We start from the raw sequence: 136883 nt of genomic DNA, 5'->3' as shown, positions 1-136883 counted from the left end.
TAAAAGTTAAAAGAGACATGAAACAGCTACAAAAATGCAAAATGACCGAAATATGGAGCAAAATGTGGCATGAAACAGCCATAAACAGTTAAAAGAAACATGAAAACGGCTACAAAGAATGCAAAATGACCGAAATATGGAGCAAAATGTGGCATGAAACAGCCATAAACAGTTAAAAAGAGACATGAAAAGCTACAAAAAATGCAAAATGACCGAACATGGGGAAAATGGTGGCATGAACAGTCATAAAACAGTTAAAAAGAAACATGAAATAGCTACAAAAAATGCAAAATGACCGAAAATGTGGAGCAAAATGTGGCATGAAACAGCAATAAAAGTTAAAAAGAACATGAACGGCTACAAAAATGCAAAATGACCGAAATGTGGAGCAAATGTGGCATGAAACAGCCATAAAACAGTTAAAAAGAACATGAAATAGCTACAAAAATGCAACATGACAGAAAATGGAGCAAAATGTGGCATGAAACAGCCATAAACAGTTAAAAAGAGACATGAAATAGCTACAAAAATGCAAATGACCGAAATGTGGAGCAAAATTGTGGCATGAAACAGCAATAAAAGTTAAAAAGAGACATGAAACGGCGACAAAGAATGCAAAATGACCGAAATGTGGAGCAAAATGTGGCATGAAACAGTCATAAACAGTTAAAAGAGACATGAAACAGCTACAAAAAATGCAAAATGACTGAAAATGGGAGCAAAATGTGGCATGAAACAGCATAAAAGTTAAAAAGAGACATGAAATAGCTACAAAAAATGCAAAATGACCGAAAAATGGAGCAAAATGTGGCATGAAACAGCCATAAACAGTTAAAAAGAGACATGAAAACGGCTACAAAGAATGCAAAATGACCGAAATGTGGAGCAAAATGTGGCATGAAACAGCCATAAACAGTTAAAAAGAGACATGAAATAGCTACAAAAATGCAAAATGACCGAAAATGGAGCAAAATGTGGCATGAAACAGCCATAAAAAGTTAAAAAGAGACATGAAACGCTACAAAGAATGCAAAATGACCGAAATGTGGAGCAAAATGTGGCATGAAACAGCCATAAACAGTTAAAAAGAGACATGAAATAGCTACAAAAATGCAAAATGACTGAAATGTGGAGCAAAATGTGGCATGAAACAGCCATAAACAGTTAAAAGAGACATGAAACGGCTACAAAGAATGCAAAATGACTGAAATGTGGAGCAAAATGTGGCATGAAACAGCCATAAAAGTTAAAAAGAGACATGAAACAGCTACAAAGAATGCAAAATGACCGAAATATGGAGCAAAATGTGGCATGAAACAGCCATAAAAAGTTAAAAAGAGACATGAAACGGCTACAAAGAATGCAAAATGACCGAAATGTGGAGCAAAATGTGGCATGAAACAGCCATAAACAGTTAAAAAGAAACATGAAATAGCTACAAAAAATGCAAAATGACTGAAAATGGAGCAAAATGTGGCATGAAACAGCCATAAACAGTTAAAAAGAGACATGAAAAGGCTACAAAAATGCAAAATGACCGAAATGTGGAGCAAAATGTGGCATGAAACAGCCATAAAAGTTAAAAAGAGACATGAAACGGCTACAAAAATGCAAAATGACCGAAATGTGGAGCAAAATGTGGCATGAAACAGCCATAAACAGTTAAAAAGAACATGAAAAGCTACAAAAAATGCAAAATGACCGAAATGTGGAGCAAAATGTGGCATGAAACAGCCATAAACAGTTAAAAAGAGACATGAAATAGCTACAAAAAATGCAAAATGACTGAAAAATGGAGCAAAATGTGGCATGAAACAGCCATAAACAGTTAAAAAGAAACATGAAACGGCTACAAAGAATGCAAAATGACCGAAATGTGGAGCAAAATGTGGCATGAAACAGCCATAAACAGTTAAAAAGAGACATGAAATAGCTACAAAAAATGCAAAATGACCGAAAATGGAGCAAAATGTGGCATGAAACAGCCATAAACAGTTAAAAAGAAACATGAAACGGCTACAAAAGAATGCAAAATGACCGAAATGTGGAGCAAAATGTGGCATGAAACAGCCATAAACAGTTAAAAAGAGACATGAAATAGCTACAAAAAATGCAAAATGACCGAAAATGGGAGCAAAATGTGGCATGAAACAGCATAAAAAGTTAAAAAGAGACATGAAACGGCGACAAAGAATGCAAAATGACCGAAATGTGGAGCAAAATGTGGCATGAAACAGCCATAAACAGTTAAAAAGAGACATGAAATAGCTACAAAAAATGCAAAATGACAGAAAATGGAGCAAAATGTGGCATGAAACAGCCATAAACAGTTAAAAAGAGACATGAAATAGCTACAAAAAATGCAAAATGACCGAAATATGGAGCAAAATGTGGCATGAAACAGCCATAAACAGTTAAAAAGAGACATGAAACGCTACAAAAATGCAAAATGACAGAAAATGGAGCAAAAATGTGGCATGAAACAGCCATAAACAGTTAAAAAGAGACATGAAACGGCTACAAAGAATGCAAAATGACCGAAATGTGGAGCAAAATGTGGCATGAAACAGCCATAAACAGTTAAAAGAGACATGAAACGGCTACAAAGAATGCAAAATGACCGAAATGTGGAGCAAAATGTGGCATGAAACAGCCATAAACAGTTAAAAGAGACATGAAACGGCTACAAAAAATGCAAAATGACCGAAATATGGAGCAAAATGTGGCATGAAACAGCCATAAACAGTTAAAAGAGACATGAAACGGCTACAAAGAATGCAAAATGACCGAAATGTGGAGCAAAATGTGGCATGAAACAGCCATAAACAGTTAAAAAGAAACATGAAACGGCTACAAAGAATGCAAAATGACCGAAATGTGGAGCAAAATGTGGCATGAAACAGCCATAAACAGTTAAAAAGAGACATGAAACGGCTACAAAGAATGCAAAATGACCGAAATGTGGAGCAAAATGTGGCATGAAACAGCCATAAAAAGTTAAAAAGAGACATGAAATAGCTACAAAAAATGCAAAATGACCGAAAAATGGAGCAAAATGTGGCATGAAACAGCCATAAACAGTTAAAAGAGACATGAAATAGCTACAAAAAATGCAAAATGACCGAAATGTGGAGCAAAATGTGGCATGAAACAGCCATAAAAGTTAAAAAGAGACATGAAACTGCTACAAAGAATGCAAAATGACCGAAATGTGGAGCAAAATGTGGCATGAAACAGCAATAAAAAGTTAAAAAGAGACATGAAACGGCGACAAAGAATGCAAAATGACCGAAATGTGGAGCAAAATGTGGCATGAAACAGCCATAAACAGTTAAAAAGAGACATGAAACAGCTACAAAGAATGCAAAATGACCGAAATATGGAGCAAAATGTGGCATGAAACAGCCATAAACAGTAAAAAGAGACATGAAACGGCTACAAAGAATGCAAAATGACGGAAATATGGAGCAAAATGTGGCATGAAACAGCCATAAAAAGAAAGAGACATGAAACAGCTATAAAGAATGCAAAATTACCGAAATGTGGAGCAAAATGTGGCATGAAACAGCCATAAACAGTCAGAAAGAGACATGAAACGGCTACAAAAAATGCAAAATGACTGAAATATGGAGTAAAATGTGGCATGAAACAGCCATAAACAGTCAAAAGAGACATGAAACGGCTACAAAAAATGCAAAATGACTGAAATATGGAACAAAATGTGGCATGAAACAGCCATGAACAGAAAGAGACATGAAACGGCGACAAAGAATGCAAAATGACTGAAATGTGGAGCAAAATGGGGCATGAAACGGTCATAAACAGTTAAAAAGAGACATGAAACGGCTACAAAGAATGCAAAATGACCGAAATGTTGAGCAAAATGTGGCATGAAACAGCCAGGAACAGTTAAAAGAAACATGAAACAGCTACAAAGAATGCAAAATGACGGAAATATGGAGCAAAATGTGGCATGAAACAGCCAGGAACAGTTAAAAAGAAACATGAAACAGCTACAAAGAATGCAAAATGACGGAAATATGGAGCAAAATGTGGCATGAAACAGCCAGGAACAGTTAAAAAGAAACATGAAACGGCTACAAAGAATGCAAAATGACGGAAATATGGAGCAAAATGTGGCATGAAACAGCCATAAACAGTTAAAAAGAGACATGAAACAGCTACAAAGAATGCAAAATGACTGAAATGTGGAGCAAAATGGGGCATGAAACGGTCATAAACAGTTAAAAAGAGACATGAAACGGCTACAAAGAATGCAAAATGACCGAAATGTTGAGCAAAATGTGGCATGAAACAGCCAGGAAACAGTTAAAAAGAAACATGAAACAGCTACAAAGAATGCAAAATGACGGAAATATGGAGCAAAATGTGGCATGAAACAGCCATAAACAGTCAGAAAGAGACATGAAACGGCTACAAAGAATGCAAAATGACGGAAATATGGAGCAAAATGTGGCATGAAACAGCCATAAACAGTCAGAAAGAGACATGAAACGGCTACAAAGAATGCAAAATGACTGAAATGTGGAGCAAAATGGGGCATGAAACGGTCATAAACAGTTAAAAAGAGACATGAAACGGCTACAAAGAATGCAAAATGACGGAAATATGGAGCAAAATGTGGCATGAAACAGCCATAAACAGTCAGAAAGAGACATGAAACGGCTACAAAGAATGCAAAATGACGGAAATATGGAGCAAAATGTGGCATGAAACAGCCATAAACAGTCAGAAAAAGACATGAAACAGCTACAAAGAATGCAAAATGACCGAAATATGGAGCAAAATGTGGCATGAAACAGCCATAAACAGTCAGAAAGAGACATGAAACGGCTACAAAAAATGCAAAATGACTGAAATATGGAGTAAAATGTGGCATGAAACAGCCATGAACAGAAAGAGACATGAAACGGCTACAAAGAATGCAAAATGACTGAAATGTGGAGCAAAATGTCGCATGAAACGGTCATAAACAGTTAAAAAGAGACATGAAAAAGCTACAAAGAATGCAAAATGACCGAAATATGGAGCAAAATGTGGCATGAAACAGCCATAAACAGTTAAAAAGAGACATGAAACAGCTACAAAGAATGCAAAATGACCGAAATGTGGAGCAAAATGTGGCATGAAACAGCCATAAACAGTCAGAAAGAGACATGAAACGGCTACAAAGAATGCAAAATTACCGAAATGTGGAGCAAAATGTGGCATGAAACAGCCATAAACAGTCAGAAAGAGACATGAAACGGCTACAAAGAATGCAAAATGACGGAAATATGGAGCAAAATGTGGCATGAAACAGCCATAAACAGTCAGAAAGAGACATGAAACGGCTACAAAAAATGCAAAATGACCGAAATATGGAGCAAAATGTGGCATGAAACAGCCATAAACAGTCAGAAAGCGACATGAAACGGCTACAAAGAATGCAAAATGACGGAAATATGGAGCAAAATGTGGCATGAAACAGCCATAAACAGTCAGAAAGAGACATGAAACGGCTACAAAGAATGCAAAATGACCGAAATATGGAGCAAAATGTGGCATGAAACGGTCATAAACAGTTAAAAAGAGACATGAAACGGCTACAAAGAATGCAAAATGACCGAAATATGGAGCAAAATGTGGCATGAAACGGTCATAAACAGTTAAAAAGAGACATGAAACAGCTACAAAAAATGCAAAATGACCGAAATATGGAGCAAAATGTGGCATGAAACAGCCAGGAACAGTTAAAAAGAGACAGGAAACAGCTACAAAGAATGCAAAATGACCGAAATGTGGAGCAAAATGTGGAATGAAATGGTCATAAAAAGTTAAAAAGAGACATGAAACAGCTACAAAGAATGCAAAATGACCGAAATATGGAACCAAATGTGGCATAAAACAGCCAGGAACAGTTAAAAAGAGACAGGAAACAGCTACAAAGAATGCAAAATGACCGAAATGTGGAGCAAAATGTGGAATGAAATGGTCATAAAAAGTTAGAAAGAGACATGAAACGGCTACAAAGAATGCAAAATGACTGAAAAATGGAGCAAAATGTGGCATGAAACGGTCATAAACAGTTAAAAAGAGACATGAAACAGCTTCAAAGAATGCAAAATGACCGAAATGTGGAGCAAAATGTGGAATGAAATGGTCATAAAAAGTTAAAAAGAGACATGAAACAGCTACAAAGAATGCAAAATGACCGAAATATGGAACCAAATGTGGCATAAAACAGCCAGGAACAGTTAAAAAGAGACAGGAAACAGCTACAAAGAATGCAAAATGACCGAAATGTGGAGCAAAATGTGGAATGAAATGGTCATAAAAAGTTAAAAAGAGACATGAAACAGCTACAAAGAATGCAAAATGACCGAAATATGGAACCAAATGTGGCATAAAACAGCCAGGAACAGTTAAAAAGAGACAGGAAACAGCTACAAAGAATGCAAAATGACCGAAATGTGGAGCAAAATGTGGAATGAAATGGTCATAAAAGTTAGAAAGAGACATGAAACGGCTACAAAGAATGCAAAATGACTGAAAAATGGAGCAAAATGTGGCATGAAACGGTCATAAACAGTTAAAAAGAGACATGAAACAGCTTCAAAGAATGCAAAATGACCGAAATATGGAGCAAAATGTGGCATGAAACAGCCAGGAACAGTTAGTAAGCGACATGAAAGAGCTACAAAGAATGCAAAATGACTGAAATGTGGAGCAAACTTAACTGTGGGTAGAGAGGAGGAGCTGTGCTACTGCAGGAGGATGTGTGTGGTATAGATCATCCCATTTGTTATTTCTCTAGAAAGTTCAAAAAACACCAGCTGAGTTACAGCACAATTGAAAAAGAAGCCCTTGCGATCCTATTGGCATTACAACACTTTGAGGTGGATCCCGCTCGGTGCCAACTGTTATTTTCACCTGACAAGTACAAAACTGAGTGTTACATCCTGTTCTGACTCACGGATTTCATTACAAATTGGACAGAGTTGTAGAAAAGTAGATTTTAAAACTGTCTTCTGAATGTTTCCTCTGGTGTTTGCTTCATCAAACAGAGCAGTGAAGTCACTTACCTCAAAAATGTTGGCTTCTTTGGACTTTGTTGATGTCCTGCTAATTTCAAGTAGTCCTGTTGTCCTGCTGAAATCCGTAAGACACTGTGCACAACTGTCTGCACACTGAGATTTAAATACGGCATGAATTCTAGAATGTCTCATTCTGAACTATGTTTTAGAGGTGTTCATTCTGCATAGAAACCATTGCATATCTTGACAACGGTACTTCAGATCATGCTCAAACTTGGTAGGGCTATTGCAGGGGTCCTGAGGAAGTGCAGTGGGGAGTTTCAATCAGATTGGATGAATGGTGGTGTTTTTTCAATGCAATGAAATCAAGGTAGTCACATTCTGACAGCAGACTGAGCACTACTTCGTTTAAATGTAAACAAAGCAGCAGTTATTTTTTAAACTTTTAACTGTCATATTTACTGTAAAGAAAGCACAAAGTGGATAGGTTTGGGTTCATGTAAAATGCTGAAACACTGGTGTAGTCATTTTACATGAGGAATATGGCTTTCCAAAGGGGAAAAAAAATTTTCTTGTCTCAACTTGGAGTTAGTTGAGCTTTTGGAGAAAACATGTTGGGGGCAAATTGTGCCATCAATTATGTTGAAGTAAAATTTTAAATTTTAAACCTCATACAATGTAAGATCTGTCTCCATTTGTTCATGTATGACCTGATGGGCTGAAAAGTCATTCTGTGGATCTTCATCTGACACCTGACGTATGAACTTGCCCTTCTTTACTTCTCCTACAGCTCTCTCCAAATCCTTCAGAGAAGCTGAAGTCCTGTCTGTCTTCCACTAGTCTCAAAATTAAAATGTCACATAATTTGGTTCTAACATTTGAAAATACCAAATAAAAGTAATAATGTAATTATTTACCAATAATCAAATTTGCCTTCATCACAAAAATGCATCATCCAGGCGGTTTAGAGTTCACTACATACTAACACTTTAGCCTCATTTAGTAGCTGACTAATGCACTGACACGTGTAGAATAGTTTCAGATGCCTCAAAAATTATACAGACACAACACTCATAAATGTGATCTCTGCAAAATGTGACATGAAACAGCCATAAACAGTAAGAAAGAGACATGAAACGGCTACAAAGAATGCAAAATGACGGAAATGTGGAGCAAAATATGGCATGAAACAGCCAGGAACAGTTAGAAAGAGACATGAAACAGCTACAAAGAATGCAAAATGACTGAAATATGTGAAGCCGGGTTAAATCAGATACCAATACTTCCAATTAAATTTGTGGGGGTTCTTTGTTTCCCAATTTATTTTACATATAATACAAAGTACTCAATGAAATGTGGTTCACAAAACCTGTGGCGCAATATTATAAGAACCAGTACCAGAAACAGTACTACAGCCATAAAAGAATAGAAACCTACAAGAAACATACAGCTGTGGCACCTAGCGGATAAATAAAACACACAGTTACCACATTGCCCTGTATAAACTCCTGTGCTCAACACATGCTGCAGTAACAACAAGCAGTTAGAAATATCTCATTAACCGACACAAAAATACAATTCATATAACAATACAGTCATATTTCATGGAACTAAGAACATAAAATGATACACTGGAAGTCTCCTCCCTAGCACACGGATGATTAGCACCAGCGGCACACGTGCAGTGTTTTCATTCTCTAAGCATCTGTACTCCTAAGCACAGTAAACAGACATAAAGTGGATTTTCAATGCAAATAACAAACAATTTACCACTCTGTCACTGTACTTCACATTGCAGTCTTTCAAATCACGGTATTATTTACATTTTCTTACTGTTCCGATCCACGACTGTCTCTGTTACTACAACTTCCGGTATCATACACTTTGACCTCAGAACTACCGCCAGTAAAACAATCAAAATACGCCCCCTGCTGTCCATGCTGTAATTGACCCCAGGTTCCTAGGAGACCAAACATGGACACCTTCAGAACGTGTTTTTTTGTTAAAAAAAAATTAAAGTATTCTTTATGTAAAATAAATATGTCTCTCGTGCACTTACTGGAGAGAGAGAGAGAGAGAGAGAGAGAGAGAGAGAGAGAGAGAGAGAGAGAGAGAGAGAGAGTGTGTGTGTGTGTGTGTGTGTGTGTGTGTGTGTGTGTGTGTGTGTGTGTGTGTGTGTGTGTGTGTGTGTGTGTGGTTGGGTTTGGGGGATTGTTCAGGGAGGGAATATAATCCACCTCAAAGCGGCCAGAGAGTCTGCCATTAACCAAAGGGGGAGGAAAAATACGAACAACAAACAACAAGGAGGACTACAATAACAACAACAACAACAACAACAACAAAAGATATGCCGTCAGCGAGAGGGCAGATAGCCAGGCTTCTGAGACACGACCCGAGATGGTCATAGCCAAGCCAGCGCGACCAGATAGTGACTACGACGACGAGAGAGATGACGAGGACAGCAACTTAGACGGAGGAGGACGAGTAAGAGGAGGAGGACACAAGAAGAAGAAGAATAACAAGAACAAGAAAAAAGAATAAAAAACAACCCTGTGGGGTGGGGGAGGGGTGTTGTGTTCAGGTGGAGTCATTCTTTACGGTGACAAGTTGTGTTTGACATGTGTTCAGCCAATGTGAGCAACAATAACAAAAATAAAACAACAACTGTATGTGACCACCACACCAGAGTAAACCTGTGGTTTTTGGGTTTTTGTGTGTATGTGTGTGTGTGTTTGTTTTTTTTTTCTTTCCGTGCATGTGTGCGTTAGGGTGCATCAGATTTACATGAAAAAACCCCACTTTTATTTTTTTGTTGTGTTGTCGGTGTTTAAGTTTTGTTCCATTATAGCAAAGAACTGTTCTGGTAAAATATTTTGTAAATTGAAGCTGATTTAGAGGTCCCCCGAGTCCTTGTTCATCATAGTAGCCACTATTTGAGCTAAAAAATGGTCATAATTCTTGTCGTTTCTCTACTGTTTTACACAATAAATGAAGAGAATGAGTCAATAGCTGTTGTAAATGAATACATTTATTAAATATTGATATTATAAGCAAACACAAATTAATTACAGAAATAATCAAGGTCAGAATTCAAGTCATGTGGGATGAAAGCTGAGGTTCCAGGCTGCTTCTGTCCTTGTTTTTGTTGGGTTATTTTTTCTTTCTTTTTTATTCAACAGCAGCAGCAGCAGCAGCAGCAGCAGCATATGTTTCTTCCTGAGAACTATGTGAGCTCTCTTCAGTGGCAGAGTCTTCACTAAAGATTCCTTCTGTTCCTAAATGTAGAATCAACCATTGCCATACACGCTTCCGTTTCTTTCTGAACACGAATCCGCCGTTCTTCTTCAGCCTTTTGGTGAGAGATTCTCCCAGAAAGCTTTTGGTCATACTTTTTATCAAATGAGCCAAAGGATGCTGCTCTGTCGACCTTGATCGACTCTAGAAATCCTAAGTCCTCTGGGGTTTTCATCAGGCTCTCTACATTTGATGGCCAGATAACAAATGTAGGTGCTTCATGTCTTCAAGACGACTGCAGAGTTGCTGGTGAGTTATGACGACTCCTGTCAACAGCATGCAATTTATTGTTGTCATCAAATAGCTTTATAATTTTCTCACATGCTCAGTGTTCTGTGACCGTTGGAACGTCAGCCTTGGTGTAGAATGTGACTACCTGCTGCGAAACTAGCTTGGCTATTGTAAAGCGACCATTCGACCTGAAAGAATTGGAGAGGATCTGCAAGGAAGAATGGCAGATGATCCCCAAAATCCAGGTGTGAAAAACTTGTTGCGTCATTCCCAAGAAGACTCATGGCTGTACTACTGTAGCTGAAAAGTGTGCTTCTACTCAATACTGAGCACAGGGTCTGAATACTTATGACCGTGTGATATTTCAGTTTTTCTTTTTCTAATAAATTTGCAAAAATTTCTGCATTTCTGTTTTTTTTCTGTCAAGATGGGGTGCTGAGTGTACATTAATGAGAAATAAAATGAACTTTTTTTTGATTTTGGCAAATGGCTGGAATGACACAGAGTGAAAAATTTCAAGGACTCTGAATACTTTCCGTACCCACTGTATATATGGATAAAAAGAGCATCAGCCGGACGGACTGCTCCGACCGACAAAACAGGACCAAAACATAAAACAGGCAAAAAAAAAAAAAGGATAAAAAGAGCATCAGCCGGAAGGACTGCTCCGACCGACAAAACAGGACAAAAACATAAAACAAGCAAAAAAAAAATATATATATATATATATATATATATACAGTGAACCCTTGTTTATCGCGGGGTTCACGTTCCAAAATGAACCCACGATAGGCGAAATCCGTGAAGTAGTCAACTTTATTTTTTACACAATACTGCACTTGGGGGAGCGCTGCAGCTGCAGCCAGGTGGACGCTGCGGCGGTACTCTTGCCTCAGAGAGCGGGCCGGCTGAATCAATTGAAGCAGTTGGGGGTGGGGAAGGCTCCCGCCTGCGCTCTTCTCCTGGGGAACGCGGCTGCGGTGGCCAGAGACGGCTGGGGACCATGTCCACTGTCCGGTTAACGGCGGGGGAAAAGAATAAGGCTGCTCCGTCGGCTCCGTATTTCAGGGTGTCTCACTACATGGAGACCAAGGAGAGAAATGATCCAGCGCTCCACAGCAGGCAGCGCTGGCCTGTATGGCAGAGGAGACGAGGCGTGGAGACTGTTCACGTTGGTCAGTCCCTTAGCCAATCAGGATGCAGAACACAATGCACTGTTTAAAAAAAGCATAAAAAAACTGCACTAAAAAAATCTGTGAAACAGCGAAGCCGTGAAAGATGAACCACGTTATAGCGAGGGTTCACTGTATATATATATATATATATATATATATATATAGATAAAAAGAGCAACAGCCCGTCGGACTGCTCTGACCGACAAAACAGGACCAAAACATAAAACAAGCAACAAAAAAGAATAGATAAAAAAAGCAACAGCCGGTTGGACTGCTCCTACTGAAAAAAAAAAACAGGACCAAATCACAAAACAAAAACACAAACAAAAACAAGACCTGGATGGACGGGGGGGGGGGGGGGGGTAATCATCCATCGGACCAAACAATAAACAAGAGCCCATCGGAGGACTCTGACCTGGTTGGACGGAGTAAGAAGTAAAAAGAGCCGGTCGGTCGGGCAAAACGAAAACATAAACATGACGGTGACCCCCACCACCACCACCACCACCACAACCACGACCACTACTACAACTACCGCCACCAGCACCAGCGCCACCACCAGCACCAGTGCCGCGGCGGCGGTTGGACCGGGGGAATAAGAAGAAAGCCCGTCCGTCGGACCAAACAATAAACAAGAGCCGCGTCGGACGGCTCCGACCTGGTTGGATGGAGTAAGAAGAAAAAAGAGCCGGTCGGTCGGGCAAAACAAAAACAATATAAACATGACCTACCACATCATCATCACCACCACCACCACCACCACCAACTACCGCCACTAATACAACTACCGCCACCAGCACCAGCACCACCGCCGCCGCCACCACCACCGTCGCCTACACGCGAAAGACATCAACCGGATTTTGCTTCCTTTTTGTCCCTTATTCATGACCATGGGGCTCTCCTCAGCCAGGGATAGCAGGTCACCGATAGAGGGTGCGACGACGACGACGACTAGAAGGAGACGGGGATCCAGGACGAGAGGGAGGAAGAGGAGGACAACGTGCTCCTCGTGCTCACACACCTCTCTCGGGACCCGGGGAGACCCTGAGGCCGCCGCGGCAGCTGCACAACAGCGACGACGACAAAGACAACAACGCCGACAGCGGCAACTGAGACAAGAACGACGAGAACGATGACAAGAAGAAGAAGACGAAGAAGACTAAGAAGAACAAGAACAAGAACAAGAACAAGAACAAGAAGAACAACAATGACGACGACGACGAATAAAACCTCGAAACCCCTCGTGAAAGGGGTAAAAGTGACCGCTGCCGCTGTCACTGCAAAACATCAATGACACCACCGCCGCTGCCGCCGCCACCGATACCACCAACAAGAACAAGAACCACAACGGGAACAGGAACCATCTCCTCAGAGTCCTAGGACCGAAACGGCCTCCTCCTCCTCCTCATCCTTCTCCTCCGCCGCCGGAGTCGGATGAAGAAAGAACCACCGAGGTGCTGCTGCAATGGACAACGGTCCAGGTCCAGCAGCAGCAGCAGCAGCGGCACCACCAGCAGCAGCAGCAGCACCACCAGCACCACCAGCAGCAGCAGCACCACCGGCGGCAGCAGCAGCAGCAGCGGCAGCAGCTCAATCCGAGTACATCGGAGGAGGCGAACCGACCCCGAGGAGGAGTAGCGCTGCGCCTGACGACGACGGAGAAGAGGACCAGGGCGACCTTCTTCTTCTTCCTCCTCCTCCTCGCCTCCACCCGGCTCAGGGACCCACGGCCATCGCCAAAGACGCGGCCAAAGACATAGTCTCCATGTTCCTGGCGTTCATCCGCTCAGAGATCCAGGACACGGTCATAGAGATGACCAATCTTGAGGTGGAGGGTAGAGGCCGAGCTCCGGACGGCTGGAGAACAATGGACGAGATGTGGTTTCGAGCTTACCTGGGCTCGCTCATTCTGTCCGGCGTGTACAGGTCCAGAGGCGAGGCCTGTGGGAGCCTCTGGGAGCCGCACACTGGACAACCGCTGCTGCGCTCCGGCATGTCGCTAAAAACGTTCAGGGCGTACTCCAGCACGCTGCGTTTCGACGACAGAAGGACTCGAGAGTCCAGGCGACGTCTCTCTTCAGACAAGTTGGACGCAGCGAGACAAGTGTGGGACCTGTGGTGAACCAGGTTGCCGGACATGTACGTCCCGGGCCCCGACGTGACCGTAGACGAGAGGCTGGTCCCGTTCAGAGGTAATTGTATTGTTGTTGTTGTTGGTTTTTGCTTTGTTTTATTCATGCGCGTGTGTGTGCGTGTGTGTGTTACAGCTGCATCTTTGGTATATCATAATGACATTAATAATAATAATAATAATGACAATAATAATAATAATAATAATAATAAGCATTACTATAATCACTGTTTATTTTTCTATTCCTTTTTTTTCCTCTTTTCTCTCCTCTCCTGTGCCCTCCTCTCCTGTACTCTACTCTCCTCTCACTCTCACTATCAGTCTTTGATGACACCGCCACCGCCGCCGTCGCCTCAGGCCGATGTCTGTTCAGGCAGTACATGCCGAGCAAACCGGCCAGGTACGGGCTCAAGATACGGTTCACCTGCGACGCCAGGTCCAGCTACGCGTGGCAGATGCAAGTGTACCTGGGCGACCTGCGACAACTTTTTCACCTCGCGCCGGCTCGCGGTCTGCCTGTTCAGAGAACGAGGACTCGCCATCCTTGGCACCCTTCAGCGCAACGCGCCCGAAATACCGCCGGAAATGCGCAATTGCAAAGGCAGGGAGGTGTTCTCTTCGATCCACGCGACCGCCACGGTGCCGGGGGAAGGAGGAGGAGGAGGAGGCCCTCGGCTCGGACTGATATCGTACGTGGCCAAGAAGAACAAAAACGTCCTCATTCTCACCATGGATCAGAGCGTCATCGTCGTCCCTCCTGCCCCCGCTGCCGCCGCCGATCCACCCGGGCTCGCAGGAGGAGGAGGAGGAGAGGGAGAAGAAGAAGAAGAAGAAGAAGAAGAAGAAGAAGGAGTAGAAGGAGGAAGAAGAAGAAGAGGGAAAAACCGCCGCCGTTCTTAAGTACAATCGTACCAAGGGAGGGGTGGACAACCTGGACAAAGTCACGGCCACCTACAGCTGTAGAAGAAAAACGTGTCGCTGGCCCATGGCGTTATTCCACAACATGGTGGACGTCTCGGCCTACAACGCATTTGTCATTTGGCGTGAACTTCACCCTGAGTGGATGAGTGGAAAATTCAACAAGCGAAGGTTGTTCCTGGAACAGCTGGGCAGAGCCCTCGTCCAGCCCGTGCCGGGTGCGACAAGACGACCCTCTACGGTCTCCAGGGCGCCAAATGTCCGCAACCGTTCCTTCGCCGCCACCGCTGCCTCTGCCTCTGCTTCCACCTCCGCCTCCCCCGCGGCGTGCAGGAGACCGTGAAGACGAAGACCGCTTACGTCTTCTCGTCGACCTTAGGAAAAAAAGGAAACGGTGCCTGGTCTGCCCGAGGAGCAAAGACGTCAAGACCAACAAGGTTTGCCACAGGTGTCTGATTCACGTGTGTTCAGGCTGCGTGATTTGCTACTGTCCTGCTTGTGCCACCGCCACTGCCACCACTACGCCGCGAGGAGAAGGAGGAGGAGGAGAAGAACAAAAAGAAGAAGAAGAAGAGACTACGGCTGTAGCGACTGTAGCGGCTGTAGCGGCTGTAGCGGCGGCGGCATCGGCTGCATCAGCGGCAGCGAAGAAGCTGACTCTCCTCTCCCACCTGCAGGGTCCAGAACGACCCCCACCCCCTAAGAAACAAAGAGCCCTGCTGACCCCCACCTTCTTCCTTTCCTTCTCCCTTCTCCTCCTCATTATCCTCTTCCTCCTCTGACCGCACCTGATGATGATGATGATGATGATGATGATGATGATGATGATGATGATGATGATGAGAAGGAAGGGAAGTAGGAGGGGGTCAGCTGGGCTCTTTGTCGGGGGGTCGTTCTGGACCCCCACAGGTGGGAGAGGAGAGTCAGCTTCTTCACTTCCGCGGGGTCCAGAACAACCCCCCCTCCCCAAAAAAACACCACCACCACCACCCTGTAAGAAACAAAGACCCCTGGCAGAGCCTCCCTTTCCTCCTCCTCCTCCTCCTCCTCCTCCTCCTCCTCCTCCTCCTCCTCCTCCTCCTCCTACTCCTCCTCCTCCTGTGTACCAAGTGGGGTTGGGGGTCCAGATCGAACCCCTAGGGTATAAAATGACCCCCTAGGGTACATAAGGGTTATATAATTTTTTCCCCATGAAATAAAGTACAATCCATACATCATGTTCTGGTGTTAATTGTTTGCTTTGTTCACTGACATAGTGCAATAAAGTTGTGTTTTTTTTAACCATCCAGTGCCGTAATGAATATTGAATGAATATGGCATCTGGTTTCCATCTCTTATTAAGGAGCGAGAAATTTACTGACGTTGATTTATGATTCAAGACAAGCAGAAGACACACTGTGTGCCTCTTTAATGTCCAAAAGGCCAATTAAGGTCAAAATCTCACAGATTCTTTGACCAATTTGGACCGACCTGCACATGCTTGATATTGGGTCCTAAACCAATACTGGTGTACGTTTTCAGACCACCAGGACCTACAACGGCAAAATATGAGCAAAAAAGACACTGGGACAGGGGCCTTTTTTAAGATGGAAATGTAAAATGAATGAGAAACAGTGTGAGAACATCAAAGTGCACAAAGTCATAGAACAGGGTGTGCTGAATGCTCTGGGAGCAAGTCTGCAGTGAAAACACCTTTGAAGGGGTCAAGGGTCACTAAATCTGAAGACTTCGAACGAAGGAGACATTTTGTGCAACATATCAAGTATCATAAAAGTCATTCCAAGTGGAATTCAAGTCTGTTTTCAAGGGTCTAGCCCTGTGGGAACCTGCTTTTTTCAGCAGTGAGACCTACGAGCAGTGATGAAGCCTGAGGCCTTCAAACATGTAAAAAAAATTCCTGCTCGGTCATTTTTGGGTCTAGTGACACCAAATTGGACACACTCCGACTAGACCACCCCCTAACCTTGCATATTTTTTTTCAGAGAGTTAGCTCAAAAGGGGCCCGAGCACGGGACTGTTTCTCACTGGACGATTAACCCTTTAATGTCCAAATGCTTCGAAAAGGCTAAAAAGGTCAAAATCTCACACATTCCTTCACCAATTTGGACCAAACTGCACAGGTTCTATATATAGAGGCTAATGTGAACGCTCATGCACGTTTTCAAACCTCCAGGGGCCCTGAAGAAGGAATGAGGGCCAAAAAAACATGTTTTTTCATAAATGTCCCTCTTTTGCTGTCATTTCTCTTCAGTAACACTCAGAGATCTCAAACCTGGGATCTGGTACCTCTGAAACATCTAAAATCTAAATCCACTGGAACTGTTTTGCTAGCACCTCTCAAACCGTTAGTAGCTCCAGGAATGACCTAGAGACTTGTGCTTCAAATCAGTTGTTCACCAAGGTCACCTGAATCACCCATAAAAGTTTCAGCTTATTTGATGCAAAAATGACTCATTTATGGGGCTTCAATGTCCAAAAATGTGACATTTTGACCCTGTGCCAGGCGTCACAGGAAAGTCATAGAGACACCAAACCACCACAGTTCAGCTCCAAATATAGCCTAGTATAACATACTAAAAGATCAGCCCCAGGGTCCCATTAGAAAAATCTGACCAAGTGCTCATGTTAGAAAATCAAGTCTTGTCAGACTCTTAGACCCTGAGAGCCTTCTGCCAGTGGAATTAGACCCTCACCCTCATTTTTTACCCAAACGTGACGAAATCTTAACCACAAGTACTAGGGCCCCCCGTGAGTCGGTATATACAATATCAGCCTCCTAGGTCAACAGGGGGCCAGATGGTACCATGTTGAAGTTTGGAAGTGTGCCCCTTTAATGTCCAAAAGGCTATTTAAGGTCAAAATCTCACAGATTCTTTGACCGATTTGGACCAACCTGCACATGCTTGATATTGGGTCCTAAACCAATACTGGTGTACGTTTTCAGACCACCAGGACCTACAACGGCAAAATAGGAACAAAAAGGCTGCTGTAAACTTGGACATTTTAACGCAGGGATCCATAGAGATTAACTCGTTTTTGAAGCAGCTTCAAGCAGACGTTTGACAAACTGTAATTTTCTGCATTTCCATGTTGCCTTTTTTGTTCATTCAAAGAGTTTGCTGTTTGGTTGCAGCACAATTTCCTTGCAGTCAGTGTACAAGTGGAAAAGAATATTCCATCACTGAAAAATCTTTGTTTTATTCATCATAACATCTTAGCATTTAGTCATCATTTTATCATTAATTTTCTTTGGTGCACCTCACTGTGCTGCGCTGACTGACTCTGAAAAGAACACGTTGCCCACACACAAAACACAAACTAAATAAAACCTTTCTACTTCACTGGTAGCAAATGAAAAACTGTAAAAAGCTTTAATCAAACTTGTACTTTTTTTCCCATTTTGGATCAAACACATATCAGGTATTGTTTGTAAACAGGTCCATTACAGTATGAGTGCTATTGCTTAAAGAACATGCTGTAATGGATGTTTTTAGTCACATGTAGGTTGTTTGTCCGATGTGTGTTGCTATCATTGAACAGAGCGCGTGGCCGAGCCGCGCTGCGGGTGGCCAAGCCGCGCTGCGTGTGGCCGAGCCGCGCTGCGGGTGCACGAGCCGCGCTGCGTGTGGCCGAGCCGCGCTGCGGGTGCACGAGCGGGGCGAGCAGGTAGAAGGTGTATGAGAGACGTAGAGGAGAGACGACTAAGACGGCAACCGGGGCAGGGAGTGAGCAATGGCATGTTGCTGATAACAGTGCAGTTAGTTAATAAAGAGCCCTTCTCTTCAGCAAAACGGCCTCTGTTTTTTGGGTGTGTTTGTGCCACCGCTGCAACAAGTGTGGAGCCTGTGTTTTTTCCGACCACGGTCAGGAAGCGGACAGCAGGAAAGGTTAATAATAGATATCATCAGTAACTACACAAATATGTTAAGAGCTCAGATAACGACACAATTTAACGAATAAATACAATAACATATAGCCCATTTGGTTGAGGCCGTGGAAGCGTCCTTAGCAACCACCATAGCAACGGAGGAAAACGTAACAGTGTAACAATTCCGTTCGGAGACGTGAAAGATTCATCGTAATAACAAACAAACCAAAGATCATACACAAGAACTGAACGAATATTGTGAAATTAAAATGTATATTTTTCACTGGAAATGTCACCAAAATGCTTTTTTAAGTCCAAACTGTCTTGAAATAATGCATTTTCCACCGAGAATGAAAGGAAATGCCGCCGTGTTTTCATTTTGAGAGGTCCGCAGCAAGCAGTCACGTGACCTGTCGTCAGGCGTAGAAAATAATAGGGAGAAAAAACATAAACACTTTACAATTTTCAGACCTTTATTGTGAGACTGTTACATTTTGTTCTGTCGACAAACGTAGGTATTTCACATTTGGCCATGAGACTGGGTTGGCCTCATAGACAGCAGCTGCTGCTGCTGCACTTGACGTGTCTGTTCAAACATGCATCATTTTGACACGGGGGGAGGGGGGGCTGATTAAATATGGGCAGCTTGCTAAATGTGAACAGTGAAATATAAAATTCCAGAGTTTTCTTCAAAAATATGAGCTAATATGGGGAGAAAAGTGAGCTAGCTTAAAAATCACAAAGTTAAGATAGAGTAGAAACAACAACAGGCTAATGTTCCAGAACTTTCCACCACATGAACCAAACCCACCTTGTTTTTTGAAAAACTGAGTAACATATTGCCAGCCCTTGGCCTGTCTCTCTTGCCTTATCTTTTTTTCTTTTCGTTTCTGACTACCTGACTTCTGAGGCATACTGTCGTCACCCTACTCAGTCTGACTGAAGCACCATTTTACGTAAAAGGGGAGGGGGGGCCCTTGAGAAATGTATCCAAAACAAATAAACTTAGTGTTACCAGCGCATTGTAAATAATATTTATTCGTGATTATAAATTAACAAGATAGTGCCATATTCATTTTGTCAGTATTATAATTTTATCAGGGGCCTTTCTGGGCCCCTGTTAATGATCATATTGAAATGCAAGGAGTATCAGACCACTGCAAATCTACCAAGACCCGGCCGTCCCTCTAAACTTTCACCTCAAACAAGGAGAAGACTGATCAGAGATGCAGCCAAGAGGCCCATGATCACTCTGGATGAACTGCAGAGATCTACAGCTGAGGTGGGAGAGTCTGTCCATAGGACAACAATCAGTCGTACACTGCACAAATCTGGCCTTTATGGAAGAGTGGCAAGAAGAAAGCCATTTCTCAAAGATATCCATAAAAAATCTCGTTTGAAGTTTGCCACAAGCCACCTGGGAGACACACCAAACATGTGGAAGAAGGTGCTCTGATCAGATGAAACCAAAATGGAACTTTTTGGCCACAATGCAAAACGATATGTTTGGCGTAAAAGCAACACAGCTCATCACCCTGAACACACCATCCCCACTGTCAAACATGGTGGTGGCAGCCTCATGGTTTGGGCCTGCTTTTCTTCAGCAGGGACAGGGAAGATGGTTAAAATTGATGGGAAGATGAATGGAGCCAAACACAGGACCATTCTGGAAGAAAACCTGTTGGAGTCTGCAAAAGACCTGCGACTGGGACAGAGATTTATCTTCCAACAGGACAATGATCCAAAACATAAAGCCAAATCTACAATGGAATGGTTCACAAATAAACGTATCCAGGTGTTAGAATGGCCAAGTCAAAGTCCAGACCTGAATCCAATCGAGAATCTGTGGGCAGAGCTGAAGACTGCTGTTCACAAACGCTCTTCATCCAACCTCACTGAGCTCGAGCTGTTTTGCAAGGAAGAATGGGCAAGAATTTCAGTCTCTCGATGTGCAAAACTGATAGAGACATACCCCAAGCGACTTGCAGCTGTAATTGCAGCAAAAGGTGGCGCTACAAAGTATTAATGCAAGGGGGCCGAATAATATTGCACGCCCCACTTTTCAGGTTTTTATTTGTTAATAAAGTTTAAAATATCCAATAAATTTCGTTCCACTTCACAATTGTGTCCCACTTGTTGTTGATTCTTGACAAAAAATCAAAAATTTATATCTTTATGTTTGAAGCCTGAAATGTGGCGAAAGGTTGAAAAGTTCAAGGGGGCCGAATACTTTCACAAGGCACTGTATAACTGTTATGGCAAGGGAGTGGTTGAACCCAAAACAGGCACACAACAGGCAGACAGATTCTCAGGAACAGATTTTTTTGAATAAATAAACACAAGACTGAGGTAAACCAAACTCTGTGCAACAATTAGTGAATTTAACCAAAACAGAACTCACAAATGAACAAGAACAGCAACTAAACAAGCCATGACATGGGCTGAAATTCTAAACTGAAACTAACGGCTGAACTCACAGCTGGATATTCCAACGGGGTGGGGGGTGGGCAGGTTATATGTGTTGCTGATTGCCGATTGAGCATGGCTGTGCTCCACGTAAGCCGCGCTCAATCAGCCGGAGCTGACAGCTGGCCAGGATCGCAGCACAGAGAAGGGAGGGACCATAACAATAACAGCTTCAACTCTTCTGGGAAGGCTGTCCACAAGGTTTAGGAATGTGTTTATGGGAGTTTTTGATCATTCTTCCAGAAGCGCATTTGTGAGGTCACACACTGGTGTTGGACGAGAAGGCCTGGCTCTCAGTCTCCGCTCTAATTCATCCCAAAGGTGTTCTATCGGGTTGAGGTCGTCAGGACTCTGTGCAGGCCAGTCAAGTTCATCCACACCAGACCCTGTTATCCATGTCTTTATGGACCTTGCTTTGTGCACTGGTGTGCAGTCATGTTGGAAGAGGAAGGGGCCAGCTCCAAACTGTTCCCACAAAGTTGGGAGCATGGAATTGTCCAAAATGTCTTGGTATGCTGAAGCATTCACAGTTCCTTTCACTGGAACTAAAGAGCCAAGCCCAGCTCCTGAAAAACAAGCCCACACCATAATCCCCCCTCCACCAAACTTTACACTTGGCACAATGCAGTATCGTTCTCCTGGCAACTGCCAAACCCAGACTCGTCCATCAGATTGCAAGATGGAGAAGTGCGATTTGTCACTCCAGAGAATACGTCTCCACTGCTGAATGTTGAGGTTTTCTTGAGGTTCCAGTGGCGGCGTGCTTTACACCACTGCATTCCACGCTTTGCATTGCACTTGGTGATGTATGGCTTGGATGCAGCTGCTCAGCCATGGAAACCCATTCCATGAAGCTCTCTGCACACTGTTCTTGAGCTAATCTGAAGGCCACGTGAAATTTGAAGGTCTGTATCGATTGACTCTGCAGAAAGTTGGCGACCTCTTGGCACTATGCGCCTCAGCATCCGCTGACCCCGCTCCGTCAGTTTATGTGGCCTGCCACTTCGTGGCTGAGTTGCTGTCATTCCCACACACTTCCACTTTCTTATAATATAGCTGACAGTTGACTGAAATATTTCGGAGCAAGGAAATGTCACGACTGTATTTGTTGCACAGGTGGCATCCTATCACAGTTCCTCGCTAGAAATCACTGAGCTCCTGAGAGCGACCCATTCTTTCACAAATGTTTGTAAATGCAGTCTGCATGCCTAAGTACTTGATTTTATACACTTGAGGTCATGGAAGTGATTGGAACACCTGATTCTGATTATCTGGATGGGTGAGCGAATACTTTTGACAATATAGTGTATGTCAGAGAGGTGCAGGATATGTATGAGGACTGTAAGACAATGGTGAGTTGTGCTGTAGGTGTAACAGAGGAGTTCAAGTGGTGGTGGGACTGCATCAAGGACAAGCTCTGAGCCCCTTCTTATTACTCTGCTAAGGAAGCGGAGCCTCAGCTGAGTTTTGTGACAATCGCCACTGGTTTGTCTGTTTGTTAGCAGCATTACTCAAAAATGCATGAACAGATTTGGATGAACTTTTCAGGGAAGGTCAGAAATGACACGAGAACCAAGTGATTAGATTTTGGCAGTGATGCAGCTTATAGTCTGGATTCACAATTTTTTTCAAGATTTCATATGTTGGAAATGATATGACTGAGCAGCCTTGGTGGAGTGCTGCAGTGTCTGAGTGCTTTTCTGGCTTTCTAGCTTCCAAGCCATGGTGGTGAACAGGCTGACAGATGAGGTTAGACAGGAATCTCCATGGACTATGATATTTGCAGATGACATTGTGATCTGTAGTGACAGCAGCAAGCAGCTGGAGGAAAATCGAGAGAGGCAGAGGTAAGCCCTGGAAAGAAGAAGAATGAGGGTTAGCCGCAGCAAGACAAAATACATGTACATAAATGAGAGGGACCCAAGTGGAAGGGTGAGGTTACAGGGAGTAAAGATAAAGAAGGTGGAAGATTTTAAGTACTTGTGGTCAACAGTCCAGAGCAAAAGTGGTGAAGAAGCATGTGCAAGCAGGTTGGAATGGGTGGAGAGAAGTGTCAGGTGTGATTAAAGAGTATCAGCCAGAATGATAGGAAAGGTGTACAAGATTGTGGTGATATGTATGGTTTAGCGACAGTGGCACTGAGGAAAAGACAGGAGGTAGAGCTGGAGGTAGCAGATTACAATGTTGAGGTTCTCTTTGGGAGTGACTACTATGGATGGAATCAAGAATGAGTACTTCAAAAGGACAGTACATGTTAGATATTTTGGAGATAAAGCCAGAGAGGCCAAACTGAGATGGTTTGGACATGTACAGAGGCGGGATAGTGAATATACTGGCAGAAGCGAATATACTGGCAGAAGCCTGCTGAATTTTGAATTGCCAGGCAGGAGGCCTAGAGGAAGAACAAAGAGGAGGTTTATGTAATGTAATGAAAGAGGACATGAAGCTAGTTGGTGTGAGAGAAGAGGGTGCAGAGGATGGGGTCAGAAGCAGAGGATTCACTGAGGCAACCCCTGAAGGGAAAAGCAGCAGTGGTTCTAGACAATTTCAACTGTGAGGAGCAGGCTGGGGCCAGTTGTTTTGTTATGGAGGCCAGTTAGGTCAGACTGTGTTTTCTAGATATATACAAAGTTGTGGTCGTCACAGTATTATTATGGGTATTAAACAGCAAAATACAGTGTTCAAAATCATATGGCATTTTGTTTTAATGGATGTTTCCTGCAAACAAATAAAACAGCAGGAAAGATCATTGGGATTACTCTTCCAGAGATCAGCACCATCTATACCACCAGCTGTCTGAGGACAGTGCACAACATCATGTGTGATCAACACCACCTGGCGCATCACATGTACCATCTGCTGCCTTCAGGTCGAAGGTACATGTCCATAGGACCCCAAACCATCAGACTGGCCCACATCCTGTATCCTCAGGCAGTGAGGCTGCTAAACTGTTATACCCAAAGTTCGTCTGAACTGATATAGTTCATGCCCTCAAATCCTCAATGTTTGAGTCATACATTCCAGCAATTGAAAACAAAACTCCTCTTGAAGAAATGCATCACTGTTGGGGTTTAATGTTTAGGGTGCCATTCACAATGGTACAATTTCTGCTTGAGAACTGTCTGTTAAGCTCATTGAGCAGCTGATCCAAGACTAGGTTATAAAAAAAAAAAAAAAAAAAGGCTGTGCGAAAATGTTCTTTACCTAGTGCTGCCTCTATCACTGTCTGATCCACAGTAGTGAGTACATTGTCTCCACTAAGTTGAGAGCTTAGCGTTTTTATATGTTTTGCTGCTGAGTACATTGTAGTAGGACATTGTTAAGCAGTGCTGAATACTTCTTAGGTTATCAAAATATGACTCACCCCTGTAATGATTCAAAGTTTGAATTAAGGCCTTAACTACATCAACTGCCTTTGAGAAGTGAAGGGATGGAGACTGTAGCATATCTGACAGAAACTTTGTTTCTCCAAAAACTTTGCAGAATGGAATAAGACATTCGATAAATTGTTAGTCTAGTTCGGGGATTAAAGCAAAAATTTTTTATCTGACTGAAAATTTTCTTCTGGTCAAAATCATTGGCCACTATTAAAAATTATGCAATACTACTATAGCATACAAGTTTATATAGTCAAATTTGGCAATACTGTAAAACACACTGAATGGGAGAGTGTACAGGTGGAGAAGATTAGTAACATGGAAAGAAAAAATTATATTCCGTTACAGATACTCTCTGAGGGTATTTAAAATACAGTGACTTTGCAAATACCAAGGGTGTTACTCATTCATTCAATTTTATCTTTGTTTCATTTAAATATTTTGGCAGCTTAGTTTGAACATCTACATTTTGTCAAAGGATGCATGGAAACAACTCGAAAACACGAGGACAAGAAAAGTCAAAGTCTTGAGTGTCGTTCAGGTCCTGTCATCAGGGCAATACTAACTAGCCAGGGTGCGCTTGAGTGTGTGACTTCTTTCAAGTTCATGCAATTCTATACATGGCCGAATGAATTTGTTTTCGTTGTTGCGCCCAATACGAGCTGCGTTTGTATTGCAGGAGACAGCTACATTTGGCTAACTAGTCAATTAGCTTCTAAGGCTAGCGTGAATAGACCTTGGGCTTGGGCTAAGAGTTTACACCACCGATGCTAACAGCTTGATATTTCTCTACTAAAGGCAACATATTCAGACATCCTCGGAGATATAGTGAAATGCAGGATTCTTTCATGCTCACCACTCCAGCCTGGCTTTCTTCACATCGATCTGCATCCTCATCCTCGCTTGTTGGCTCAGCCTCATCAACAGGTGGCATCTGTGCCTGTCATGGACCGGTGTTCAAGATTAACTGGTGATCCGACCAACTGGTGATTCTAGCTTTTCTGAGACAGATGTTTCGTAGGCGTGGCTTTTCCGGACCCCTTACCGACTAACCAGGAAATAAACAATGGAACAACTTCGCTTCTAAAATGAGATTTCTGCTGTTTTATTCATTTTGGTCCTGACAAAATATCTGGAAATAAGTCGCGTTCTCATCATAGGAGTCATGCGCTGTCAAGGAAACAAGAAAGAAAAGTACAATTTTGAGAATCACCAAGACAGAGAAGTAAAATAAGTGCTTACACCTGCAGAACATTAGTTAGTATTTAAACCTTAGATTGGCATTCTATCTAGATACAAATATACACTAACAATGAACTTACATGTGCATTTTAAAAGTCATTATGAAGATATCAACGTACCCACTTCTTAATGTCACTCTCCATGCCAGGCCAGTAACAGCGGCTGATTATAGCACTGTGTGTTTTCTCCCAGTCGCAGTGACCCCCAAAATGGCATTCCTGAAATTCATGAAAGATGTCATTTGCCTCTTTGGCAGAGCAAACAACTTTTGCCAGGTGATCAGGCTGAGTTTTTTTCCGCCTACATATGTAGTACAGTTCACCATCTAGTGTGTGAATGTGAAGCACATTTAACATGAAATTACATAGTTTAGAAAGTGTAGTTGACAAACTACAAATCCCTATTATACACCTTACCCTTTACCATGAAGGTTTCAGCTCTTCTTCTGATCACGTATTTGTTTTGCAGTGATGACTTCAGGGTAACGGTTGTTAATTTTCAGGTCAAGGACATCTTGTGCCATTTTGGGGTCCATTTTTTAAGAGAGATTTTCCTGTGTTGCCCTTTCTTACCACTGGCTACACTAACACCTAACTAACGTAAACTAACCTAAATCCTACGCTTACCTATCTACTAACTTATCTACCTTCAGACTTAACTATAAAACTACCTTCACACTTACCTATAGATGCCACAAACGCTTAACAGATACACAGACACAGACAGACAAATTACAGAACAGACATATAAAACAGTTACAATTACAAAAAGACAATAACACTAGACTCTCAACATACCTTACCTCAGACACTCTCACTTTCAAACAGCCATTCACTCTGTCACAATCAAACTGCAATCACACTATCAACCACTCTACAACTACTATAACTCGCTTGATGAAATGCCTACCTTGTCTAAACTTTCTCCTCACTAAACCCACAAGGTTGTAATGGGTTAACCAACCTTATACAGAGAGAGAGATGTACTCCCCAAATCTCTCCACCTGTGTGCCCACCTGTGTGCCCAGTTTGAGCAAATTGGTTAACTGTGTGCAAGTGCTACTTGAGCACCTGTCTAATTAAATCATTTGAATTTTTTTGATAGTGTCAAATTTTGTTGTGATAAGTATTTACCTCTGTAGGGTTCCATACATGTAGCTACATAAGAATATGTACCTGTGAGAGATACGTTTTGCTTTTATGTGTGATACAATTGTTAATTTTGTTTGTATTTTTTTAATGTCTGGACTTCTGCTTTGTATATTTCTACAGTTGTACAATTTCATTTAGCAGATGCTTTTATCCAAAGTGACATGCATCTGAGAATATATACAACACAAGCAAGGATCTAGTCAGGAGAAAACAACCTGGATAAATGCCATTTAAAAAGTTAAAATGTTTAAATAGGACCTTGGTGTCTGCAGAAGGTGCAGAAGGTAATAGGATTGTTACTTCTTTTTTTCAGCGTGAAGTACAAAGGTATTTGGTGAAGAAGTGGTTTTTAATCTTTTTTTAGGACTGGGAGAGATTCTGCAGATGAAACTTACTGTCAAACAATGCAGTGAGATAATCTTATTTGGTCTGTTTTTATTATTTCTCATGTTATTGTTTGCATGTCTTGAATTGCGAGATTGTGTTGCTTGTTTGAAACAGCAGCTTCTGAAGGCAGGAATGAGAAATCGTTGGTTAAAATGTGGGTCAAATGGTTTATATAATTTTGTTGTTTTTCTTAAAAGGTGTATAAAAGTAAAACAACGCAGATCCACCAGCTTAATTGCAGTAATCTTTGAAAACAGTAACAGTATTTCTCGTGTTGTTTCTGCCTGACCGTCGGACTGAAGCCTCAGACTGTCACCAGTTAATCTGGGGGGTATTCCACGAAGCTGGCTAAAACAGGCTGGGCTTACGCCGGTAAGCGTGGCTTGAACAAGCGGCAACTTTAATCTCAGCTGCAAGTAGTTCCACAAACGAGGCTCAGCTGTTTTTCAGAGACGCTTATTCAAGCCAGGCTGATCCAAGCCAGGCTGAGCGCGCGTCCGGGGGAGATAAAAAGCCCCGACGTGTCGATCGTCGAAACGATGATATTATGTCCAAAAACAGAGCAGAGACTTTCTCTTCGGCGGAGCAGAAACTTCTCACGGAGTTGTACGAGGACTACAGGGAGATTATCACAAGAAAAGGCAACACGGTTGCAATACATAAAGCTCGAGACGCTGCCTGGCAAAGCATTGCCAACCGTTTAAACGCGTGTTTGTTTTCTTTTTAATGAAGCACTTAGTCTGAGCGTACACACGCACATGTCTGAAAATTTTATTTTCAGAGGGCAAGTTTTTGACACCGATTAGGGACAACCCACAACTGCAGTGGTTGATGACTTTTTTTTTCCTCACCCTGAAGTTTGTCACACTACTGTGGCCCAGAGGATATATATATATATATATATATATATATATATATATATATATATATATATATATATATATATATATATATATATATATGTGAGAGAGAAAGAGGCTACAACATAGCCTGGTTTTGTATAATGTGATGGTGGTTTTCACTTTTTACTCTGGTAGGCCTAATTCATGTTCTTGATTTGACAAATATACATTCACCATAGATGAATAAAGCAGCAACATAGGTAACACCTAAAACCAAAGTAGGAATACTTTGGAAAAAAGGGGCAACTTCATGTGGAGATGTTTCATCAAACACTCAAACTTTGAATAAAAAAAGCAGAAAAAAACATGTAGGCCTATAGAGGAGATGTCATTTTTATTAGAGACGATAGTGCTACTGTGCCCTACATTTAAATAAGGGAGAAGACACAAATGAGCTTGTACACAAAATAGTTATCTCATCATTTGGCATCACCTTTGGATTATCATCATGATCAGATTGGACCGCTGGTAAAAGGAAGGTATTCTTCATGGAAAACTGTGGCTGTTGTGTCCTGCTTATTTTAAGACAATCTGTGCCTATTCCTGTTACGTGTTGACTGCACTTTGAGGGTGAAAGAAGACAGAAAATCAGATATTTCCAAGTATTTACCGCTGGTGGATTCGAACCCATGGTGCAATGAAAAGTAAAACCACATTTAATCTACTTAACTACACTTTAACCACTGAGCCACAGTTGCACACTGTGACAAAATGTGTAGTGTAATATGATATAGTTTGATTCACGGTTATTCCGGCGTTATTTAAATAAGAAAATTTAAAAAAGGTCTCAATGTATGTCACCGAACAAGAACATCATTGATTACAGATCAAGATGAATTTAATGTGTAACATGCGGTTCACAGGCGTCTTTCTGAAGCTCATCAGAACCTTCTCTGACATGGAGCTAAAGTAAGCTTGACTGTTAGCCTGCCCCGGACCAGGCTTGTCGCTCTGGCTGAGTTACCATGGTTACCAAGCCAGGCTAGCCCTAAGCCTTGTTGGTGGAACTAAACTCTCACTAAAGTTAGCGAAGCTGACCGAAATAAGCCAGGCTTAGACCTAAGCCAGCTTCGTGGAATACCCCTCTGGTTGGCAAGAGGAACCAGAGGAACAATGGCTGATGCGAACTATCCTTCCGTGAAATTGTCCGATTGTGCTCAATCCTTATCACCTGAGGCCCGACAAATATACGTGAGTAAGCTGAGATCTCAGGGAAACGGTAAAACCTTGCCAGATCCCTACAATTTGAAGACTGGGTGGGTTGACGATCCTTCATTGTGACCGGACATTTCCTTCACCGACATTTATTTTTAATTGATTGACACCGCTGGGCAGTTTACCCACCCAAAAATATATAATTATGAATTAAAAATAATATATCTTCTGTTAATCTTCAACAAGATGTCAAAGAAACGTCAAGAAGTTGCTGTATTTTTTGTCTGCAGTATGGCTTCTATGTAACAGTAACAGACCCACAGCATTGGTGATCGAAAATAGGACAATTCTGAAAACCGATCGCTAGGCACATACAGAAACAAATATGGTTACAAATAGGAGGCTGCTGGCTTAAGGAGATGTTATTGAATATGCTTCATTCGACTTTAGTATACTTTCATCGCCTAAAAAGCGATCAGTAACACATGACAACACTGAACCAAACCGAAAGTGTAGCGATCGCTTCACGCGAAGGATGCGACACTAAATCAATATCTTTTGGTAAATAAGCTCAAAGTTGGACATACTAAACATGCTAAACTGTTGAATAGTTTACCTGAAGAAAAGTGGGAGCCACAAACACGATCTCTGCTGCTTACTGGGGTACAATTTTTCCTGTTGATGGCTGAAGCCACCGCCATCTTCTCTCTCCTGACATCGGTATTCGGTGAAATTTCAAGCCTGATCCTTCTCAAAACGCTTCGTACAACCAACAACTACACACGCTATTACCATTGCGGTAAATACATGTGCAATTTCATTCATGAAAAGCGATAACTTTACGTATTTGTTTCAAACCCGATACCATTCTTGTAGCAAGCCATTATGTTACTGCCGGTTCTTGCCAACCAGTAGCAGTCTTGTACCACGTGACCATAGCAAATGACGACATGCTGGCGTCTCCCATAGACCCTTTAATGACCCACGTCACGAATGACGTCACAGCTTTAGCTGGAGGCAAAAGAGGAAGCCCGCGGCCGTGACCGAAAGGCGAAAGACTGAGGGACTAGGCTCTATCAACTTTTGTAAAATGTCGTCCTGCTGTGTTTTTGGATGCCAGAATAGGAGGAATGACATTGGTGAACGCAAATTAAAGTTTTATAGGATTCCACCGAACACTCGTGTTATGAGGGAACGAAAACAGTTGTAGTTAAATGCACTGAGGCGAAAAGACTGGACAGAGACGATCAGCTGCAGTCAATTCCAGCCATTTTCAGTACAAAAAATCACTAATATTCTATCTATAAATAAAAAATATTCAATTCAATTCAATTCAGCTTTATTCCAGACACTGGGTCCAAATACACACACCATAAGAACAAGGACACAACAAGACACAGAAAAAAATACAATCAAAAACAATAACCCGTTAAATATGACGAGAAATACAGGGAATATTGGACGCGCATCGCGAGGTGCATTTCCTTGAAAACGACCGATTCGTGGATTATATACCGACTTCAAGACATGTTTTGGACAAAATAGTTTACTGGCTTGTGTCGTCTGGATGTCCAAGGTTGGATTATGGCCGTTTTTTGTGGAATATTTTCATCTGTGTGTAATAATGAACCCGGAAATGTCAGTCGCGCTGTGTACGTTAAAGCCGTGTACAGAGAAAGGATGGCTGGATATTCGTTGTTTTTCGGACAAATGTGTTTGTATTACCCGCTGTGGTAATCACATCTGAAAGTGGTTTATACCGGCGGATTCATGAGAATCTAAGCTTTCCATCGGCGTATAGTGTTTATATAATGGCGTTTGCAGCCTTCGGACATTCTTTAAATTCCTATGCAAATTAGTAAGTGTACCGCCAGCGGTACACTGAAATTTAACGGGTTAAAAATGCTCGAGTTTGCAGCGCAAACTCCCAGCGCAAACTATATACTCCCAGTCCCACTTGACTTCTCGCTCCGCTTTTGCCTCCAGCATAAGCCCCGCCCACAAAAAACGTCACAATGTTTGTAAACAAATAAAGGGTCTATTGCCGGTGTAACATCTGCCTCACTAACTGAAAATCACCAGTTGATCGGATCACCAGTTAATCTTGAACACCGGAAGCGGCTACAGCAAACATTTCTGTTATTGTTTTACTCTGTCCGGCCGACGCTTCGAGAGCTTTTCTAAGCTTTTCTCTGAGCTTTTCAGCCCCTCCTTTACGTTTTTTGACATTCTTCTCCATCTCCAACTGCCTGGCTGGGCTTTACTGCACACACCGCGATATCAAGTCTAAACTCTACTCAACCCAGAGCTGTCACCTGAGGGCGGGGCTGAGTGTGCGTGTGGTGTGACGCATGTGCAGTGTTGCCAACTTAGCGACTTTCTCGCTAAATCTAGCGACTTTTCAAAGCTCCTAGCGACTTTTTTTGTCAAAAGCGACTAGCAACAAATCTAGCGACTTTTTCTGCCGTTTTGGAGACTCTGATAGGAAGACTCAGCTCATTCTGCAGTTACTGTTTTCAACAAGCAGCAGGTGCTGCTGTGAGCTTCTCCACCTCCCAAAGCACAGGCTGTCAGTCCAGTAACCCCGCAGCAGTCCGAGTGAGGGGAGGGGGAGACCCACATCACTCCGCGGCCAGACGGCAGATGAATCGCGCATGCGCAAAGTCACTACAGATCCCATCCAGACTTACGGGGCCATATAAACGAAAATGTTTCTTCACTGTCATGCTAAAATAAACCACAGCATTTAGCCTCTAGTGAAAAAACATATTTTGGGTGTTTTATACTCACTTTTTGGTCTCTTCCACAACGTTATTCCTCTCTCCTACAACGTTGATTACAATTACATGCAAACTGGGAAATATGCAAAGTAGACGATGACGTCATTTAGCGACTTCTAGCGACTTTTAGGACCATAGATATATCTATGTTTTGGACAGCCAATAGCGACTTTCCTTACTGAGGAGTTGGCAACAGTGCGCATGTGGGCCTGCGTGCCTGTACAGGGCTGATGAATGGTTGGATGCTCATCCCATTCGGCCGCATATGGATAAATAAACAAAATTATTTCATAAATACCAGCGCACTGGCCCAGATGTGGACTGAATGAAATAACGTTCAATCCGTCCCTGCACACAGATGCTACACGGGTCAAAATAAAGCACTTATGCAGTCAGGCGCGTAACCGGATAAGGCCGCAACGCGCACAGACGCACGCATGGGGAAGGGCACGTGCATGCACGCGCACACACACACACACAAGTCATATACCGGCTAGAGGAGATAAGCTATTAACCCAAACATGAAGGTACATGTAGATCAGTTCTGTCTTCTTACCTTTTCGCTGTGGTTCTTTCATAATGAAAGCTACTTGTTAGCATTAAACTAATGCTCCATGTTTCGCAGAGTCCGCGAAACATGTGGGCAAGGTACTTCAATGCCCTTGTCGGGATGGCATCGGCGCCTCCTGGCCTATCCCCCATAACTGCAACTGGAGAAATGCTGAGGGAGTGGTTTGGCATTTCTTTCAGAAAGTTATCGGAGAGCTGAAATCTTTTGTGGTACCTAAAGTTTCTTACCTGATCAGTCCTGAAGGTAAAAGTGTGAGCATGCATCATACATCATTCTGCACAGTAAAGGTCAACATAGGAGGGACCAAAACACATTTGAATGACCCTTATAAAACTAAACAGTACAATAAAATATTGTCTTGTAAACCGAGAATTGCAAAAAAAAACCTCAAGACAAAACATCTTGAAAAGCATTTATTAGGTCAAGATGAAAAATTAAAAAAGCAGATGTATAAATTGTTAATTAAAACTTTCATAACACACACACACACACACACACACACACACACACACACACACACACACACACACACACACACACACACACACACACACACACACACATCCCCCTCCCAAAACCTAAAAACTACACAAGCTGTTTAACATAATTTTCTGGATCCCTAAAGTGAATACAATGTGTTGTGAATCCAATCCAGTAGGCCACAATAAAAACAGAGGAATACAGGAGAAAGATTGTTTTCCTTTCTAATTGCACTGAACAAATCCATAAAAGTCTACTCCCTTGCCATGGTTAATTGCTGTCACACTTTATCAAGTTGCCAAAGTAAGCAGTCACAGTCTTCAGCTTGTTATTCAGGAAGTTCTGCTCCACCTCCACCTTCCCTCCCGGACCTGCCAAAGATACCACCTGTGGGGAAGTGGTCATTGAGAAACTATATTAACAGACAGGTGTTGAAAAATAATGTCTACACTAAATTTATCAATACATGCTGCTATAACAGTTTTTGGTTCCAAGTAAAGAATTTGATGTGGTCACCCACTGTTTCCTTCACTACATGGCCACTTTACTAGCTACAACATGCTAGTAAAAGGTCGGACCCCTTTTTGCCTTCAGAACAACCTGAATTCTTTGCGGCATACTTTCAGCAAAGTGTTGGAAACATTTCTCAGAGATTTTGACATGATTAGCTTCCCTATACTGATGCTTGGTTTGAACTTCAGCAAGTTGTCTTGACCTTATCTACATACCTAAACGCATTGCGTTGCAGCCATGTGATTGGCTGATTAGACCGTCTGTTAACAAGCAATTGCACAGGTGTACCTAATAAAGTGGCCAATGAGTGTATGTGGCAGTGTATTCTCTATGTGAAACAAAATTTAAAAATCCATTTTATATCCTGCTTAAGAAGTTAAACTGTGACTGTATAACAAAACCTAAAAGATATCAAAACATGGATTTAGATAGTTAACATTTCAAGCCTTGTGACATGTTTAATCTTTGAACAAAGTTTCCATTGTTACAAAAGTAAATACTGCTATTTCTCTTGCCCGTTGACCATTCATGTACACATAATAAAGATACAGACCTGATCCATGTCAGCATTGCGAGGCAGGAAGTACACTATGTTGTCTGATATCATTTTGGCCAGGCGGAAAATCTCAAATGTGTCTACTGTTAAGAATAAAATATATGACAGTGTGTTACATAAATACAGTCTGTGTTTTGGATTCATTTGAGAGTATATTCAGTGTCTTTAGGTCTTGTATACAGAGGTGACATTTTACACTGAGGGCTGTGCCACTTCAGATGTCAGTGTCCAAAAAAAGCAAATGTAGAGACACGCCAATTAGACTATCAAATTTCATGTTTCCATATGACAACTATGTCACAGTGATGTTGCTAGATAAAAGGGCAGGGAGTCTGTAAAAACATTTGGATTGAGTTTCTGGACACCATGAATACCTACAGCACATTTCATGGACAGTAATTTAAGAACTACACATTAGACAGACACTAACACTAGCAGAGGACAGTGGACACCTTCACCAGAACAGCCCTGCAACAAGTATTTTTATTTTTTTTAATCTAGGATTCTCTGAACACCTGTATCAAGGGAAAGAGCAAGAAATACATAAAATACAATTGAAATAATCATTCAATTTTCCCTCTGCAGTTGTGTAAGGCAAATGGGCTTTTAATACATTTACAATTGCCAAAAGGAGTAAATGAAGAGCTTTGATTTGTGTGCATTTATCTATGAAATTATCTTAAAAATAGGTTCAGAAGATATATGATATGATAGAAAGACCATAACCTACACTTCAGCTACGATCGAATACGTATTTTAAAACAAACAAAAAGTTGTAATAAACTGTAATTTCTCTTTTAAGTAATCTGTTTCACTCTGTCCACCGGCACCAGGTAAACCACTGTCCCTGAAGCTGTAACATTGTTTCTGCTGCTACATAAAAGGATATCCATCAGGCTCCATCATGGCACTTATGTCAAACACCTCAGCAGTCAGGTAGTCTGGTCCTCCCCATGGTGGTGACAGGAAGACCACATCACCACGCAGACGGGGTGCCAGTTGAAGGAAGTCGCCTTGCAGGAAATCAATTCGGTCTGCAACACGGTAAATCGCAGCATTGTGTCGAGCCATATCCAACCGTATTGCATCGATATCAATGGCCAAGACTGAGAGTATGACATGAAACATGAGAAACACACAGTGAATACTCAGACTTTCATTTTGCTGGAGTGTCTGTACAGGGAGTGTAACATTTCTAAACCTGCATGATGACTCAATCGCTGGATTGAAACAGAACTATTAAAACCTGAGGACAGTTCAGAGACTTCAAGATCTTTTATTAGCCTATGGAATTCTGTATCGCATTTTGTTTTAATTATGGAGTGATAGATAAGATAGATAGATAGAACCTTTATCAATCTCACAGCGGGGAAATTTACAGTGTACGGCAGCAAATAGAACATTTGAATGAGAAAGAGTGCAGCACACAGTGCATATATATAAATAAAAATATTTTCTTCAAAAGAAAAGAAAGCAGTATTTACAGCAAAATTTCTACGAAATTGCACAGCATCATTATTTACATTTTTATTGCATTTTATTTTCACTACAGATTTCTGGGGAATGTCCTAGTTTTTTTCAGCATACTCCATTTGGGTTACATTATTGCTTATCAGAATGCAGAAATGAAAATTAAACTTGTGCAGTCTCTTTTTGATTGTAGAGGCATGCACTTTCACATCAACAGTAGCAAGAGCCTGCTGTAGGTCCTGTGATGACATCTTAGGCTTTTTGGAGACTTCTTTTAGGATCTTGCAGTCTGTTCTTGGGATGAGCTTGCTTTGACGGCCAGACCTGGGCATGTTGGCAATTGTTTTGAACACCCTCCACTTTTGACTATTTTCTAGACTGAAAATATTCCGGAATGGCTGATTTCAAAAAGTCAGAAGCATACCAAAGTAAATGTCAGAGGTTGAAATCAGGCAAGCCTCCTTCAAAATGCTTAGTGACAATGTTCTAATCACATGAACCTGGTGTGATACAACTGTGTGTCATTATAGCCATTTAAAGTGAGAATAAATGTGGAGGTGTCCTAATTCATTTCTCACAAGGAATTGCATTTCTGTAAAATTACATTTTACAGAAAGCTTTAGTCTTTTTTTCAGTTTTAATTGTTTTGTTATATTACTTGAATCTCTCAGTATTGTTAAAATTGATATTAAATATCCATATGCCCAAATATGTTAATAAAAAAACACGCACAGGTGCTCTTAGGTTGTCCTAATTTTTTAAAAACTGTACACTGCACACACACAAGCCTGTATATCTTATTTTGTTTAAGTTTTAAGTTTAACCCTTTAAGCTTCAGTCATTTCCAGCCGTTTTCAGTACAAAAAAATCGCTAATATTCGATTTTTAAATAAAAAAAATTACGAAAAATACGGGGAATATTGGACGTGCATCGGGAGGTGCATTTCCTTGAAAACAACCGATTCGTGGATTTTATACCGACTTCAGGACATGTTTTGGACAAAATAGTTTACTGGCTTGTGTCATCTGGATGTAAAAGGTTGGATTATGGTTTTTTGTGGAATCTTTTTTTTTGTGTGTAATAATAAACCCGGAAATGTGAGTCGCGCTGTGTGCGTTGAAGCCGTGTATAGAGAACGGATGGATGAATATTTGTTTTTGTCGGACAAATGTGTTTTTCTCACCCGCTGTGGTAATCGCATCTGAAAGTGGTTCATACCGGCGGATTCATGAGAATCTAAGCTTTCCATCGGTGTATAGTGTTTGTATAATCGCGTTTGCACCCGTCGGACATTCTTGAAATTCCTATGCAAATTAGTAGGTGTACCGCCGGCGGTACACTGAAGCTTAAAGGGTTAATTAAGAACGAAATGTATTCATTAAAGTGTTTTCTTGTAGCCAACTACACTGTTACTGTCACTTTCCCAGTTAATTTTCAGTTCGACACAGTTTGCGGGGCGGCTGTGGCTCAGGTGGTAGAATGATCGAAGTGTTGGCGGTTCGATTCCCACTCTCGCCTAGTCATGTGCTGTTGTGTCCTTGGGCAAGACACTTTAGCCGCCTTGCCTCCAGTGCCGCTCTCACACTGGTGTCTGAATGTGTGTGAATGTTGGTGGTGGTCGGAGGGGCCGTAGGCGCGGATTGGCAGCCACGCTTCCGTCAGTCTGCCCCAGGGCAGCTGTGGCTACAAATGTAGCTTACCACCACCAGAGTGAGAATGTGTGAGTGAATGAATCCATTGTGAAGAGCGTTGAGTGCCTAGAAAAGCGCTATATAAATCTAATCTATTATCATTAAAAGTAACTTAAAGGAGTAACTGAAAATTCTGTGCTGCGTTTACAAGGCTTGAAATTCCATTGACAGGCAGTCCACACAACATGCCGGTCTGCTTCGTGTGTCAGTGTCCAGCACAGCCATATTTATTTTTCTTGATGATTGAGATTTAGATGATCGTTACATGAAGAGCATGACACACAAATCTACACATCTAAATCATTTCATACATTGAAAACACTGATATACTTGGTTTACTACTGAAGACTCAAATCACAAAATCCAAAGGTGGAAGGTTTTAATATATAAGGTAAGAGGTGAATAGAGGTGCAGAATCACAAACACTCGAACACATCTTACCTCTCTTTCCAGTGAGAGCGAACTGGATGGCGTTTCCTCCCACACCACAGAAAGCATCTATGACCAAATGAGAGTCAGAAAAGCTGTGGTCCACCCTGAGGGCGATGTGTTCAGCAATCCTCTCCGGAGTAACAGAGAACCAACCCTCTGTAACAGAATATATGTGTGCAACAGAATTTAGGACATTCTTTCAGTTACAACATTTCCTGCTGCCTCAATGAAATCTTTGTTTTCATTAGAATAAGGCTGTGAAGTTCAACCCCTGCTCCTGCCCTCAAATCCAAATCACTGTTTGTGTTAGTACCACATCAAACAGTAACAAGCAAGCCCTCCACATCAAATAGCCAAGATGGATTCAGCTGGAGTCTGGTGGTCACTCAGTGTTTGTCTTCTCTCTTGTTGCCAATATTAGTCGAATGTCAATCTGTACTGCTAATATATACAGACAGGGTTAATAGTTTTTGACCAGCATTTGTGTCCTGCATTGTTTATAGTAGCAGAGATTTTTGCCATTGTAAATTTTTATATTCCTCACAAAAAACCCTGTTGACTGAAGTAGGCAAGACACCATCGTTTCATTCGGTGCTGGAGATAAGTCATGTGCAGCTCTAAGCCTCCACATGCTCAGAATTTGAAGCAGAAAGCCTGAGTTAAAGAAAGTTGACAACCATCTTCGTGATACCACTTATCTCCAATTGGGACTTTAGTTTTGTTGAGTCGACTTGGGGCTAGTGTTCTTTTCTATCTTTCTGCTTGCTTGTTTTGTCAAATCTGCTTGCTTCTTCCACCTTAGTCAGTGTTAAATCTCAGTCAAGCAGTAAGAGCAAGTTTAGAGGTGATGGAGTTTTTAAGTACTCGCTGGAACAGTAATCACATGGCGCAACTTTTTAATGCGTAAACTCATATAGTATGAAAGACTTATTGATTGTGGTGTCTGTGCTAGTGGAACTTAATTCCTGCCATGTTAAAACCATGGTCATGCTTTAGGTATCTGTGTGACTTAATTTCATCTTCATGTTCTTTGATTATACATGCTTTCATCGAAGGACCCCAAAAACAGTAGGGAGTCCTCATTTCCTCAGAAATCCTATGCTATGCTCATACTATGCTATGCATAGTATGCTATGCTTTAAATATGAGATCAAATGCAGCTGGCCGCGTAGCAGACTGGTGTGGCTCTATTGAAGTATGAGTAGAACCATGTCCTTGTGTATAGTTTGTCTGTCGGCTCGCACACACGCATGTGGAAACCATAAATTGGTCCTTAGTCAGGAGGTTAAGGTACATGAATATGAATTGTAAAGGTGAATTTCTTTAAAACAAATCAATGAATAAATAAAACTCCTTACCCCCTTGACTGTCATTTCTTATGCTACTGACTCGTAATGGGTGTAATAGGGTAGTAAAGAACAAGATTGAAAAAATAAAAAATACTTTATTAATCCCAAGGGAAATTCAAGATTGCTTTTTGAGGGTTAAATATAGACATTTTTTGTTGGTAGCATCAGAATTTAATTTAGCACTAACCTCGGTCAAGCTTAATCCCTTCATCAAAGTGAGAGAAGAGTCTGTAGCGTTGAGCCCAGTACTTAGCCAGCTCTGGATCAGCTGCCATCTCTGCTGGGATCTCCTGGTTCCTTCCTCGCCTACCATTCTTCTTCTTTGGCTTCTTTACATCTTTCATATTCAATTCTATACAAATAGACATATTGTTAGATTGCAGGTATTTTCAGCCGAATTGTCTGGAAACATATACCATTAGAATCATTTGACAGACACCGTTTACCTTCAGGCACATCTGACATGTTTTGTTGGCATGTCAACTGTCTCCAGGGCTGATCCTTTACCTCCTCCTTCCTTTCACTGTCCACAGACCCACTGGCAAAGTTAAAAGGAGTGTTTGGCAGAGTGCATTTACTCCTCTCTGCTTCTAAACTGGACGCACAGTTAGAGCCCTCTTCTTTCAAGCTCTCTTCTTCTTTTTCAACACTCTTCAGCTCCTTGCTCCTCCTCCTCTCTTCTTCTCCTATCACTTCTACAAGAAATGGAGGCTTGACCTCTGATGAGTTTCCTCCTTCCACCTCACACTGGTCAAAGTGAGTCGCTTTCTTGACCATTTCAAGGAAATTTTTGACCTGTGAAACAAACATTATTTTTCTCTCTTGCGTGCAATGTTCAAACTAATAAAGGTTTATTTCAGTACTTTGCATTTCTGATTGTTATAAATAATTCATAATAATCAATTAATATATTCCCAGCTTTTCATCTGCAGTGTCTTCTTTGCGAAGTCTGGCCATTGACACTATGCCTGTTTAATGATTTGTGAATATTAGACTCATGAGCAGAGATGTTAATTAGCTCCTGAAAGCCTTGATGCCCTCCTTTGGGGTTCTTTGGTAACTCACTGAGGTTTTCGCTTTGTAATTTTGGAGTTGTCTTAGCTGGACTTCATTTCTAGGGTGTGCAGCCACAGAAATAAATCATCTCCATGTGTAGACACAGTTTGTCTCACTGGACTAAACTCTTGGGATTTCTTGGAAATTCTGCCAACTAAAGGCAAATCAACAAAATGGGCTCATTCATACAATATCTTTGCTAGACCTCGTCAATTAAACTTTTAAAGTCTAAAACTCAGTCACATCTTTACTGCTTTGTTTCAAATTCATTGTGGTAGTGTCCAGAGGCAATTTTTTTTTTTTTTAAATGCATGACTACGTAAATAGTTGGACCTAACTGTACGGACACAAACATAAATACCTGCCAGTTACACCACTGGCTTGTAAAAAGATAGCCATGAGGTTTTCAGTGAAGAGTATCTAACCTGCACTCTATGTCCCATCTGGTCAGGGAATAACTGTTGACCGCCCGTAGAAGTCCCTTCAGGTGCATGTATCTACAGAACCCTGCATCATGTTGGAAATATCCTACTTTACAACTTAGATGAGCCAGCAGACTACTCTCTCAGTCACCTGTCTTACAGTGTAAAGCCTTAAAACATTTACAGGCGGCACCTTGCAGACGGGGGTGCTGATCTGTGGCTGTGCGCTATCTTCATCCATCACAGAGAACCTGGTGTGCTTGTTGATGCTGCAGACTGCTCTCCTAGTCCTCTTACACTTTGGACCAGGTCTGCCTTTAAAGCTTATCACACTGTCAAACCTAAGAGACATGAACAAATACAACCTCCTCTGTGAAACAACTGCTTCAACATAACAAATCACACACATATTACGCAGAACTCTCTGTTAGCCTGTTTAATATTAAATATTATTTTAGTTAATATTGAAGTAATGTCCTCAATATTTTTGGAAATGCACTTTTTTTTTACATTCTGCCCTCAGGTGACAGCATATTACATCCACTGCTGATGGTTAATTTTTTGATCACTGACTGCTCATACTGTAAAAAATGCTTCAGGTTGATAGCAAATGTGCTGGTAATGGCTTGGCAATTTTAATTTATTAATTGGATACTAACTGTCTGATTTGGGTTGAATTCATTGCTTGGTAACTGCTAAACTGTTGATTTGACTGATTCGCTATTGGATAGCTATCATGCATGATGTAGTATTAATAGCATTTGGTTTCTCATGTCCTCCATATTTCACTAACTATCAAGAAAAAGCAGTTGTTAATGCTCCAAGAGTAGTTGTTTTGTCTCTTTCAGTTTTCCAACATAAACATACAGCAAGTAGTCAGTTAATAGATCCAGTTAACACAAAGGGACACAGAATAACAACGGTAGCAGGTGGAATAGACCAGACTTACTGAGGCTCTGGGTTGTGTTTGAGTCTGAGTTTACTCCAAGCTTCCTCAGGTGTCAGATGTGGGCTCTCCTCCACATCCAGCTCATGACTGCAGGTAAGCACAATATAGTACTTTTAGGCGTAAAATGACTGTTATTTAAAAATCTAAATGTCTTTGTTTTTAAGTCCAGGGACAGACAACTTGGCCCTCACTGTAAGCACAGAGGTCAGGAGGGTGCTCTGGAGTGTGAACCCGTCTCTGTGCCAGCTGTGCAGAGGTTTTAACGACCATCTTTAACCTCTCACTGGCTGCCTGCACAGTCCCCAGCTGCCTACAATCTGTCACTATTGTGGCCATCCCCAAGAAACAGTCTGTCAGCAGTCTGAGTTATTACAGACCTGTAGCTCTCGCTTCAACTTTGATGAAGTGCTTTGAAAGACTGGTACTGAAGCACATAAAATCCTCACTGCTTCCAGCATAAACCCAAGTGCAATACGGGTACTGAACATATAGCTGTTTGCAGTCAACTGTCAACAGTGGAATATATCGCTGCCATTTGCTGTTATAATGCTTGTTCTTCTCACTATGTTATCGACTCCTTTTGTATAGATACAATATATTGCCAAAGGTATTCGCTCACCTGCCTTGACTCACATATGAACGGAAGTGACATCCCATTCTTAAACCATAGGGTTCAATATGACGTTGGTCCATCCTTTGCAGCTATAACAGCTTCAGCTCTTCTGGAAAAGCTGTCCACAAGGTTTAGGAATGTGTTTATGGGAGTTTTTGATCATTCTTCCAGAAGTGCATTTGTGAGGTCACACACTGATGTTGGACCAGAAGGCCTGGCTCTCAGTTCTCCGCTCTAATTCATCCCAAAGGTGTTCTATCAGGTTGAGGTCAGGACTCTGTTCAGGCCAGTCAAGTTCATCCACACCAGACCCTGTTATCCATGTCGCTGTGGGCCTTGCTTTGTGCACTGGTGCAGTCATGTTGGAAGAGGAAGGGGCCAGCTCCAAACTGTTCCCACAAAGTTAGGAGCATGGAATTGTCCAAAATGTCTTGGTATGCTGAAGCATTCACAGTTCCTTTCACTGGAACTAAAGGGCCAAGCCCAGTTCCTGAATAACAAGCCCACACCATAATCCCCCCTCCACCAAACTTTACACTTGGCACAGTGCAGTATCGTTCTCCTGGCAACCGCCAAACCCAGACTCGTCCATCAGATTGCAAGATGGAGAAGCACGATTGGTCACTCCAGAGAACGCATCTCCTCTGCTCTAGAGTCCAGTGGCGGCGTGCTTTACACCACTGCATCCCACGCTTTGCATTGCACTTGGTGATGTATGGCTTGGATGCAGCTGCTCAGCCATGGAAACCCATTCCATGAAGCTCTCTGCACACTGTTCTTGAGCTAATCTGAAGGCCACATGAAGTCTGAAGGTCTGTAGCGATTGACTCTGCAGAAAGTTGGCGACCTCTTGGCACTATGCGCCTCAGCATCCACTGACCCCGCTCCATCAGTTTACGTGGCCTGCCACTTCGTGGCTAATTTGCTGTCATTCCCACACACTTCCACTTTTTTTATAATATAGCTGAAAGTTGACTGTGGAATATTTCAGAGCGAGGAAATGTCACGACTGGATGTGTTGCACAGGTGGCATCCTATCACAGTTCCATGCTGAAATTCACTGAGCTCCTGAGAGCTACTCATTCTTTCACAAATGTTTGTAAATGCAGTCTTCATGCCTAGGTACTTGATTTTATACACCTGTGGCCATGGAAGTGATTGGAACACCTGATTCTGATTATTTGGATGGGTGAGCGAAAACTTTTGACGATATAGTGTATTTCTATTTTTATCTACTTGGTCTTATTTGTACTTTGCACCATGAGAGTTGTCCTTTATTTTGTTGTAAACTGTGTCTGTATAAGGACTATTCTATTCCATTCCAAACATTCTATTTTCTTAGGGATGTCTATTTTGATGTATTTCTTAGAATCCCATCAGGGGTAAAGCATGCATAATTCAAACTTAATATCTGCACCTGAAAAATTACTAAGATCTCATGGAAGCCTGGAGTTATCTAGAAACATAAGGGTGCCATAACTAATTTTATGTTCCTTTACAAGCAGCAATACTGAAAGTTTTTCTACTAATTAAACAAGTTAAATGGAATTTGATTAAAATGTAAAAGATATTGAGGCGAGAAATATAGGCTCGCAGAGTGTTGTGCTACAAAGCGTGTCAGTTGGCTTGACAAAATGTAAGACCCCAATCACAAATTAAGGACATCACAACAGTGGTTGTCAATGTTATTTGTTAACCAGCAGATCTGTAGACTCAGATCCTCACATAAAAGGAATGATTGATGCCTTGTGTGACTTTTCTGTTGCCCAAAATGGACTGATCGTGTGCCATCTACTTCAGTCAAGAGGCAGAGGTGGCTATATGGCGAGCTATTAAGAATATAAACATTCATTATGGTAACAGGTACTAAGCAAATTATGCAAGAGAAGAATGCTGGTAGACAACTGCTTATTGTTTTAATTAATATATTTATTTTACTACTCAGTGCACTTGTACAACTAAACATGATACTCGCAGCATTTATGTCTGACTGTAATAAATAACCAATAGATTAATCAATTTTCTGTTTTCTATTAGCTGCAGTACCAGCAGTGTAAATGAACTTAACAGCAAATCAGGACCAAACATAAAAATTTATATTTATGTGTTTTCACTCACTGCATACTTGTAAGTACCTGTGGCAACACCACACATACAGTTTGTGCTACTGTAACTGCATGACTTCTTTTAGTCGGATTAGGAACGTGGAGCTCAATAGGTTTGCAGATATAAAGTATTCCCTTAGTTGTGAATCTGTGTCACTCAGAGAATGGTCATACTCACCTGCGTTTGAGTTTACTGTATCCTCCTCGATCCGGTTTGTCATCATCATCATCATCATCCTCTCCTTTATCTGGCATCTTCCTTGCGTCATACTGTCTCTCAGGTCTAACAGCAGCCTGCTGGGGATCTGAAGCTGACATACAAATGTCACACATACATACACCATATTTACTATCACAACTCATAGAACTCACATACATTAAAAAAAACACATCTGATATCCAGCCAAACCTAATATTATGTCTGAAATACACTTTTAAAAGGACAATAAAATATAGTTCCAAAATTTGAATGATAAAATTAATAGAATTTGTCTTTTTGACAATAATTTACAAAAATGACTGTCATGTCAAAGTAAAATTGATTTCAAGTATTGTCAATTAATAAAATATATAAAATGTAAAACAGGTACTTGTATTAGTATTGATCCCCCTTTGGGGGACAGATGCAGCCACATAGTGCTAAAGGTTTCAAAATTTGTGAAAGGGATACAAATTATATGAGTGAATGAGTCTCAAGCGATGATAGTAATAGTAGTGGAATAAAGTCACTAGTAAGGGAGGGACACCGAGACACCCATGACTCCTTTGAAGAAGTTACAAGCTTTGGCAACTGAGATGGCAGAGACTGAACATACAAGCATTGGCTGTTCTTCACCAGTCAAAGCATTACAAGAGAGTGGCAAAGAAAAAAGCCACTGACCAGAGCTCACTAGAAGGTATGCAGGAGACTCTGAAGTCAACTGGAAAAAGGTTTTTTTGTCCAATGATCCAAAAAATGAGTTTTTTGGACATCAGATGCTATGTTTGGCAGATGCCAAACACTACACATCAACACAAATACACCGTCCCCACCGTGAAGCATGGTAGCGACAGCATCATGACCTGGGAGTGCTTGTAGAGATAGTGCATACAAATGAAAGCAGCAAAAAATAGGAAAATTCTGGAGGACAATCTGATGCAGTCTGCAAAAGAACTATGACTTAGAAGATCTGCTTATTAGCAAAAAAAGGCCCAAGAGATGCAAACGGTTGTATGGTAAATTGCAAATGTTCTGGAATGGCCAAGTCAAAGGAGACCTTAATCTAATTGACAATTTGTAGCTGCACTTGAAAAGGGTTGTTTAGGTGTCCAGGTGTGTAAGGCTGATTTGAGACACACACCACATGCTGAATGCTGTAACTGTGGCCACAGGTGCACCTACTAAATACTGTCTTGAAGGGGAACACTTATACAATCTATTATTTTACGTTTTCTACTTGGAATTAACTTATATGACTTTGCAGAGATCCGTTTTCCCCTTGAAATAAAAGAGTGTTTTTCTCTGATAAAAGATTGTAAGGAAAAAAAAGGCAAACTGAACTGACAGTGATTCAATGTCAAAACAAAGCTGAAAATTTATGAGGGAAACATACAACACATATTTAAAAAATATTTTTCATAGGTATTGTATGTTAAGAGAGTGACGTAATCTCAGAAGAGGCAGTAGCAGCAAAAAGGTTGTACACCTTTGGTCTTAGTGATTTTTGAAAATAGACAGAACTTGACATGAATTCAGTATTTTGAATTCAGTATTTTGGTCCACTGGACAGGTGGATCACAGAGAAGAACATTTTGGCTCGAGATTTCCTGTATTGCAGTAACATTCCCTTGCATAACTTTAATTTCAGTTAGCTAGTTTTGGAAAATTCTCACACAGAAAAAGTCATATTCTCAGTAATAAACAAGTGTGTCAGGTTTAAGCAGTTTTTATACTCAAGAATCTAATTTGCCTTAAGTTGTCCTCGGATTTTAAATCACAAAAAAGTTTCGCAAACAAAAATCTTTGCCAATTTTCATATCGCACATCCTAAGACTAAAAATTGGCACTATAGAAATTTTGTGTTAAAACATAAAAGACAAAACAGTCTACATGTTAACATAACAATGGCAGTGCACTACTGACAGTGCCACACATGCACAAACACACACACTTAGTTCTTACCCGTTTGTTCAGCTGTGTTCTGCTGTGAGGAGGCAGCAGATCTCTTGCGATCATTCCCACCATCAGAAGGCTCATCTGACCCACAGAGCTCTCTCTCTGACTGCTGTTTGGGATCAACCACACTCACGCACTGTCTGTCACTCTGATCACCTGTCTTTAACATGCAGGTTTGTTCAAACAGATCGTTCAAAACCTCAACGTCATCTTCTCTTTTTTGGCTCTGAGCTTCAGTTTGCCCCTTCCTTTGTCCAGCTGATTGTGCTGGAATATCTCTGTCCATCAACCCTGCTGCCTCTTCCCCACCAGTGTTCCCAATACCAACAGACTGCTCAGTGGTCCAGCCTTGTGCTGCCCAATACATGTACAGCTCCCAGTAAGAGTAATAGGTCTCTGCAGCATGCTTGTCCCAGGCAGCCTTTGTATCTGGGTTGTCCCAAGGAGCAGTCACTGTTCCAGGGTCTACTGCAAACAGCAGTTTAGTCTCTGGATGTTTCTCAAGCCAGTTGCTCCATAGCAGAGTTTCTCCTTGTTGAGCTTCAGGGGATATAGAAAAAATGAATAAGAAAAAAGAAGCAACTTGTAGTTTGAGATTTGGAATGGTTTCTCTAAACTCTATTTATACCATATATGACCACCTGCTACAAAGAGAAGTTCCATACTTACATCACACAAAACAAAAACATAAATTTCATTGGGTTAATTTTGACAATACAATTGTGTAAAGGGCAATGAATGAGATTACAATTGTAATCTTCATGTCTCACTTCTTACCCCAGTAGTTTTCCCACCCAGCATCTTGAATCCCTCCTGTCACCCATAAATCACACACCAGCGGCTCATCAGCTATGTAAAAAAAAAAAAAAAAAAAAAAAAGAATCACTAAGCAGCATTAAATCACAATAGAACACTGAATGCATAACAATAACCTTAATATTTACAGTCATTAACAATGATTACATACACTCGTAAAGACCATGAACATCATGACAGTCTTGAGTTTCCAGTGCCTCCTGTAACTCTTCTGTAATTGAAACACATTGTTACTTTTTCACTTTGTTACAAAAAAAACAAACAAACAATAAGGCATTTAGGTAATGTCATGTATTTAATACAGGTCTATTGGAAATATGACAAAATTATAATAGATAGAGCAACTTGAATTATCAGTATTAGTGATGTAGAAAGTTGTCTTAATCAGTGTTTTCCTTGGTGACATCATTCCATCATAGAAAATTAAGAGTTGTAAGAGCCATTCTAAGTTAAAGATGGTCATGACCATTTGGTTGACGACTGCAGAAAAAAATGTAATAAAACATAAATGAATACTAAATAAATAGAAACAAAGCAACATCCTTCAAGAGTGTTTTAAGAAGCAATTTCAAAGATTTGTTGGATGCTGGGATGCTGTTAATCCCCATGTTTCATGAAACAGACAAAACTGTGCATAAGCTGGTAAGTCAAATATTGTCCCTTTCAGAGACGGGATATGGTAGCCTAGCCGCGCTAGACCCATGCTCAAGGCACGCTCGACAGGGAGGGAGGCAGGCTAAAAGGATGTCTATCAAATCACTCTGCAGCAATTGGGTAGGTATACAACCAATCAGCGCAACGAATAGGCTCCTAGAGCGCCGGAAATCAGAGGATGCAGTAGTTCGGTGAAGCCTTATTTATACAGTCAATGGGTGAAGCTCAAGTATATTATAGACATGTCAACAGAAAGATTATTCAGAGTCGGTGCTAATGGAGCTTAACGACTGTTGTTTTTGTTGTCGTCCCTGGCAGAGAATTAAATTCATTGCCGTGGGTTGTCTAGCTCGGCTAGGCTAGTTGTTTCCGGTTGTTTCTGTCAGAAGAGTCGCGCCTCTGTCGTCACTTAGTTACTCCCGCCTTCTGACTCTACACTTCATGGTGATTCGTCCGGCCAGTTTTAGGAGCATCCAACCTCAAGCCTTATGGAGGGTAACTAGACCCACCCTGGCAGAGAATTAAATTCGTTGCTGTGGGTTGTCTAGCGCGGCTAGGCTAGGGATATGGGGCATTTATCAGTCTTTATTAGGTTATTGAGGCCGATATTTGGTAATTTTTCAATTATCTGTATTGCTATTTTTATTGATCTATTATTGCTAAATAATTTAAATGTGTGACTTTGAACCTGATGCAGCCAGCTCTCACTCTCTCTATTGTCCCCCTGTGGTCTCAACCAATGCCCACCCACATACACACATCTAACTAACAGACATTTCAGCAGACATTCAACAGAAATACAAGATGCAAAAACTGAACAAACACTGCTGTTGCAACTGTTGCTGTTACATTAGCTACTGTTTCAGTGGCTAAGGTTATGCCACCTGCTAGCAGCTAAGTTAGGAGGCAGCCAAAGATTATCCTGAAAGAGAGTCTGGAAAAGAACAACAAATAATGCTTTAAGATATGAGCCTTAGTGGGTACTAGAAGTAATAAAAGAGTGAAAGTTGGTGCAACTCTCTCTTTCTGAAGACACACAAAGGGATCAAACTGCTGTCTTACGCAGCAGGTATTATTTATTAAATACATTCAGGGACAATGGTTCTAAGCAGGAAGCAACAAACTTCATTGTGGGGGAAAAATTCAAATTCTGTTCATTTTTGGTGAATATAATGAAGCTCAGATGCTCACGTCTTTGTCATGAGTCTAGTTTTATGGACATGTCAGAAACTTGAAATTGTAGAGCAAAGTGATTGAGAAAGGTGTGTTGTGATTTTTGTACACAAACTGTGCATTAAGCACTCTGTGGTGTTTTTTGAATAGTGGTGCCAAAATGTGGAAAAATCCTTCCATTGATCATGTCACACAACTTGAAATACTGCTATTTGAGCGAGCCTATCTCTTCATTTCAGACTGGTGTTATGCTGGAAGTGATATGGAAATGGTACAAGGTCCGACCTACTAAGATTGTTGACGCAACTTTCACAGAGGCATAATAAGGGTGTGCATTCAGGCATAAAACTGATTAGTGAAATGGCATGTATGTCTGAAATGATTTTTTAAGAAAGCTGGTCAAGCTACATAGTTGAACATTCTTTTTCTCTTGAATAAGGCCTTATTCACAGAAAAGATCTCAGTAAACTGTTCTATGAATATTGGTAATTACTAATAACAACTCAAAGTTATTGTATTACCTTTGTTGTCAACCTCTAGACCGTATTGACCTTTCTCTTCTTCAGCTGCTTCTTCCCAGCATGTGACAGCCATCCTGTTAGACCTCTTCCCCTGTCACATGACCAAAAGTAGCAGCACAAACTGCTCTAATATTTTTTTTTTCATTTAGTTTGATATTTCACAAAAAGTAATTGAAACAGCATATCATTACACAGACATGTTGTGAAAGGGAAAGTGCGGCAGCAGGTCTGACTTACCACTGTCCTTTTATCAGATGAGCTGACAAAGGCCAAAGGCAGACCCATGCTGGCCATAAGCTGAGTCTCATCATCCAGCATCTCCTTCTCTGCCTCCTCTTCTTTATCGTCTGCTTCTGTAAGTTAAGGGAAAATCTGTGGTAACAGCATAATTGTCAATCTCCAAAATTACGACGGCAATCTTACTAGGTCAAACCATGAACATATCCCTAAAATTTTCAACATGCCACATGTCTGAACTCTGTATCTTCACAGTATTTTAGCAGCAAGCACAAATGATGTACTGTGAGTTATGTGACGCAATTTGGGGAAGCTTTTTTTTAAAAAAAAAAACACCTTTCAGGTAAGCTGAGCTCAAACTAGATGATTTTATTTTACTGTTCATAAAGCCCCCTCGATGAATCACCACCTTATTGTGGTGGAGTGGTTTGAGTGTTCCTGTGATCCTCGGGGCAATGTTGTCCTGGTAGGTCCTGGTAGGGTCTCCCAAGGCAAATTGGTCCTGAGAGACCAGACAAAAAGCAATTCAGAAAACATTGATGACAACTAAAAAAAAAAAAAAAAAAAAAAAGGGAAAGCCACCACCTTGCTTGGGGTGAAATCGGGACATCTTCCTGAAGCAAGGCCTGGGGGGAAGCTCATCAGAGACCGCCTGGTTGCTGAGCCTTGGGGTCCTGTGAGGCTCATTCAGGCACGGCCCAAAAAAAGTAACACGGGCCACCACTCACCGGGCTAGAAATCGGGGTCAGGGCCTATACTTACCAGGCAGTAGACAGGGGCAGCCTAAGCACACCGCCCCCTGGTTGCGCAGACTGGTTTTGGGGATGGGTAATGTGACCTCATTGGCAGGGAAGGAAGCTGAGCTGGTGTGGGAGGTGGAGCAATACCGGCTAGTAGGGCTGCACGATTAATCGACATCGCATCGACATTGAGGTTTTAACTACTGCGGTAACCTAACCTCACGAGGGTGAGGTTTTTTTTTAAATCCCTATTTGAGTGACAGACCTATTTGCCAATCAAAAACATTGAGTCTCGTGATCCTCCTGGCCACTGGCCAATCAGAAATGGCAACAGGAAGCAAGTGCGTATGCACTGCACTACCGCAGCTAGCTTTAGCCAGTAGCTAACAACAAACCCGCACGTGTACTTTGCGATGCCGTGAGGAGCAAAAAGTTTTCTTTGTGACACATTAACGGCGTAAAAATGGCTGAAGGAACATCTTCAGTAACAGAACAGGGTGCGGAGCAGTTGGTATCTAGAAAGAACTCTATTTCAGTTGTTTGGACTTACTTTGGGTTTGAGAAGAACGATGTGGAGCAAAAGCGAGCCAAATGCAAAATATGTCGTCATGCAGTAGCCAGATCCAGAGGAAACACGTCTAATTTGTACCAACACTTGAGGAATCACCACCGACAGCAGCATGATGCAATGTTTTGGACACAGGCTCCACTTGGCTATTGGTGAGATTATTTTTTTTCCCTTAGTCTTGTGTGTGTGTACCGCGAGCAGCGGAGCCTCTACAGCTGATCGCCGCTGCTTGGGACACATGTCTCAATTCTCATCACAGATGTAATGACTGCCGAGACACACATGTTTTGCACACACTGTTGCTCAGTGAAATCTGGCTGGTACAACCGTGTACAACCGTGTAGCGCAAACGCGGAAATGCCCGGCAGCAGCCGACCACGCGAGTTTCGTGTTGCGGTGACGGACTGACTTGGCTCCGTGCCAAATCAAATTTTCAAAATCACCTGGTGGGCCAGATATTATTCCTGACGGGCCAGTTTTGGCCCGCGGGCCGCCAGTTGCCAACCACTGCTGTAGATTATTTGTGTATTGTTTTTATGTGTCAGCTTGTCTTTTTTCAATCATAATTTGCAGTTTTATGCATTTGAAAGCAGAAAATCAAAAAAATCGCAAATCGAACCGCAATCGCAATTTTGGTCAAAAAAAAATCGCAATTAGGTTTTTTTCCAAAATCGTGCAGCCCTACCGGCTAGATATAGTTGAGCTCACCTCCACACACATCAAGGGTTCCAGAACCAAAATCCTGGAGAGGGGTTGGACTCTCTCCTTTTCCAGAGTTGCTCAGTATAAGAGGCGCCAGGCAGGTGTCGGGATACTCGCAAGCCCCCACATGAGTGCTGCTCTGTTGGAGTTCTCCCCAGAGAGCAAGAGTATCGTCTCTCCCTGTCTGTATGTCGTGGAGGGGACAGCTCTAACAGTTGTTTGTGCTTATGCACCGAACAGCAGCTCAGAGCATTCAGCCATCTTGGAGTCTCTGGAAGGGGTGCTACCTGGGGACTCCATAGTTTTCCTGGGGGACTTCAATGCTCATGTGAGCAATGACAGAGAGTGTACCTGATACCAGAGCACCTTGGGCCAAAGGTCGATGATTGACTTTGTAGTTGTGACTTGAGTGAAGAGAGGAGCAGAGCTGTCAACTAATCACCACCTGGTGGTGAGTTATAAGCATGGAGTATAAAGTAACACATGTTCTCTCGAGTGGACTTCCAAGCGTCTCATCTTCACGTGACACGTTCGTACAGAAAACATAACCCAGCTTTTATGTGACAATGGGCGTACGTTTGTCCTTCCATCTACACACGTGGACAAAATTGTTGGTACCCCTCAGTTAAAGAAGGAAAAACCCACAATTCTCACTGAAATCACTTGAAACTCACAAAAGTAACAATAAATACAAATTTATTGAAAATTAAATAATCAAAAACAGCCATTACTTTTGAATTGTTGATTAACATAATTATTTAAAAAAACAAACTAATGAAACAGGCCTGGACAAAAATGACGGTACCTCTATAAAAGATTGAAAACTATTTGACCAGAGTGACATGATTAACTCAGGTGTGTCATCTGGTGTGCTGCATTTGGCTTTGTAAAAAACAACTGAATCTGTCTACCAGTGGAATGAGGGGAGCGCAGCTTTTGCTCTCAACTAAACAATATCACTGGCCAGTGGGGGTTGAGTAAGGGTGGGTCTTAGAAAGACGTTGAGATCCAGCCGCAGTTGAGTCCATACCAGAGTTTCATGCGGTTTCATGCGGAGTAATGTACGCTAATATCAAGACCATAGAGAACAGATTCTTTAAGCCAGGGGAAGATGCCAAGGGTGCTCAGTCATTGTATAATTTTCAACGAATAAGTCTTAGTAAGTCTGCAACAATCGATTTGTAGTAGGATCACAATCATATGATTGTAAGCAGCCAGCAGACATAGTGTTCACTTGTTGTCATAGAGTGACATTGTGCCACTATCTCACAATGACACAGAAATGTTTAACAAATCTGTGGATCCAGACTATAAGCCGCATCACTGCCAACATCTAATCAGGGGGTCCTTGTGTCATTTCCGAACTTCCCTGAAAGTTTCATCCAAATCCGTTTGTCTTTTTTTTTTTTGAGTAATGTTGTGCACAGACAAATACACACGTGGACAAAATTGTTGGTACCCCTCAGTTAAAGAAGGAAAAACCCACAATTCTCACTGAAATCACTTGAAACTCACAAAAGTAACAATAAATACAAATTTATTGAAAATTAAATAATCAAAAACAGCCATTACTTTTGAATTGTTGATTAACATAATTATTTAAAAAAACAAACTAATGAAACAGGCCTGGACAAAAATGACGGTACCTCTATAAAAGATTGAAAACTATTTGACCAGAGTGACATGATTAACTCAGGTGTGTCATTTAATTGACATCACAGGTGTTTCCAAACTCATAATCAGTCAGTCTGCCTATTTAAAGGGAGACAAGTCGTCACCCTGCTGTTTGGTGAAAAGGTGTGTACCACACTGAACATGGACAACAGAAAGCGAAGGAGAGAATTGTCCCAGGACATCCGAAAAAAAATGATAGACAAACATCTTAAAGGTAAAGGCTATAAGACCATCTCTAATCAGCTTGAAGTTCCTGTGACAACAGTGGCTCATATTATTCAGAAGTTCAAGACCCACGGGACAGTAGCCAACCTCCCTGGACGTGGCCGCAAGAGGAAAATTGATGACAAATTGAAGAGACGGATCGTTGGAATTGTATCCAAAGAGCCCAGAGCAACCTCCAAAGAAATTAAAGGTGAACTCCAAGGCCAAGGTACATCAGTGTCAGATCGCACCATTCGTCGTTGTTTGAGCCAAAGTGGACTTCATGGGAGACGACCAAGGAGGACACCACTGCTGAAAAAAACTCATAAAAAAGCCAGACTGGAATTTGCAAAAATGCATGTTGACAAGCCACAAAGCTTCTGGGAGAATGTCCTTTGGACAGATGAGACCAAACTGGAGCTTTTTGGTAAGGCACATCAACTCTATGTTCATAGACTCAAAAACCAAGCATACGAAGAAAAGAACACTGTCCCTACGGTGAAACATGGAGGAGGCTCAGTAATGTTTTGGGGCTGCTTTGCTGCATCTGGCACAGGGTGTCTTGAAAGTGTGTAAGGTACGATGAAATCTGAAGACTATCAAGGCATTCTGGAGAGAAATGTGCTGCCTAGTGTCAGAAAGCTTGGTCTCAGTCGCAGGTCATGGGTCTTCCAACAGGACAACGATCCAAAACACACAGCCAAAAACACCCAAGAATGGCTGAGAGAAAAGCGTTGGACTATTCTAAAGTGGCCTTCTATGAGCCCAGATCTGAATCCCATTGAACATATGTGGAAGGAGCTGAAACATGCCATTTGGAGAAGACACCCATCAAACCTGAGACAACTGGAGCTGTTTGCTCATGAGGAGTGGGCCAAAATACCTGTTGACAGCTGCAGAACGCTCACTGACAAATACAGAAATCGTTTAATTGCAGTGATTGCCTCAAAAGGTTGTGCAACAAAATATTAAGTTATGGGTACCATCATTTTTGTCCAGCCCTATTTCATTAGTTTGTTTTTTTAAATAATTATGTTAATCAACAATTCAAAAGTGATGGCTGATTTTGATTATTTAATTTTCAATAAATTTTTATTTATTGTTACTTTTGTGAGTTTCAAGTGATTTCAGTGAGAATTGTGGGTTTTTCCTTCTTTAACTGAGGGGTACCAACAATTTTGTCCACGTGTGTATTTGTCTGTGCACAACATTACTCAAAAAAAAAAAGACAAACGGATTTGGATGAAACTTTCAGGGAAGTTCGGAAATGACACAAGGACCCCCTGATTAGATGTTGGCAGTGATGCGGCTTATAGTCTGGATCCACAGATTTGTTAAACATTTCTGTGTCATTGTGAGATAGTGGCACAATGTCACTCTATGACAACAAGTGAACACTATGTCTGCTGGCTGCTTACAATCATATGATTGTGATCCTACTACAAATCGATTGTTGCAGACTTACTAAGACTTATTCGTTGAAAATTATACAATGACTGAGCACCCTTGGCATCTTCCCCTGGCTTAAAGAATCTGTTCTCTATGGTCTTGATATTAGCGTACATTACTCCGCATGAAACCGCATGAAACTCTGGTATGGACTCAACTGCGGCTGGATCTCAACGTCTTTCTAAGACCCACCCTTACTCAACCCCCACTGGCCAGTGATATTGTTTAGTTGAGAGCAAAAGCTGCGCTCCCCTCATTCCACTGGTAGACAGATTCAGTTGTTTTTTACAAAGCCAAATGCAGCACACCAGAAGTCCAGAATACTTTAAGCCATGTTTACAAGACGCATGAAACAATGTTACCTATCCAGTACCAGAAAATGGCTATAAAGTACATGCCCCACCGTGTAATCATTTTGACTTCAGTCACTATCAAAGCAATTCGAGTGTTAAACTAAATAAAATATGACATACCTTGGACTTTAGTATTTGTTTGGTCGTCGGAGAGCTGTCTGTTATCAGAACGATATAATTCTCGATCCCTGCACGCAAACAGAAACACAAGATCTCATCACATCAGCTGATGGAGGAGAAGAACTCAACAGTTTCTTCCATACTTCAATGTGCAGCAATGTTGATTCACAATTAAATTTGCTCATACATTCAAGACAATAGCTAGTGCAAGCCCAACAAGTTCAAATATTGTTGGAGAAATTGTGGAAATAATTGGAAGGATATTTTCAATGTCTTCATCCACAGCATTTAAAAAGCACCCCTGGCTTCTTCGTGGAAGGTTTTGAGGAGAGGGCTGAAATGTTTTTGCTACAAATGTGATTGATATACAGAAGGATTTAGATGTATTACAATTAGATGGCTGAAACCTGACCTTCTGTCAGAATACGTTTGTGCCTGTGTTTGTGTGTGTGTGTGTGTGTGTGTGTGTGTGAGCGAGCAAGTGAGTGTGTGCGTGTGTGTGTAAGAGAGAGAGGCAGAGAGAAAAAATGTGAAAATATGAAAGATGGGAGAGCTCACTGCACGAAGGCTCTTGAGCAGCGACAGTGAATCGTCTCATCCCCGTTAGACGAGTGTCTCCTGCTTAAGATGATATCCGCCATCACTGTCAATCTGCTCCGCTCCAGCATCATCGTGGTCAGCTCTACGCGCACAGCAACACGGAAACACACGTCGACAGACTGGCTAGCTGCTCACGTCTTAAACCAACTGCAGATTCACTTATTTCAAAGGAGACACAGCGGTGAATACTGGTGACTGCCGTACAATGGACGTATGCTCTATTCTGTCCTGTTGTCTGGACGTCACGGAGACGAAGGAAGGCAACGATAGTCTCACAAGATCAAAACAGTTGCAGTTTTTGGAGACAGGCACCCTGCACGGCCTCGGGGCATGATGGGAAACGCTGACTGTCAAGTGATCTTCTTCCTGTATACTTTGAAAGCTGCTCGGAACCATCCGTTTTGACGACCGACTTTATCCTCGCCCCCTGCTGTCACCGCCTGGTCTCGTCCACTTATCAGATGTCGCGTAGTTTATCACAAACAAACTTGAATGGAACTCGTCTGTCGGTGCGGTGGTTTCTGGGGACATAAATCTCCCTACACTTGCTTGTGTTACACGTAAAGGCTTCCGGAATTACGAAGGAGGCAGTTGTTAGCTGTCAGGTTTGTGTGTTGCGTTAGCGTCACATTGAAGTGGTGTATTTGAATGGCTCTGCTCACAGATTGACACAGTCCGGTGTAAAGGTAACATTTTCGATGTTAAGTTATGACTTTGGCTGTTCACATTAACCTGTAGTGCTTACTGCCAGCTGTCTATATGGGGAGCTTTGCTAATTAAACGTTAGTTAGCTCAGTGTATAGTCGTACACCAGCTCCAGTCTTCCTTCTTACTACTCCTGTTTAGTTTCTTCTTTCTTGTCATAGTTGAGTTTTAGATAAATTATGTGCCACATTGTTGTCATTTGATTCAGTGAACTAAATTTGACTAGCCGTCTTGAGACGCGACTGTAGTGTTACTCAAAAAGTTGCTCTTTTCTAATCTAATTCTTCATATCCTTGAAGCTGTTCAACCAAAGATTAGTCTTGATAAGACAGTTAAACGCCTTTCAAATGCACGTGTTTCCATTACACCGACTTCTATATCGAAAATAATGTACAATCAAACAAAACTACTTTCGTTCATCTGTAATTTGAGTCAGTGAAATTTGGTGAGTGATATCTTTCCTGTCCTCTTCTCCTCTCTCCTTTAATTCACCCGTACGTAGCAGCAGATGCTCTCCATGCAGTGTGATTTTTTTCCCCCCCGAGACTGTCTCATCGGTCATCAGCTGATTGAACTACAGCACTTCTGACTGACAGCAGAGCAGGATGTCAGACGCTGACAACCAATCATGTCTAAGGGGAGCAGAGAACATGGTCTCACTCTTGGTATGAATGCTGTCCATTTATTACTGACAATCACAACTTCATAATGAAATGGCATGGAGCTTACTTGGGATCTACCTGGTTAGCTAATAAAAAAAAAGCTCTTTGTATATAATGTATTATGGAAAACATACAGTGCAGTCACATTTTTGCTGAGAGCTCGTTAGACAGTCACCCAGAGCTTCTAAAGTATGAAGGATTGTGTTTCACAGCTTTTTGAATATGTGTTGAGTAAGAGTAAATAGATTCTTTATTGACATCCTGAAGTTTTGCTATGGTTAATGTTTAAAGTATCTTAAGTCTTGTGAGTCTGTATACTGCGCTGCTGTGCCTCCAGCCATCTTTGAGAGTCCATGTATGCATACATGTACACTATGATCTGAATTTGAATGTAGAATGGTTTGATAGTTTGTCCTGAAACGCTATGGAGCTTTTTCTTTATTGCATTTGTTTGGTGTTTAACATGTGGTAATACTGATCAGCACACTGTTATGTGACATGCTTTTAAAAATGTTGTACCATCAATTGCCATAGCAGCTTCTTTCACATTGTATCTTTCTGTCCAGTTCTCTCGTAGTGGTACGTTATGTCAGTGAAGATATATAAATCAAGATTACCCATTAAGATTCACGCTCCTGCAAATATGAATGTCTGGACAAAATTTAATGCAATTCATTTATTGTTGAAATGTGTCAGTCTGGACCAAAGTGGTGGTAATAACTTTTTTGTTCTGGTACACAGGTCTGCTTGTTTCATGAGTTGGAAGAATGGGCTGACCTTGGCCAGGTGGAAGACTATCTGAGTGTTCTGGACTACCTGTTGTGGGTGTTCACCCCACTAGTCATTGTTTTCATTGTGCCCTTCCTCATCGTTATTCTCCTTTACCTCTCTATTCTCTTCCTTCATGTCTATAAGGTACGTGTAAACATTGAACTATGTCCATGCCATTTCTGAAAGTTTGCAATAAACTATATGTATTCTAGGTTCAGTATGCATAAAATTAAATATTTCAAGACTTCATTTGTTTTAACTTTGATGATAATGGCTTACAGCTCTGTGCCTCTCCAGACACATGGATTTAGATTTTCAGTTAACTTTTAATTAATATGTTTTGATACAGCTGTGAACAGAGAGCCCTTTCAGCAACGTTACCCGGTACCCTCCTAGTAGAGGTTGTCTGTGATTGTCTTCTGGACAACTGTCAAGTCAGCAGTCTTCCAGTGGCTGTGGTTGTGTATACCCAACCAGACTGACAAATTAAAAGCTTTTTGCAGGTGTTTTGAGGTAATGAGCAAACCAGAGCTCTTCTCAGGATTGTGTGGGAGTATCTAGGAGTCCCTGACTGACATCGGTGTGGCCCACTGTGGAATATTCTAATATTCTGAGATAATTCTCTTGAGGTTTTTCAGGAGGTGTTATAAGCCTAAAGCCGTTATCATCAAAGCTAAAACAAATAAACGCTTGAAATGTACTTGTTAATGTATACTAAGCCTAGAATATGTATATTTTTTATGTTGAGTAATATCTGATGAAATATAGTGAAACTTTCCCACTGTATTGTAATTATGACATGCACTTGTAATTATTGGTGTTATAATATCAAATTCATGCAATATTTACTATCTATTGCTTGATATAACTATACAAAATATTTTTAAAAATGGTGCAGTAGTCAAACCTGCACTGCAAAACAGTGTAAGGTTGGTCTGAACACATAAGCACCTAAATACATCCTCAACAAAGTAAAACTAGGTAGCATTACAGCCTGATGTTAAACAGTAAGTAGCAGGTTGGATCACTCAGTCACCCAAATGGGCTTCATCATTTATTTTTCAAAGTCCACAAACACTTTAGATCTGTCAACCAGAGGAGCCAGACCTCGGCAGGATTACCTGAATGTCAGAGAAAGTTATTTTCCTGTGTCCACAGTAAAATTGCCCAAAAAAAGATTTGTTACAAAACAGTAATACAAGAAAACATGAACATCAGGGAAATGTAGATCCACAAATGTACAGCTTTACATATTGTTCTCTTTCAGAATAAAAAGTTGTTTTTGTTGAATTTATGATGGTAATCAGATGAGATTGTTAGTTATCCAACACACCAATAGACTCCATTCTGTTACCCAGATTTGGAGGCAGAAGCAACTTCCTGTTCAATACACAGAGATTGAAATATATTTTGGTCAGCATTTTAAAGGAACTGCAGTGAATTTGTCAGTTAATTTTATTACACATTTTATGAATAAATGTTTCAACTTTCATCTGTCTCTGTCAGACTCCAGGTCATTGGCAGTAAACAAAAGAAAGACTTGTAACCTGAAGACTATAATTTATACATGTATTAATACATTTAATTTATGCGTTACTCAAGACATAGAGAAAGAAAGCGGGGAGGAGAAACATTGCTAAAAACAAGTTGAATGCACTGGATATGGGAGAAATTAAATTGAATTACTTTGTGGGAGCAGTGCCATCAGTAGTAATTGAAAATGTTGAACAAATCAGATACTACCTCTGGGTATGTTTAAAGTTCACCAATTTACTATTCAAAATAGCTGTCAGATTTGGTGTGAACAAAAACTGTGTAATGCATCATAGGAATCCATCATGAAGAATAATCTTCAACATTAACATAAAAGCAAGATTACATTATTATTGAAGTGTGTAGACGATACAGTTCTGCTGTAGCAACTTAGTGAGTCATTTCAAAAGCTAGACAAGAATATACCCTGAATCTGCATCAAACTAATAGGATTGTTTGTGATACTGCTGTTCTTTGATGCCATTCCTTTCCATTTCAGCACTCTTGTTCAGCAGTCACTTAATCAGGAGGGTTTAGTAAAAGGTAATAATAATAAAAAACAAATCCAGTTGTGACTGGACATGATTCTCTTCATGAGATTAATTTCAGTTGTGAATATACAGAGATATACAGAGGGTGAAGATTAGCAACAACAGTTTGTCATAAAACTTTTGAAATGTAAACATTGCAAAACTTATCTTACTTGATGCTTCCTTCTACCAGAGGAAGAATCAGCTGAGGGAAGCTTACTGCAACAACCTGTGGGATGGAGCCAGGAAGACCCTGGCTACTCTTTGGGATGGACATGGAGCAATATGGCACGGTAAGACTCCATAGCCCCTAATGTATGTTATAATTAGGAGACATTTTTGGTGTACTCGAGTTCAGTACATCACCACCTACTGTGACAGTACTACAATGTTAGCTCTCTGATAATGTCAACAGAAACTGTTAAACAGGTTTTCAGTATTTATTTCAGTAATGATGTCACAATTTTTTTTTAAATTTGCTTGTTAGTATGAACACCATTTAAATTATACTATTCACTATACTATTTTCAATACCACAACAAAAGCCAACCAAAACACAAAGAAATTTGTTTATGTCAACATCATTTTTTTTTTTTTACTTGAAAGAAGTTGGAATGGAGCCTTTGAATAATAAAAAACACAATAATTCAAAATAAAACATTATTGTGGCAAAAGAACTACAGCTATCAAATCTTTCCTGTTGAATGTAGAGTTCAAGTATTTGAAACGATGTTATAAAATTCACTCATTCAGTTTCCTTGTGAGGGCTACAGTACGAGTTTTAGTAATTTTTTGTTGGTCTACTTTATGCCTGTCTTTCCTGCTCAACATCCTCCTCATGCTACACATGCACACACATACATACACACACACAAGCAAAGAGAGACACCAAGTGTATGCTGACAGGTTAAACAGTACTCTTGGTAACCAACATTTCAGGATGTTAACATTGTGACATCAAGTTAGTAATATAAAGTTAACAACTTGAACTCTTGCCTTAAGTTCTGTGTACAGATCCAGATGTCTGTCTTTGTGCTGCTTGGAGAAATTTGATGTGGTTTCTTAGTTTGTTTCAAATGTTCTGTGACACTGTACTGAGTTTTGATGGCCCATAACTTGTCTGTGATCATCTGATTCAAACACTCATCATCTCATTTTGAGGAGTTTTTCTCCCCACAAGTTAAGATGAGATAAGATAAGCTTTATTGATCCCACAGTGGGGAAAGTTCACTGTTACAGCAGCTCCAAGAAGAAAAAAAGTATAAAGGCAGTACAGAATAAATTAGAAACACACCGTGCAAAAACACAGAGACCATTATATACACAGAAGATGTTTTTTTTGTTCTTTTTTTTTTTTAAAGAAGACCATTTACATTAGGATGAAGTTGAAACAGTTATTGCACATAAGTGGTAAGTATATGTAAGGAAAAAAAGGTGCAACAGAAACGGAGGTAGACCAGTTACTGTTGACATATTGCTGCACCCACACTTGCCAACCACTCTGGAGAAGTCAGTCTCCAATAGCCTACCAATGACAGCTACTGTACTTTTGGTACCATAAAATAAGTACTGTCGTGTTTTCAGAATTTTGGTATTGACTTGACACTGAAGTACTGTTCATCATGACATCCCAAATTTCAACTTTGAACCAAACCAAGCAAAAAAGTCTGAACTATGAAGTTAAGATTGACAAAAGTGTCACGGACTGGTGTGTGAACCCAAGCAGCAGGCACAGACAGGTGGGTAAAATTAATAATGATTTAATGGAAATAAGAATATATGAATAGACAAACTCTTAAATAAGGAGGGAGGAGGGAAACTAAACTAAGCCAAGGGCGGACCCGAGGGCCGAGGTAAGCTAAGCATAAAACTAAACTAAATTACAGGGAAAAGTGACTCACGGAAGGTCCAGAGATTGTCCAGTGTCTGACGGGCGGAAAGAGGGGCAGAACAGACAGATCCGATGGAGGGAATGAGATGATGGCGAGAAAACAGGCAGGGTTATCCAAGGTAGGGACAGAGTCCAGGGATCGACGTGCGGGAGACGGTGAACGGAGTGCGGGATCAAGCGGAGTGTGTCGTGGGGCATGGACGATGAAGCAATGGACTAGCACTGGAGTTGTTGGCGGATCCAGGCTTTATACTGCGATGATTGTTTATTTCTCCCGGCTGCGCTCTCAGCACAGCCGCTTGTCGTTACGCTGGTGAGCCAGCGCACCAGAGCAGGAGGGCGTGACAAAAAGTAACCAAATTTTCCTGTGATTAATTTTTGAAGATAGCTTGTTAGGGTTCAGAATGGCTAAACACAAGTGCAGTGGCTCTGCCCTCCAGTTTGGTGAATTTTATGTGGGTATTTGTGTGTGTGTGTGTGTTTTGTTGTTGTTGTTGGTGGTGGTGGATTGTGGTATGGTCTAACCATTAACAGGAACTTCCAGAAGTTTATCAACAAACGTGTTACAACCCTGCTGCCTAGAGAGACCTGGGGCAGTGACAATATAGCTAGCCAGAGTTAACAATGGTCGTTTTATTGAAATGAAGGTGTTTAACAAAAATATCCACCACAGCAGGTAAAAAGAAGGAACTAAAGGAGAAGGGGAGGGCGCTACTCTAATAAAATTAATAATTAAAGCTGCAAGCAGCGTTTAAAGGGTCCTCGCATTTTGCTGGTAAGCAAAACCATGTCCACCATGTGACGCTGCGACTGAGAGTGTATTTTGGTCCATGGATGTAATGAGGGCCAGACTCTGATCACACATGTAAAGTTTCAGGCAGATTGGAGCATGTACAGGCTAGCTATGCAGCATGTCCTGTCCATCCACCAGGTGGCGCTATGTCTATGACTGTATATCAGCATATAGATGTGATGAATCCAGGAATCTGATCACACATGTAAAATATAAGACAGATTGGAATATGTACAGGCCAGTTACACTGCATTTCCTGTGTCATGGCAAATTTTGGAAATTCCACTTGCTGCCATTTCTACGCCCTCAGACTTTTGCAGAGCATTTTGATCACTTTTTCTATCCCCATGCCTTCAGTACATCCTTGCCAAATTTGAGCTTTGTTGGGGTTACCCTGTTTGAGTTTATAGCTGTTGAAAAAGTGCAAAAATTGTATCAAAATTGTAATTATAGCCAAAGCAGGACTTCTGCTGTAACTTTTTGTACATTTATCCTAAGCAGCAGTACAAAAATAAAATCTGCAAAAAAAACCTACCTTGTCTACCCTAATCTAACAAAAATGGACAGGAAATAACACCTCTTTTTGAAGTCGAACAGGCTTGTTCTATCACAAAGAAAGTTTAACATGAGCAGAGACCCTGTCCTAGCCCTCAAACCTCATGCTAGATAGTAAGTGTCTATTACAAAACTTGAGTACTTATCTAACACAGGGACAAATGGTCGAGCTGCACAACACGCTGAAGCTGCTGCCGAATGACAGTACTAGATACGACAATCCAATTTGTATCTACTCACATGCTGACCATGATACGAATATCAGACTACTATCACTGTTGGGAATGTCTATATAAACTAAATCCTGCATAGCTTTATCTGCATAGTATGACAGAACATAAGGATAAGTTACACATTAAATTTTTGTGTTGTACCTGCTGAAAGTAAATGCCATGCACAATGAGTCAAAATGTACACACTATAAACAAGTTAGCTTAACTGCAGGTCCTTTACTGAACACAAATACTGTCATACTTTCCCTTTGTGAAATAAAAAAAAAATACAATCTCACAGTCGAACGACTGCAGATATAAACATTACTTTAAATGAATAGCTCACTGAAAATACACTGGTCATTCATACCGACATTTTAAACTTTACTCCTGTTTTACATGCTAAACAGTCATTGTAACTAAGGTTTGATTACTTGTTGTTCATGCGCTGCTCCAGGCTCTCTGCACAGACTTGACAAAGGAACAGTAGCATGCACGTTTCTAAAACATCACTGTCACAGAAGATCATTTGATAAGTGTGGGTCAGTTATGCAAAGAAGAAGAAGGTGAACCACATTATCCTCCAGACAAACAAGCACTCACTTGCGGCTGGCATTTCAGTGCAGTCACCACAAATGCACCCTCTCCACACATGTGGTGGCAGCTCCTGTATCTCTAAACAAACTCTAGACTAGACACTTTAGTTTCTCCTCACAAGCTCAAAAGCGTGGGTACTGGGTTCCTGGAAATGTCCTCAAAATGCAGACAGACTTTAGGTTCATTACCGCCAACTACTGGGCTGGAGTGTTAATCAGTGTTACTGTTGTGCCAGAAATAAGGGAACTGAGAAAGGTGCGATTAAATGCATTATTTTAATGCCTGGTACCACTAAAGGTATATTACCTGAAGGGTACAATGAATGCGACAAAAATGCAGCTGATCGTTTCATGTCCTATTTGACATGGTAGTGTCTACAGATACGGACCCCTACGGGTACGGCACTTTCCATTTGCCAGACAGATACGGACCCGTACGCGAGTCTCGCGAGTCAAGAAGCTGCTAACCACTGCAAACTGTTGAAAGGTAAGCAAAACTTCAGTGTACCGCCGGTGGTACACTTACTAATTTGCATAGGAATTTCAAGAATGTCCGACGGCTGCAAACGCAAATATACAAACACTATACGCCGATGGAAAGCTTAGATTCTCATGAATCCGCCGGTATAAACCACTTTCAGATGCGATTACCACAGCGGGTGAGAAAAACACATTTGTCCGACAAAAACGAATATCCATCCATCCGTTCTCTATACACGGCTTCAACGCACACAGCGCGACTCACATTTCCGGGTTCATTATTACACACAGATGAAAATATTCCACAAAAAACGGCCATAATCCAACCTTTTACATCCAGACGACACAAGCCAGTAAACTATTTTGTCCAAAACATGTCCTGAAGTCGGTATATAATCCACGAATAGGTCGTTTTCAAGGAAATGCACCTCGCGATGCGCGTCCAATATTCCCTGTATTTTTCATCATTTTTTAAATTTAAAAATAGAATATTAGCGATTTTTTTTTTGTACTGAAAATGGCTGGAATTTACTGCAGCTTAAAGGGTGAAGGTTAGGGTTAGTGTTAGGGTCAGGTTTAGGGTCCGTACCTGTAGTACCGATGGTACGGGTCCGTACCGCTAGCGTCTACCGGGAGTCACGTGACCAGATCTCGTGTATCTGATTGGCAAATGGCAAGTGCCGTATCCGTAGTCCACAGGCTACGGGTACGGGTCCGTACCTCTAGCAACAACCATTTGACGTACTTAAGTTTAATTGTATTCTCAGGGTATATAAGAGGCCATTTCATGTCATAAGCAGCACCCCGCATGCAAAGACCTAGAGTGGTTTCTTGCTTACATTGAAGCCATAGCGCAACTCAGACGTTATCAGTTCTCACATAATGCCTAAAACAAAAGAATTATGTGAAGCCACACAGGCAGCCATCTTGGCACTGCTCATGAATGAGAGACAGGTAGCAAAAAAATTGAAGATCTCCAAGACAGCTGTTCATTACACGAAGTAACAGGAAGCTGAACATGGTACTACCAAAGTGTTAGCTGGTCGCGGAAGGAAACGTCTTTCTACCTCATGAGATGACCGTGCACTCACCTGTTCCTGTGTCAAGAATTGTCATCAGACCTCCAGTGACCTTAAAAATTCGAAGGCACTGTTGAGAAATGTGACTTGTTTGGCAAGGTCAGTTGGAAACTGACTTCTTGAAGCTGGTCTGAAGTCATACAATGCACGGAAGAAGCCCCTCTTCAAAGACAGTAGAAAGCTCAGTTACTCTTTGCTGGGGAAGAAGGACTGGACTGTTAATGATTGGGCTAAGGTTTTCTTCAGTGATGAATCCAATTTTCAGTTGATTCCCACTCTAGCCAGCTTGCTGGTTAGGAGGAAGCCTGGTGAAGCCTACAAACCAGACTGTCTTTCCTCTACAGTAAAACATGGGGGTGGATCAGTGATGATGTGTGGTTGTTTCAGCATGGGTGGAACAGGGCAAATGCAATTATGTAAAGGCTGAATCACCCAGGTCATGTACAGGGCTACATTTGAAAACAGTCTTCTTCCATCAGCAGGAAAACTCTTTCCTGCCTTGAGTGACTGGGTTTTCCAACAGGACAATGCCTTTTGCCATACAGCAAGGTCAGTTAGAGCCTGGATAGAGAACCACAACATTGGAACCATGTCTTGTCCTGCTCAATCACCAAATCTAAGTCCCACTGAAAACCTGTGGAAAATCATCACATTATCTGAAACATTATCTCCAGCATGTACAGTACCTACTGTCAAGCATGGTGGAGGCAGTATCATGGTTTGGGGATACATGAGTACTGCTGGTGTTGGTCATCTCACTGTCTGTGATGGCACATTGAACTCTACCAAGTATTGTGCCATTCTTGAAACCCACATGGTCCCTTCTGCACATACACTGTTCCATTGAGGTTAAATCTGGATGTTTCAACAAGTTAATGCCCCTTGCCACACTTCTAGGGACAGTAGAATTTGGCTGCAGGAGCACCGTATACAAGTCTTAGAGTGGCCAGCTCAATCCCTGGACATGAGCCCCATTGAAAATCTGTGATAGATTATCAAGAGATCTGTTTCAAAGCCTAAATCAAAGAATTTAGAAGAATTACAAGCAGTAGTTCAGGAATAATGGGATAAGATTACCCCTCGAGTGTTAAAGGCTTGTAGGGAACAAACCAGCCAGGATTGAAGCTATACTGCGTGCTAATGCCAGAACTACTATGTATTAATTTAATAATGTGGTGGCTTATTTCTGATTCAGTTTTAAACACATTCTCTGTTACTTGTTGACTTTGAAACTGACAATGCTGAGAACTGATATGTTAAAACTGTCAAGAAATTAGTTTTGTTAGTTTTTCTTGTCAACAATAAACAAAAAATGTCATTTGTATTTCTTTGTCTGTGTAATGCAGCCATGCCTTTTGAAACACAAAAAGATTTTTCCACAAATATTTCCACAATATCCCGTGTGACTGCACCATGAGAAACACAGACGTCCTAGGGTAATTCACAAATTACCAGAGGTCCCCAGGTAGTGCTAATCCCGTGCAAATTGTACATTAGTAGTAGGAGTAGATGTTTCTTGTAGTTGGTCATCAGGTTTGAACACATCCCAGGAGGTATTTTAGACCACTCCTCTTGACAGATTCTCTCCAAATAATTAAGGGTCTGAGGCTGTGGCTTAGAATCTCGAAGCTTCAGCTCCCTCCATAGATTTTTTTTATAGGATTAAGGTCGGGAGACTGGCTGGACCACTCTGTAACCTTAATGTGCTTCGTCTTCAGCCACTCTTTTGTTGCCTTGGCCATATGCTTTGGGTCATTATCTTGCTAGAAGACCCTCCCACGACCTATTTTAAGTGCTCTGGGTACGACAGGGAGGTTCTCATGCAAGATTTCTTGGAACATGGATCCATTCAGTGTTCCTTGATGCGTTGCAGTCATCCTGTACCCTTGACAGGGAAACAGCCGTAAAGCATAATGTTTCAACCTTTGTATCTGACTGTAGGGGTGGTGTTCTTGGGCTCATAGTCAGTATTCTTCTCTCTTCAAACACGATGAGTTGGATTGATGTCAGACAGCTAAATTTTGGTGTCATCTGACCAAATCACATTCCTCCAAGCCTCCTTCCTGAATATTGTTCAAATGCTCATTGGCAAACTTCAGATGGACCTGTGCATGTGCCATCTTGAGGCATGGGAACCTGTGGATGGTGCTGCAGGATTTTAAACAATTACAATGGTTACCAGTGGTTTTCTTGGTGACTGTAATCCAAACTGCCTTGAGATCATTAAAAGTTCCTCTCATGTAGTTCTGGGATTGTCCTTAACCTTTCTGATGATCAGAGATACTGCACGAGGGGAGATCTTACATGGAGCTCCAGAACGAGGGTGACTGATTGTTTGTCTTTCCTCCATTTGCGAGTAATTGCACTGACAGTTGTCACCCTCTGTGCAAGATCCTTGCCAATGGTCTTGTAACCCTTTCTAACCTTATGAAGCTCTACAATCTTGTCTCTGACATCTTTGGATGGCTCTTTGGTCTTGCCCATGGTGGTGAAGTTGAAGATGCAAATTGGATTAATTGGACAGATTTCTTTCAAATATGTACATCTAACTAGTTCAGATTATTAGTTTCTGAAGCCGAATGGGCTTGCCAGTACGAAGGGGATCAAATACTTATTTCTCTTGATTAATGGAAAATAATGTTTTAGAACTGTTAGATCATGTGTTTTTTTCCTGGATTTTGTTTGTTGATATGCTGTCTCTTACAGTTAAAATAGACCCACGATCCAAATGACAGGCTGCTTGTTTTTTTTTTTTTTGCATGTGGCCAAAATCATGAAATTGTCAGTGGATTTAACATTTATTTTCCTGACTGTATGTAGGTGTGACTGGTAAAATTGAACCCAATTGCCAAATGAAGTTTGTTATTTGGTTGATTGGTATCTAAGGGGACAATTACTTTTTCACATAGGGCAAGGAGAGGCTGGAGAGCATTTATCCTTTAATAAATAAAACCATGGTTTAAAAAAGGCTTACAACTGCATGCTTGAGTGTGTGCATGTTAGGTTTGTGCCAGAAAGGATGTTTCTTTGTTTTGATGTCATATTTTCCATGTGTACAGGAGAGAAGCAGAATGTTTTTTGTTTCGTGTGTGTGTGTGTTACATGCAGTATACTGGTACCAGGTTAAGAAAGATGATGGTTCCTCTGCATGCAAAAAACTGTAATCTGTTACCTGCAAAGCGTTTTCATCACACGTGTGCGTGCATGCATCCTCACTTTACATTTAGTGCCCTAGAACTTTTTCATACTACCTTATGTTTATCTTATTTTGTATGTTTGGTGTGTTTGACTATTTTTTTCTGAGGTGCATTTGAATTTATGTTCACAGCGCCACAACAAATACCAGATTCTAATATAGCAGCATGTATACTTCTTGTACTAATACCTCATGTACCTTGCCAGGCTATGAGATACATGGGATGGAAAAGATTCCTGACAAAGGAGCAGCTCTGATAGTGTATTATCATGGAGCCATCCCAATCGACTACTACTACTTCCTGGCCAATGTTATCATCCAGAAAGGACGAACCTGCCACTCTGTGGCTGACCACTTCCTCTTCAAGATCCCAGGTACTCACTCAGACATAATTCCCACACACATTAATGCACACACAATGATTTTGCACAAGTAATACTTACTATGCATGGAACATGTGTCTTTTTTGTTTACACTTTCTTGTGTGTATAATATTCCCAATTTGAAGAGTGTTGCATTCTGAGCCACAGTAGTAGAGGAAAAACGTCACTTTCACCCAAATCAGAAAGACCCAAATATACCTGAATTTAGGATTACAAAGCAGGGGTTTGTTTCCAAATTGATCAGTGTTAATGTCAATGTAATTTCATTGTTTTAGTTTCTTTATTCATCAAAAGCCTTTTTTTGTGTTTTGGGAGTAGTGATATTTGGTAGTAGCCAAAAATTGCAGTTTTCCATTTCCATGAGCAGAAATGAAGAAGTATCAGTGCAATTAAGGTGAAGGGTTTAGTTCAGGCAACTGGACTTATTCTTGTGATCTTGAAGACGTTTCGCCTCTCATCTGAGCGGCTTCTTCAGTTCTAAAAACTAGTTTTTATGGTCCACAGAGTTGATATGATCCGTGAAGACTTCCACTTCATGGGTTCTGATCTTTTTTTTTTTTTTTTTGCCTTTTTTCGGCTTTATTGTGACAGTAGCAGTGAAGAGTGACAGGAAACGTGGAGAAGAGTAGGGGGGAAGACATGCAGCACAGGACTGCGGGCTGGGATCGCCTCAGCCCTTGTATATGGGTCGCCCGCTTAACCCGATGAGCTATACGGGCGCCCCCATGAGTTCTGATCTTAACCCAGGTATTGTCCACGTACCAGAACCGATGGACGATACCTGGGTTAAGATCAGAACCCATGAAGTGGAAGCCTTCATGGGTTAAGATCAGAACCCATGAAGTGGAAGCCTTCATGGGTTAAGATCAGAACCCATGAAGTGGAAGCCTTCACGGATCATATCAACTATGTGGACCACCACATCAAGTTCAATCGGGAAGACACCTGCAATCAACAGGCTCCCGTTTCTGGATTGTGCCGTCATCATTGAGGAAGACAGAAGCCTCACTGTTGAAGTCTACCAGAAACCCACCCACACAGATCAATATCTTCTTTCTGATTTCCATCACCCACTTGCACACAAATTAGTCATCAGAACTCTGCAAAACAGAGCAAGAAACATACCCTCAAGGACAGAAGGAAAGGAGTAAGAACACCAACACATAAGAACCTCCCTAAAAACCTGTGGCTATCCTAACTGGGCCTTCCTAAAGTCCACCATGAGAAGGAAAGATAGGGAGCCAGCTACCACCAGGGAAGACCCAGACAACAAAAGAAAGAACATTGTTGTCCCTTATGTTGGAGGCCTTTCCAAAAAACTGAGGAGGATTTTTTCCAAACACGACATCCCGGTTCATTTCAGACCTGAAAATACACTCAGACAAAGACTGGTTCACCCAAAGGACAAAACACCAAGACATAAGCTCAACAATGTAGTTTATGTAGTCCAGTGCAGTGAGGACTGCCCAGATCTTTACATTGGTGAGACCAAGCAGCCTCTACACAGATGCATGGCCCAACACAGAAGAGCCAGCACCTCAGAACAAGATTCAGCTGTCCATTTACATCTACAGAAGAAAGGCCACTCCTTCCAGGACTCAGATGTACATGTTCTAGACAGAGAGGACAGATGACTTGAGAGAGGAGTGAAAGAGGCCATTTATGTTCATCTAGAGCGACCCACTCTGAACAGAGGGGAGGCCTCAGACACCATCTCTCAGCAACATACAAAGCTGCCTTAAGAACTCTCCCCAGAAGATTTAACCACTCTTCACACCTTTCCCCAGGTGAGGCTAATGACTCACGTGATGATGAGTCATAGGTAGGAGGCGACTCAGCGTGCCGTTAATTCAACGACTCTCACCAGGCCCTCTTATTAGAATATTAACACCTCACTGGGTTTCAACACCTGTTGCTGAAAGATTTCTTTAGTCTTTCAGTAGATACCATCAGCCTGAGCCCCACCTTCACCTCTAGTGGTTAAATACCTGGGACTCTCCAAACTAGTTTTTAGAACTGATGAAGCCACTCGGATGAGAGACGAAACGTCTTCAAGATCACAAGAATAAGTCCAGTTGCCTGAACTAAACCCTTCACCTTAAGATGACCTGGACGACTGAGAACTTTCACAGTCATATCAGTGCAATTGATACAACGACTTAAGTACAAGTTTATGCCTATCCCTTCTTGAAAATTCAAAATTCATAGTCAATTTTAGTGAACAGAAACAGGTTAGCTATTTTGCCACGATTTATTTCTGCATCTACACACTGGTGGAAAGAAGTTTTTGGGCACCCCATGCATTTGTGAAATATTGCGTTAAGAATCACTCTTAGGTCTACAATTTCCTTTAGTACAGTCACTGCCAAAGTACTCAACAAATCTGAAAAAAGTCATTAAAAACTTTAAATTGATTGGTTCCATAAGAATACACAGGATATTTTCAGTATTGGGTAATTTTGGCACGAGTGAAGGTTGTGTTTTTTCTTCAGATACAATTTTTGTTGCCGTACTTTGTCTATATAAAGCCGGCACATTTGAAAGTTTTTCAGAAACAAAAATCTCTAAAACCAGGAACCATGCCTGAATATACAGATTCTCATTCAGGAAGGGTACAGCTGCCGCCAGCAAGCCAGGAAGTGCAGATACACTATATTGTCAAAAGTATTTGCTCAACTGCCTTGACTCGCATCTGAACGGAAGTGACATCCCATTCCTCATCCATAGGGTTCAATATGACGTCGGTCCACCCTTTGCAGCCATTACAGCTTCAGCTCTTCTGGGAAGGCTGTCCACAAGGTTTAGGAATGTGTTTATGGGAATTTTTGACCATTCTTCCAGAAGAGCATTTGTGAGGTCACACACTGATGTTGGATGAGAAGGCCTGGCTCTCAGTCTCCGCTCTAATTCATCCCAAAGATGTTCTATCGGGTTAACGTCAGGACTCTGTGCAGGCCAGTCAAGTTCATCCACACCAGACTCTGTCATCCATGTCTTTATGGACCTTGCTTTGTGCACTGGTGCACAGTCATGTTGGAAGAGGAAGGGGTCAGCTCCAAACTGTTCCCACAAAGTTGGGAGCATGGAATTGTCCAAAATGTCTTGGTATGCTGAAGCATTCACAGTTCCTTTCACTCGTCCATCAGATTGCCAGATGGAGAAGCGCGATTCATCACTCCAGAGAACACGTCTCCACTGCTCTAGAGTCCAGTGGCGGCATGCTTTACACCGCTGCATCCCATGCTTTGCATTGCACTTGGTGATGTATGGCTTGGATGCAGCTGCTCAGCCATGGAAACCCATTTCGTGAAGCTCTCTGTGCACTGTTCTTGAGCTAGTCTGAAGGCCACATGAAGTTTGAAGGTCTGTAGCGATTGACTCTGCAGAAAGTTGGTGACCTCTTGGTGCTAGCCAAGAGGTCGCCTCAGCATCCGCTGACCCCGCTCCATCAGTTTACGTGGCCTGCCACTTCGTGGCCGAGTTGCTGTTATTCCCACACACTTTCGCTTTCTTATAATACAGCTAACAGTTGGCTGTGGAATATTTCGGAGCGAGGAAATGTCACGACTGGATTTGTTGCACAAGTGGCATCCTATCACAGTTCCACGCTGGAATTCACTGAGCTCATGAGAACGACCCATTCTTTCACAAATGTTTGTAAAAGCAATCTGCATGCCTCGGTGCTTGATTTTATACACCTGTGGCCATGGAAGTGATTGGAACACATGATTCTGATTATTTGGATGGGTGAGCGAATACTTTTGGCAATATAGTGTGTATAGTCCTTCAGCAGTTGGATACACTCTGCAGAAATACAGACAAACCAACAGGGTTTGACCAAGGGTTTCTTCAGCGAGAAATGACTGCATCCGGATTTGCATGTGCAAGGAAAACTGCAGAATGACATCACAGCATGACAGCAGCAGTGGTCAAACCAAACTGATGTCCAGTGTTCCACCCGCATTGTACATGGCTGACTTTTAGATCATGGCTTAAAGTCCTACAAGGCTGTGAAGAAGCCCCTGATCAATGAGAGACAGAGGTTTGCCTGGAATCATTGGGTCCAAGCACACAAGAACTGGACAGCCAGGAATTGGAAGAAGATTCTATGGTCAGCACGTCGTTAAAAGCTCCTCATGTATACTATAGATCTTGTTCTTTGGAAACATGTCATGCATTGCAGGTTACTGACTTTCACAAAAACAAACCACATAGAGGACACAAAAAAGATTAATACACTCACCGAAGGGCTCTCGTTCACGCTGGTAGCTGTGGTTGCCCCGGTCCTGTGAGGTCAACCGTCTGTGTCACATGACCAGAGGAGCGTCACTTGATTGGCTGGGCGTTTGTTCGATTTTGGCCAGAATCTATTATTTATGTCTAAGTCAGTGTATATTGTCAACTTAGTATACTCACAGATGTTGCTTTAGCAAGAGGCAAATGGAGAAACCCATGTAGAATAGGAAGCTAACAATTGCTAATAGCAAACATCGCAGACTTTGGACTTTTCTGCTTCAACTTCAGCTTAGTTCAAACAAGAAATAACAGAAAGAAACCCTACTAACCTGCAATGAACATAGCTAACCACAAGGTGGTGCTGTTGCAAAGAAAAATAACAAACATACTGTATTACACTGGGGCATAATGCATTATTATATTGAAATATTGGGGTCAATATTACAATCGTACACATTGTGATGCTGCAGTGGTGCTTCTGCTGAGGAAAGGCCCGAGCAGTCTGTTGATGTGAGTCGGAACAGCAGTGGACAGAGTGGAGCTTCTGAGTCGGTCATGAAGAATTTGAGTAGGACTCATTTAAAACTCTTAGGAAGGAGGACTCGTAGATGGACTCTTGGGAAGGAGAAAAAATTAAATATTCCCTCAGAGGTTCTGATGCTAAATTTTTGGACGTCTGGTTACCCTTCCAGGATCATGTTTTGTCACGACCATTTGTAGCAACCCCATGATTCATTGTTTTCTGTTTACAGTTAAATTCCCTAAAAGTCAATAGCAACGGCACATTTCATTGTTTGAACTGTAATGTCTGTGTGTTTTTTTTTTGTTTTTTTTTTTTGTTATATACGCATAAGTATGTATTTTGTTAACGGCCGTATTTCAGGCATGTTAGTTAATACCTGTGGAAACATGTATATGGCCTTATTGTTGGATCAGTTGTTTTTGCTTGGAAAAATTATAAATAAATCATACATAAAGAGGAGGATCCAAAGTGGTGCTTTCGGGCATGGCCTTTTAACACTCGCAAGACTATGCTTTTAGGATACTCCTTTAAGGACTGAAGAGGGATCATTTAATCCTCCTGCCCTGCTCTTCCTGCCCCAGAATGTGGATTGACCATTATGCTAATTATGTGGCAGCTTCTTGCTGGGAGAACAGTGAAAGGTGTGAACGGTGTGTGTGGGCGGAAATATGCTCCCCCTTCCCAGGGGGATTGGCATATAAAGTCTGAAAAACACTTTTGTGGTCATTACCTACATTAGCTATATGAGACATACAAGATCCCAGTGGACAACCTGCCAGTTCGTCATCTGCTCCAAGACCTCTCCAGAAAAAAAGATGCAGAGAAGATTCACTACTGAGCAGGCTTTGCAAATGATTCTGACTGAAACAAGCGCTTTTGACTCTGAGAAATCTTACCCGAAGACTGCTCCGAGTCAGAATCTGACTGATGTTTGATGGAGAGGACATAGACCTTTAAATGTGAAGTATTCTGAAACAGAAATTTGATTTCAAAGATTTTGTTCTTTTGGGGAATACTTTTTTACTTCAAGATTTTTATTTTATTTTATTTTTTATTTATTTATTTTTTTTACAAATTTCTAGATAAAAAATGATACATTTTAGATCAGAGGTCAATGTTTTCACAGAAGGAGCCCGAAAAATGTGTCAATATTGTGGCCCTTGGTTCAGAAGTTCAGAGTTCAGAATAAAGACAAATTATATCACATCTTTTCATTGTTCTTTGACTCTTTTCTAAATTGGTACGTTTGCAAATTGAACAAATTTATATCATTAGCAAAGACAGAGGAAGACGCTCCCTCTCCCCAGAAGAAGAAAAAACGGCTGGATACCGCACTAACGGAGACCGCAAAAGATGGCACAGTGTGGTGCAAGGAAAATGTTGGACGACATCTGAAATTCGCTCCTATTGAACCTTACGCTGCAGAAGGAGAGCCAACACATGAAGCCAGAATAAGGATCAAAACTCGCCTTCAAAGCTTCCTCTGTTTTCTCACTCTCCAGATGCTTCGTACCATTCAAGCATGCACAATTGAGCATGCAAGGGAAACGGAGACTGTGGACTGGTTCATGGCTATTCCAGAACTAATGGCTTTCATTGCAGTTGTCAGACAATGATGGAACCTTAGTCACCCCTCGCCAGATGACAACTGGTCAGAGATGTATGGAAACAAACGGATTATAGCAACAATGAGTAGAGACCGCTTCAAAGACATAATGCAGCACCTACGGTTTGATAGCTGAAAACTTGTCTGTCTGCACTCGCTCAGCCCGTGTATTCTTGCTATTTCCGAATTATGGGAATCATTTCGACAGAACTGTGTCACATTCTACAGACCTGGTCGGCACATCACAATCGATGAACAACTTTATCCATCAAAGACACGTTGCCCTTTTCTGCAGTATATTGCTACAAAACCGGATAAATTTGGTATCAAGTTTTGGGTGGCGTGTGACTTGAAATCAAAGTATATCTGCAATGTCTTTCCATATGTTGGCAGAGAACCTGGCCGTCCCAAAGAGGAGAGACTGTCTGAGAGTGTGGTAATGAAGTTGATGGGACCATTTCTTGATCAGGGCAAAACTGTCATGACGGACAATTTTTTCACATCAATTTCACTTGCAAGAAAATTACACAGCCGGAAAACTACCATTCTTGGGACACTCAATAAAATTCGCAGAGAAATTTCCCCCTTCAGCTCGAGAGATAAAACAAAGTGAGTTCAGCACTCAGGTGTTTTCTTCCGGCTGGCTGCGTACACTGTCAGTGTGGCATCAGTTGTTGAAGACAGTCTGAATCACACTGTGCATACTGCTCATAACGTAGACTGAGGACAGCCGCAAAAGAAAGCCAAGCACCATCACCCAGTACAACTCAACTAAATGCAGTGTGGACGCCATGGATCAGATGGTGCGGCAGTACAGCGTACGGGCAGGAACAAGAAGATGGCCTGTCAGTGTGTTTTATAATATGGTTGACATGGCAGCCCTGAATGCCCATGTGCTATATCAAGCCTGCACAGGAAGGACGGAAAGGCGGCCAGATTTTCTGATGCGGCTTGCCTGTGAGTTGGCTGAGTCTTATGTGACATCAAAGAAGATTGGAAAGGAAAACCATCTTCGCAAACAGGCCGCCACACCAGTGGAACCGGGCAAAAGGCAGAAGTGCCAAGTCCATCACCGGTGCAAAAAGAACCCTGCTACTGTTCGATGTGTGCATTGCTACAAGTTAACGTGTGGCAAATGCAAAAGAGAAGTGCCATGGGAGTGCCAGGTCTGCACAGACCAGTTTTGAAAAAGTTGTGTGATGACACACACACGGTAAATGTGTAAATTGTGTAAATATTGTTTGTGCTTTCTACAATGTTGATTCAAAAATATAAATAAACCATTAGAATAAGCACCGTTTCTATTTTGTATATTTTTCATCCTCTTATTTATTTGCACTCAACAAAAAAGATAAATGTGGTTATCCATCCTAAGCAATGCAAAATATTTACAGAAAAACCCAGGAACATTCAAGCTTTCAAGAAGAAGGGCAGAGTCAGAAGCAATGAAGTTTCAGTTGCTGTAAAAGCTAGTTCTTCCTTTTTGGCTAACTTCTCTTGGTTAGTAAGTAAGTAAAGTTTTATTTGCATAGCACCCTTCACAGTACGAGTACATAGGGTGTTTTACAACATAGGAATAAAATTAAAGCACAGTAAAATACCAAAATTTAGAATTTGTCCAGTGCATTGTCACCAGTAAACAAGCACAGATCAACAACTATAAGGTATGGAACCTGAGTGGGGTTCAGGCTTATGCTAAGGAGGCTTGCTGAAAGATGCGTGCTGGGTAAAACCAGAAGCTGCCACATAATTAGCGTAATGATCAGTCCACATCCCAGGGCAGAAGCAGAATCCCCCTTGGGAAGGGGGAGCATATTTCCTCCCACCCCCCACCCACACACACCGTTCACACCTTCCACTGTTCTCCCAGCAAGAAGTTGCCACATAATTAGCATAATGCACATTCCGGGGCAGACAGAGCAGGGCAGGAGGATTAAATGATCCCTCTTCAGTCCTTAAAGGTAAAAAAACACCAGTAGATCCCCTCGCAGTCTTCCAAGTGTTAAAGGGGACTTCTGCATGTCATTAACTCAGGAGGGCGTCTGACCCAACCTCTTTTGAGGAGGGCTGATGTCCAGATTTCCCTCACAGAGTTGCAATTTCATATATCTTTTAGGAGTTTTATGATTTCCAAGCAGTTCAATATTGTGACCAGTTAATTATGTGTTGGCACTATTGGTAGATAGACAATGTAAATAAGACTAAACATAGATGGCATCAAGCACTGTTAAACTTCTAGTGTGAAACCTAAACAAGTATAATAAAAGATTTAAGGAGAGTGCGTGGTGTAATGGTGGTCATAATGAGGTTATTGAAATCCATGTTCAACAGTTCCTTTAAATGAGTCAACGTAAAGTATAGTAAAATCCCAGATGGTAGAGTAATTGTCAGTCTGTGCTAATAAGACTTCAGTGTTCCTTGTGACATTGTCGATGGGAGTGAAATCCTTTTGATGTGTTTTTTTTTTTTTAAGATTTTGAACCCCATTTCCTGCAGGGTCAGAAGTCGATCACAATGTTTCTGGCAGCCATTTGGTCCTTTGTAGACCTCACAGTGACTTGGGTTAGAGCCGGTCACTTAGCTAAACTTGGCCAAATTCACATTGTTGTTTTTGTCTGGAAGAGAGTGTTGTGAATATACTGAAGGTCTGCCTTCTTGTGGCCTCCTCCTGATGCAGCCCGGTCTCACGGGGATTCGTGAAACTGTCACGTCAGTTTTTGTTTCGGTTTCGTGCGCACCAACACGATGTCGTCATGTTTTTCGTGCCGCTCACCACGAGCGAAACCCGCTGTGGTAATCACATCTGAAAGTGGTTTATACCGGCGGATTCATGACGATCTAAGCTGTCCATCGGCGCCGCTGCAGCCGCCGGACATTCTTTAAATTCCTATGCAAATTCGGCGGATTCATGACGATTTAAGCTGTCCATCGGCGTTTGCGGCCGCCGCCGCGGCCGCCACACATCCGGCCGCAGCCGCAAACACCAATGGACAGCTTAGATCGTCATGAATCCACCAATTTGCATAGGAATTTAAAGAATGTCCGGCGGCCGCAGCGGCAGCCGCAAACGCCGATGGACAGCTTAGATCGTCATGAATCCGCCGGTATAAACCACTTTCAGATGTGATTACCACAGCGGGTTTCGCTCGTGGTGAGCGGCACGAAAAACATGACGACATCGTGTTGGTGCGCACGAAACCGAAACAAAAACTGACGTGAAAGTTTCACGAATCCCCGTGAGACCGTGTTGCCTGATAACACACTTCACACCATCCTTCACACCATGTCTTCCTTTAAGGTGGCACACCTGGTGTGATGCCTTCAGGATGCAATCATTTCTTGGTGAAGAAACTCTTGGATGCTCAGATCTTGGTTTCTTTCAAGCTGTTGGTTCATCTGTGTTTCTGCAGTGTATCCAACTGCTGAAGGACTGCATCTGCACTTCCTGGATATCTGGCGACAGCTGTACCCTTCCTGTTTGAGCATCTGTATCTTCAGGCATGTTCCCTGAGTTAGCTTCTTTGTTTTTGCCATTTTTGTCTCTGAAGAACTTTCAGATGTGCTGGCTTTAAAATAGACATAAAGCACGGCAACAAAAATTGTATCTTTCAATAAAAAGCACAACTTTCATTAGTGAATCACTGGTACTAGAATGACCCAGTACTCAAAGTGTCTTATGTATTTTTATGAAACCAATCAATTTAAAGTTTTTTAGGATTTGTTTAGTATTTGGGCTGTGACTGTACAAAAAAAATTGCACTTGAAGACCGAAGAGTGATTCTTAGTGCAATATTTCACAAATGCATCAGGTGTCTGAAAACTTTTTCAGTGCTCTGTGATGTTTTCGGGGCAATGTCGTTGCTGAAATGTGGAATAATTCTTCTCTTAATTACTTGTCATAACTCATTGTAATGTCACTTATGCATATCTATCCGTTATTGTTCAGACTTTGACATTCAGACTTGTGCTGCATGCAGACATGAAGCCGACACTTTAAATTGCCTTCAAAATAATAAAATGAGGTGCATGTCTTTGAAAATGTGGATCCCATCTTGGTTGGCATACACTGAGACTGGCTTTGTGCAACATTTACTAGAGTGTCTACCTTGATTCATCAGGATGGCCCAAGTGGTTAACCTTGGATTTTTCTTGGCCTTTTGTAGTACTATTCATACCGGTACATGGGTCTCTTTTGGTTTCCTACCATTTCCTTTTAGAAGAGTGTGTAAATGTTTACACTTTATTGCTGCTTTGTACTGTGGTAACAGACACTTTAAAGCACTTGAATATGACTTTGTAGCCTTTTCCCATTTTGTCAGCATCCACGTTGTACATCTTTTTCTCTGGATCCTAGTCGTAAGCTTACTAAGCTCTTTGGTTGTAGCCATGACTTGCAATTGTCTAGTTACTGACTACAGAACTGCCGAATCGCTGTTCTTAATTTATGGTCTAGTATTATGCTGAAGAAAATTGTAGAAAATACTTAAACCATTTGAAATTGTATTGACGCTGCATTTTCTCAAAACATTTTTGGACATAGCACTCTTCGTGACACTATAAAAAAAAATTAGGGTTATGAATAATTTTGGGTTTAACTGTACTTGCTTAGTTGGCATAACAGCTATGATTCCACATACACTCAACAAAAATATAAATGCAACACTTTTGTTTTTGCTCCCATTTTTTATGAGATGAACTCAAAGATCTAAAACTTTTTCCACATACACAATATCACCGTTTCTCTCAGATATAGTTCACAAATCTGTCTAAATCTGTGATAGTGAGCACTTCTCCTTTGCTGAGATAATCCATCCCACCTCACAGGTGTGCCATATCAAGATGCTGATTAGACACCATGATTAGTGCACAGGTGTGCCTTAGACAGGCCACAATAAAAGGCCACTCTGAAATGTGCAGTTTTATCACACAGCACAATGCCACAGATGTGGCAAGATTTGAGGGAGTGTGCAATTGGCATGCTGACAGCAGGAATGTCAACCAGAGCTGTTTCTCGTGTATTGAATGTTCATTTCTCTACCATAAGCCGTCTCCACAGGCATTTCAGAAAATTTGGCAGTACATCCAACCAGCCTCACAACCGCAGACCACATGTAACCACACCAGCCCAGGACCTCCACTTCCAGCATGTTCACCTGCAAGATTGTCTGAGACCAGCCACTCAGACAGCTGCTGAAACAATGGGTTTGCATAACCAAAGATTTTCTGCACAAACTGTCAGAAACCATCTCAGGGAAGCTCATCTGCATGTTCGTGGTCCTCATCAGGGTCTCGACCTGACTCCAGTTCGTCATCGTAACCGACTTGAGTGGGCAAATGCTCACATTTGATGGCGTCTGGCACGTTGGAGAGGTGTTCTCTTCACGGATGAATCCCGATTTACACTGTCCAGGGCAGATGGCAGACAGTGTGTGTGGTGTCGTGTGGGTGAGCAGTTTTCTGATGTCAGTGTTGTGGATGGAGTGGCCCATGGTGGCGGTGGGGTTATGGTATGGGCAGGCGTCTGTTATGGACGAAGAACACAGGTGCATTTTATTGATGGCATTTTGAATGCACAGAGATACCGTGACGAGATCCTGAGGCCCATTGTTGTGCCATACATCCAAGAGCATCACCTCATGTTTCAGCAGGATAATGCACGGCCCCATGTTGCAAGGATCTGTACACAATTCTTGGAAGCTGAAAATGTCCCAGTTCTTGCATGGCCAGCATACTCACCTGACATGTCACCCATTGAGCATGTTTGGGATGCTCTGGATCGGCGTATACGACAGCGTGTACCAGTTCCCACCAATATCCAGCAACTTCGCACAGCCATTGAAGAGGAGTGGACACCCCCCAATAAAACAAAACTGCACCTTTCAGAGTGGCCTTTTATTGTGGGCAGTCTAACGCACACCTGTGAGGTGGGATGGATTATCTCAGCAAAGGAGAAGTGCTCACTAGCACAGATTTAGACAGATTTGTGAGAAATATTTGAGAGAAATGGTGATACTGTGTATGTGGAAAAAGTTTTAGATCTTTGAGTTCATCTCATAAAAAATGGGAGCAAAAGCAAAAGTGTTGCATTTATATTTTTGTTGAGTGTGTTTTCCTGCATACTAGTTGCATTGAGTGTAATAACCCAAGTACTAGCCTAAACATCTGCTTTTCTGCAACATAAACAAGATCAGTGGTCACTATTTAATTTGTTGCAATATTGTTGATGCTAAGGACATGGGAGAAAATGGAACAGTGGCCACATCGTAGATAGTCCCGCCGTTAATTTCAGGGTCTCACAATATAGGGAACGCATTAAAAGGTTTATATTCTGTTATAGCCAAAATGTGCTGCTTTCTGATTGTGCCCCCACTGGTCATGTACTGAAGTGCATTTTGTGGAGGCCTAATATTATTTATTGAGGACATGCACAAGCAACATATCCAAGAAAGACATGGACATCGTGGCTGTCTAAAAAGCCATGCTAGACAGCCATGATACCCATGCAAATGCATAGTTAAAAAAAGTAAAAATCTGGGTAAGGAAAACACAATTTTAAAGATATGTACACACATACATAAATAAATAGTGTTTGAAAAAGATTAGGAATAAGATAAGACAGAATTCTCACAACACAAATTAAAGTTAAAAATATGCAGAGTCACTGCAAGTCACCCATTATAATGATACTTTAAGTGTAGGTATGAGATCTTGTGTTTGGAACGAACTTAAAACTTATTAAACAGTGTTTATTTGTGTTTAAAATTCTAAATATGAAATATGTTTGGATTTAGGTATTGGTGTGGATAATCCTTTTCTTACTTTTTTAGTGCCAGCCTTATCTGAATTCTTTTCTATTCCTATACTCTTCCTTTAGGTTTCAAATTGTTGTTGGAAGTGTTCAGCGTGATTCATGGTCCTCAGGAGGAGTGTGTGCGGGCTCTGAGGAATGGCCACCTGTTGGGGATTTCTCCAGGCGGGGTGCGGGAAGCTCTGTTCAGTGATGAGACCTACCCTCTTCTTTGGGGTAAACGCAAAGGCTTTGCTCAGGTCGCCATTGACTCTCAAGTGGTGCGTTGTTTCAGTTTCACTTAATGCCACAATACTTTACACTGTTTTTTTAAGATACCTGCAGATGCAGTGCAGTTGAAGTTTATAATGTTGAAAATGTTTTTAAATATATTAACAAATCGTTGAAACACTGGTTCTCATGGCCAATGTATTCCATCCTTTGCATGTGAAAAGTATAACTTGTTTGAACTAGAAATATATCGATCATAATGGAGTTCTCTGTAATAGAAGTAAACTGTGTGTATTGTGTGACATACAATCGCACACTGCTGTTATGTATTATGGTATGATTATTGCTCAGGTGTGCCTTAGTTGGCCACTCTAATATGTGCAGTTTTATCACACAGCACAACCCCACAGATTTTGCAATCTTTGAGGGAGCGTGTAATTGGCATGCTGACTGCAGGTATGTCCATCAGAGATATTGCCTGTGAATTAAATGTACATTTCTTTACCTTAAGCTGTCTCCAAAGGCATTCAGAGAATTTGGCAGTACGTCCAACCAACCTCACAACCACAAACCACATGTAATCACACCAGCCCAGGACCTCCACATCCAGCATCTTCCCCTCCAAGATTGTTTGAACACCCGAACAGCTACTGCAGCAATTGGTTTGCATCACCAAAGCATTTCTGCACAAACTGTCACAAACCATCTCAGGGAAGCTCATCTGCATGCTTGCCATCCTCATTGGGGTCTCAACCTGACTGCAGTTCGTCGTCGGAACCGACTCGAGTGGGCAAATGTTCACATTTGATGGCGTCTGGCACTTTAGAGAGGTGTTTTCTTCTAGGATGAATCCTGGTTTTCACTGTACAGGGCAGATTGCAGACAGTGTGTATGGCGTTGTGGGGTGAGCAGTTTGCTGATGTCAACATTGTGGAGGAGTGGACCAACATTCTACAGGCCACAATCAGCAACCTGATCAACTCTATGTGAAGGAGATGTGTTGCACTGCGTGAGGCAAATGGTGGTTCCACCAGATACAATAAAGCTGCACGTTTTAGAGTGGCCTTTTATTAGGCCTATACAATAATCATGCTGTCTGATTAGCATCTTGTTATGCCACACCTGTGAGATGGATGGATTATCTTGGCACAGGAGAAGTGCTCACTAACACAGATGTAGACAAATTTGTGAACAAAATAGAGAGGAAAAATAGAGAATAAAAATAGAGGGAAACAAACCTTTTGTGTACCTAGAAAAGGTCTACTTCAGCGTGTGAAAAATGGGAGCAGAAACAAAGTGTTGCATTTATGTTTTTGTTCAGTGTATATATTAAACATTTTTCCCACGTTTTTCAGTATTATTAATTTGTACAAAATGTACTTCTTTCTTTAGCGCCCCTTTTCAGTGGAATAACTAACAAATATTTTGTCAGTCATGAGTAGTATTTATCAGTACACCTTTACGTCATAATGTGACTTGATTGGTAATGACTTGGAAGTTTAGAATTGTTTATAATGAATAAAACTGGTAAAATATGAAATTACTGTGTTATAATGCACTTCAGCTTATGATTTCACACATGCATGTCTGAAAATGTGAGCAGTGATATGTTTAATATCATATATGTTTATATATATATTTCATTAGTTATGTGCAGTTAATAATGCTTTACAACAAATTGAGTTATAAAGCAGGTAGTCATTGATATATACCTTATAACTGTCAATGTGAGGGGACTGTGCTTTATTGCTGATTATTGTATGTGGAATTTTTGTTATTTATTGCTTTATTGCGTAGCCGTTCTGTAATATCAATTAATAATCCATCCATCCATTATCTATACACTGCTTGATCCTCATTAGAGTCGCGGGGGGCTGGAGTCTATCCCAGCTGACTTGGGACGAAGGCAGGGGATACCCTGGACAGGTCGCTTGTCTGTCGCAGGGCCACATACACACGTGGACAAAATTGTTGGTACCCCTCAGTTAAAGAAGGAAAAACCCACAATTCTCACTGAAATCACTTGAAACTCACAAAAGTAACAATAAATAAAAATTTATTGAAAATTAAATAATCAAAATCAGCCATCACTTTTGAATTGTTGATTAACATAATTATTTAAAAAAACAAACTAATGAAATAGGGCTGGACAAAAATGATGGTACCCATAACTTAATATTTTGTTGCACAACCTTTTGAGGCAATCACTGCAATTAAACGATTTCTGTATTTGTCAATGAGCGTTCTGCAGCTGTCAACAGGTATTTTGGCCCACTCCTCATGAGCAAACAGCTCCAGTTGTCTCAGGTTTGATGGGTGTCTTCTCCAAATTGCATGTTTCAGCTCCTTCCACATATGTTCAATGGGATTCAGATCTGGGCTCATAGAAGGCCACTTTAGAATAGTCCAACGCTTTTCTCTCAGCCATTCTTGGGTGTTTTTGGCTGTGTGTTTTGGATCGTTGTCCTGTTGGAAGACCCATGACCTGCAACTGAGACCAAGCTTTCTGACACTAGGCAGCACATTTCTCTCCAGAATGCCTTGATAGTCTTCAGATTTCATCGTACCTTGCACACTTTCAAGACACCCTGTGCCAGATGCAGCAAAGCAGCCCCAAAACATTACTGAGCCTCCTCCATGTTTCACCGTAGGGACAGTGTTCTTTTCTTCGTATGCTTGGTTTTTGAGTCTATGAACATAGAGTTGATGTGCCTTACCAAAAAGCTCCAGTTTGGTCTCATCTGTCCAAAGGACATTCTCCCAGAAGCTTTGTGGCTTGTCAACATGCATTTTTGCAAATTCCAGTCTGGCTTTTTTATGAGTTTTTTTCAGCAGTGGTGTCCTCCTTGGTCGTCTCCCATGAAGTCCACTTTGGCTCAAACAACGACGAATGGTGCGATCTGACACTGATGTACCTTGGCCTTGGAGTTCACCTTTAATTTCTTTGGAGGTTGCTCTGGGCTCTTTGGATACAATTCCAACGATCCGTCTCTTCAATTTGTCATCAATTTTCCTCTTGCGGCCACGTCCAGGGAGGTTGGCTACTGTCCCGTGGGTCTTGAACTTCTGAATAATATGAGCCACTGTTGTCACAGGAACTTCAAGCTGTTTAGAGATGGTCTTATAGCCTTTACCTTTAAGATGTTTGTCTATCATTTTTTTTCGGATGTCCTGGGACAATTCTCTCCTTCGCTTTCTGTTGTCCATGTTCAGTGTGGTACACACCTTTTCACCAAACAGCAGGGTGACTACTTGTCTCCCTTTAAATAGGCAGACTGACTGATTATGAGTTTGGAAACACCTGTGATGTCTATTAAATGACACACCTGAGTTAATCATGTCACTCTGGTCAAATAGTTTTCAATCTTTTATAGAGGTCCCATCATTTTTGTCCAGGCCTGTTTCATTAGTTTGTTTTTTTAAATAATTATGTTAATCAACAATTCAAAAGTGATGGCTGTTTTTGATTATTTAATTTTCAATAAATTTTTATTTATTGTTACTTTTGTGAGTTTCAAGTGATTTCAGTGAGAATTGTGGGTTTTTCCTTCTTTAACTGAGGGGTACCAACAATTTTGTCCAAGTGTGTATACAGACAAACAATCACACTCTCATTCAGACCTACAGGCAATTTAGAATCATCAATTAACCTCAGCATATTTTTAGACTGTGGGAGGAAGCCAGAGTACCCAGAGAAAACCCATGCATGTACAAGGAGAACATGCAATCTCCACGGGACGCCAACCAGGGATCTTCTAGCTGCGAGCCAAAAGTGCTAACCACTATACCACTGTGCAGTCCCAGTTAATTAGCACTTCAGGTCTTTTGCCGCTCAGTTAATTTTTAGGTTAAAGCTACAGTTTCTGACCATACATTAGGGCTATCTACAATAATGTTGCATTTACTTTTAGTATTTCGTTTCTGGCTTCCCTCCCAACAACAGGGGATCATAGAACTGAACAGAAACTTTGACTGGCTTCAACCTATTGACACAATCAGTCACAACATTAAAACCACTGGCAGGCGAAGTGAATCATGGTATAATGGCACCAGTTTAACCTTTTGGTGTTTTTGCTCCTGACCTTTTTTTTTGGGGGGGGCGGGGTTTCTCCTGCCTAATCCATTTTACTTGTGTCTTGTTTCCCAAATAGTCCCTTGTGCATTTATAGTCCAGTCATTCTCCTTGTTAGTTGTCCATCCATATTTTTAGCTTCATCCTTTCCTGCATATCTCCTTCAGGTCTCTATGTTGTGCTTTGTGTCTCTGCTTTCTTCCTTTTGGTTACCACTTCCTGAATTTATATTATTTTATCTTTTAGATTTACTTTTTTCTGACTTTGGATTCTCCCTGCTTTGAACTCTTCAGCTGTTTTCCAACATTTGTTCATATATTCCAGTAATTTTTATTGAAGTTGCATTGACTCTATGTTCTGTGGTCTCGTCTACAGCATTTTAGTCCTCTTTGTTGCCCTCACTATGGCAACAGGTTGTTTAATGTTGTGGGTGATTGGTGTACAACTTTTGTTACCTGTGAATAAGGAGTGCTAAGTTTTATGAGATTTAACCCACTGATGTGAACATGGGTCAAAAGTGACCCAAAGCCAATGGAAAATGGGTATCTCCTGACCCACACTGCACATCAAAGGGTTACAGAAGCATTCAGTTGGATTTGAGAAGTGCATTTGGTACTGGATTCAGTTTCAATAAAATGCTCCCTAGACTTTCTGTGTTAGAATTTCATGGAAGAAAACCCACCTCTCTATTCATTTAAATTTTCCTCTGTCTTACAGCCAGTAATTCCAATGTTTACTCAGAATGTGCGGGAAGGCTTCAGATCTCTGGGAACTCTCAGTAAGTATGAAAAGAAGGCTAAAGTAAAATAATATCAACAAGCTGATAAGTGATGGCATTATAGATTACACCTTCAAGTTCACACAAGACGCAGGCACAAAGATCATTGGACACTTTATTGGACACTTTATTAGAGTCAAGTGGTGTCCTGGTGCATCTCATATAATTAGGTGTATATTATATATTATTATATAATTAGTTGTGTGTGTATATATTTGTGTGTGTATGTATGTATATATATATATATATATATATATATGTTAGTGTTGGACGTGATTTAAAAAATTAATCTAATTAAGTACATGCTTTGTAATTAATTAGTCACAATTAATTGCACCGTCAAATAGCAGTTTTTGACACAATAGGTGAAGTTTTTCAATTCAAATAAAATTGTGGTTGACAGCTTACTCAATGAATAGATATATGCGTTTATAATTTAAAAATCATAAAATATTTAAAATGGGACATATAGAAAAAAGTGAATTTGATTATTTCAAGCCTGCATTTAGTTTTTTGTTTTTGTTTTTTCCATTGTATGGCTCATAACATCAGCATAAGTAGTTCAAGGACCTTCAAAAAGTTGAAAATCCACAGATTCGTTCTGTTTTCATAGATTCTGGGTCTGATAAATGGTTTATTTTTTTTGGAATATAAATTTTGATGTAATTTTCTTAAAAACAAAAAGTTCATAATCAGGTTACAGATATTTTTGTTGTTTATTTTGCATCCAAGGAGGCGGAGCCTCGACAGAGTAATAACTTAAACAACAAACTTGTTTGTATCATTTATATTTATTTGCATTTTTCATGTCTACTACATTCACAGATTACTGTGAAATCACTGTGCAATTACAGTGATAATATTCAAGATTTTAAGACTTTTTGTCAAACACTGACTTGAAAAGTGGTCTGTTATTAGATGGCTACACTGTTCGCCATTAGCATGACTGCTGTAGCTAGTGTTAGCTCTGGTGCTAACAGCAACATGTTTTACCGTTGGCTTAAAGTGCTACGGTGATAAGAAAACTCTGTTGCACAATTTACACACAATCACGCTTTAATACAAGTGTCCGTCAGGAAGATTTTTACAAGAAAACTTTCTGCACAACAAGCCTAATCTCATCTTTTTTTTTTTTATTGTGCATATAGACCCTTTAATGACCCACGTCACGAATGACGTCACAGCTTTAGCTGGAGGCAAAAGAGGAAGCCCGCGGCCGTGACCGAAAGGCGAAAGACTGAAGGACTAGGCTCTATTAACGTTTCTAAAATGTCGTCCTGCTGTGTTTTTGGATGCCAGAATAGGAGGAATGACATTGGCGAACGCAAATTAAAGTTTTATAGGATTCCACCGAACACTCGTGCTCAGAGGGAACAAAGACAGTTGTGGTTAAATGCACTGAGGCGAAAAGACTGGACAGAGACGATCAGCTGCAGTCAATTCCAGCCATTTTCAGTGCAAAAAATCAATAATATTCTACAGGGAATATTGGACGCGCATTGCGAGGTGCATTTCCTTGAAAACGACCGATTCGTGGACAAGACATGTTTTGGACAAAATAGTTTACTGACTTGTGTCGTCTGGATGTCCAAAGTTGGATTATGGCCGTTTTTTGTGGAATATTTTCATCTGTGTGTAATAATGAACCCGGAAATGTGAGTCGCGCTGTGTACGTTAAAGCCGTGTACAGAGAAAGGATGGATGGATATTTGTTGTTTGTCGGACAAATGTGTTTATATTACCCGCTGTGGTAATCACATCTGAAAGTGGTTTATACCGGCGGATTCATGAGAATCTAAGCTTTCCATCGGCATATAGTGTTTGCAGCCTTCGGACATTCTTTAAATTCCTATGCAAATTAGTAAGTGTACCGCCGGCGGTACACTGAAGTTTAACGGGTTAAAAATGCTCGAGTTTGCAGCGCAAACTATATACTCCCAGTCCCGCTTGACTTCTCGCTCCGCTTTTGCCTCCAGCATAAGCCCCGCCCACAAAAACGTCACAATGTTTGTAAACAAATAAAGGGTCTATATACATTATTTACAGTGGGATGTATTTACACATACATTGACTTCATTTCGTTTTAACGTTACCAATAAGGAAAAAAGAAAAATGACAAACTCAAAGGGGGAAAAAATACTAATAAAAATAAATAAATCAATAGATAAATATGACAATAGTAGACAAACAGGAGAATACAAACAGATTTACATAATTTCTTCAAAAATATTACACAAGTCAGTGGATCTTTTGTTTGTTATACATTTCAATGAGTCAAAGTATTTTGTTGTCAGTCAAAAATGCAGTAAATATTGGTTTTTGAGTTTGAAAACTTTGCTTGATGAATGTGATATTTTCCATATAATATAAATGCATTTACTATTTTAGCAATCTTTCTATTTTTGTGGTGAAAATAAGTCAAGATGTGTTTAAAGGTCATATTTATTGGTGTTGCGAATTTAAGTGATAGATAAGATTCAATATCTCGCCATAATTTAGCTGTATTAGTACAATTAAAAAAGAGGTGGATGATATTTTCTGTGGCTAATGAACCAAAACAACAGTTTGAGTCAATGTCAGTGAACTTTGATATCATTTCATTTGTTGAGTAATATCTATGTATAATTTTAAAATGAATTTCTCTAATTTTGTTGTTTATACAGTAATTGAATGGCATCATCCATGTTTTTTTCCAGTTAATATCAGGAAACTGTAAATTCCATCTGGCTTTGCATTTAAGTTGGGTTCGTTTTGTTGTCTGTATAGATTCTCTTATTTTTTTATTGTTGCATTTTTTGTCAAGGAAATTGATACAAACAGATGTGTTAGTTGTTGGATTTGGCGCCATCTGGTGGCCTTTCATAAGATGAAGAAGTCCTGCTGGCAAACTTTGGGAGATTGCTTTATATTCTTTGTATTGAATTGGGAATTGGAATTTATGAATGAAGTTTTCATATTGCAATACTTTACCATCATTATCTACAAGATCTTTAACAAAAATATTTTTTTTATCAATCCAAGATTGAGAAAAAAGTGATTTGTTCTTTTTGAGAATACAGCAGTTGTTCCAGATGATGCATTTGTGACGAGAAAAGTTATGATTGTAGCAAAGTTTCCAACCCTGTAATGCTTGTTTATAGAAATTTGAAAGTTTAACTGACAGTTTTGACACACAGTAGTTGCAGCTCAATAAAAAACGTAGCCCTCCTAACTTTTCGAAAATATTATTAGTGATAAAATACCACAACGAATTAGGTTTCGTAATGCACTCTTGCAGCCATTTAACTCTAAAGGTGTAATTCAGATCAAAGAAGTCCAGCATTTCAATGCCTCCTTCTTCCTTAGGACCTGTGAGGACATTCTTCTTCAGGTGGTGGTGTTTATTTTTCAAAGTAAAGTTAGTCAGCAGCTTGTTGATGTCCGTAGAAGTAGAGTCTTTAACATACAATGAAAGTGCTGGATAAGCAAGTCTAGATATGCCTTCAGCTTTGCTTAATAGAACACGGCCGAAAAGGGAGATATCTCTCTGTAACCACATATTTAAAATTTGCTGAGTTTTTTTAATTTTTAGAACGAAATTTTGTTGTTGCCATTCCTCTATGTTATGACATAGGTTAATACCCAAATATTTAACACTTTTTTAAATAGAAATATTGCAAATAGATGAAGCGTCGGCGTTATATAGACAAAGCATTTCGCATTTTGCTTTATTTCATTGTAACCCTGAGGCTCCAGAAAATTCTTCAACCAGGGCAATAGCTGGGCTTACATGTTTGGCATCTTTTAAGAAAAGGGCTGTGTCGTCTGCAAGTTGTGTTATCTTAAGTTCTCTTTGAAATATGTTAATGCCTTCAAATTTGTTACTGTTTAAAATGTATATTGATAACGTTTCAACTCTCTGTACGCCAGGGGTGTCCTCTTGCGCCATTTTTATTCCTATTATCAGTAGCCTAATCTCATCTTCCTTCACCGTTCACCAGTGCGCTGACGTCACTCAGTGCTTCCTGGACTCCTTCTTCATGGCTTGCAAACAGACTTTCGGTTCATTACTGCCACCTACTGGGCTGGAGTGTTCATCAAAACTACTAGTGTGCCAGGTGTGATTAAATGCATTCATTTATTTAACACATTATTTTTGCTGTAATTAATTAATCGAAATTAGCGCGCTGAAGTCCAAGCCCTTTTATATATATATATATATATATATATATATATATATATATATATATATATACAGTGCCTTGTGAAAGTATTCGGCCCCCTTGAACTTTTCAACCTTTCGCCACATTTCAGGCTTCAAACATAAAGATATAAATTTTTAATTTTTTGTCAAGAATCAACAAGTGGGACACAATCGTGAAGTGGAACGAAATTTATTGGATATTTTATACTTTTTTAACAAATAAAAACCTGAAAAGTGGGGCGTGCAATATTATTTGGCCCCCTTGCATTAATACTTTGTAGCACCACCTTTTGCTGCAATTACAGCTGCAAGTCGCTTGGGGTATGTCTCTATCAGTTTTTCACATCGAGAGACTGAAATTCTTGCCCATTCTTCCTTGCAAAACAGCTCGAGCTCAGTGAGGTTGGATGGAAAGCATTTGTGAACAGCAGTCTTCAGCTCTGCCCACAGATTCTCGATTGGATTCAGGTCTGGACTTTGACTTGGCCATTCTAACACCTGGATACGTTTATTTGTGAACCATTCCATTGTAGATTTGGCTTTATGTTTTGGATCATTGTCCTGTTGGAAGATAAATCTCCGTCCCAGTCTCACGTCTTTTGCAGACTCCAACAGGTTTTCTTCCAGAATGGTCCTGTATTTGGCTCCATTCATCTTCCCATCAATTTTAACCATCTTCCCTGTCCCTGCTGAAGAAAAGCAGGCCCAAACCATGAGGCTGCCACCACCATGGTTGTACAGTGGGGATGGTGTGTTCAGGGTGATGAGCTGTGTTGCTTTTACGCCAAACGTATCGTTTTGCATTGTGGCCAAAAAGTTTGATTTTGGTTTCATCTGACCAGAGCACCTTCTTCCACGTGTTTGGTGTGTCTCCCAGGTGGCTTGTGGCAAACTTCAAACGAGACTTTTTATGGATATCTTTGAGAAATGGCTTTCTTCTTGCCACTCTTCCATAAAGGCCAGATTTGTGCAGTGTACGACTGATTGTTGTCCTATGGACGGACTCTCCCACCTCAGCTGTAGATCTCTGCAGTTCATCCAGAGTGATCATGGGCCTCTTGGCTGCATCTCTGATCAGTCTTCTCCTTGTTGGAGGTGAAAGTTTAGAGGGACGGCCGGGTCTTGGTAGATTTGCAGTGGTCTGATACTCCTTCCATTTCAATATGATTGCTTGCACAGTGCTCCTTGAGATGTTTAAAGCTTGGGAAATCTTTTTGTATCCAAATCCGGCTTTAAACTTCTCCACAACAGTATCTTGGACCTGCCTGGTGTGTTCCTTGGTCTTCATGATGCTCTCTGCACTTTAAACAGAACCCTGAGACTATCACAGAGCAGGTGCATTTATACGGAGACTTGATTACACACAGGTGGATTCTGTTTATCATCATCAGTCATTTAGGACAACATTGGATCATTCAGAGATCCTCACTGAACTTCTGGAGTGAGTTTGCTGCACTGAAAGTAAAGGGGCCGAATAATATTGCACGCCCCACTTTTCAGTTTTTTATTTGTTAAAAAAGTTTAAAATATCCAATAAATTTCGTTCCACTTCACGATTGTGTCCCACTTGTTGTTGATTCTTGACAAAAATTAAAATTTTATATCTTTATGTTTTAAGCCTGAAATGTGGCGAAAGGTTGAAAAGTTCAAGGGGGCCGAATACTTTCACAAGGCACTATATATATATATATATATATATATATATATATATATATATATATATATATATATATATATATATATATATATATATATATAGATAGATAGATAGATAGATAGATAGATAGATAGATAGATAGATATAAAGTTCCGTGTTTTTCATTTTTCATGAGACATTGTTCAAAGTGAAAATTATATATTTGCTAGACTCATTTCACAGAAAAGTAAGTATTTCAAGCCTTTATTTGCTTTAACCTTGATGATAATGGTTTACAGCTCATGAGACCCCCAAAATCCACCTTAAAGCATTTTGAATATTTCAGCGCCACAGAGATATCAATCAAGGACACCTAGACACTCCCTCACAGTCCTGAGATGAGCTTTAATCGACTAATTAACTGAAAAACACCTGCACATAGCCTTTCATTTCACAATCTGGTTGAGTATACACAATTTCAGTCATGGGGAAGACTATTGTCCAAAGGACAATCATTGACTCCGTCCACAAGAGGGATAAGACTCAAAAGTATATTGCTGTAAGGGCTGACTTTTCACAGAGCGCTGTGTCAAAGAATATTAATGTAAAGGTAAAAGGTAAATGTAGTAGGAAGAGGTGCACAAGCAAAAGGGATAACTGAAGACTTCAGAGGATGGCCAAGAAAAGAAGATTCAAGAATGCTGGGGAGACTAACAAGCAGTAGGTGGAGGCTGGAGTCAGTGAATGCAAAGCCACCATGCACAGACGTGTCTGGAAAATGGGCTACAAATGTCAAATTCCCATTGGCAAGCCACTCCTGAACCCCCAACAATGTCAGAAGCAAGAGAAAAAGTGGACCATTGCTAAATTGTCCCAAGTTCGAAAAATTTTGCATTTGTTTTGGAAATCAAGGTCCCAGAGTCTGAAGGAAGAGTGGAGAGCCACAGGACCAAAGTTGCTTAAAGTCTAATGTGACGTTTCCACAGTCAGTGATGATTTGGCTGCCATAAAATCTACTGGTGTTTGTCCACTATGCATAATCGAGTCCAAAATCAGCCCAGTCGGCTACCAGCAGATTTTGGAGCACTGCATGCTTCCATTTGCTGAAGAACTTTGTGGAGATGGAAGCATTTAGTGATGGTAGAACCTTAACTGACTGTATCAGTCCACTGACCTGCTTTTTTAAAGACACAGTAGCGCGACTCACATTTCCGGTTTCATTATTACACACAGAAAAAATATTCCACAAAAAACGGCCATAATCCAACCTTTTACATCCAGACGACACAAGCCAGTAAACTATTTTGTCCAAAACATGCACTGAAGTCGGTATAAAATCCACGAATCGGTCGTTTTCAAGGAAATGCACTTCGCGATGCGTGTCCAATATTCCCTGTATTTTTCGTCATTTTTTTAATTTAAAAATAGAATATTAGCGATTTTTTTTGTACTGAAAACGGCTGGAATTGACTGCAGCTTAAAGGGTTAACTGTGATGAATGTAAATCTGATGATAACATATATTTGCCATTGTCTGCAGTCTGATCTAATCCCTTGATACTTCTCCATCTACTGTGTTCTTTTTTGTCTCTTCTGAGCAGGATTTTTTCGCTGGGTGTATGAGAGGTTTCGTCTCCCTGTAGCTCCTGTTTATGGTGGATTTCCTGTCAAATTTCGAACCTTTCTTGGTGATCCCATCCCGTATGACCCAAACATAAATGCTGGAGAGCTGGCAGAAAAAGTGAGTGAGTCATAACTATGACAATGCTGCAACACATTCCTTTCTTTATTTCTTTGCATCTTTCTTACTTGCCTCTGTTCTCTTTCACTTGTTGAAACATATCTGCTTTTCACAAAACTAAACAATAGTTGACATATAGATTTAAAAGATGTCAAATATAACACAAGACAATTAAAAGACAAATACTAAATTCTAAATATATTCATCTGTAATCGAAAATGAAAACAAACTGCTTAAGACACTTCTTTTATACTCCACTCTGTTTTGGTACGATTGCGTCACATAATTTGTACAGATTTGTCAACGGCAAATTCATGCTGGCCAACTCCCGCTCTACCACATTCCACAGTGTTCTAAAAAATTCAGATCTAGGGCCGGGGGAGGCAAGTGAAGTCCACAGAACTCAGTGTTATGGTCATGAAACCAGTTTAAGTTGACTTTTGCATACTTTCCCTAGACGTTTTATATCTACATATTTTTTGATTGGTCTTTATCAAAAAGACCAAACTTTTTTTTCTTATCTGTTGTATGTCCTCTTGGGCTTTTGTAAATATGACAAAATCGGCTGGGTAACAAAAATACATCAAAAATAAAATACAACAATTCTTGTTTTTGTTTGAGAGTCCCTTTTCACCTCAACTAGGCACTTTTGGTAGCTATAAGCAAACTTCTTACAAGCCTTTGGTTTTAGCTTCGGCCACAACTCTTGACAGAATTGGTATATTTCCACTAAATTTTCTTTCTAATACAGAGTTGTTTGTTCATCACAGTTGACTGGTTGTTGATGGGGTTTAGGTCAGGACTTTGTTGAGACCAGTCTAAAACTGTAATTTTAGCCTGATTTAGCCATTTGTTTACTACTTTTGATATGTTTGTGTCATTGTCTTGTTAGAACGCCCAGCTGGGTCTAAGACCCATCCTTCTTGTGGTGTGTGCATGGACAGAAATAATGAGAGATGGCTGGTTGGAGCGTCGTAACTTTACTGCACATGTTGCTATGTGTCGTACAGGCTGACAGACTGGTCATTTCTGCTATTACACGGGCATTACTGAGGTCCTGCTTTATATGCATGCGTACATACAGGTATGATGCATTCAGGAACAGTATTACTGTTGGTAATAAATGTTTCTGTAAATATTACATCACCCTTTCTTTAACAAAATGGCAATGGTGGTAAACTGGTTCTTAGTTATTCAAAACATGTTTTTGTCAGGTTAACAACATACCACTTATAACTGTGCAAACATTGTTTTAGAAAATGCATTGGTATTAGAATGTGTACATCTTTAAATGCTAATCAGTAGCTGCCAACAAACAAGTAGCATTTAATATTGCAAAAAGTGCGCAACAGATTGTGCAAACAAATCTTTTTTCTCTTTTTTTGCCATACCAGCATGTAAACAGTCAAGTGAACTCATTGAAATAGTGTCTGAAATGGGCAAATACATTCTCAACCTGAGTCATCATAGTCATTCAGATACACTGGGCGACATCTACATCAACTCTGAGGGTATCTTGGAACTGTTACAGTACTGTCCTCATCTTCGCTGTTGGAAGTCGGTGTGGAACATTGAGCGCTGGTGTTTATCTTTTTGAAGAAGGATCTTGTCCTCTAGGGCTGAGGGGATGATAATCCTGATGCCCTGAAGTCGTATGTCATCAGTAGGTGATACAGTCAGTTCATTGCTGATTTGCTTGTACTTTTGGAGGGCAGTGGTGTCTTGTGAATCTTTAGTGATGGTGTGCTATGTGTAGTTCCTTACATCTGCACTGACCTTTTGCAGAAGAGTTTCTTTGAGGGTTTCCTCTTGGATTTCGGACCTGAATCATTTCTTTGGGTGTGACGTGTTGTACCATGAAGTTGTTGTATTCTTCAGCTGCCTTTGTCGCTCGGGTGTGTACTCCATGTTGTGTAGATACTGGATGCCTGGACATGTAGTTTGCTGAATTTTCATCTCCTTTCCTGTAGACTACTTTGAGATCGTAGGGCTGTAGTCTCGAACCCCAACGTTCAATCCTTGCTGGCGGTTTGGAGAGGGGGTTGTTCTAGATCACTTCCAGCGCCTTGTGATCTGTAGCGTAAAGGAGTGCCCGAACAAATACGCAACTCTACACTTTTGCTCGTGCCTGTCGTTCAGTCTGCGAGTAACACTTTTCTTCGTCACTGAGTGCACGACTGGCGTATGCTATTGTGTGTCTTTCCCCTTCCTTACTGAGTTGGTAAAGAATCATCAACAAGTTCAGTCTGCTTATCTGGATCAAAGTACGACATGACAGTGTCACTGGTTAGGCTTTCTTTTATTGCCTGCAATGTTTTGGCATGCTCTTTGCCCCAGTGCCATGGCGTGCCTTTCTTGGTTAGCTCATGAAGTGGTGCTGAGATTGATGCAAAGTCTTTGATTTTTCATTTTTATCCCCCGCCTCCACGAAATGGAAAAGGGGGATATAGGTTTGGCCTCCGTCCGTCCGTGCTTCCGTGCTTCCGTGCTTCCGTGCTTCCGTGCGTCTGTCCGTCCGTCCGTCCGAGATGAAGGGGACAGCTTTTCTCGGAAACTATTACAGCTACGACTACCAAATTTAGTGTGTAGCTTCACACCATGGACACCTTGATCAAGTTCGAAAATCAGACCTGTGCGATAATATTTAACAGAGTTAAGGTGCTTTACCACTATTTTGGATATAGACTCATAGACATCACATGTGGTGGGGGATATTGATGACTATGTCGTCTTGTTAAAATTAATATTTTTTAAAATAATAATCAGTTATTTTTAGCACCATGTGTGTTTAAATTTGCAATTACATGTCATGTATAAAATATTAATTCGAATTTTCGGGGAAAATAGTTTCCTGCTCATCTCTGCTGAGCTGCTGGGGGGCTAGAGAAATCGCCCTTCCAGTGCGGCAGAGCAGCCAATTACCGACAAGAGATTGTCGACATAGCAACAGAAATTTATCCAGTCAGCGTCGTCGAATCTGATGCTCAGAGGGGCGATATCAATATCGCCCCAAGCCAAGTGAGCATGTGTGACTGCGGTGGATAACTGTGACAGTGGCAATGATGGGTGATGCGGACGGTGAAAGTGTACGATCTCTCCTCCTAAATCCATTTGAAAGGAGAACATTGGTGGACAAACTCAAAATAAAACAGCGAGGCCCAGATCAACCTAATAGGAATCAAAGAGGCCAAAGTAGCCTACAAAAAGAGGATTGAGGAGCACTTCACCGACAATAACCCCAGGAAGATGTGGCAAGGCATCCAGCATATCACAGTACAAGGACAGAAATCCTGTGTCTGTGGACACTGATGCTTCACTGGCGGAGGAACTGAACTGTTTCTTTGCCCGCTTCAAAGCTGTCAGATCCACATCATGCAGACCACACCTACAAGCCCCCTGCAACAGCATCCTAACACTCCATGAACACGAAATGAGACGGGTGCTGAGGACTGTAAACCCCAGGAAAGCTGCTGGTCCTGACAGAGTACTGGGAAAGGTACTCAGGGGATGTGCCATTCAGCTGGCTGGGGTTTTCACCAAAATCTTCAATCAATCCCTGTCACAAGCCACCGTCCCTCCCTGCCTAAAATCATCAATAATCATTCCAGTTCCCAAAAAGACATCAGCTGACAGCCTAAAGGACTACCAACCCGTCGCTCTCACACCCATAATCACAAAATGCCTTGAGAAACTGGTTGCAGAGCACATCAAAACCAAACTGCCCCCCATACTCGACCCGCACCAGTTTGGCTACAGAGCAAACAGATCCACGGAGGACGCCATCGCCATAGCTCTTCACAAAGCGCTGAGTCACCTGGAACATCAGGGGAACTATGTGAGGATGCTCTTCATCGACTACAGTTCAGCCTTTAATACCATCATCCCGGACATTCTGGTCTACAAACTCTCTCTCCTTGGACTGTCCACATCCATCTGCAGATGGATAAAAGACTTTTTAACGATCCGCCCACAAACTGTCAGACTCGGCTTACACCACTCCCCCACCATAACACTCAGCACCAGCTCCCCACAAGGTTGTGTACTGAGTCCTTTACTGTACTCACTGTACACACACAACTGCACACCAGCCCATCTCTCCAACTCCATCATCAAATTCGCAGATGATACGACCGTGGTCGGGCTCATCTCAGGAGGAGACGAATCGGCCTACAGAGATGAGGTTGAGAGACTGTCAGTGTGGTGTTCAGAGAACAATCTCACACTAAACACCACAAAAACTAAAGAACTCATCCTGGACTTCCGCAAATGCAGCATGGACCCGGTCCCACTCCTCATCAACGGGGTCTGCGTTGAAAGAGTCCACTCATTCAAACTTCTGGGTGTTCACATCTCTGATGACCTCTCCTGGACTGTTAACACCACAGCGGTGGTGAAGAAGGCCTAGCAGTGACTCTACTTCCTGAGAGTGCTCAGGAAAAACCAACTGGAGGAGAAGCTGCTGTTGACCTTCTACCGAGCCACCATTGAGAGCATCCTGGCATACTGCATCACGAGCCCGATCTCACGAGGATTTGTGAAACTGTCACGTAAGTTTTAGTTTCGGTTTCGTGCGCACCAACACGATTTCGTCATGTTTTTCGTGCCGCTCACCACGAAATGCGCACCAATGTATTTTAAACGGCGGACTTTTCGTGCCACTCAGAACGTATTTCAAAAGAATGTGTATATTATATTTTTAATGTAAAACCGTGGCGAATCCAACGCTATATTTTGCATGACATCGTTCCTAAACATAACCCTAACCATAACCATAACCTAACCATAAGCCGGTGGTACACTTACCAATTTGCATAGGAATTTCAAGAATGGCCGGCAGCCGCAAACGCGATCACACAAGCAGTATACGCCGATGGACAGCTTAGATCGTCATGAATCCGCCGGTATAAACCACTTTCAGATGTGATTACCACAGCGAAAAAGATTTCGTGGTGAGCGGCACGAAAAACATGACGAAATCGTGTTGGTGCGCACGAAACCGAAACCGAAACTAAAACTTACGTGACAGTTTCACGAATCCCCGTGAGACCGGGTTGGCATCACAGTGTGGTATGCTGGGTGCACTGCAGCCAACAGGAGAGCACTGCAGAGAGTGATCAACGCCGCCCAGAAGATCACTGGCTGCGCCCTCCCCTCCCTGGACGAAATCCCCAGCTCTCGCTATCTCAGCAGCGGTAGAGCTACAAACATTATCAAGAACCCATCCCATCCCAGTCACAATCTGTTCAACCTTCTGCCCTCCGGTCGGCGCTACAGAGCACATAAAACAAAAACAAATAGACTCTGGGGCAGTTTCTTCCGCCTCCCGGGGGACTGTCACCTTGACGTGGTGGGGAGGCTTGCACGCTTTGATCACCCCTAGAGCTACACCGGTGGGGGGCCACGGTCCCCTGGTAGGTTCAACCATGCCGGCATGGTCGAAGGGTAGAAGCCAGACAAAGCACAGTCCCTGGCCCTCCAGGTTGGGGGTTGGGCATGGGGTCAGCAGCCCCTCCCCGTAAAAAAAAACTCTTTCAAAAAAATCCCCCAAATTTGGCAAGAAAATTGTTGTAAATATTTTGGTGTAATATTTTGGATAGATGATAGAGGAATCCTAAGGCCAGTAATCTCCTACATTAATTAGGATTAATCATCAGAGAATAAAATGAAATAAAATGAACTTTTTTGATTTTGTCAAATGGCTGCAATGACACAGAGAGTGAAAAATTTCAAGGGGTCTGAATACTTTCCGTACCCACTGTATATTAGTGATGGGTCGATGAGGCCTCATGAAGCGTTGCGACACATTCCCCGAACTGTATCAAACTGTATCATTACAAGCAAAATTAAAATAGAAATTTAATTAAATACATTTTAAAATTTTAATTTAAAATTTAATTTATTATTAGTAATAATCATACTCATAATAATAAGAGAGCAAGCAAAAATGGTTGTCATCATTTTTCCCAGAACAGAATAGTGCAAATAGAGTAGTGCAGACAGAACGGCCATAAGAATAAAGTGACTGGTAAATGGAGTTTATTTGATGGTTCATAAGTCCAGCAGCAGAGGGGAAGAAACTGTTTTTGTGACGGGAGGTTCTGGTCCATATGGACCGTAGCCTCCTGCCTGATGGAAGCGGCTCGAAAAGTTTGTGTCCAGGGCGAGAAAGGTTGGCTGCAATCTGTCCTGCACGTTCCTGAGTCTTGGAGATGTATAGGTCCTGGAGAGATGGGAGGCTGCAGCCAATCACCTTCTCAGCAGAGCGCACAATGCTCTGAAGTCTGAGTCTGTCCCTGGCACTGGTCCCAGCGACCACACGGTGATGGAAGAGGTGAGGATGTACTCAATGATGGCAGTGCAGAACTCTGCCATCACCTCAAGTAGCATCTTGAGTTTACTAAGCTGACGCAGGAAGTGCATCCTCTGCTGAGCGTTCTTGATGAGGAAGCTGATGGTTGGATCCACTTGAAGTCCTGGTGATGGTGGAGCCCAGGAAGTGGAATGATCCACAGTGGTGATGGGGGTGTCGGTCAGGCCGATGGGGGGCAAAGAGACTGGGGCTTTCCTGAAGTTGATCCTCATCTCCACCGTCTTCTGAACATTTCACTCCAGGTGGTACATATTGATTTAATGACTTAGTATATACAATTATATAATTAAAGTTATTGTATTTTATATTGTATAATTTCACATCTTAATTTAAGTTTAAAATAATTTTGATCTCTTTAGTGAAAAGTGAAAGTATTGTGAATGTGAGGATGCTTATGTACTTGTCTTTGAGGCTGGGAGGGGATTTTTTAAAATATATTTTAAATTAAAAGAAAAGTTTTTCCAAGTTCTTGACATTCAGGATTTGAGTTCTGATAGATCAAGTGTAAACTGAGAGGAACACGATAAAACAACAAGGGAACGAAAATGAATACCTTATTTGCCGATATAAGATCAAAATGGTCCCACATAGCGCAAACTTTTCTTTTTCTTTCGGGCTCAAGAACGGCTTGAAGCGAAGAATGGCACTTCAAAAGGTCTGTGATTCTTTTGGCAGAGATGCATTTTGTTGACTGACACACTTGTCTCAGTGACAGGCGAAACAGCAGCTGTATCGGTCACGTGACTTTCTCAAAGCGATACGTGCACCGACACAGGGTTTCGATCTATGAGCTCGACACGTGCACCGACGCATCACTAATATATATATATATATATATATATATATATATATATCGGGCTTTGCAAAAGTTCTGTTACACTTGTTGAGACATTCACGAAAATGAACACAAAGATTTTTTGGTGCAATAAGATAAAACTTCTGGGTGGCCACATTTCTGATTAATAATATCATTACCACATATATTGAAATATTTGGAAAATAAAAAATTATCTGATTGCACCAAAAAATCTTTGTGTTCATTTTGCTTGCATTTTGCAAGTGTAACAGAACTTTTGCAAAGCCCGGTATATATACACACACATAGAGAGAGAGAGAGAGAGAGAGAGATTAAATAACTAAGTTTTGGTCTCTGGTTGACAAGTAAGTTGCATTTCTGGAACCCACAATGTGATACCAGTCAAATTCAAATTTTTGAAGCTGTGTCTGGGTCTGTTGATCAGTTCATCACTTTTGGCAGCCTTTGTTTTTCTAGTGTTAAAATAACCATTCCCTCCATGCTTTTATTTGACGTATTTTAATTTTGTGGGCTTTTATTTTCACCATTCCAGTGGCACAAGAAATGTTTATCCAAAATGTGATTTCTTGACATGATGAAGGTGCTGCCGAAAAGTCCGAAAATTCACATAAAGATGAAAGAAAACAGTTTCACGCTGATGCTGTCTAGCAAAGCACGTGTCTAAACTTAGAAGCATCTAGCTGGAATGGGGACAAGCTATTATTGTGAAGAAATGAGTGAAGGACAGAAAGGCAAATTTGTGTTCAAAATAAGGCTGACAGCTGAACTTAATGTGACCTAAATATGTAGCAGGCGGTAGGAATTGATAGGACTCAGAAACAGTGTAATCATTTGTTCCTTGTATGATTTCCAACTGATTAATCCTGGTCATTTTGTAGTAGGATCGCAATCATGTGATCGTCAGCAGGTAACTGACATAGTGTTCATGTCATGGTTGCAGCGACGCTGTGCCGGCAGCTATATCTGGCAATGGGAAATCCTTAACAAAGCCATGGGTCCAGATTATAAGCCGCATCACTGCCAAAATCTAATCACTTGGTCCTTGTGTCATTTCTGACCTTCCCTGAAGATTTCATCCAAATCGTTAGTCTGTTTTTGAGTAATGTTTCTCACAGACAGACTCACACACAGACAAACTTATGCCAATCGTCACATAACTCCGCTGTTCCTTGGCGGAGTAACAATACAAGTACACCACGTAGATCTATAATGCCCAAGGACACCAAACACCTTTGTATGTTGTTTAAAGATGTTCACATTTCAAATCTCATTTATACGCATCCAACAAAGCCTTAGACACACTGTGCAACCATAGGCTCTCAGAGTTCAGTAAGAATTACTAAGTTGCAATGAGAGACTCAGTTGCAACAAGCAACTCAGTAGCCATCAAGATAATCTCAAAGGGTAAGGTAGTGTGTTAACATGGGAGAGGCATGCAAGCAAAAGACGGCAGACTGATCTGAGGAACAATCCTAACCTCCCTTTTTTCCAATGTTGCCTTAAATTATTTTGACCAGATACTAGTGAAACAAGAAACAAGTGAGACCAACCAAACTTAACTCAGAAAATTGGCAAAACTACGAAAACCTAGGAACAACACTGTCATGGTCTCATTCCAGCTCCTGCCCGGTTTTTTTCCTTCCTGTCTCCCTCTGTCCCGGCCGCTCGCCCTCTGGCTGACAGCTGAGTGCTGCATGGGCTTCAGCTGGGAGTAATTAGCCAACTCTATTCACCTGCTTCCCTCCTCTTCCTTAAAAGCCCTCTGCTCCCCTCAGTTTGGGCTGGAGCATTGGTTTGGACTGACCCACATGCTGTTTCCCCACACTTCCTCTGGATACTTCAGTTTTTGGATGCTACTGGTTTTCTCCTTTTGTGGATTCAGCCTTTTGGGACTTAAATGTTTTTTGGACTTGCCCGCAGCCTGTTCTTCCCTTTAAGGAGAAGTTTATCCCTGTTGTGTGAGTACATGTCCCTCGTGTTATTGTCAGCTGTTTGGTTTTGGCTTCGTGAATAAACTCCCTTCCCCTTCACACCTATTGTCTGTCTGTTGGTGTCTGCGCCTGGGTTCTACCACACAAACCGTAACAAACACTCACTAACGGACACGATAGGAAACTATGGCAATCTGATATGAATAAACTAAAGCTAGACCAACACAATGGGGATACACCCAGGATAAGGGAATTAAACTAAGAGTGCCGTAATGGGAGCAGCAGCAGGTAGCGGGCAATATCAAGGCGGCAAGAGTGTTGTCGATACATGGTGGTCAGACAGCCCGGCTTCAGGAAGACAGCAGAGAACAGGCTGGCAGTAGATAAAGGCTGACTGCGCGCAGGATCAGAGCAGCAAGAGTGTCGCCGATACAGGGTGGTTAGATGGCGGCAGCTCAGGACAAGCAGGAACCGGCCTGTTATGGTTGATTGTTCACAGGTCAGCCAGTCCCCGCAGCTGTCCCCAATCTCTGCAATTAGGGTGACTGCAGGTAGGGCTGGGAAGACAGAGAGAGAAAGACGACAAGCAAAGCTGAGCAAGAGAGGGAGAAACAGAGGGTGCGATGGTAGGGACTTGAAGCGGGGATCTTGACACCCTCTCCACCTGGTCACTAGTTTACTTGTACCTGGAGTTGCTAACTTAAAATTACATCCTACTGCTAAAAACACAACCTGTCCTATACATCTGAAATCCTAACGCTATGCCATGTGATCTTTTCAGGCATAGGTGGACAAAGTAATACCTTATTGTTCCTCCAGGAAAGACAGAAATGGATAAAAAAAAGAGATGGAACTGGAGACATTATCGTGAGGTTTGACCCCACTGTTCCTCAAGGGTCATGACCCTTAAGTCCCTTTCAGATATGGGACATGGAACATTGCTGGGTTCATCAATCCATTAAAGTGACAGATTCTGCCCATCAAGCTCCTTTCAGACATACGTCATTTTATGTGCATCTGCCTTTACACAGACCACCCACAGAGTTGGGTCAAAAAACTGTGTGAAAAGTGACAGTGAAATGTGGAAAATCCTTCCTTATATTACTTATCCTAAAACTAAAAGTGCCACTCCATGTGCATGTCTGTCCATTAATCTGATGACAAATTTCAAACTTGTGCTGTTTAAAGTGATATGGAAATGTTGCTACATTTATAAAACAATATTATTTGCCTTATGCCTCCGTTCTGTGGATAATTTAAGGAATTGGCAATGTAGCCAACAGTTTTGGATCTATGTTTAGAAGCTGGATTTAATTTTATTGTTCACACAATTTAGAGATTTTTTAATATATTCGTGCAGGTTGTGAGGGCTTCGTCCAACAAGTTGGTGTGTACAAATTGTAAGCCTTTTCAAAAAACTAAACCTGCTTTGCAATGGACATTATTCAAATGCTACAAGCCCCGAGTCATTGCTTTTTGTTTCCCAGGCTCTTCTGGAGTCAAAATTAAACGAAAATGCAGTTTCCAAAAATTTGTTATTAAGAACGAAACAGACGCTTTAGCGTTTCATTTTTAAAGACTACACTTGCTGTGCAGTGAGAAATACTCAAATGCAATGAGCAAAAACAGTACCCCTGGTCAAAGTCATTTGCATTTACATCACTGCATGACAAACTGCATTCATATCATCATTGTCCCACCATGCTGCTTTGGTGGTACAATGATGAAATAAATGCAATCTGTCAGTCCTCTCATCACAGGAATTCAGGTAGAACATCACTCCTGCATTGTGCTTAACTCAATTTATCAGCCATCATTGTAAGGACATACTGTACGGTATAAGTCTGTCCCTGGCAGTGGCCCCAGCGACCACTCTTCTGCTAAGCCAGGGGTCTGCAACCTTTAACACTCAAAGAGCCATTTCGTCCTGTTTCCCACAGAAAAGAAAACACCGGGAGACACACAATCCTTTTGGCATTTAAAATGAACACAACACTGCATATATCGCTTTTCACCTCTATGCCCTGGTTAATTTTGAGTAATTAATAAAAAAAAATAATGCATTAACAAAATGTATTTAATCGCACCTTTCTCAGTTCCCCAATTCGCATCATGGATGTGCAGCAGACAAATCTACAGCAACTGCGTGGTGCTGTCATGTCAATATGGCTCAATATCTATGAGGAATGGTTCCAACACCTTATTGAAAATATACCATGAAGAATTCACACTTGAACATGTTTTGTGGCACTTACCCAGGCTGTTTTCTCCTGACTAGATCCATGCTTGTGTTGTATCTACTCTCAGATGTGCGTCGCTTTGGATTAAAGCATCTGCTAAATTAAATTGTAGAACTGTAGAAGAATTAAGGCAGTTCTGAAGGCAAAAGGGGGTCCAACATTTTACTAGCAAAGTGTACCCAATGAAGTGGCCAGTAAGTGTATATTGTCAATATACAGGCAAAGTTACACATTTCTTCCATATTGTCTTCCTGTTGAAAGTTAAAATATGACCGTTATATTGCAACATACATTATATACATGATTTTGAAATACACACTGAACTGCGAAAGTGATGATAATTCAACACCTATCACAATGAGTCTCGTGTTTATTAAAACGCATTATGGCAAGTGCTATAATACCAATACAAGTGAAAAAGGATCGCATTACTGTGTTTATTGCAACAAAAGAAATAAATCTGCTTTGTCCTTGTCGATCGTCAATATTAGCCACCACTTACCATGACACACACCTCTTCCACATTGTATGACATTGTCCATTATGATATCTCTTAGTTGCCAGTAGTACATCTTCTGTCAACTATCCCACCTTCTGCTACCATGCCATCCACTTCCTTCACCTCAGCACCTATCTTCTCCCATTTTGCACTCCTCTCACACAGACAGGTTGAGGTTCTCATCCACAGCATGAGATCCTCAACATGTCCTCTGCACCCTTTCCCACTGCCCTCATCAAATCAAATATCTCTTCATTAAGCCCTCTCATTACCACCATCATAAACTCTTCCCTGCAATCCGGTTACCTTCCAGCCACTCTGAAAAGCACAGTAATCAACCCCCGGCTAAAAAAAAACCTCCCTTGACCCTGACATTTTATCCAACTACCGACCCATTTCCAACCTCCCTTTCCTTTCCAAATAGAAAAAGTTGTCGCCTCCCAAATCCATAATCACCTACAATCACACAGTCTTTATGAAAAATTTCAGTCTGGTTTCCGCACTACCCATAGCACAGAGACGGCCCTGGTCAGGGTCTCCAATGACCTCCTGGTGGCATCTGGCCAGGGCTGTCCTTCCCTCCTTCTGCTCTTGGACCTCTCAGCCGCCTTTGATACTGTTGACCATACCATCCTCCTCCACTGTCTGCAATATTTCATTGGCATTTCTGACACAGCACTTCAGTGGTTTCGGTCCTACCTGACTGATAGAGCTGAGTATGTGGTCCTTGGGAAAGCCAAATCTAGGCCCCACATTGTCAACTGTGGAGTGCCTCAAGGGTCAGTTCTCGGCCCTACCCTATTTTCCATCTACATGCTCCCCCTGGGCCACATCATCAGCAGGCATGGAGTTGCCTTCCATTGCTATGCTGATGATACTCAGCTCTATGTCAGGTTGGATCCCACATCCCCAACATCATTGTCCAATCTCACAGACAGCCTGGGGGAAACAAAGGCATGGATGAATGACAACTTTCTCCAGTGGAACAGCTCAAAAAAGGAAGGTGTCCTCATTGGGACCCCACATCAACTCAAATCCTCTCCCCTCACTGTTTTCTCTTTTGCTGGCCATGACATTCCCCTTACATCCTCTGTTACAAACTTAGGGGTATGTTTCGACCCCCACCTGTCATTTGACACCCATGTTCAATACATCTGTAAAACCGCATTTTTTCAACTTAGAAATATTTCCAAACTCCGCCCCTTCCTCTCCCTCCCTGATGCTGAGAAGCTTGTCCACGCTTTCGTTTCCTCCAGGCTGGACTACTGTAATGCACTCCTCATTGGGATTCCTGGCAGGAGCCTCCAGAGACTGCAATACATCCAGAACTGCGCTGCCAGGATCCTGATGAGGGTGCGCACATCCCATCACATCACACCGATCCTCCATAATCTCCATTGGCTTCCCAGTTAGGTTCAGGATTGAATTTAAGATTTGTCTCCTGACCTATCATTGTGTCCATGGCAGCGCGCCAGTGTACCTTAAAGATCTAATCAGTCAACACAACCCGACCAGCCACCTCCGCTCCTCCTCCATCAACTCCAGGTTCCAAGGTCCAAAGTCCACTCCATGGGAGATAGGGCCTTTTCAGGCGGCTGCACCACGATTGTGGAATGCCCTCGCCAACCACAAGAGGGCGCCACAGGCGCATGAAGTTTTTAAAAAACAGCTGAAGACTTTTATGTTTTTAAAAACATTTTCTTAATGTGCTGTATTTTTATTGTTGATGTTTTTATCTGTAGCACTTTGAGATTTGGTTTTCAAATGTAAAGTGCATTATAAATTAAATTTATTATTCTCATTATTATATTGAAAACAGGGTTATAGGACAAACACAACTTTAAGTTTTATGCCACATCAAAGTGATCATTCTCCTCTGACCTCTCACATCAACTCTGCCATTCTGAATATAATCCAGAAATCTTTGTTATGAAAATGAAGGAGATCAGTTCTTTCAGAAATACTGTTTAGCAGCTCAGGCGACTCCACGAACACCACTGCTATGATCAGACTGAGATCACATTGTTTACCATTGCAAAATTTGATGTGATCATTTACTGAAGTTCTGACTGATGGATCTGTGGGATTTTATGCACTGTTCACCAGGTGTACACGTCTTTCTTTTTTAGTGCTTGGTTTTCATTTTAGTTGTGACTATATTTAAGGACTGTCCTGGATGTTTGCAATAATTCAAGCTGTTCTATTAAACACCAATCACTGAGGCGTAATGCTGCCAACTATGTTTTTTGCTCTGCAGGTGCAGCAGGCGATCCAGTCTCTGATTGACAAGCACCAGAAGATCCCTGGGAATATCCTGAGAGCACTGTTGGAGAGATTCCACACCAAACACAACGATCATTTACAATAGCAGTACAACAGCGACAAATTATCCAGTTTGCTCAGAAGGGTGTGGTATGCAAAGATGCTGTGGTCTAACAAGCTGTAATATTTGCACAGCTTTAGTCGCTGCTCCCCAAAAACAGTGACTGCAGCTAAAGTTAATTTTACAGACAAGGTTTTTTGTATTACATATTTCTAAGATGTACACTGTGTTCCAAATTAGAATGCAAGAAGGACTTAGTTAAATAAACATTTAGTTTTATGTTTTTTTATGAAACTTTTTGCTTGTGTTGTTTCTCCTGTCTGTTTAAAACACTGACATCAATTTTATACAGGTTTGACAAATAATTTGGCAGGTGAGCCTAATTAAAGGGAAACTACTTAAGGAGGTTGTTTCACGTTATGAAGTGAGCCGTGGGTTTCATGCAGTATGGGGACAAAGAAAGACATTTCTGCAGATGAAAAGAATGAAATGTTGCAATGCCTTGCAAAGGTATGAAAACACTGGAAATTCCACAAAAACTTAAGAGAGATCTTCATACCTTGAAAAGGTATGTTTGATTCAGGTATGTTGAGTTCATTCAGATCAAGGTGTATTAGGGAAGATTTCTGTCAAGCAAATACATCATATTAAGAGAGCAGCTATTTAAAAGCCACAGCTGAGCAGTAAACAGATAGTTGAAGCTGCTGGTGCCTCTAGAATCCCAAGAACCTCTCAATGCAAGCTTCTTGAGAGGCTTGTAGTTGTGTGTAAAGCTGTACTTCGGCCACCCCTAACCAGTGCTCACAAGGAAAACTGTTTACATTTGGCTCAGAAATACATGAAGACCAATTTTCAAACAGTTTTATTCACTGATGAATGCTGTGCTACACTGTATGGTCCAGATGGGTGGAGTTCTGGATGGCTGGTGGGTGGCCCCCACCACCCAACAACGCTGCGACATCAGCAGGAATGTGGTGGAGTTTTGTTTTGGGCTGGAATAATGGGGATTGAGCTGGTAGGCCCCTTAAAGGTGCCTGAAAGTGTCAAAATGACTCTTCAAAATATGTGGAGCTGCAAATTGATTATTTCCTGCCATGGTATAAAAAGAACTGTGCCTTCCACAATAAAATCATTTTCATGCAAGACAACGCACCATCCCATGTTGCAAAGAATGCTATTGAGTATTTGGCTGCTATGGGTATAAAGGGAGAGAAAATCATGGTGTGGCCACCATCATCCCCTGACCTCAACCTTACTGAAAACCTATTTAGCATCCTTAAAAGGAAGATCTATAGTACATCTCAAAACAGCAGCTCTGGGATGCAATTCTGGCATACCCAAATGAAATCCAGGTAGAAACTATACATGGATTTACAAGTTAAATGGATGAGAGAGTTGTGACAGTGATATCCAAGAAGGATTCCTATCTTAACATGTAACTTGACCTGTGAAGATGTTTTTGATTGAAAGAGGATTTGTTATGAGCAAAAACATCTCCTATTGCAGAAAATACTGACAGCAGATTTCCATTTTTAATTCTTATAACCTATTAACCTGTGAAACTGTTGTCCATAATAATTTGGAACACTGTATTTTGAGTTATTAAAAACATACTGTTGTCATCATCTGAAGTTTTGTTTAGTAAAATCCTGATTATAGTGTGATTGTTGAGGATTTTCAAACAATCGTACTGACTGTCATTTGTATTGACTACTTAGAAAACATGAACAAAAACAGCATATGGGTAATCATTTGGAACACAGTGTATATACACAGACTCCTGTTTCACTTGCTCATTCCCAAAAATAATCTGTTTAAAGCTAGACTTCCTAAAGTGGCTTTGAATTTCACAATAGTTACACTTCAAATAGAATGGAAAGGAAAACACAGATTGTTTCCAATGAACAGTATTTCATCGTGACATCAGATGTAAGTGGTCATTGTAGCTATTCTGAGAAAATATATGGCATATAGGCAATTAATTCAATCAAAATTTTGATTATAAGTACACTGACCGCAAAATATTCATGATGTTAGGTAATCGTTCTTGTTGAATTGGTCATGCCTATGAATTACAGTGACTATACAGACAATTGCTTGTAATGGCACTCTCACCTGCTAAATCTTCATCATCATCAGTTTCACTTGAGTGAAAGCAAATAGTGGAACACAGTAATTCCTAGGATTAAGTGATGAGATTATTTTTTTTACATAGGAGATACATGGGAAGTATTTAAAGTCTACTTGTTGTTAATGTTCACTCTTACCAGAGGAATTATTAATGGCATATCCAGGTATACTTAAATCAACAGGTAAATTCAGATTCCACATCTGTGAGGACTCTGAGCTCTTTTGAGGTTTGCAGCATCAGAACACTGAGAAACCTTGATTCTTGCTTCTAACTATCTTTTTATATTTAAATTCTATTTCTTTACTGTTGGGCTCAGAAGCAACAGCAAACAGTTGATTCCTTCAAGCTTGTTAAAACAAAAGTAGTCAGCATTTGCAGGAACTATGAAGATTTCAAATCATCCATCATTATCTATGCACCACTTAATCCTCATGAGGAGAGAGAGCATCCAAAATCTATGCATAGAAAGATCCCATCCCCAAGGGTTTCAATTCAATTTTACTTTGTTTATATAGCATCAATTCAGAACATGTCATCTCACAGTACTTCACATACTGTAGTAAGGTGAAGATGTGAATGTTCAACAAAGAACAGAGAACCCTACAATCCAAAACAGCCTTTGGATTCCCTATGAGCAGGCAGTCATAGTTGTAATTGAGCTAACAAGACAGATGAATTTCATAGCCTGGCTTACAATGTTCATTTTACACTAGTTTTTCAACAATAGCTTTATTATTTAATAATCATTTTTATATACACAGAAAAAACAACTACAGGAAAGAAAAGAAAGACACCAAAAAACAAACTGTAAAGTGCTCCTCTCTTACAACAAAGTCAACTGTCAGTCAGTTCTACACCAAGTCCACATCCCTCACATATTTTACAAAGGTCCCTAAACTTCTCTATATGCTCTTTATTTGCCTTCATCACAAAAGGCACTACTTCAGCTTGATATAATTTGTCTCATCCAGTTTGCAATAGTCTTTCCTTAGTCTTTCTCCAGAACAGAGGTTCATTAATATGTTAGACCCTCCGGAAAAACGCGATTATGCGATCGCATGAATTCCCGCATTAATCACCAAAATGCCGCTGATTATGCGGCGGTCAATTATTTCCCAAAAGGCCGCATAATCCCCGCAAAACAGCGCATAATTCATGCAAGAATCTCACATTTCCACGAAAAAAAGAGAAATATGCGGGTCCCGCTTGATTTCACAATTTCCGCCTAAAATGAGAAAACTATAATCAATATAAATTAAGTTGTGAGTGAGTTTTTATGTGACGCCCGGCCTGATGTCATCAGTTCGTGCATTCACACACACACACTAGAAGCACGAGCTGATGCGGAGCGCGGCGCCAGTGTTGCCAACTTAGCGACTTTCTCGCTAAATCTAGTGACTTTCCAAAGCGTCCCAGCGACTTTTTTTGTCAAAAGCGACTAGCCACAAATCTAGTGACTTTTTCTGCCGTTTTGGAGACTGACAGAAAAACTTGGATCATTCTGCAGTTACTGTTTTCAACGAGCAGCAGATCCTGCTGTAAGCTTCTCCCCCTCCCAAAGCACAGGCTGTCAGTCCAGTAACCCCGCAGCAGTCCCAGTGTCTGATTAGAGGACACATCCCTCCGCGGCCAGACGGCAGGTGAATCGCGCATATTTTTGCATATTTCGCAACTATTCGCATACTTTGCAACTTTCCGCAATTTCCCCGCATAAAATGGCATAAAAACCCCGCATATTTATTTGCATAATCAAGGATTTTAGCCCACATAATCAAGGATTTTTGCCCGCGTTTTTCTGGAGGGTCTAATATGTTCTTTTTGTTATAGTTGTGTTCCTTTGGATATAGGCCAAGTAGAAACAATTTCAGGGTCAAATGAAATTCTTTGTGAAATTGTTTTCTCACATATCGATCTGACCTCTTCCCAAATATTTTAGTCTTTCTGCACTGCCAAATAGTGTTCCTTTAACCTCTGCATGCATTTAGTGCAGGTATCTGGTACATTTTTATTGAACTGTTTTAACTTTGCAGGAGTTACATGTTTTCGCAATAGCCAATCATAATTAGTCTGAGCCTTACATTTATTGTGTGTCTATTGTTGCACAGCTAGATTTCCATTCCTCTGCTGAAAATTCAGTTTCCAGATCTTCATTCCAAGCACATAACTTATATTGTGAGCTCTTAGATGAGCAGGATGTAAGTATATTCTAGAATTCAGATATGATGCTCTTTTTAAAACTGTCTTTTGTTATCAATGTTTCAACAAGTGACTGTGAGGGTTTAGCGAGTGTATTGTGTTCATTTGCTTTTATAAAGCTTCCAAGCTGTAGGACTTTTGAAAAATGTGTTTTCGGTTCAGATTAAACTTGCAGATGTTCAAAAGATGTTATATCATCAGAACTTGATAGATACAGATCTTGGAACTTTTTAAGTTCTTTGGAAGCCCAGATATTAAAAGTAAAATCAGGTCTTTCTGATGTAAATACATGATTACCCGATTTGTGACAAGGAGTCTGGTTCTTTTAGGTATTTTCTTACATCTTACCAGATTTTAATGATTTGTCTAAGTATAGGGTTGCTCGTCTTTTCTTTGTAGATTTTTCACTGTGTCAGGGTAGAGGTACATGGGAAGAGGGAGCCGTAGACTGAGAGCTTTAATTTTTCCACGCCTTATATCCATGGGGTGATGACCAACTTTCACAGCGTAAAAGACGATACACAGCTCAGTATCTGTTTTTTCTTTGGGGTGGTAATCACTGCTAAGAACTACTCCTGGATCTTTATCTACAATAAATCCTGCTGCCTCCGAATGCTGACTTCTCTTGGTGATTAACATTTGGAACACAGAATAATCTTAGACTCTGACCCAAGATTTGGGACATAGTATCCACTTCGAAAGAAGGTGGTATAATGGAAGCTATAGCTCTGGGGAAAAAGCTGTTCCTCATCCTGCTAGTCTGTGTTTTGATGGCACGGTACCTCACAAACAGGGAGTGTCTTGGCTGCCTGATGTCCATGGAGATGGGCCGTGATCTTCTCTGCATGCACTTCGCATACACAGAGTCCAAATCCGGAAGCTCTGCCACCTTTACCACCTGGAACAAATCTTCTCTGTCTTTTGCTGTGTAGCCACTGTACCGCATTGTGCAGCCCTGGTAGAGGATGCTCTTGATGATACTTCTGGAGAAATTTCTGAGCAGTTGTGGAGCCAGACCAGCCTGCTTCAGCTTCCTCAAGAAGAGCATTGTCTGCTGGCCTTTTTTCCCTAGGTTGACGGTGTTTAGTGTCCATGTCAGATCCTTGGTAAAGTGCATGCCAAGGAATTTGACCAAGTCCACCCTCTCTTCTTCTCTGCTGATATGAAGTGGGGACTGTATGACTCTCCAGGTCTTCCTGAAGTCTATGATGACTTCCTTTGTTTTGCTGATGTTGAGGACCAGGTTGTTGTCTGTACACCACCCTACCAGATATTAGACCTCCTGCCTGTACCAGGTCTTGTTGTTGTCCCTGATAAGGACTACCACTGTGGTATCGTCGGAAAACTATCAGGGTGTTGGAGGAGTGGGTTTGGACATAGTCCATGGTGAAGAGGGTGAAGAGTGCCGGACTAAGCACATACCCCTGCGGCGTGCCTGTGTTCATGGTTATGGTGCTGGATGTCAGGTTCCCCATCCTGAAATTCCGAGGCCTGTCATCCAGGAGCATAGTGTGGTGAACAGTCCAAGGTTGATGAGTTTGTGTACCCGTTTATGGGGGATGTCTGTGTAGGTTATCATTCATCCAGGTCATGGTTATCCAAAGTAGTTTAAATAAATCCACTGGACTTTAAGAAAGTTCCTTGAAGACGTTTCACCTCTCATCCAAGAGGCGTCTTCAGTTCTGGTGGTGGTTGGTGTTGCCTCAGCTTTTAAACCTCTGTGAGGTGTGTCCAGGGCTATTATTCCAACGACCGATACCAAAACTCATCTGACTACTCAGCGATGGTCGTTGTGAGTATCGGTGGGGGTCGTTGAAATGCACAGATGTCACTGAGCCCTTGTGTGCTAATGGTGGTCATTAGCATGAGTCTGCTGAGTAGTTCTTTTGGAGAGTTTTGAAAGGACCTGATTGTAAATCGGCGAAAGATGATGTCACAGACCACCACCTCTGTTCAAAGATGGCTTCTGTACTTTGACATGGATGGCTTCTTTCACTCCTCTCTCAAACCATCTGTCCTCTCTGTCCAAAATCTGAACATTGGTTTCCTGAAACCTTAATTCAATTCAATTCAATTCAATTTTATTTATATAGCGTCAATTACAGTCAAATCGTCTCAAGACGCTTTACAGAACCCATATGCCTGACCCCCAGAGCAAGCCCAAAGGCGACAGTGGCAAGGAAAAACACCCTTTTAACAGGGAAGAAACCTCGAGCAGAACCCGGCTCTAAATAGGGGGGACCCATCTGCCTGCTGGCCGGGCGGGTTGAGAAGGACAGAAGAGGGCAAGGGGGAGGGATGGGAGAAGAAGGAGGGGTGAGAAAGCAAGGAAAACACAACACACATTTGAATACATGCATGACAGGATATGTGACACAGACAAAGTATAAGCTAACATTGAAAACTGACTCATAGTTTACTCTTATGATGTACGGCTCTGACATTAAACATACTCCATATATAGCTAGCAGTAAAATTCAAACAGTATGTAAGTTAGCATAACAGTATATTGAAGGCGATGCAGAGTTGACTCGTGGAAAAAGGGAATTGGAAGCAGAGGGCTGGTGGAAGGTCAGTAGCAGCATCCCACAGTGGACATGGTGGAGACTGGACCAGCTGGTGGAACATCGACCGCAGATCTGAAGCATCCAGCTCTGGGACCAGGGACACTCGGAGAAATAGCACAGGGGGAAACAGAGTGAATGTACTGCAATAACGGTATACATATTAAATGTAAAGGTAGATAGAGAAGGGCTCAGTGCGTCAAGAAAAGTCCCCCAGCAGCCTAGGCCTATAGCAGCATGACTAGAGGCAGAACGAAGGGACGACCAAGAGGGGGTCAGCTGTACAATGAAGACACAAGCCGAACCTCTGTGGGTCACCCAGTCAGCCCCAACTATAAGATTTGTCAAAAAGGAACGCTTTAAGCCTGGTCTTAAAAATAGAGAGGGTGTCTGCCTCCCGAACCCAAACTGGGAGCAGGTTCCACAGGAGAGGCGCCTGATAACTGAAGGCTCTGCCTCCCATTCTACTTTTAGAAATTCTAGGAACAACAAGTAAGCCTGCAGTTTGAGAGCGAAGAGTTCTACTAGGATAATAAGGTACTATCAGATCTTTAAGATATGATGGAGATTGGTTATTAAGAGCTTTATATGTCAGAAGAAGGATTTTAAATTCTATTCTGGATTTAACAGGAAGCCAGTGAAGAGAAGCAAGTATAGGGGAAATATGATCTCTTTTGCTAACTCCTGTCAGTACTCTCGCAGCAGCGTTTTGGATCAACTGTAGATGTTTGAGAGAGCTATTTGGACAACCCGATAATAAGGAATTGCAATAGTCAAGCCTGGAAGTAACAAAAGCATGAACTAATTTTTCTGCATCACTCTGAGACAGAATGTTCCTGATTTTTACAATATTACGCAGGTGAAAAAAGGAAGTCCTACAGACTTGCTTTATGTGTGAGTTAAAGGACATGTTCTGGTCAAAAATAACTCCAAGATTCCTCACAGTAGTACTGGAGGCCAATGTGATGCCATCCAGAGTAACTATTTGCTTTGAAAGCGAGTTTCTAAGATGTTTGGGGCCAAATACAATGACTTCAGTTTTGTCTGAATTTAGCAGTAGGAAGTTAAAAGTCATCCAGGTTTTAATGTCCTTAAGACAATCTTGCAGTCTAGCTAACTGATCAGTTTCATCTGGCTTCATAGATAAATACAATTGTGTGTCATCTGCATAACAATGGAAGTTAATACAATGCTTCCTAATAATATTGCCTAAAGGAAGCATGTATAATGTGAAAAGTATCGGTCCTAAGACAGAACCCTGAGGAACTCCGTGATTAACTTTAGTCTGCTCAGAAGAGTTATTGTTGACATGCACAAACTGGAACCTATCTGATAAGTAGGATTTAAACCAATCCAGTGCTGTCCCTTTAATGCCAATTGAATATTCTAGACGCTGTAATAAAATGTTGTGGTCGATTGTGTCAAACGCTGCACTAAGATCTAACAAAACAAGTATAGAGACTAGTCCATTATCTGATGCTATGAGAAGGTCATTAGTAACTTTCACTAGAGCTGTTTCTGTGCTATGATGCACTCTGAAGCCTGACTGAAACATTTCAAACAAATTATTCCTCTGTAGGTGTTCACACAATTGATTTGCAACTGTTCTTTCCAGAATTTTAGAGAGAAATGGTAGGTTGGATATCGGTCTATAGTTAGCTAACACATCTGGATCTAAAGTGGGCTTTTTAAGCAAAGGTTTGATGACAGCAACCTTAAAAGCCTGTGGTACATAGCCTGTTACTAGAGAGAGATTAATCAGATCTAACATTGAAGAATTAATTAAAGGTAAAATCTCCTTGAAGAGTCTAGTTGGGATAGGATCTAAAAGACATGTTGATGGTTTGGATGTAGAAACTGTTGAAATTAGTTCAGAGAGACATATAGGAGTGAAGAATTCTAAAGATTCATCAGGTCTAACAGCCAATTCAAAAGCATCTGTGACATTTGTAGGAAGGGCCAGATTAATTTTATCTCTAATCAGAACTATTTTATGCGTAAAGAAGCTCATGAAGTCGTTACTGGTTAAAACTAAAGGAATACAAGGTTCAACAGAGCTCTGACTCTTTGTCAGCCTGGCTACAGTGCTAAAGAGAAACCTAGGGTTGTTCTTGTTCTCATCTATTAAAGATGAATAATAAGTTGTCCTGGCATTATGAAGAGCTTTTTTATAGATTACTAGACTATTTTTCCAAGCCACATACACTACCTCTGAATTAGTGGAATACCACTTTCTTTCCAGCTTTCGGGATGCCTGCTTTAAAGTCCGCAGCTGGGAATTATACCAAGGAGCAAGTCTTCTCTGAGATATAACTTTCTTTTTTACAGGTGCAACACTATCAAGAGTTGTACGCAGTGAGGCTGAAGCATTATTAACATAATAATCCACTTCTGTGGGGGTAAAATAATAATATTTGCCTTCTGATTTATCAGTAAATGTTGCTGAAGTAAACAGTGAGGGTATTATTTCCTTAAATTTAGATACTGAATTGTCAGACAAACACCTACTGTAATGATATTTGTTCTCAGCTGCTAAACAATCCTTTACTTTAAATTGAAATGTTATCATAAAATGGTCAGAAAGAAGAGGGTTCTGGGGAAATACTGTTAACTCTTCAATTTCTAAGCCATAAGTCAGGACAAGGTCAAGAGTGTGATTAAAACTATGAGTTGGTTTATTTACATGTTGAGAAAACCCAATTGAGTCTAATAATGAATTAAAAGCTGTTGTAAGGCTGTCACTGTCTACGTCAACATGAATGTTAAAGTCACCCACAATAATAACTTTGTCTGAACTGAGCACTAATTCAGATAAAAAGTCTGAGAATTGAGATAAAAACTCAGAATAAGGAGCAGGAGGACGATATATAACAACAAATAAAACTGGTTTCTGAGCTTTCAAATTTGGATGAGAGAGACTAAGAGTGAGATTTTCAAATGAGCTGTAATCAGGTTTAGGCCTCTGGTTCAATTTTAAACTAGAATGGTAGATTGCTGCTACTCCTCCTCCTCGGCCTGTGATTCGAGGAATATGACAGTTAATATGACTAGGGGGAGTTGATTCGTTTAGGCTAACAAATTCTTCCTGCTGCAACCAGGTTTCAGTCAAACAGAACAAATCAATCTGGTGATCAGTTATCAACTCATTTACTAGCAGAGATTTAGACAAGAGAGATCTAATATTTAACAGACCACATTTAATTTTCCTGTCTCTTTGCTCTGTTGAAATAGAGGTGTTAATTTTTATTAAATTTTTGTGGTTACTATTTCTTTTGTATATTTTTGATTTGATTAATTTATTGAATTTTGGTGGTCGGGGGACAGACACAGTCTCAATAAAATTAACTGAATTAACTGAATTACTGGAGGGTGACAGCTGTGAGGAAACTGCAGAGAGGTGTGTAAGACTACAGCTCTGCATCCTGGTCTTAACTCTGGGTTGTCATGCTTTAGGAGTACTAATAAAATCAGCCATATTCCTAGAAATGAGAGCTGCACCAGCCAAAGTGGGATGGATGCCGTCTCTCCTAATCAGACCAGGTTTTCCCCAAAAAGAGCTCCAATTATCAATAAAGCCCACGTCGTTTGATGGACACCACATAGACAACCAGCGGCGAAACGACGACATGCGGCTAAACATGTCATCGCTGGTCAGATCAGGCAAGGGTCCAGAGAAAACTACGGAGTCCGACATGGTTTTGGCGAAAGTACACACCGATGCCACGCTAATTTTGGTGACCTCCGATTGGCGTAACCGGGTGTCGTTACCGCCGACGTGAATAACAATCTTACTATATTTACGATTATCTTTAGCCAGCAGTTTCAAATTTGCTTCTATGTCGCCCGCTCTGGCCCCTGGGAGGCATTTAACTATGGTCGCTGGTGTCGCTAGCTTCACGTTTCTGACTATGGAGCTGCCAATGATCAGAGTTGGTTTCTCAGCGGGTGTGTCGCTGAGCGGGGAAAAACGATTAGAAACATGAAGCAGTTTGTGGTGAGCCGGGACAGCAGGCTTGAGTTTAGGACTGTTTTTCCTACGAACTGTCACCCATCCACCCGGCTGTTCGGGCGCTGCTAAGGGACGGCTAACAGATGCTACACAAGCTAAGCTATTGCGGTCCGCACCGGCTAAGGGAGCCTGGCTAGCTGCTAGCGGGTTATTTTCCATGGTGCGGAGCCGCGATTCCAATTCGGAGAGCCTCGCCTCCAGAACTACAAAAAGGCTGCACTTATTACATATATCGTTATCACTAAAGGAGGCAGAGGAATAACTAAACATGTGGCACACTGAGCAGGAGAAAGAGAGAGAGGGAGAGGAACAAGCAGAAGCCATGCTAACACCACAACACAGTGCTGAAACAGGAACAGGAAATGACGCAATACGCTCACCGTAACGTCAGACGTCCAACAAGCAAGCAAGAGTCATGTTTGGAACCGACTCCTCCAAGCAGACTAGAGAAAAGTTGAGATGGAGCAGCTGTGTGTCTGGCTACCACTATCTGTGCACACTTAAGGCGAAGGAAGACTGCCGAATCCTGTCCTGAGGAATATGCTCTCCTGTGTTGAGCCATGCGCTTGTTAAGTGGCGGTTTGGTTTCCCCTATGTAGAGATCTGAGCATTACTCGCTGCATTTTACTGCATACACCAGGTTGCGCTTCTGGCTGTGTGGTGTGGGGTCTTTTGGGTCACACCAGGCACATATGGGATCACTATATTGTTGCGCCTGCTCTCCTTCTCTTCCGTCTTCACTGGGTTGTTCTCCTTTCTGGATCTTGTGTGAGCCTTCACAAAGGTCCAGTCAGGGTATCCACAAGTTTTCAGTGCCCCTTTCAGGTGTTTGTGTTCTTTTTCCTGGCCTTGAGTACTTGTGGGTAACTTGTCAGCCCTGTGTTGCAGGGTCCTGATGACTCCTAGCTTGTGCTCCAGTGGATGGTGAGAGTCAAAAAGCAGGTACTGGTCCGTGTGTGTTGGTTTCCTGTATACCCCAACACTCAGACTTCTGTCCTCTTCTATGCGGACCTCACAATCAAAAAAGGGCAAAATGTTGTCCTGTACATCCTCTCCGGTGAACTTGATGTTGCTGTCCACAGAGTTGATGTGTTCAGTGAAAGTGTGGGGAATATTCATTTTACATATGTATTAAACTATCATGTTTTTATTGCTTTCTGCTTATTACTTATAATCATTTTAATTACTCTTTTGCTTATCAATTACAATCATCATTTTATTACTTTTTTACTTATCACTTATAATCATCATTTTAATTATTTCTTACTTATTGCTTAGGATCATCATTTTATCACTTTTACTTACAATCATCATATTAATTACTTTTGCTTATTACTCATGATCATCATGTTATTACTTTTATTCATTACTTACAATCATCATTTAATTACTCTTTTACTTATTACTTATATTCATCATTAACCTTCGTTGATCATATTATGTGTGCTTGCAACTTGTATTAACCCTATAATCAAATGTAATAAAGTGCTTATGAATGCATGTTTGAGTTCTAGCTCATAACCTGGAAAAGTGTTGATCTAAGCAGGTTGTGCAAGTTTCAACATCTAACTTCTAACTCATCTAACATCTAACTCTAAAAGGAAAGTGTGTTTAAGGTAAATGCTTGATGCTCCACTTGACTAAAGGCTTGTGGTTACAACTGACCTTTCAAAGAGCTGAGGGGAAAACTCTCCCCCTCGCTTCAAACTAACAAACTGAAATAAGAATAACATCTAGGATGGCAGTTTAGCGTGGACAGGTGACAGTTTTAAAATTAAAAATAAAGAACATCCGTTAAAACTATGCAATACCTGGAAGAAAGAGGGGGGTCTGCGGTTACAGAGATGAGCAACTTGTCACGTACTCACAGAGGACAGAGACAGGGCAAAAGGTTCAAACAACAGCTAGATGTTTAAACAAGAATAAAAGTTAAAGTATTAAACCATAAAACAATATTGGGGAATTAAGATTAGAATATAATGTTCATAAGAAAAACACTTAAAAGAAAATGTAATCAACAATGTCTTAAATTAACAGTAAATTGGGGACAGGCATAGAAATCTTATATTAACCTATGAGGATCCTAGATTAAAATAGGGATAAAATCAGATTAATCTGCCTTATACAAATAATTAAATTATTGATATTGTTGTACTATTATTAAATATAAATTTAATAAGCTGAATTAATAAAACTCAAAGCTCAGCATAAATTGAGCAAGAAGCTCAGACCTGTTGTCTGCAGAAAGCTGAGTTGTAGTCTGTGTAAAGCTCACAGGAAGTCACACCTCAGGCAGGCACATACACACACATGTAAAGTACTCTCAATACAGGGTGAAGACGGCTGTGGTTGGACGAAGACTGAAGACATCCGGCAGTGTGAACCAATCAGAAGACAACAGCTTCTTAGTTAAAAACTCATGTAATAGTTTAGAATTCGCTCTTTTGTTGTGAACAGCTGCATGCAGAGGAATATTGTCTTAGTTTAAGTCAGATCTGATGTCAGCTAGATCAACATGGAGTCTGCATGCATGCATTTTCTGTACTATCCAATGCGTTTTTACTAAATATTCTTAAATGAATATTTTGACTCTGGGTCATCCTTGTCTCCGAGTGTTTTTTCCCTCATTAACAGTACCAAAGAATCCGCATCTGACAAAAATGGAGGCACGGACGGGGTACTGTTATTTGAGGTACTCAATCAATTTTGGAAGAAGAATTGGAAGAGGTCCGGGACCGGAGATTTCCGGGAGGACCTGACGGGAGCTCCGATCCACACAGAGACTCACAAGGCTGGCCAGCCAAAAAGAACAAGGTAAGCAGAAACCTGTTGTTCTAACCGAATTCTGCATATTGGGCATAACTAAATTTGTGAGTCCTGTGGGGTAAGGAGAGACCTGTCTCAAATGAATGAATTTGAATTGTAATCGGTAATAAGCATACATTGGTGCTGAGTTGCATTGGATGGTCAGAACTTTATTATCTTTTAAACCGGTGACTGGATAGGGAACTGTTGACTCTCAGTCTTAAATTGGGATCAGTTGGTCTGTACCAGAGTGATGAGATGATGATGAAGTGTGATGTGTAACGTGAAACTGCCCTTGCAGCCTTAAGCTGTAGTGTATAAGAATTGGTAGGAAATCCCTGAAGGAATAGGGTGCAGGACTGAGACTGTATTTACGGCCAGTTGCTGTTTTGGCACTACTATATAATCTTTTAAAAAGCCCGTAGCAGTACAAATGGTTGCGGTTTCTACGCATTAAATGTCACCATTACGTCCTACCTGCAGCACTAGGACATACTGTCTGGGGAAGATTTGATGTGGCCACAATTAAGTAATCTAAATTAGCGATTTTCTGTTGAATTTATTTTACATTGTGGGCAAATTTTTTAAATTTTGTGTAAGTGGAGTCGCGTAAGAACCTACGGATTGCTAAACTCTGTACATAATTGTGTTTGTTTCTAAATTAGAAAAGAGATGCGATCGTTTGTACAAGGTTTGAGTGATTGGCAGGCAGGCAGCTGATCTTTACACACGTTGGCAGAAAATAGACGTCATTTTGGTGTGAATGAACAGACGGTCTAAACCTTGTGAGAAAGTGTTGGTGTGTGGATGAATGAAAAAAAAAAAGCTTTTGATTTGGGGAGAAAATGTAGTTTTCTTTTATTTTAAAATTTTATTTTTTTATTCTTTCCTTTTGTTTTCTTTTTATTCTTTGAGCCGCATACAATTGCAGTGTCATGAGAGGGAGAGGCATTCATTTTTTGAAAAGGAATTGATGAAATCATCCGCTTAAGACATACAATTGAAGTGCTGTTTACTGACTGATGTAAAAAAAAAAAAAAAACACCGTAGAAGGGGGATGGAGGTGAATGGGAGATAGGGAAGGTTTTCTTTACTCCTTCTCTGTCTCTTTGTCTCCTTCGATTATTTTTTGATGTCTTTCTCTTTGACATGGGACTGAGGGAAGAGCACGAAGAGCAAAATATTCAATTAGATATTGTGCGTGAACCACGGACAATGTTTACAAGAAGAAAGGGTGATTTGTAATTTATTAATGATTATTTAAGGGGTGAAAGAGATTTCAGAAGCTCAGACGTTGCAGAAAACCGCTTGAGATTATTAAAACTGTACGAAACAATTTTGCTGGATTATTCTTACAGTTACTTTGATATTATTGGTTCTGTTTATCAAAGAAGGGTTAATTTGAAAGTGAGAGATAATGGATGGTGAAAAGCTGAAAGAGTTTGTGGTATGAGAAATGGAGAAAAGGGGGATGTTAAAAGATAAAGATAATCTACAGAAAAATGTTTAAAGTTGTGGGTTAATTGGGGAAAACAAGGCTTACTTTCAAGCCAACCTAGTGCTCCTTTGTCCGGTTTTCAGACTGTCATGTCCATAACCAGTGCAGCTACAGCCGACCGACATGAAAAGTTCGTTGAGAGGGAACAAGATGACAGACGCAGAAGCCTGCTGCTAAGCTGAGAGAGGAAGTTGCCACAGAGAGAGCTATGCCTGTACTGACATCTAAACAGGAAACTTCTGCACAGACTAAAACCACCCAACCACGGCTCTTCCTATGATGTCAACCCCAGCCCAGATCTACCCCTCCCTGCTCCTACAAGAACAACCCCCACCTTATGAAAGAACAGCAACATCTGGCAGTCACAGTGCTGCAGTGCAGGCACCACTGGTGGCAGTGAAAGAAGGTGGGTGGATGTTCAGATTCCTACTGAAGGAGGGAGCAACGTCAAAAGATGGACTTTGGTGGTCCCATGATGGGAGAGTGGTAGCTTCAGCAACGCTCTGTCACCTACTGCTGAAACAAGCGAACATTGAAAAGCGCTGGTGGCATCCACACATGACTGCACTGCACATGACTGCACTGGGGGAGAACTACGTGTCAGACTGCGAGACCTGCAACGCCCATAACTCTAAGATTCCATACAGATGTCCAATGAGTGGATATCCTGTCTCACCTGCTCCTTTCCATGACATCACCATTGACTTTACTGACATGGCAGCCGAGATCCGGGTAAAGGGGTACAGGTATATGTTGGTTATGGTTGATTGTTTTACAAAGTGGGTGGAAGCAATTCCTTGTAGGAATGAAACTGCATAAACAGTGGTTAAGTGGTTAAAAAATGAGCTGACATCGCAATATGGGGTTCCATGAAACATTAGATCAGAAAATGGGTTTCATCTCAATATCAAACTATCTGCTAAAAATAATAATAAATAAATAAAATAATAATAATTAACTAAAATCTGTTTTGACACTAAGCTAAAATGGGTTGATGCTCTTTCCTTGCACTCATGTCAATGAGAAACTCATCAGGGGCAAAAACACATCTGATGCCTCATGAGTTGCTGACGGGCAGACCAATGCCTGGCCCACCCAGAGATGGGGGTCATATGCCATCTCTGGATGTTTGGCAGGTACAATGTGATGATTACATGACTGCACTAACTAAGTTGCCCTGAGTTTTGTCTAAACAGGTGCAGTCAGCAGAGCCCGAGGCAGCTGAATAGAAGACTCCAGCACTTCTGGTGGGTGATTGGGTGCGGGTGAAAGCACACAAAAGAAAGTGGCTGGAGCCCAGGTGGACTGGACCATCAGGTGACAGAGTGTACCTCACATGCGGTCCAGGTAAAGGAAAAGCTGGAGCTAATTGACACCACCTAACTCATTGTGCACCCTCTTCATCACCCCTCTCCGAATTCAGGAGAGATAGGAACCGATCTGGCAGAATCTAAGGAGGCTCCAAAAACTTAGAGAGTATTTGGTGAAATTTAACAGAAAGCTTCCTAGAATGATATCAGTTGCCCCCGCTTATCCCACAGGATGTAGAGGGAGATGGGATGGAATTAGAGGAGTTGGAGGATGGGGAGATGATTATGAAAAGGAGGGAGAAACTAGTTTTTGGGAGGATTATTAGTGAAACAGGGGGGAAAAAAAATAAAAACATAAATAAATAAATACATGGGAAAAACACTGACCTAACTGCTGATGATTGAACTAAATTGTAACACGTATCAAGCTTTTTGTTTACACCTTAAAAGGTGTAAAAGGAGGGATTTGTGGGGAATATTCATTTTACATATGTATTAAACTATCATGTTTTTATTGCTTTCTGCTTATTACTTATAATCATTTTAATTACTCTTTTGCTTATCAATTACAATCATCATTTTATTACTTTTTTACTTATCACTTATAATCATCATTTTAATTATTTCTTACTTATTGCTTAGGATCATCATTTTATCACTTTTACTTACAATCATCATATTAATTACTTTTGCTTATTACTCATGATCATCATGTTATTACTTTTATTCATTACTTACAATCATCATTTAATTACTCTTTTACTTATTACTTATATTCATCATTAACCTTCGTTGATCATATTATGTGTGCTTGCAACTTGTATTAACCCTATAATCAAATGTAATAAAGTGCTTATGAATGCATGTTTGAGTTCTAGCTCATAACCTGGAAAAGTGTTGATCTAAGCAGGTTGTGCAAGTTTCAACATCTAACTTCTAACTCATCTAACATCTAACTCTAAAAGGAAAGTGTGTTTAAGGTAAATGCTTGATGCTCCACTTGACTAAAGGCTTGTGGTTACAACTGACCTTTCAAAGAGCTGAGGGGAAAACTCTCCCCCTCGCTTCAAACTAACAAACTGAAATAAGAATAACATCTAGGATGGCAGTTTAGCGTGGACAGGTGACAGTTTTAAAATTAAAAATAAAGAACATCCGTTAAAACTATGCAATACCTGGAAGAAAGAGGGGGGTCTGCGGTTACAGAGATGAGCAACTTGTCACGTACTCACAGAGGACAGAGACAGGGCAAAAGGTTCAAACAACAGCTAGATGTTTAAACAAGAATAAAAGTTAAAGTATTAAACCATAAAACAATATTGGGGAATTAAGATTAGAATATAATGTTCATAAGAAAAACACTTAAAAGAAAATGTAATCAACAATGTCTTAAATTAACAGTAAATTGGGGACAGGCATAGAAATCTTATATTAACCTATGAGGATCCTAGATTAAAATAGGGATAAAATCAGATTAATCTGCCTTATACAAATAATTAAATTATTGATATTGTTGTACTATTATTAAATATAAATTTAATAAGCTGAATTAATAAAACTCAAAGCTCAGCATAAATTGAGCAAGAAGCTCAGACCTGTTGTCTGCAGAAAGCTGAGTTGTAGTCTGTGTAAAGCTCACAGGAAGTCACACCTCAGGCAGGCACATACACACACATGTAAAGTACTCTCAATACAGGGTGAAGACGGCTGTGGTTGGACGAAGACTGAAGACATCCGGCAGTGTGAACCAATCAGAAGACAACAGCTTCTTAGTTAAAAACTCATGTAATAGTTTAGAATTCGCTCTTTTGTTGTGAACAGCTGCATGCAGAGGAATATTGTCTTAGTTTAAGTCAGATCTGATGTCAGCTAGATCAACATGGAGTCTGCATGCATGCATTTTCTGTACTATCCAATGCGTTTTTACTAAATATTCTTAAATGAATATTTTGACTCTGGGTCATCCTTGTCTCCGAGTGTTTTTTCCCTCATTAACAGTACCAAAGAATCCGCATCTGACAAAAGTTTGCACCTCATGAATTCTGATCTTGACCCATGTGTTGTCCACGTATCGGAACCAGTGGCTCGGTGTTTCTCCATTGAACGAGGTCAGGGCCCTGTGTTCCACTTCTTCCATGTATAGATTGGCCACAATAGGAGACACTGGTGAGCCCATGGCACATCCATGTTTCTGCCGATAGAAACTCTCTCTGTATTGGAAATATGTGGTGTTCAGGCAGAGGTCCAAAAGTTGGTAAATCTGGTCTGGGTTGAGGTTTGTTCTGTCGCTGAGGGTGTTGTCTTGTAGAAGCCGTTGCCTCACTGTTTCCACCGCCTCCATTGTGGGAACACGTGAATAGGGAGGTGACATTGTAGGATACCATGGTCTCATCTGTATCCAATCTCAGTCCTCTCACCTTTTCCACAAAGTCCATGAAGTTCTGTCCATGGTGAGGATTCTTCCCTAACAACGGGGCCAAGATGGTGGCTACGTGTTTGGTTATAGGTGACAGAGTTAATGCTGCTGACTATAGGTCTGAGGAGGGCTCCTTCTTTATGAATTTTGGGGAGGCCATATATGCATGGAATGGCATCCCCAGGGTACAGGCGATGGTATTGATGTGGATTGCCTACAGAAGCTACAGAAGGAGGAAACAATTAACCGCTTGCAATACCATCACCTGTCAAAATGGTATCATACATTGAGCAAAATGATTGAAAACAATAAAATAGATGAAAGATATAAATGATAACCTGTAAGATGAATGACTAACTCAATAATTAGAGCTGAAAGCTGCCTTACTAAAGGTTTTGTAATCATTCTAAGGTACATACTGTATAATTAAAAGCATTTCAAAGTGGCGATGGCAAGGGCTTCAGCTCAGCTAATTTTGAATTAGTATCCCAGAATCCCTTCTTCTCTTTCTTCTGAAAAAAAGAAGAAAAAAACTGTATGTTCTACTTTGATTATGTGTTGATTGTTCCTACAGGATTCATCATCATAATGTCACTGCATATCATAGTTTTGATGGGTAGGCTTCAGTACTGAAGAACTGCAAACAGAATAATGGGTAACTGACAGCTAAATTTAGGAATTCACAGTATGTGTGACATGAGACAGCTTTGTGATGACCAAAATAATGCTAAAATACATTAGATGCTATGGATTATGTTAATGACGAGTCCCCAAAAAGATAGGAGTACATAAGTTTGTCTGGTCCACCAGGCTGGAAACCAGGCTGGAAACAGACTAACAAAAGTGAACCCTTCACCTTGGCATATGCTGTTCATAAAACAGCGCCCCTCACAAAACTACAGACTACAGAATTTAGATCAGTGCACATACTTGTAGTGCATGTGTATATTAGTAATAATAATGTTTCATGGTAAATTTAGTTTCATTCCTCGACCTTAAGTGTGTGGCGGCATGGTGAAGTGGTGGTTAGCAGTTTCACCTCACAGCTAGAAGGTCCCTGGTTTGGATCTTGGCCTGGGGTCTTTCTGTGGAGTTTGCATGTTCAGCGTGTGCCTACGTGGGTTCTTACCAGGTGCTTCAGCTTCCTGCCACTGTCCAAAGACATACTGAGTTTAATAAATTATTCTAAATTTTCCATGAGTGTGCTTGGTTGTTTGTCTCCCTGTGTTGCCCTCTGATAGACTGGTGACCTGTCCATAGTATACTTTGCCTTGGCCCTAAGTCATCTGGAATGGGCTCCCCCTCATGTGTACAATTTATATTTTTTTGGTTTGAAGATGTGTTACAGTCTACGATGTGATTGTGTGTATTTGCATGTACCAGTTTGTTAATATTGTAAGTCAGCAAAATTTTGAACTTGCATAGTGTCACTGCCAACTCAAATTTTTGAAAGCTTTGTAAAAACCGAATGTGTGCCTAAGTGATGTCTAACTAGATGCTGTACCTCTGTGAACTGGTTTCCTTTTTCTTTATTTAAGTCATTATTTAAAGATGATCTGACATGAATTGTAAAATTATGTCAATAATATATAAATGTTGCACTTTTAAATATTGAGACATACTTAAAATATGTATCTGGTTTATTTTATAAAAATGTTTGTGCATTCCTTTCTGCTGCTGTTTTTCATTTTTTTATTTTTACTTGCCTTATATCAGTTAAATGCATTGCCAGTGTGTGCAGTCAAGTTAATGGGTGTCTTAAGGACAACTTAGTAAATAGGCATAGTAGTGTGATATTAATGAAGGATGGTTACTGACTGATGCGGAGACTCTGATGTACTGTACGTAGTTACCTTCAACTCCCATGGCCCATGAGGAACCCAAGACTCATACAGTTGAGGTCAAAAGTTTACATACACTTGTAAAGAACATAATGTCATGGCTCTCTTGACTTTCCAGTTATTTCTACAACTCTGATTTTTCTCTGATAGACTGATTGGGACAGATGCTTATTTGTTACAAAAACATTCATGAAGTTTGGTTCTTTTATGACTTTATTATGGGTTAACAGAAAAAGTGGCCAAATCTGCTGGGTCAAAAATATACATACAGCAATGTTAATATTTGGTTATACATGCCTTGGCCATTTTCACTTTAATTAGACGCTTTTGGTAGCCATCCACAAGCTTCTGGCAAGCTTCTGGTTGAATCTTTGACCACTCCTCTTGACAGAATCGGTGCAGTTCAGTTAAATTTGTTGGCTTTCTGACATGGACTTGTTTCTTCAGCATTGTCCACATGTTTTCAATGGGGTTTAAAGTCAGGACTTTGGTAAGGCCATTCTAAAACCTTAATTCTAGCCTGATTTAGCCATTCCATTACCACTTTTGATGTGTGTTTGGGGTCATTGTCCTGTTGGAACACCCAACTGTGGCCAAGACCCAACCTTCGGGCTGATCATTTTAGGTTATCTTGAAGAATTTGAAGGTAATCCTCCTTCTTCATTATCCCATTTACTCTCTGTAAAGCACTAGTTCCATTGGCATCAAAACAACTCTACAGCATAATACTACCACCACCGTGCTTGACGGTAGGCATGGTGTTCTTGGGGTCAAAGGCCTCACTTTTTCTCCTCCAAACATATTGCTCGGCATTGTGGCCAAACGGCTCAATTTTTGTTTCGTCTGACCACGGAACTTTCCTCCAGAAGGTCATATCTTTGTCCATGTGATCAGCAGCAAACTTCAGTTGAGCCTTAAGGTGTCGCTTTTGGAGCAAGGACTTCCTTCTTGCACGGCCGCCTCTCAGTCCACAGCAATGCAAAACACACTTGATCATGGACACTGACACCTGTGTTCCAGCAGCTCCTAATTCTTGGCAGATCTGCTTTTTGGTGGTTCTCGGTGTACTCTTAACCCTCCTGACCAATTTTCTCTCAGCAGCAGGTGATAGCTTGCATTTTCTTCCTGATCGTGGCAGTGACAAAACAGTGCCATTCACTTTATACTTACAAACAGTTGTTTGTACTACTGTTGCTCTTGGGACCTGCAGCTGCTTTGAAATGGCTCCAAGTGACTCTCCTGACTTGTTCAAGTCAATGATTCGCTTTTTCAGATCCGTGCTGAGCTCCTTTGACTTTCCCGTTGTAGCGTTTGTGGGCATTTGTATCCACTGAGCCCTATTTAAATGGCCTCAGAGAAGTAACCGGCTGTAGTCACTCATAATCATTCACAAGAACTTAAAAGGCAATGCTATGAGGCTCATTTCATTGACACAACTTTCTCAGTCACCAAAATTGCTAATTCATGTTGCTGTATGTATATTTTTGACCCAGCAGATTTGGTCACTTTTCTGTTAACCCACAATAAAGTCATAAAAGAACCAAACTTCATTAATGTTTTTAGTAACAATGAAGTATCTGTTCCAATCACTCAGAGAAAAATCAGAGTTGTAGAAATAACTGGAAACTCAAGAGAGCCATGACATTATGTTCTTTACAAGTGTATGTAAACTTTTGACCTCAACTGTATTTTATGTTTTCTTTTGACTCTACTATGTATACTGAGAAAGACGAAAGCTTTAATTTGATACTTTATGGCAAACCTATACACACAGACCAATACAGCTCAAGATTTTTTGTTGGATTCCTATAACCCACTAAAACACAAGCTGGGGGTCATCAGAACCTTTCAGCACCAGGCTGAGATATTCCTGCAGGGGGAAAATAAAAATGTGCATGCATTAAAAAAGGTACTGGAAATCTGTGGCAATCCCAACTGGGCCTTTACAAAGACAGCAAAGAGATCACAATCAGGAAAAAGACAACACTACATCTAAAGGAGAATCATAGAACAGGTGTAATAACATCCTGCATGTAAATTGAGATCGCGGTGCGCTTCACACTCAGCAACACTCTGAAACAAAAACAGGTTCACCCCAAGAATGAAACACCCAAACACAAGCTGAGCAAGTTGTGCATGCAGTCCAATGCAGAGAGGAGTGTGCAAACCTATATCCTATATAAAGAAGTAAGTAAATAACAGCTCCAAAACACAAGACAGTCACCTTCTCAAGATGAGGCTCAGCAGTCCACCTGCATCTAGAGGATCTTTTGAAGAAAGCAATGTCCAAATTGTTTTATTACTTTATTTATTTGACCTTTATTTTGCCAGCTAAAAATGTTTGAGAACCAGTTCTCATTTGCAAACATGACCTGGCCAAGAGGAAACAACAGGATTGTTCCTGCATATACATACATATATATATATATATATATATATATATATATATATATATATATATATATATATATATATATATATATATATATAGTTACAGTGGGTATTGAAAGTATTCAGACCCCTTGAAATTTTTCACTCTCTGTGTCATTGCAGCCATTTGACAAAATCAAAAAAGTTCATTTTATTTCTCATTAATGTACACTCAGCACCCCATCTTGACAGAAAAAAACAGAAATGTAGAAATTTTTGAAAATTTATGACAAAAGAAAAACTGAAATATCACATGGTCAGAAGTGTTCAGACCCTTTGCAGCGACATTCGTATTTAACTCACATGCTGTCCATTTCTTCTGAACCTCCTCAAGATGGTTCTGCTTCTTTATTTGAGTCCAGCTGTGTTTAATTAAACTGACTGGACTGGATTAGGAAAGGCACACACCTGTCTATATAAGACCTTACAGCTCACAGTGCATGTCAGAGCAAATGAGAATCATGAGGTGGAAGGAACTGCCCAAGGAGCTCAGAGATAGAATTGTGGCGAGGCACAGATCTGGCCAAGGTTACAAAAGAATTTCTGCAGCACTCAAGGTTCCTAAGAGCACAGTGGCCTCCATAATCCTCAAATGGAAGAAGTTTGGGACGAGCACAACTCTTCCTAGACCTGGCCTGCTCCAGCCAAACTGAGCAATGGTGGGAGAAGAGCCTTGGTGAGAGAGGTAAAGAAGAACCCAAAGATCACTGTGGCTGAGCTCCAGAGATGCAGTCGGGAGATAGGAGAAAGTTCCACAAAGTCAACTATCACTGCAGCCCTCCACCAGTCGGGGCTTTATGGCAGAGCGGCCCGACGGAAGCCTCTCCTCAGTGCAAGACACATGAAAGCCTGCATAGAGTTTGCCAGAAAACACATGAAGGACTCCCAGACTATGAGAAATAAGATTCTCTGGTCTGATGAGACCAAAATTGAACTTTTTGGTGTTAATTCTAAGTGGTATGTGTGGAGAAAACCAGGCACTGCTCATCACCTGCCCAATACAATCCCTACAGTGAAACATGGTGGTGGGAGCATCATGTTGTGGGGGTGTTTTTCAGCTGCAGGGACAGGACAACTGGTTGCAATTGAAGGAAGGATGAATGCGGCCAAGTACAGAGATATCCTGGAGGAAAACCTCTTCCAGAGTGCTCAGGACCTCAGACTGGGCTGAAGGTTCACCTTTCAACAGGACAATGACCCTAAGCACACAGCTAAAATAACAAAGGAGTGGCTTCAGAACAACTCTGTGACCGTTCTTGACTGGCACAGCCAGTCAAGAACTGGTAGAAACTCCAACTCTACCAAATCGCAGTCTCTACCCTGACATATACATACATGTGTATATATATATATATATACAGTGGGTACTAAAAGTATTCAGACCCCTTGAAATTTTTCACTCTGTGTCATTGCAGCCATTTGCCATAATCAAAAAAGTTCATTTTATTTCTCATTAATGTACACTCAGCACCCCACCTTGACAGAAAAAAACAGAAATGTAGAAAGTCTTACTAATTTATTTAAAAAGAAAAACTGAAATATCACATGGTCATAAGCAGTGTTTCCCCTGGGTTGAAATGGCTGTGAGGTGGTGGGGTGTAGGCAAGGGCCAAAGGCCCTTGCATTGGCGAGCGCCACAGGCGCAAAGCAACTAGGGGGGTCCGGGGACATGCCCTCCCGTAAAAATTTTGAAAATCAAGATTCAAAATGGGGCATTCTGGCACAATTTGGAGCACATTTTGTTGTATTTGTAGCCATTTCCAAAAACTAAATTAAATAAAATTTTCTAAAAATTAGTGATAGGGAGAAAATATGACAAATATAAACCCACTTGTCCTTGCGATCAAAACATGTCAACTAGTCCAGTCTATTATATTCTGGTCAGATTTCCACAAGCCATTCCAAAATGCCACATCAGTTCTTATTACAAATTTGGAAAAGATGACAAAGGACTTGAATCTGGAATCAAGTGGTGACTTTTACTTTTTTTTTCTAAAAACAACTACATGTTAGGTACCAAATTCCCACTTCATTTTTATTTATTATAAAAAGGTTATGTCATGACCTTCATTTTACTTAAAAATGTGAAAGAAAACTTCAACTCTGGGTTAACAACTGGTTTTCTGAAGGAGTTAGTTCTGTTTTCAAAACTGTTACCTTTTTGAACACAGAACTAGAATTTGAACACAGAATTTGTTTTGCCATTGAATGACATAATTTCGGGCACTCTATAAATCATTTTATCAAAAGAAAGTTTATATTCCGTTGAAATAATTTGTCTCGTTCGTGAGAACGGGTTTTGTCGTGCCTAAATGTTTTAACGGGAGCCATTTTTGCAGTCACTGTCAATTCGTATCGCAGCGGACAATAAAACAGTAAGCAAACTCAGTAAAGGAAGTGAGATCGATGCCTACACTGCGTTGCTCACTTTATTTTGATTACATGCGATTGTTTTGATACTTAATTTGACATATGTCTGTGATACACACCTACTTTTAGCCCCGAAAAACAAAACGATGGAGCGCTGCTGCTTCTTGTCCGCCATGCTTGTTGACGCTAGGAACGTTCGCCAATCGGAACGACCGACATTTGAAACACGATCTCGCGGGATGTCATACGAGAACTGAGTGTTACCTACCAATGGGGATGTGCCTTGCTGTCTTCAGCCACGGTGAGAAAAGGCTGCCATTCTGGCTTGTTGATTTCAGCGGCGAATATACCGGACTTATGTGTCAATGCTCGGACCAGTGAGACAGCAATGTCGGCAAAATTGTAATGAGGCGGTGGCCTTGTCGGTCATATAGGAGGGGAAACACCGGTCATAAGTATTCAGACCCTGTGCTCAGTATTGAGTAGTCAGTATTGAGGCAGGGGGACACCCTGGACAGGTTGCCAGTCTGTCGCAGGGCTACATATATAGACAAACAATCACACTCACATTCACACCTACGGGCAATTTAGAGTTATCAATTAACCTCAGCATATTTTTGGACTGTGGGAGGAAGCCGGAGTACCCGGAGAAAACCCACGCATGTACAGGGAGAAGATGCAAACTCCATTCAGAAAGATCCCAGGCCGGGAAAGTGCCAACCACTATGTCACTGTGCAGTCCTAGTTTTTTGGTTCTTCATGGGAAATTTCAATAACCTTATAGTTCAGTAATGATTAATGGGCCATTGTGTAACAATTTGGGAGGTTTTGAATACAGGTCCTATAATGAAATATTGCTGCTGCTTTTCTCAGGTTTTAAAAGGAATTGTCTCATAGCTTGTTAACTTCCCAGCGGCTAGCTGGTTAGCAAACAATTATCATTGCCAACCTCTGATCACTGATCCTGTGCCTGGACCCAGGGGAGCCACCAGGGAGTTTGGGCCCCATGAAAAGAAATTTTACTGGGCCCCTGTAGCGCCGGACATAAGGCCGGCGAAAATATTTTGTGCTGTTTACATAAAACTGTGCATTTTAATGATATTTTTGACTATTATTTCCCATATTTGTGAAAAGGACAATGTGACAGTTACTTGGTAGGGGAAGCATTGAACACTCCGAATACTCTGAATACAATGTTTCATTTATTTACTGCAAGATTGATTCTCATTCTTCAGCATAAAATTTCCCCAAATTAAATTACATACCTGAATAATACAAAACTTGAACATAAAATAACCTCTTCCATTAAATAAATTGCAATTATCATCTGTGAAAAAACAGATAAAATAAAAAATAAAATAAATAAATAAATAAAATACAAAAAGCCAACTGCCTTTTATGATTTCTCATCACCATCTATAGAATCATACAACAAGCACAATAATAAAATCAGCTGGAGATGTTAAACTAAGTAAACAAAGTAGGTCCATTCATAAAGAAAAAACATAATAGGCCAGATACAACCTTGCTCAGCCGAGCTTCCTCTTGCACACATGTTTACAATACATATTTACAACTGGCCCTTGGTCAACCTTTCTAACCAAGAGCCCAATGCCGAGCCTTCTCAGTAGCAAAATCATTGATCAGGTCTTTGAAGTCTAGCTTTC

The 136883-nt window shown here is 41.0% G+C and overlaps 2 protein-coding genes across 9 annotated transcripts; one reads left to right on the top strand and one right to left on the bottom strand.

The window, feature by feature from the left end:
• Positions 1–33085: 33085 nt before the first annotated feature.
• Positions 33086–56390, bottom strand: tgs1 (trimethylguanosine synthase 1). Of its 2 annotated transcripts, none has more exons than XM_051953351.1 (16): positions 56247–56390; positions 55689–55756; positions 49879–49994; positions 49642–49732; positions 47445–47504; positions 47255–47326; positions 46484–47017; positions 44501–44633; positions 41605–41691; positions 40849–40996; positions 39624–39972; positions 39365–39529; positions 37838–37984; positions 35124–35340; positions 34232–34310; positions 33086–33552 (listed from the first exon to the last, which is right to left on the bottom strand). In XM_051953351.1, the coding sequence occupies exons 1-16, from the start codon at positions 56357–56359 to the stop codon at positions 33436–33438; spliced, it is 2496 nt and encodes an 831-aa protein (XP_051809311.1). In that variant the 5' UTR covers positions 56360–56390; the 3' UTR covers positions 33086–33435. The 2 variants fall into 2 exon arrangements, with proteins under 2 accessions (XP_051809311.1, XP_051809312.1); XM_051953352.1 differs by having other exon boundaries at positions 49672–49732.
• A 362-nt stretch (positions 56391–56752) lies between these two features.
• On the top strand, positions 56753–114586 carry tmem68 (transmembrane protein 68). 7 transcript variants are annotated; one of them, XM_051953409.1, is made up of 9 exons: positions 56753–56893; positions 57496–57658; positions 58397–58570; positions 60683–60782; positions 69498–69665; positions 82914–83107; positions 87847–87907; positions 95327–95466; positions 109581–114586. In XM_051953409.1, exons 2-9 carry the CDS (start codon positions 57599–57601, stop codon positions 109689–109691), a joined length of 1008 nt encoding a protein of 335 aa, XP_051809369.1. In that variant the 5' UTR covers positions 56753–56893; positions 57496–57598; the 3' UTR covers positions 109692–114586. The 7 variants fall into 7 exon arrangements, with proteins under 7 accessions (XP_051809369.1, XP_051809370.1, XP_051809368.1 ...); XM_051953410.1 differs by having other exon boundaries at positions 56771–56893; positions 57499–57658; XM_051953408.1 differs by having other exon boundaries at positions 56771–56974; positions 57499–57658.
• Positions 114587–136883: the final 22297 nt, after the last annotated feature.

The sequence above is a fragment of the Acanthochromis polyacanthus genome, chromosome 9, assembly GCF_021347895.1.
Source record: "Acanthochromis polyacanthus isolate Apoly-LR-REF ecotype Palm Island chromosome 9, KAUST_Apoly_ChrSc, whole genome shotgun sequence".
Classification (NCBI taxonomy): Eukaryota; Metazoa; Chordata; class Actinopteri; family Pomacentridae; genus Acanthochromis; species Acanthochromis polyacanthus.
Note: the sequence above shows the minus strand (reverse complement) of the source record. Positions and strands in the feature narration are given on the sequence as shown.

What these genes read in the sequence shown, in the direction of transcription:
- tgs1 (XM_051953351.1), bottom strand. Translation starts at nt 56,359, where the DNA reads ATGATGCTGGAGCGGAGCAGATTGACAGTGATGGCGGATATCATCTTA. An exon ending in TCTAGAGGTTGACAACAAAG is followed by an intron (nt 47,505 to 49,641) that starts GTAATACAATAA and finishes TTTCAATTACAG; the next exon opens with AAGAGTTACAGGAGGCACTG. An exon ending in TCAGCACCCCCGTCTGCAAG is followed by an intron (nt 39,973 to 40,848) that starts GTGCCGCCTGTA and finishes TTTGTTTCACAG; the next exon opens with GTCAAAAATTTCCTTGAAAT.
- tmem68 (XM_051953409.1), top strand. Translation starts at nt 57,599, where the DNA reads ATGTCAGACGCTGACAACCAATCATGTCTAAGGGGAGCAGAGAACATG. An exon ending in ACATGGAGCAATATGGCACG is followed by an intron (nt 60,783 to 69,497) that starts GTAAGACTCCAT and finishes GTACCTTGCCAG; the next exon opens with GCTATGAGATACATGGGATG. An exon ending in CTTCCTCTTCAAGATCCCAG is followed by an intron (nt 69,666 to 82,913) that starts GTACTCACTCAG and finishes CTCTTCCTTTAG; the next exon opens with GTTTCAAATTGTTGTTGGAA.